The sequence below is a fragment of the Brachycentrus maculatus genome, unplaced genomic scaffold (assembly GCF_059751285.1).
Source record: "Brachycentrus maculatus isolate JH-2025_06_01 unplaced genomic scaffold, ASM5975128v1 h1tg000104l, whole genome shotgun sequence".
NCBI classification, from domain to species: domain Eukaryota; kingdom Metazoa; phylum Arthropoda; class Insecta; order Trichoptera; family Brachycentridae; genus Brachycentrus; species Brachycentrus maculatus.
The window spans coordinates 42501-160418 of NW_028280858.1; the positions used below are offsets into that span (position 1 = coordinate 42501).

General features: G+C 34.2%; 4 protein-coding genes across 9 annotated transcripts; 2 read left to right on the plus strand and 2 right to left on the minus strand.

Annotated features, from left to right (window-relative positions):
* Positions 1-8704: 8704 nt before the first annotated feature.
* Positions 8705-27856, minus strand: LOC148310174 (senecionine N-oxygenase-like). Of its 4 annotated transcripts, none has more exons than XM_088258788.1 (8): positions 27745-27856; positions 16361-16566; positions 14607-14745; positions 13601-13772; positions 12434-12706; positions 10989-11152; positions 10011-10154; positions 8705-9112 (listed from the first exon to the last, which is right to left on the minus strand). In XM_088258788.1, exons 2-8 carry the CDS (start codon positions 16552-16554, stop codon positions 8903-8905), a joined length of 1296 nt encoding a protein of 431 aa, XP_088114914.1. In that variant the 5' UTR covers positions 16555-16566; positions 27745-27856; the 3' UTR covers positions 8705-8902. The 4 variants fall into 4 exon arrangements, with proteins under 4 accessions (XP_088114914.1, XP_088114912.1, XP_088114916.1 ...); XM_088258786.1 differs by lacking the exon at positions 27745-27856 and adding an exon at positions 18749-18952; XM_088258790.1 differs by lacking the exon at positions 27745-27856 and adding an exon at positions 23273-23347 and having other exon boundaries at positions 8707-9112.
* Positions 27857-28278: 422 nt separating this feature from the next.
* Positions 28279-68895, plus strand: IntS1 (integrator complex subunit 1). Its single transcript, XM_088258805.1, has 32 exons — positions 28279-28581; positions 30010-30185; positions 31739-32008; positions 33056-33194; positions 33527-33614; positions 33850-33985; positions 34558-34754; positions 36275-36437; positions 40378-40626; positions 41362-41460; positions 41551-41697; positions 42854-43026; positions 44718-44870; positions 47209-47341; positions 48444-48649; positions 50337-50529; positions 51246-51322; positions 51849-52035; positions 53693-53854; positions 55215-55359; positions 56135-56369; positions 56842-57008; positions 57709-57914; positions 59258-59681; positions 61640-61908; positions 62986-63107; positions 64113-64245; positions 64891-65191; positions 66104-66191; positions 66652-67032; positions 67424-67620; positions 68621-68895. Exons 1-32 carry the CDS (start codon positions 28425-28427, stop codon positions 68830-68832), a joined length of 5985 nt encoding a protein of 1994 aa, XP_088114931.1. The 5' UTR covers positions 28279-28424; the 3' UTR covers positions 68833-68895.
* viaf (viral IAP-associated factor) lies at positions 68878-74410 on the minus strand. The gene is made up of 5 exons (XM_088258806.1): positions 74282-74410; positions 73623-73755; positions 71672-71900; positions 70590-70798; positions 68878-69124 (listed from the first exon to the last, which is right to left on the minus strand). Exons 1-5 carry the CDS (start codon positions 74285-74287, stop codon positions 69009-69011), a joined length of 693 nt encoding a protein of 230 aa, XP_088114932.1. The 5' UTR covers positions 74288-74410; the 3' UTR covers positions 68878-69008.
* Positions 74411-74651: 241 nt separating this feature from the next.
* Positions 74652-116205, plus strand: atl (atlastin GTPase). 3 transcript variants are annotated; one of them, XM_088258793.1, is made up of 11 exons: positions 74652-74735; positions 75621-75835; positions 107080-107229; positions 109037-109192; positions 109753-109902; positions 109986-110124; positions 111380-111564; positions 112372-112593; positions 113603-113817; positions 114434-114500; positions 115299-116205. In XM_088258793.1, the coding sequence occupies exons 1-11, from the start codon at positions 74681-74683 to the stop codon at positions 115398-115400; spliced, it is 1656 nt and encodes a 551-aa protein (XP_088114919.1). In that variant the 5' UTR covers positions 74652-74680; the 3' UTR covers positions 115401-116205. The 3 variants fall into 3 exon arrangements, with proteins under 3 accessions (XP_088114919.1, XP_088114921.1, XP_088114920.1); XM_088258795.1 differs by having other exon boundaries at positions 74690-74799; XM_088258794.1 differs by lacking the exon at positions 74652-74735 and adding an exon at positions 75411-75527.
* Positions 116206-117918: the final 1713 nt, after the last annotated feature.

Here is a 117918-nt window from a genome sequence, read left to right on the forward strand (position 1 = left end):
ACGAAAAAGAAATTTCATTAATTGATTCAGCAGTCAGTTTATGATGTCCATTCACGTTCAATTTAAGTTTTACTTGGTAAATACTACGATTTCTTAAAATTAATCATGATACGTGTTCTAATACCGTATGTGAATCTACGATTAGTCTAAATTTTAGAGTTGTGTTCTTGTCTATATTAAATTCATTAAAATGATCTGTATTAAATTAATTAGTGAGTTTTATACCCATCTCTAAAGAATCTCAAAAACATGTTTTACGTACATGTAATTTTACAAAATGTTTGATGCGTTTTTGTGAATATTTGCGAAACTTATTTACTGAAGAATATACTTCAAGAAGTAGTTATTATTTATTTAAACTTCATGTACAAAAAAGAAATTAGTACAGTAGTGGCTTTATTCCTAGAAAGCAATTATCAGCCAAAAACCGACTAGTGGTACTGATCAAAACGTTTGATACCATATATAGCTGTTTGAAATCAGAGGGTATATAGTACTTGAACATTATAATATTATATTATTTTTATTACCTATACAACAAATGTTTTTAGAAATAAAATTTCATTAATTTAGAATTATATCATTTCAAAAACATTGTGATTGCGGTGCCGGTTTGTAATTTTTATTATGATTTATTAATATGTTTTATTGGATACACTGCATTACCAGGGCCCTGAGGCGCCAATAGCTACGATCCGGGACTGTCTACAGTGAATGAAGACATCGCTTGGGGATTAAAATACGATTTTATATCAATGAACAAATATTTTATGTGGAATTGAGATCATTCGTAAACTCCCTTCTTTCAAACATTAAAATACACCTTCGAAATCATATTATCTTTCATTTTTCTTCATATCAATGACATTATTGGATTGCTTACGCTTTATATCAATTCAATTTTGCTGGTTACATTATTTAGAATAATCTAACTGGATATTTTTATTAATTTACATGAAATATTCATGACTTATAGTTATAAATGCTTTCTACAGCAAGATACATTTATAATATATTATACATGGCTTTCTATAAGGAAAAATATATTTGTAGACTTTAAAACTTTAAATAAGGACGTCTACACAGCTATATCTAATTTTGATATATTTAAGGGTAGGTAAAATTATATCTAATAGTTATAACTATTAATATTAAATGATTATTTGTTTCTGCAAAAAAATGTGTGATATTTGATTCAGTATTGATGCTGTTTTTTTGTTGTTGTTAGTTTCGTTATTGACTAATTTTACTACCATTTTTATAAAAAGCAAGAAAATAAATGAAAAAAATATTAATTAAATTTTTTTACTTATTTTTTTATATCTTTCAAAACACGAAAAAAAATATCATACTATAAAATAATAATAAATAATAATTATATTGTTACTTTTTATTTTAATTTTACTATCGTTACTTTACTTAACTAACAATTTATTATAATATATTCTATCAAACACTGGACTATTCACCATCGAATGATTAATCAATACATGTTTAAAGTGTCTCAATTAAAAACAAAATTAAGTGCAATATTCTATATTACTTGTGCATAACTTCCAAGTTACACAAGTGTATAAAGTGATCACTTACGATGACCACATCCCAGGTCGTAACCCCCGGAAAACTTAGACTTTCATCTTCATTCATATGAAAATCATATAAAAAAATAATTTAATACACTTTATAAAATTAAAAAAAAAACTTTATTTCACCCACTTTTTTATTATTAGTACACTTTAACCTGCCGGTTTTGACAAGAACCTTGTCATCATCAAAGTATCAGCGAAAAACATTCAAGAAAATAATTTTATACATTTACCATCTGATTCCAATTACTGTAAACCTCATAAAAAAGACTGAGCTCTTGTACTCGGAGAGGGAAAATAATAAAGAAAAAAGTCGAGTATAAATCATGTAATATTTTTTTGAACAAAAGTCCATATTACTGGAGAAATATAATTTCCAGAACACACAAAGCATTCTAACATGTATTTGTTTACATACATATAACATGTTACATGTAATATGTTAGTGAAATAGGTTTCCCGGTAGGTACTTGCGAAAATTTTTCATCCATCTCGCGAAGCCGTACGATGATGGAAAATAGTTACACTACGCGAGGATTGCGTCGTCAAGTTGCCGGCATTTTCCCATTACCCGGGAAATTGGAATCTCTCGAGACCTCCTCCTCGCTCCTGGCGCCCGTGTCGCCCTTTCGGCCACTTTCGCAATATTATCCCTTGTAGGGAAACTGAATTGGGCTACTTTATTTTTAATATATCGGATAATCCACGGGAAGGGTGTTATAGAAGGTAAAAAAATCATTCAAAATCGGTTCAAGAGATTCATTCAATTTTTTGAAATTTAGAAATGGCCCTTAAACTGATTTTAAAGTAACACTCTCCTTATCATTCATCGATCACTTTGTGTAATGCCACTTTTACGATGAATGATAAGGAGAGTGGTATATTACCATACCACAATGTTAACAATGCTTTTAATATACAAAATAGATTTTTAAGTGTTTACTCCTATTATTATCAACGGAGTCCTGGTTCCAGCTCTAATGTATGGAAATGAAACATGGAGTTAACAAAAGAAGGATCAAAGTAGACTGAATGCAGTCGAAATGCGATCTCTCAGAAGAATGTGCGACAAAACGATGTATGATAGATGTCCGAATGGTGAAATGAGGAAGGGATGCAAAGTTGAGATAAGCATTATCGATAAAAATTAAGAAAGGCGTGTTAAGATGGTTTGGACATGTAGAACGAATGAGTGAGGAAAGAACGGTAAATTAAATTTATGAGGCGAATGTAATTGAAAAAAAGGAGCAGAGAAAGACCTAGAAAAACATGGCACGATCAATACGTTACTCGTATTATACATGGTCATACAATACTGTTTGCAATATTTTTCCGCCTCCGTAACGTAATGGTTAGACCCTTTAACTATCATGATAGAGACACTGAGTTCGATTCCTAGAGGGTAGAAGGGTTGTCAAAATAAACATCAGTTGATTAATATTGATATTATTAATATTATTGATGTTATTAATATTATTAATATTAATCAAACAAGCTACACCAGCCAAAACCCAGCACAGTCAGGATAAATGGAAAGAAAGAAGAAAAAGACACTCATTTCTAATTTAAATTCGCAATGCTTATGGTTTACAATATTTTAACAGCTGTCATGAAAAACGCTCTCTGCCATGAGTAATGATAACTATTGCGTCTATTTCTGTTATATTCAAGAAATAGCGTTGCCATTATATATAGATAGAAGAAAAAACATTTTTCTATGCAATGTTGTATCAAAATTACAAAGCAATCAGTGAATTACTTTAGGAGATTTAAGATTCTGACCAAATGAACATACGACCCCTCAGGTTTTTGGATTTCCAGCTTTGATGTGACCAAAAATGACTTTTCTCTTTGAAATTCCAATCAATATAAGACATGCATTTGACATCCCATGCTTTTATATATGTCATATCATTTCTGATTGTCTCCCCACAACAAAATGACCACTTAAACTTTACTTACAGACAGAAGCATTGAAAATGTGACGTAATATCCGGTCCGAGAGGCTATTTCCTATTCACCTTTCAGCTTTTATCATCTTCCTTCAGTTCACCTTAATTTAAATATTAGAAAACTTCATATGACTTCTTTTTACATCTCTTTCCTTTCGGGATTAAAGTGTGTTTTATTTTATAATACATTTTTAGTATATTTTATTGAAATAATATTTATTTATTTATATACTTTAACATTTTGTCCGCCTCTGTAGTGTAATGGTCAGCACGCTCGGCTACCGTTCTGGAGGTCCCGGGTTCGATTCCCAAGGGGGGTAAAATAAATATAAGTGATTTTTTCACTGTAATATTTATTCAAAATTACCATGGACTGGTACCTGAAGCGGAGGGCTGATCACCTTTCCTTTATGTATAAACGATCAAGATAACACTGCGTTTATATGACACAGTGCCCTATGCACCATTGGGGTGCGGATAAGGGTTTTATTATTATTAACATTATTCATATCTATAATTACAATTTACAATATTCATATTCATAAATCATCATACACATAATACAGGTCATAACCCCTGTAAATGGCCAGACTTCCAAATTCTTGTTCATCTATATTAATATGTAAGAATGTAGATATGTATACTAGTATTTACGATTTTTTTAAATGATAATATGCTATTAATATATAAAAAAAACAATACATATAAATACAAAAACGCAATGTTGTATTTTTTCTTGGATTCATCTTAAATAAATATTAATGCCGGTAAGGTGAATTTTATTTAATTGTCATTTTCGTTTTGTTATTATTGTTTCGGCACTCACTTTGTGGTAAGACATGATTAAATTATAAATAAAACACATGTTTTTTACCAGTTTAGTAGTATATTTTAACGACTAGTTTTGGAAGCTACAGTTGCTTCCATCTACGGGTTTGGTTCTATAAACTGTTTATATTTAAACCCGTAGTGTGAGCATCTATAGCTTCCGAAACTAGTCGTTAAAAATAATGCTCAAGTGGTAAAAAAAACAAGTGTTTTATTTATAATTTAGTCGTGTCTTACCCCAAAGTGAATGCCGAAACAATAAATAACATAATATGTTTTATTTATATTTCAAATAACTAATGTTTTGCGAACGTTCTGATGATTTTTATTAATAAATAGATATACGATCTCGTATTAATGTAATAATTTAAAAATAAATGACATTTCCATCTTATCTAAAATAAGAAATTTTCTCCTGGGACATAGGACATTCCCTGTGTGTTGGTTTATTATTTCTCTTTATCCTTCAATAATCCTTGACCACCCTCCTTTCCCTCGACTCTCCCACTCCCTTATCTCGCTACTACCTTGAGAGGCTTTCTCGATCCTTTCCAACAAAGGAATCGACAGCATGACAAAAGCTCGCCACAGCGCTTATTTCATCTGTTCCCACGTCTGAAACATCCTAAATCCCTGTAGTACCTGAATTAAAAATATTCCTTCATTCCTGGCAACACAGAAGCCACCATTTTGTTCTACTTTTATAATGCTTTTCTCAGTGCCTTCTAAATAGTAAGTACGATGCGTGTATTAGGATTTGGCAACCCCGCACGTAATCTAATCCTTGCGACCATCAAAAGATTTTTAAAAGGTTTTTATTTCGATATTTATAAGAAAATGGTAAGAAAATTTATTAAGTACACATTCCTGTTAATAAAATATCTTATTATACTACAGCAACGCTGTGCCTCTCCAAAAATGATATAAAGCTATTGTGCTTTGAGAGGGATTTGGATAGAAACACTGAATATTTGTTATTTGTTTATTTAATTTAATTTTTATTTATTTATTACCTTCAGTTTTTAATATTCGTAGAGAGACTATTAAAATATTTTATTCCCAAGTATTGTTTTCAATTTTAGTTCTTAAATAATCATAATTTTTAAAATGTGTGTGGGTGGGTGGGTGGATGGGTGGGTGTGGGTGCGTGTGTTTGTAAAGCATAGACTTGTTTTCATCAACCGGTTGAATCCATGCAACTCATTTGGCTGATGTCACACATCTGAGCCATTGTTATGTAAAAAATCATTTTGATAATCCGTTGATTTCTAACTTATAGACCAAGAATAATATGTAACAAAACATTGTAAAAAAATAACCCAACGTCTTCAGACAAGCTAGTATTAGTAGCTAATCGTTTTGATAAATTTCCCAAACTTCGCTTTACAGTGGACGATTAGAAAAGCTGTTATTTTATACATAAGGCTGTGACTTTGTTCGATTCGTGAAGGTTCTTATAGGATTTGCCGGACTTAAATAGTCGACCTGTGTCGGATAAGCAGTCACCGCATCGCCATGTTGGCTTTGTTGTGGAAGAATACATCAGGAATTACGGAGTATGGGGGACTTATCTTGCGTCTTGCGTCTTACGTCTCCGCCTGTGTCAATATTTTATCAGACAAATAATTATTTTATCCCTATTGACGTAAATACGTCTTTCTGCACACGTTATTAACTGGACCAGAAAGATGTTGTCGCCTACCTTAAGCAGGGGTGGAATTTTGAATTAGGGGAAGTATTCGTTACTTTAATTAATTCGGTGCTGATATTGAAGTTGATATTGTGCATATTAAATCAAGAAAAATGGTAACTTTAAAATTATTCATTTGTAAAAATAAAAAATAAAATTAAAAATTCAGGTACCTACAGAAACTTTATTCTTTTACCACTTTTAAGGACATTATTATTATTATTTGGTTCTGAATCTTTTTATTCTTCTCTTTTTTCTTATTTTACGTATATATATATTTTCTTATTACCCTTATAGTACATAATGGTGTAGTAATCATATGGAAGCAGTGTTAAATTATGTAAATACACAGTGATAGGCTTCAATCATCAGTCGAAGGTGGTATAAAATGTATATATAAAAAAAAAGTTAAAAACATTAACCCCGTATAAAGTTCCCCCCAATAACGCCGTACCTATCTCAGCGTTATAGAGGGGTTTACTGTATGTGTGTGCGTGTGAGTGAGTGTGTGTATGTGCATGTTTGTTATATACATTGCTATGAACTGATTTTTAAGAATAAAAACTTGCATATGTTATAAAAAGAATCCATACATGTTTACCTACAGATCTAACGACCGTAATATATGAAGAAAAAAAACTCGTATGTGAAATAAATTCACGAATATTTGCTATTTTAGTCAAAAGCAGTTGGGTTAATACCATTACAATAAACAAAAACAAAAAACAACATTTTGAAATCAACAATTGATGTCTCTTGTGTGATTCAATTGATTCAAGCACTGTTTCGAAGCACATATTTCATACTTCCAAGAATTCGATAAGTGTGGTTGTCAATCATGGGTAGAATTTGGTGAATGTTACACGTGTGTAAAGTGTTCACTCAAACCAGCATATGACGGTCGTAAGCCCCGTAAATACCCAGGCTTTCACATTCATCTTCATCAATGTTGATATGTCAAAAAATAAAATCAACAATAAGAAGAAAAATAGTTTCTAATTTCAAACATGCTGTCGATATTAAATCCCGACAGCATATTTTCGATATTAAATCTTGTGTAGTATGTTGTGTAGTACGTAGAAGGTACATTAAGCAAGGAATGCCCGGTATTTCCCGGGATAGCGGGACTCTATTAGCCCGGAGACCACTTTATTATGGAATGTCCCACATTAACTCATATGACGGGAGGTGTTTGGAGCTCGGATCGGACGTTCACGTTCCGAATTGTTTCATTATTAACTGTATGGAAGTTCCATTTTACCCGCTACGGTCTGATGGAAATAATTTCCCATTTTCATAGTTGTAGGAAACATTAATTTATTGGACATTCTCTCATTTTGGAGGGGAAAATCTATAAGTAAGCGATAATATTATCAATTAATATATTTAAATAAAGTACACATATCACTCACAGTTCAAAATTATACTATATATTCACCTTTAAAAAGGTGGATGGGTGTGTTATTTACACGATCGTAGTGGTTTTTGCATGGCAAAGTCCATGAGCGAAGGGAGAAATGATATAATACTTGGTCTTAAAAATCCGCATTTAATTCTGGAATTGGTTGAGAAAGACTAGTCATTCTTTCAGTGGTAGATTTATCTTATTATGTAACTAATGCTACCAGTGCAATTTTCACTAACTCTTGATTTTATTTTACATTTTGAGTATGGTCAAATTTGGGTTTTTCCGCTTATTTTTTACATTTTTGACATCTCCTAACTGGAGAAATACAGATTTACGAACAATTATTTGGACACACTCAAAATGTTGCAACATAATGCCTTACAATCGATCTATGTTATTTATTTTAAACCTGCTGCTTACTTTTATTGAGTAAGGTAAGCAGTAGGTTCAAGAGACTCGAGTAAGATGTTTTCCGATATGTGATGTTCTTTTCCGAAAGTAAAAGACGTCGCCAAGTCAAAAATCATATTTTTAATCTCAATGGAATTTAAATGAAGGCACCCACTGTTGTGTATTTCAAATTAACAATTAAAAGTCACCCCTTTCTGAGAACAAATATTCAATTATAAGTGAAGATAAAAAATAACTGTTTTAAAAATAAGATTTTTTGTTACATTTATTATTTAAAAAAAATAATCCACGTGCGTCCGATTAATTTCTATTTACATGGGATTAATCTATGCACACGTTAAAAAACGTAGATCATTTAGATCACGTTTGTATTATTTTTTTGCTAGCCTAATTAAATACGAAAAAAAATCTGATTTTTAACGTTACTTTAAAACTTCGCTTTCTCTTGTAAATATTTTTAAAAATTATGCATAAATGTGTTTATATTTCAAATATAATATTAAGTTACCAATAATCAGTAAAAACGAAAATATGTTGTTTAGTCCTTTGGTACATAAAGATAAAAAGGTTTTGTAAAATTACATGTGAAAAAATATTGCATTGATGACTCTTTTCTCAATTTTCACAGAACACCTATATATGATGTGGTAAATATATATTTTGTGAAAACTAATCATTAGTTATATATTTTTTTAAATCATTCAACGAGTAGATATAATACATATCAAAGAAATATCTTAAATCGGACATATTCATACTTTTAAAAATAATCTAAACAAGTTACTCATAGAGAAGGAAAGGTGAAGGAGAGAAAAAATTAAACACTTAATAAAATTGGATTCTTTCAGTCTATTATACAATATATTGTAAAAAGTGGATTTTTCTATGCAAGGGCTTATGTACATACACTATTGTGGAAAAACGTTTATTTAGCTTTTCTATTTAAAAAATAAATCTCCTCACTCATTACAATTGTTCCTTACTTTGTACCTTACATTTAAACATTGGAAAAACGAGAGCGATAGATTCATTGATCCTTTACAGTTCTTACGACAGTCTTTGTTTCATCTCCGGGGTAAGTCCGAATGAAGGTATGGTCGTCTATGATCTTGTAATTGTAGTTTCTGTAGACGTAAAGGTTGATTTTGGTCTCCATAGTGCTCATCCTGATGTCGCAGAACACTTTCGGAACGGGCGTCACTCCAGACTCCTTCGAAACTTCTTTGAAGTATGTAGACTGAAAGACAAACCATACGCTTTTCTAAATCAACGTACTAAACTCAGCGTTGAAAAATAATTGGTCGAAAACAGCGGATCTTGAAATTGAACGATTTGTAAACGTTGTTGCGACGTAGGTCTTTCCATGATGAAATATCAAACAATCAATCAATTGAACCCTTATCCGCACCCCAATGGTGCATAGGGCACTGCATAATATAAACGCAGTGTTATCTTTAACATACGAATCAATTAACGAGTGATCGTTAACATACGAAGGAAAGGTGATCAGCCCTCCGCTTCAGGTACCAGCCCAGGGAAATATTGAATAAATATTAGAGTGAAAAAATCATTTATATTTATTAGACCCCCCTCTGGGAATCGAACCCGGGACCTCCAGAACGGTAGCCGAGCGTGCTGACCATTACACTACGGAGGCGGACAAAATCAAACAATACTATACAAAATATCCACGGCAGTTCAACACGACTCAAGCGTGATCTATGTGTGGAAAAAAAATTGTCATAATGAATCACCCTGTAGTAGTACAACAGTAAAATTGATTACAGTACTTCTTTTACTTAGTAACACTAGAGTAATTTTTAATTCACGGTAATATACTTTTGTTAATCTTATTTTATTAATACATTATTCATACATAGGTACCGCGTTATAAGAGGAAACGATATAGTGTGTTAATTTTTAAAATTGTATTAAATTTATACATTTTGAACAGCGGAAATGACTGAAATGAGTCATTCAAAATTAAAGTACAATTTAAAAACATTGACCCCCTAGATTCCTATCCCAGTGTTATTGGGGGGGGGGGGGTTACTCTATTATATAATTCAATCTCAACTTCTCTTCTAATTTCTGTTCAAATCTCAGTACATTTTTAAAATAATAAATTAATTTACCTCGTGTTCTGCTAGTAAGTGAGTATCTTGCTTTTTACGGCCGATTCTTTTTCTTTCTTCGTAAGCTTTTGTGACAGCATCCATCATCCCCTCTCTAGATGGTAGTTGGAAATCTCCCTTGATTATAGCTATCGTGTACCGAGCCTGAAAACGTTTAAAAAATAGAATTTACTATTTATTTAATTTTATATCATCACACACATAGTTACAAATTACAAAAATGTGCCTTCACCGGGTTTTCCCCTGCCGAGGGCATATTTTTAAATATTTATTTAAAGCAACTTTTTCATTCAATTCAATTCAAACCGTTGTCGGCGCCCAATGGTGCATAAGGCACTGCATCATATAAACGCAGTGTTATCTTGATCGTTAACACATTAATGAAATGTGATTAGCCCATCGCTTCAGGTACCAGTCCAGGGTAATATTGAATAAATATTAGAGTGAAAAAAACACTTATATTTATTTGACCCCCACTGGGGACCTCCAGAATGGTAGCCGAGCGTGTTGACCATCAAAACATACTAGTGTAATAAAAATATATTTTATTCCGCATATTTTAAAATCAACACTATTGAATTATCTTAAATAGTTTTTTTTAACAGTTATTTTAAATGTTAGCATTATTTTTCGATGACCCTTTATTATTATTTTTTTTAATCTATTTATTTCATAGATACATACATTTTTTTATTACAATATGTATTACGGCTCTTGAGGCATGGCCTGTGTTGAGCCGAAATGCCAACATGTAAATACATTTTTTTATTTTTTTTTGTTGATTATTAGATTTTAAAAGTAACATACAAAAGATACAATTACAATTTACAGTATAATGGTTTTACAATAAAAAAAATTACACCTGTACTTTAATTCATTCACTTTCTACATTGTCCCTTCCAACGAGAAGCAACCATCGACGGACACTGTTCTTAAAGACATGATCACTACTGATTATGTTATAGGTGCAATAGAAACCTGCATATCCATCAGCGGTACGGCGCAACAGAGTTGAGGAACTCCTATGAAGAACATTGTGGGATGAGCCACGTTCACGATGTGTCTGTACAGGAAGTCGATGTGAGTCCTGTGCACCACTATCCCGCAACTGCTGTCCAGGAATGGGCAGTAATACGCGTATCCTGAAAACATAAACATTTTCAATGAACATTGTGTAAAATCTATCAAATCTCTATCGAAATCTGGGTAGTATCACGACAAAAACTCACAATTTCCAAAAATCCATACTTATATCGTTGTCATACAGGAGAAAGTGGCCAAGTGAATTGTTTTACAAAAACGTGATCATTGACTATTTGATATCTTACTAGTTTAATATTGCCCTGAAAAAATCACAAAGGATTTTAAACTAAGAAGTATAATGACTAACTGCATTGGTGTTTATTTACTTGCTAAGCAAAAGTGACTTAAATCGCCCTCCTGAACATTTTACGTTTTGGTAGTTGGTCACTTTCTCCCGTACGACTACGATATATTATACACTTGTACTTTACCAATTATTGAGTTTTATTTCGTAAATTGATTCGGCAGTCACTTTGTGGTAAAATCAACCCATTTAAATCAAACTTTTACTTAGTAAATGCCACTATTTCTTGCAATCTTTTCTGACACGTGTTTCGATGCATTCTGCATTTTATAATGCGGTCTTTGAAAATGATGCGGAATGCATGGAAACACGTGTCACCATAGATTTTTTTTAAATAGTGATTTTTACTGAGTTTAATTTCGTTTCACACGACTAGTTTCAAAGGCTACAGATGTTTTCATCGACAGGTGATTACAAAAACTAACAAACAAACAAAATAATCAGGTACATAAATTCGTAAACATTTTCATATGTCCCTACACATGAGTCTACAAGCCCCGTATTGAATTGGGACTAATAAATTTAAATTATTTATTTTTCATTGACCCTTTTGGTTACCAGGACTTTTGGGGTTACCATGCCAAAAATTTATACATAAATAATTCAAAAGTAAAACGTGTTCGATGATTTGTAAACACTTTGTGCAAATGTTTCATCTTCGGCACGACGAAAATATCTCTTTGTCTACCTGCGTAGTGTAATGGTCAACACGCTCGGCTACCGCACTGGAGATCCCGGGTTCGATTCCCAGGGAGGGGGGTCAAAAATATAAGTGATTATTCACTCAAATATTTATTCAATACTACCCTGGACAGGTACCTGAAGCAAAGAGCTGATCACGTTTCCTTCGTGTGTTAACGATTAATAACACTGTGCAGTGCCCTATGCCCTATCAGGTGCGGATAATGTGTTGTATGTATGTACACATTTTATGCAACGTTTAAAAAAAATCTTTCATCTATGGTATAAACCGCTTCGAATGACGCTCCAAACACTTTCCAAAGAATACAACTGTTTCTTTAATTTATTATCTTACCTGTGCAGTACAAAATCTCGTCAATCTCTTCGCGAGTTCCGTCCGTGAAGATGACGGAAGTGGCCGTCAGCTCCCCGATGTCCGGTCGCTGCTCAAAGTGCTCAGGGTAAGGAGATGGCAGCTTGGGGCTGTGATGGGCGAGGAACAGCTTCTTGCTGAATTTTGCCACGTCTATAGAGATGTCCTGGGCTGACGGTCCAGCGCCAACAACCAGCACTTTTTTATCCGTATAGTACTCTGGTTTTCTGTAGTCGTGACTATGCATCTGACCACCTGCGATCAGAGTATGTCAACAATATTTATAATTATTTGTCATAAAACGCAAAATGGAGAGTTGATGAGGTGTGGGCAGAAGAGAGATCTCCTGGCTCCGGAATATACGAGATTTGACGGGGAACAGGATCGTTGAGGCGCTGTTTAGAACTGCCCAAGACAAGGACAATTACTCTCAAGTGATAGTCGTCGTCAGGGGAGCTGACCGCACAAAAGAAGAAGTATTTTTTAAGTGGAGACAGTTTAAATATTATGTCACTAAACCCTCTCCTACATTAATTAATCCCACATATGATGACTTAAAAAAAGTTGTTTTTAAATATATTTTATTATTCGGTAGTCACCCAGTGAAAGGACGTTTCTGCCAGTGTAACAAGATCCTTACCGCATTATTTTACATACCGAAAGACGCTTGAAAATATTATAATTAAAATGTTACAATCTCATTTTATGCTCCTTCAAAAACAAATATGCCTCATATAAGGCCCTTCTAAAATTCCTGAATTCCATACTAGAGACTCATTAAAAAATCAAACTCAGATACATATTTACCAAAACATTAATCTGGTAAAAAATCTGTTTTTTTCACTCCGAGTTAAGCTATAAATTTATATATATATTTTTTGATATCTCATCAAAGATGTAGAAGAATATGGAAGTCTGGGCATTTACGGGGCTGACGACCGTCATAGGCTGGGCTACGACGGTCGTCAGCCCCCTAAATGCCCAGACTTCCATATTCTTCTACATCTTTTAAGAGATGTCAAAAAAGAATACGAAAATAACTCATGTAATTGGAGATAATCCGGATTTTGTGGAAAAGTATTTGGACACACTCAAAATGTTGTATGTAAATTTATATTTTGAATTGAATTGGCAAGTAAATGATTGTACCTGTGAAAACATCCTGTCCTTTGTACTCCGGTACAAAGGCGCGGTTGTAGTGGCCATTACAGACGTACACATAGTCGAAATATTGCGCGGACGTCTCGCCCGCTTTCAGGTCGACAAAGCCAACCTCCCATCCTTCCTCGACCACTTTCACAGAATTCACTAGATGACGAAACTGTGGAAAAAAAACACAAAATTCAGATGAAATTCACGAATTATTACTTTTTCTTCATACAAGTTTTTCACTTCAAATTAGACGTTTAACTAATCAAATTGGACGTTTGACAAATTAAATTGGACGTGTAATAAATCAAATTTGACGTTTAACATCAAATTGGACGTTATATTGTTTTTTTTGTAATATTTTTAAAAATAGTAAACACATTTCCAGTAAATTTATTTTCACAATGTTTGTGAAGCTTTGATAATATTAAAAACATCTAGGAAACGAAAATGCTATCGAAAACATTCAACATACTTAATGAGTGCAGTTGTCAAGAAGCACCTTTCGAGAACGTCATAAATCAAAAATCTTGATTATTCAGGGGAATGTTTTTAATGTTTAAAAATATAATAAAATGTATTAAAAAAATATATCAAGCCACTTAATGAACCTTTTACTGTAAAACAGATCTTTTAAGGTTAAACCTGAACGTTTTTTATCCATTTGAAAAATATTTAGTATATTTAAAAAAATAATTAAACAATACACTTTCTTCAAAATGCAAAAACAACACTTTCTGCCCTGTAGCGGGTAAATATTAAGTAAAAAATATGCCTCTTTTGCTGGGATATAGAACATTTTATGGGCATTCCGAAAACATGCATAACTGAAAATTGACGATTTTTGATTTATGACGTTGTTGAAAGGAGTGAGCGATATGTCAATATTGTGCGATCCACAAATGGCATTGCATCTACAAATATAGTTTAGTTATCTAGGGTTATATAAGTTATGAAATTACATAATTACTTTGTGGTTATTAACGATTAAAGAGACGATTCATACCTTCACGTACTTTGTGAGATCAAAATGTTTCGCGTAATCGTGGAGATAAGAAAGGTATTCTTCATCAGTCATGAATGTCCTGAAGGACTCGGGAATAGGAAAATCAGAAAATGCCATTATCTCTTTGGGAAGATTTGTCCTGGAATCAAAATTGAAATGTTCAAAAATAAAATACTTTATTTATTTATATAACACTGGTAAAACTAAGGGTTTGGTCTGTGATTATTAACAATATAACATAATATGTGCTACAAACAAATAATAATGTAAACAGAGTGCCATGTATAATAAATTATCTGTTGTGAGGTTTCATACCCTTTTAAAGCAGAAATGCTTTGCCGACATTTTGCTCACTCCTTTCAAGAACGTCATAAATCAAAAAACTTGATTTCCCAGGACAACGTTTTTAAAGTTTGAAAATATAATACAATTTATTAAAAATAAATATCAAGCCACTTATTGAACTTTTTACTGTGCAACAGATCTTTTTAGGTTTAACCTGAAGGTTTTTTTCCATTTGAAAAATAACTAGTTTATGTAAAAAACGTTAAACAATAGCTTTTCTTCAAAATGCAAAAACAACACTTTCATCCCTGTAGCGGGTAAATATTAAGTTAAAAATATGCCTCTTTTGCTGGGATATAGTACATTTTCTGGGCATTCCGAAAACATGCACAACTGAAAATTTACGATTTTTGATTTATGACGTTCTTGAAAGGAGTTAGCGATTTGTATAAAATTATACAAATGTCGAAAAAGTTTTCTACGAGTACATAGATATAGATTTCTGAACCATGTAATATATTTTACGTAATTACTTTTTTATAGTAAATCAGCGTAATTTAACACATGCGTAAAAAACAACAGACCATTATTAGACCAGCCAATGGTGCATAGGTCAGTTGTTGGTTATAGGTCATAGCAAAGTTTTTGTTTATCACATACAAATGGCAAGTCATAAATAATTATAAAATTTAGAAATATGTATTTAAAAATTTGAATACTGATTAATAATATGCTTTTCGAAAATTCATCACCATTATTGTCTATTTTCTCATCAAAAAAGTCCTGCCCTTAACCCCCCTTCCCTTTAGCTATTACCTCCCCCACCTCTACCAATACCTGAATAATGTGTCAATGAAAACATCTGTGTTCTCGAAACTAGTCGTGTAAAATGAAATAAAACTTACTAAACGGTCTAAAACATCGCTCACTCCTTTCAAGAACGTCATAAATAAAAAAACTTGATTTTTCGGGAGAAAGTTTAAAAATATAATACAATGTATTAAAAATAAATATCAAGCCACTTATTGAACTTTTTACTGTGCAACAGATCTTTTTAGGTAAGACCTGAAGGTTTTTTTCTCCATTTGAAAAATATTTAGTATATTTAAAAAAATAATTAATCCATAAATTTTCTTCAAAATGCAAAAACAACACTTTCTGCCTTGTAGCGAGTAAATATTAAGTTAAAATATGCCGCTTTTGCTGGGATAAAATACATTTTCTGGGCAATTTGACGATTTTTGATATATGACGTTGTTGAAAGGAGTGAGCGATATGAATGCAATCTTAGAAAACAAAAATAATGCAGTAACTTCATCCTAAAATATATATTTTTTAAATATTGTAAATAATGATATAAAAGTCAGTTCAAATGGCATTTTTGATTTATGACGTTCTTGAAACGATAAGAGCGACATGTGTTTATTATTTAGTAATCAAAGTTGACGAAATATGTTTTTAAACCTTACCTGAGATTTTTGTACATACTGGTCATGGAAGGAAGGTCAAACTCTTCATCTTGAATAGCATCCGTGTAGTTCCACGTGCCACCGATATTGTCCGTGGCCTCGAACACCATCACTTCGGCACTGGGGAACTCTTTCACCAGGAAGTGCGCGGAGACCATGCCGGCCACTCCAGATCCTATTATGGCGACCTTCATTTTGACTGGGCACTGTAAATATTTGTAACAAAATAATCGGTCATTGATTTTCAGACCAGAAAGTTTCAAAAATCAGTAAAAAATGTCATTTTGCAGATACTTTGTGGCACATTTTATAAACTTTACAAAATAAAACAACTTTGTTTTAACCACTTTTTATTGGTACACTTTTTCCAACCGGTTAGACAAGAACCTTGTCATCCTCAGGGTTTATGTTCTAAAACCTTGAAATTCTCATAGTTAGGTTATAAAAAAGGTCGTTTAAAAAGGAATCCGGCTCAATTTCAATCATATGGATTTAAAGTCAGGTTTCTGAAATACATCACAATTCGAACAATCTATTATATTTGTTTTTTTCCTCTTTAATGGCCGCAGCCAATTTGTACATGTATAATTTATGATAAAATAATATATTTTCTCTTCTTAAGTATAAGTTAAGTATTTGTCCGCCTCCGTAGTGTAATGGTCAGCACGCTCGGCTACCGTTCTGGACGTCCCGGGTTCGATTCCCAAGGGGGGTAAAAATAAATATAAGTAATTTTTCACTGTAATATTAATTCAATATTACCATGGACTGGTACATGAAGCGGAGGGCTGATCACCTTTCCTTCATGTGTAAAACGATCATGATAACACTGCGTTTATAAAACACAGTGCCCTATGCACCATTGGGGTGCGGATAAGGGTTTTATTATTATTATTAAGTATATTATTGGTTCGAAAAGTACGTATCTAAACAAGAATGATCATATAAAAAACAAGGAATTATGCATTAGCCCGAAATATTGAAATTATTATCGTTTTGCCGCATATTTGTCTGTAAGATCCCAATTCGACTGCATCTTGCCTAATTTCACACTTTTTCGCCAACTTAATAGGACTCTTTTGTTTCTTGTCGGTTAAGCTTTCACTGATAGGTTTTTATTTGTTGTAATCAAATTTAACAATTTTATGAAAGAATACACACATACTACTGCAAACAGTATGAAAATATGATAATTTTAAATTGAAATTTTTGTTTGATCCCGGAACTAATCGCAAGATCCCGAAAACCCGGAAATGTAAATAAGATCCGGAATTATATTTCCAAAAAAAATCATGTATAAAACTTGAAATCCACATGTTGTACGTACTTACTATTTTATTACAGAAACAAAATAAAAGTGTAAAATTTAATAATCATTCTGGAATACAAAAACAGTAACAGCTTAAATAACCACTACACTAATATGACAGAGAATATAATTGTTAAATAAATAGGTACTTGCGAGTATGTAAAATCTATGATTCATAAAAAATATTATTGTTTATTTGCGATTTGCGCATGAACAAACCATGTTTATGTTTACACACCAGGAGTCCATCAAAAAATAATGATAATATTTTTTTGCGGTATTTAATTTTTTGCACTTTAAGTAATATAATCAATAAGTTACCATTGGACACTGTCATTACATAAATGACTTATACCAGCGCAAGGGTTGGTTTGATGGTAAAAATGTATTTAAGAAAATAAAAGTTACAAATAAAATAATACCAAAAAAAATGACTTAAAACATATTTGTTTTTCTATCCTTTTTATACTGCTTCCGAAACGAAAATAAACAATCTAAGCCATTAAGAGTTTATAACATTAATTTAATGCAGTGTCCTATGCGCAATGGTACGCCTTATTAGTACTCCAATAAAAAATAACAAAAACATGTAAATTCTTTTTTTTTTAATCTCTTCAATTTTTGCGGATTTTTAAATCAACATTTCAAAATAAACGTACGTATTTTAAATACACATTTGTAGTATTTTTTTTAAACATATGATTTCCACAAAAGTGCGCATGATACACTATGCGCACTAAATATTATTAATTAAATTTAAGCATAAACAGGATTTCATTAATTGATTCGGCAGTCACTTTGTGGTAAAATCTAACCATTTTTAATTTAAGTTTTACTTGGTAAATACCTCTGTTTCTTAAAATTTACTGTGACATGTGTTTCGATGCATTTCGCATCATTTTCAAACACCGTATGTACCATACGGTATTTGAAAATGATTTGGAATGCATCGAAACACGTATTACAGGAGATTTTATGAAATATTGGTATTAACTAAGTAAAAGTCAAATCATAAACAGGTATTTTTACACTAGAAATAACTAATTTCGTTTATGTCACTTTTAGCAACATTTTCGTACCTGAACGTAAATGGTTTACTAATAAAATATTTTCACTACGCACGTGAGATTTGAGAATTTTACCGTCGTAACGACACCGCAAAACTTGGCAAGACTGGATTAATAGTCAAACGATCGATAGTTATATAGATACAGTTAAGGATAATGTTTATATTAAATTGAGAAACCGCGTGACCGCACTTCATAAGTACTGCGGGGGATATTATCTCTATCGTGTGTAATGTAATAATACTACAGAATCAGAATTTTACACACGAAGTTGCGTGTGCGATGCGGTGCGGTGTGAATAGGGTTTCCCCGTTTCTATTATTCAATTAATTGCGTTGATCTTTGACAACATTTTGAGTGTGTCCAAATACTTGTTAAAAAATCAGGATCATCTTTAATTATAAGAGTTATTTTTCATATTAAAATTGGAGATTATGTATTTGGACACACATTTAAAATGTTGTAAATAAATTAACTGGTCAAATAATAATAAATCAATAAATAAAAATAAAAATGATATTTTCTGGCGTTACTCATGTGTGTGATTCTCGCGTTTCTCATGTGTGTGATCCAGGTTTCGGACCTCACATACTAATATAAGAGTTTCTGCTCAATAAAAACCTTCTTTTCATCTCACCAATAGATGTCTCTAGTGAAGATTTAGTTATTCAAGAAAAATGTTTCAAAATTGGTTCATATATATAGAACTCCCAAAAATTTGATTAGTGTGGTCTCAATTCACTGTGACAATTCGTGAATTTACGTTTTCTTTTTACACAAAACAGGAAAAGTCTAGGCTCATCTCTGACCGGGAGAGTAAAGGTTATTGATTATGTATGAAAGGTTTATCAAAGATTATTTATGAAATATTCGATCATTGTTCCGGGTGTTCTTAAATATTAATATTTAACTTTATTAATATTATTTATTATATCAATGTCCGCCTCCGTAGTGTAACGGTCAGCACGCTACCACTACCATTCTGGAGGTCCCGGGTTCGATTCCCAGAGGGGGGACTAATAAATATAAGTGATTTTTCACTCTAATATTTATTCAATATTACCCTGGACCTAAAGTGGAGGGCTGATCACCTTTCCTTCATGTGTTAGCGATCAAGATAACACTGCGTTTAGATGATGCGTTTATATATATATATATATATATATATATATATATATATATATATATATATATATATATATATATATATATATATATATACAACCAAATCAGTATCCGTACCTATGATACTTTTTTTCTTTACCATGTCTAAATTTCTAGATACTGGCGCTACAACAGCCATAATTAGGTCACGGACATTACAAAATTATCACAAAATTAACCACTAAACAAACACTTACTTCGAAAAACACACAGGTTGATCAAATGTACGAATTTTTTACATACCTTTAGATACTTAATCAAATCACAACAGTAAGAGCGAGCAACTTTATTACGTCCCGCTGATGGAATACTTAATACTATGTTGTTTCACTTACGAATAAAATGTATACATAAATTATCAGATAAGTTACATTACATCATTTTTAGAACACGTGTAGAAATCCTCAACAAATAAAATTACAAGGCTGTGTTAAATCCTATTTACTGTGAAATAGGATTTAACACAGTGTGTGTACTTGGTTTCATATTGTAATTTTATTTTATACCCATTTTTAACCATTTGAAAGCGAAATTTTTTTCTTGCATTTCATAAGTTAGTTTTATAATGTAATTATATTGATAAGTAGAGTTTACATAAGTCAGAAATTCTGGTTCTAACAACGTTCAAAGGTAGGCTATTCTTATTACAATAAAATATCATTAAACTTATAACTCATCACAAATTTACTTCAACAATTTAATGTTGTGCCTTAATTTTGTTATATATATATATACATACATATACATATATAAATATATATATATATATATATATATATATATATATATATATATATATATACATATATATATATATATATATATATATATATATATATATATATATATATATATATATATATATATATATATATATATATATGCATATATATATATATATATATATATATATATATATATATATATATATATAAATATATATATATATATATATATATATATATATATATATATATATATCTATATATATATATATATATATATATATATATATATATATATATACATATATATATATATATATATATATATATATATATATATATATATATATATATATATATAAATATATATATATATATATATATATATATATATATATATATATTATATATATATATATATATATATATATATATATATATATATATATATATATATATATATATATATATATACACATACATTTAATTTAAACAATTTATGTTAAAATATGAAGGACGTATACAAGTCATTGGCTTTTGTCATAAGGGACCTTGAGACGTGGACATTTGACTTTTTACTGAAAGGAAATCCCCGTTTTAGGGTAACCATATAATTAATTCCCTGTAATTAGGATGCAACCATCAAATCATACCGAAAATAATCCATTTTGAATTCCTGTGTGGGTGTTGGGTTTCTTTGTACCATGGGTAAAACGAATTTGAAATTCGGCTAATATTAGGTCGCAATAACGACCCTAAAAGAATGGAAAACGATTAAAGCCTTCAGTCGTGTATTGTGATTAAGGTCTTCTTCTTCTTCTTCCTCTTTTTCTAGATCCTAAGGATCTGTTTGTGCCTCCGCTTGGAGCTCTTGGTATGTTGACTCCCAGCTGTCATTCCACCTTTTTGGAGGTCTGCCTGGGGGTCTGCGTCCTTCAGGAATTCCTTGAAGGGCGATAGTGGAAGTCTGTCATCTGACATTCTGTTTACATGATCATTCCAGTATCGCCTTCGTTGTCGTCCCCACCTCATGATATCCTCCGTCTTACACATAGTCCGGATGTCGGTATTTCTTATTCGGTTTCGCAATGTGTTTCCGGTTATGGATCGGAGAGTCTTCATCTCGGAGGTTCGAATACGAGATTTTGTTCTAGAAGTATCTGCTCTTGCCTCAATCCCATAAGTGGCTAAGGTACACCTTTAAATTTACAAATTGCAAACAATTTGTCAGTGTAAGTATGTCGCGTACGTATTTACAAGTGCGATGTGGCTGAACTACAAATACCGCCAATGAAAGAACCTTCGAGTGATTCGGATTTCCACACATCACACATCACAATTGACAATATGCTGCTGCAAGCGTGTGAAAACAAACAACAAATATTGTACTCGCGTTAATAGGAAATACTCATTAGACGTTCTAATTGAAGAAATATTTAAGTCCTAATTCGTAAATTGCAAATTACTGTACATAAATATTTTTTTTGAAATTTACTCATCATACACTCAATAACCAATTTAAATACATAAAATAAAAATCAAAAATAGATTGCCATAGGGAACTACCTCGGATCGATGCGGAGTTACCTTAATCGTTAATTTTAATATGAAAGCCTGCGATATAATAATATGTGATTGGTCCTGCGCCCCGGATTCTTACACCCAAGGCACCGATTACAAACGGAAGTTAATGTTTCAACTACGTTGTGAAGACACCTTTCACTTTTCGTGTGAACTTTTTTTAATTATGACTTTGGCATTTTCAACTGTTTGTCGACTAATATTGTCAAGAAGTTCAAGACACCATTGTTTTATCGAACAGTAAAATGTGTAATTGTTATCGTCATTAAATCGTCAACTTGCGTTTGTAATTAATGCCCTAAAGTGAAATATATTTGATGGGATATATACAGATGGCATAGTTGAAGGGTATATGGAAAAAGAAATAGAGAAGGAATAGAAGTTAGTCAAAGGAGAATAACTGCAATGTTTAGGGCACTCAAGGTTGAATACGCGTACACGTACGAGCATTCATATAATCATAGCGATGTTAAGATAATTTCAGAATGTACGTGTGTGTAGTAAAAATATTTATACTATTTTCTTTATGTTTTTAAAAATGTATACCAAAGAAAACATATTTTATATAAACGATACCGTTCCCTTTATCTTACATATCTACCTATATTGAATTAAAAGTATGAGTTCATATCGCTCACTCCTCAACAACGTCATATATCAAAAAACTTGATTTTTCAGGAGATCGTTTTTAAAGTTTAATAATATAATACAATGTATTAAAAATAATTATCAAGCCACTTTTTGAACTTTTTACTGTGCAACAGATCTTATTAGGTAAAACTTGAATGTTTTTTCTCCGTTTGAAAAATATTTAGTAGATTAAAAAACAATACCTTTTCTTCAAAATACAAAAACAACACTTTCTGCCCTGTAGCGGGCAAATATTAAGTTAAAAATATGCCGCTTTTGCTGGGATATAGTACATTTTCTGGGCATTCTGAAAACATGCACAACTGAAAAATGACGATTTTTGATAAATTTCGTTGTTGAAAGGAGTGAGCTATTTGCGTTTTCGCCGAAACGTTTGTATCGACTTCAAATTCAATAATTAATTCTGCATACCTACCAGTATTATTATCACTTGTATGTTTATGCTGATACCATTATCAGAAAACTGCTGTCATTGACACTGCTGACGTTCACAGGAAATAATGCGTCGGGGACTTTTGCAAATAACGTTTCCTCTTATTGAGATGAGGCAAACGTTTTTCCTAACAGTTTAAAATTCATCGTTATCTTTATTTCAACATCACAATTGGAGAATGTAAATAGTGAGGGATATTTTTTATATTTGTTTATAATTTTTTATCTTAAAGATATTTACATAAATCATGAAGGTATGTATGTATGTCAACTTAACTTAACTTAAATTTCTTGGAACATGCGCGCATATATTTTATAAGTTAATTGGAACAAAAATACATGTTCAAATCTACGTTTAGAAGTACAGATAATGTTGAGGATAATTTTATTTGATTGAAGAAAAATAAATATTGATCAACCTTATTATTTTACCTTAAGTATTTGCTCATTTGGACTGTTTTAAAGAGAGCAAAAACGTCTCTTTCAATATTATAGTAAAACTGAGATTAAACGAAAAAAATCAGTAAATTATTTGAGTAATCGTTCATAATGTTATATTTAATAAAATACTGATAATTCGATTATTTAAAAAAATTAAACACTTATGAAATACCATTCAATGACTTTGATTTCATAATTAAAATGTAACTTTGTTTTAAAATGACTATAAATATTTTATTATAATAAAGTTGTTATCAAACATTTACAGTTATTATAATTTTTTAAAAATAAAGTTACATATTAATTATTAAATGAAAAATCACAAAGTAAAAACTTCCAAAAAATTGAGTAGTGTGGTTGTCGATCATGGGTAGAATAAGTGAATGTTACAAGTGTGTAAAGTGATTGCTTGAACCAGCCTATGACGGTCGTAAGCCCCATAAATGTCCCAATTTCCATATTCTTCTTCATCTATGTTGACATGCCAAAAAAACCTATTTAAAAATATTTTTTTAAGCAATTTCCTCATTCTACCATAGGAATATTTTTTTCATGTTTGTATTTTCCAACAGCCCACCGCCCTCTGTGACCAGGAAATTGTCTTTGTGCCATGAGGGATCTTCCGGTGGTTTGGTCCAGTTATATCACCAGCCGGGCGTAAATTTAACAAGCTGACCACAGGCCGCTAGTTATACTACAATACATGTACCGACGCATATACATAAGGCGACGCCAACGCAAAGAAGACAACTCGACCGCAAACGGAAACAAAGAAAATTCGTGAAAATAATGAAATTCATAGGCTGTGTATATTTTACTCCTCGCGGCCATAAAATCTCTCAAATTTGAATAAAATCATGCGAATTCACTAAAATATCGCTTACTCATTTCAACAACGTCATACATTTAAAAAAAACTTGGGTTTTCAGGAGATCGTTTTTAAAGTTTAAAAATATAATGAAATGTATTAAAAATAAATATCAAGCCACTCATTGAACTTTTCAATGTGCAACGGATCTTTTAAGGTAAAACCTGAAGGTTTTTTCTTCATTTGAAAAATATTTTATTTAATAAAAAAATAAATAAATTAAACAATACATTTTCTTCAAAATGCAAAAACAACACTTTCTGCCCCGTAGCGGGTTAATATAAGTTAAAAATATGCCGCTTTCGCTAGGATATATAACATTTTCTAGGCATTCCGAAAACATGCACAACTGAAAATTGACGATTTTTGATATATGACGTTGTTGAAAGGAGTGAGCGATATACCAAATCACGTATAACGTGAATCATGTAAATAAAAATCATTTTTAATTTAAGTTTTACCCGGTAAATACCACTTTTATACTATACATGTTTTAATGGTGAAATCAGGAAAGAATGCAAAGCTGAAATAAGCATTATCGATAAAATTAAGAAAGGTATGTTGAGATGGTTTGGACATGTGAAACGAATGAGTGATTTTTTTTAAACTACCTAACGTCCAAGTGACTCTGAAATCTAGCTACGGCTTATGCAACACCGCTTATCATGATCCTACTCAGGCTTCAACTTTTAAAGTTTTATAGCCTATGCCTACTCGTGAGTGGATTTACTCTTTATATTTAAAGTTACTATAATTTCATGTAATTCATGAGTGAAAATTCTAGGCAAAAACACTCGCAACGAAACGAATGAGTGAGGAAAGAAAGGTAAAACAAATTTATGTGGCGGATATAGATAGTTGAAAAAAGGATCAGAAGAGATCGAGAAAAACTCGGCATGATCAGGCATGTCAAATACTTGAAAGCCATCGGGTCAGGAGTCGAGAAAAATGGCGAATATGTATGAGAATATGCATGAGTGTGGAAGACGCGAAGAATGTTTGCAAAGACAGAGTAATGTAGCGTTCTATTCTCACTGCCTACCCCTGCAGTAAAGCGGCGTGATGGTTAGTTATATATTACCACTACTTCCACTACTACCATAACGCCGTTTCCTCGCAGGGGTAGACAGAGAGGATGGAACGCCACACTCTTCTGTCCTGACATACATATGAATATGTATGTATATATATATATATATATATATATATATATATATATATATATATATATATATATATATATATATATATATATATAAATATATATTTATATATATATATATACGTGCATAGATATTATTTATTAGGTTTTATGTAATAATAATAATGATAATGATTAATTTTAACCACATTGTTTATTATTGATGAATCGAGTATAATTTGGGTTTATTGTTTTTGCGTTCCAAAAAAACATATTTTTTCTGAATTTTTTGCGGTCTCTTTCGTCAGGACTGGTGAAAATTAGACGAAAAAATACATTTAATATTACGCAATCAATGATGATCATGACCTTATTGATAAAATAAGATCAGATGCAGAAAATTAAAAAAAAAAACATTTTACATATCGCTCGCTCCTTTCAACAACGTCATATATCAAAAATCGACGATTTTCTGTTGTGCATGTTTTCGAAATGCCCAGAAAATTTACTATATCCCAGCAAAAGCAAAATATTTTTAACTTAAAGTGTTGTTTTTGCAATTTGAAGAAAGTTTATTGTTTAATTATTTTTTTTAACATACTAAATATTTTTCAAATGGAGAAAAAACATTCAGGTTTTACCTAAAAAGAAAATGTTATATATCCTAGCGAAAGCGGCATATTTTTAACTTAATATTAACCCGCTACAGGACAGAAAGTGTTGTTTTTGCATTTTCAAGAAAAGGTATTGTTAAATATTTTTTTTAAATAAATAAAATATTTTTCAAATGAAGAAAAAAGTTTTACCTAAAAAGATCTGTTGCACATTGAAAAGTTCAATGAGTGGCATGATATTGATTTTTAATACATTTTATTGTATTTTTAAAACGATCTCCTGAAAAAACAAGTTTTTTTGATATATGACGTTGTTGAAAGGAGTGAGCGATATGTTTTCTGTACTTGCATTCCGTCAATGGAAAAATATTGATATCACTAAAGTAATATGCCGTTAATGATCATCATTAATTACCTAACATTTAAGGGATTCTGAAATCTAACTACGGCTTATGCAACACCGCTTATCCTGGCCATAATTAGGCCTCAACTTTTAAGTTTTATGGCCATTGCCTACTTGTAAGTGGATTTACTCTTTATGTTTAGAGTTACCTATCATTTCATGTGATTCGTGAGTGAAATTTCTAGCCAATAACATTTTGGCTCTAATAGCCTTTCCAACGAGCGTCACCAGCGGCAGGTTTGGTAATTAACGGGAAAAAACCGAATCAACAACACGCCCCAGTAATAGTTGTATAACGATTGGTTCAAACTATAAAAAACATGTATTGTTCAAACTAAAATATAATTTTGAAGATTTATATCCGTAATATTTCAAACGTTTTCTAACTCCCTTAAAAACAAAATTAAAATGAAAAGCAGGATAGGCTCCGGTTTAAAAAAAGATTCCCGGAAAAGTGTAGCCATGAGCTCATTACCCAGACCCTACTAGCGAGAATTCCAAGAACCGGACTTACATATGTACGTATATTTGTAGTAATTTCCCGATGAAGAGGTACATAGGTAGGTATGTAAAAGTATGTATATATTAGCTAGAATTTCACAATCTGGAACTACATATGTTTGTATATTTGCAATATTTTCCCATTCAGAGCTACAAAGCATATGTAGGTAGAAGGTTTGTAGAAATATATATTGGCAAGAGTTTCACGAATCGGATCACCGTTCCGGTTCGCTCCGGTCTATTCCAAGCTATCGAGTAGGAATTTGGGTACAAAGTATGAAAAAAATAAAGCATTCCAATTTCATAATCCGGGTTTTTGTGGAAATCGGGGTGAATTTATTTGATGTTTCATCAAAACTACTAAGTAGTTTTAAAAAATAACCTCAAAATTTCGGTTAGATAAATTGTAAGCCAAGGAAATAAATATTGCTTGCTGTATTGTACTCTAATTTACACAGAAATATAAAATAACAAAACTCACACTCACCAAAAAAAATTAAAACACCAAAAATAGACACTTTATAAAAATTGTGTCATGAAAATTACATATTATAATAATGAAAGTTGAATGTAGTTTTTGTGACATTTACCAGAAATTTATTTAGTTTATTAAAATTCAATGAGTATTTTTTATATGCACAATGGTACAAAAATGTATGGTAGAGTGTGATAATAGTATTAGAACAATGATAGAAGTTATATAAAAATTAAATAAGAAATATTGTTAGCTTTTATTTGAGCGACAATTGTCGTCATTATAAAAAAAAAAAAACAGTTTCATTTAACTATCTATTTCAAGTATATGTGTGAGTATCGAGTTTTCCTTTTCGAACTAGGTGATGACCGGAAAACGAAAATTAAATATCATGCTTTTCATTTGTACCTTGCATTTAAAAAAAATCGCAACCATAAAGATTTAAAGGGGACCTTCCAATTATTTTCGTTTTGTTGGTAATGCAGAAACATTTCATGCAAATTGTCTATAGTGCAAACGTCAATTCCCTTTCTATGGTTTAGATCTGTCATTATTTGAAAGCTTCTTCGGATGTCTCATGCGCCGCTCGCTTTGTAATTCTTTTCTTTTTCTTTAGAAGTGCAATGGATAACAAACAAACAAATTCAATTTAGTGTTAACTGGAACAAATTTCGATAAAGCAAACCTTCGCCATGGAGCGGAATAAGGCACCGTCTATGGGAAGAGGCGGTAAAAATAAGATAGCCCAATATCCTACGGATTTGATTGCATTGGGTTCTAAATCCACCGGGGCCCTGAACAGAGATGCCGAAGCGAAGAGATCCATGCACAATAAACCTTCAAGTAGTGGTAAATAACATTTTATAATAAAATACTAATTATTTTGTTTACATAAAAAATCCTATATGGAGAAATCGTGAGGTGAAGATCGGCAGCATAATCAAAATTTACAAGACTTATGTGCGACCCATCATGACATATGGGATCAAAAGTAGAGTGGACACAGTAATCACAAAAAACGCGCCTTGAGTGTCCGAAATGAAGACTCAAAGAAGCATACTGGCATGAGTCTACGAGACAGAATAAGGAACGCCAGGATAAGGGAAATATGCGAGATCGAAGATGTCGTTAGGTGGGGAAGGCAACGAAGGAGACAATGGTGTACAATGTGAGGAGAATGGAACCATCCAGACTCCCCCACATTGCACTGCACGGCCAAACCTAAGGTAGAGATGGCTCTAAGGCAGACAACCAAAGAGATAGATTGACAGCTGGGAATCGACATCGCAGGAGGCTTTTCCTTTTTAAAAACAGGTTGCAAGGCCTACACCGTAGGTGGCCAACATTTTCAGTAGCCGGGCCAGATTTTAGAAATGAGATTTCCTACCGGGCCGTAAAACAAAATTTACTTTATTATACAAAGCAAACAAGATATTTATATATTATAAAAACATATTTACTAGTTACTTTATAAGGTAATTTTCAAACTTATTTGCATGTTTAGCCTCGTAATGCCGTTTAATGTCGTACTTTTTCAAGATAAAAATAGAATCATTGCATATCAGGCATGTTGGCTTTGTTTTAAATTCTACGAAAAAAAATAAATATGGCCCATCTGTCTTAAAAACTTCTCAGTTCTTCTGTTACTCTTCTCTTCTTTAGTCCAACGTGTATACTACTTGACGCCATTATGGGTCTTGAAATTGTCAGGATAGTGAAATACTTCCATATATGGGATATGATATATTCTTTCAAAATTCAAAGCTAAATTGTTCGAAATCTTATAAACCTAAAAAAGTAATTCTATTCCCTGTCCTTTCCTTTTCTTCTTTTCCTTTCATTGCCATCTCCTTTTCTCTTTATCCCATCCTTGTCTCATGTCTCTTCCTTTATATAGACCTCTTTTATGCATAGTTGTGAAGAACTATAATTGGTTCTCATGATTTTATTTTTTGTATTCTGTATGTATCATATATTGTAACTGTTGTTCTTCCTTCCAATAAAATAAAATAAAATAAATAAAATGATACGAACTACGCATGATGGAATGTTCTTTAGGTGGGTTTGTATACACTTAAGGAAAAAATGTGTGATTTGCTCCGCGGGCCGCAAGTAGACTCCCGGCGGGCCGCCGGTTGGCCACCCTTGGCCTACACCAAGCAGAAGAAGAAGAAGAATTTTATTTACTACGTATTTGGTCAGAGTACGATGACGATGAAACTTTTTCTCTTGGTTTCTATTACTTGATGCTTAAATAAGATTTTTTGTGCATTACAGGGTCGTCAGAAAGGAAACGAGAAGGTGCTGCGCCCAATGTGCCTCCTACTAAGAAACCTAAGATGGGGTCTTATGCCGGGTCACCCAGTGAATCCAGTGCAGCTCTTGATGTGGATCCTCTAGACTTGGCTCCGTCTGTCCTAGCCGCCTATGATAGTCACAATACTGAAAAATATGTGAGAATAATTTTTTCCTATAATTTTCTCCTTATAATTTTTTCAATTAACTCTTACCACTCTGTAGGCCAGACATTCTGACTCGTATGATTCTAGTAGGCAGCTCCGTGGGCCACAATGTCTGTCCCGGCGCAGGTATAACTTAAATCACTGATTTTTAATCATGATCACCCAAGTATATTCTGCCAAAAAATATTTCAGATAAATACAGTTAATCTTAATTAACATGGTCATACGAATTGCTAGACAGAGTGTAACAAAATTAGGGAACCAAAATATTTATTTTAATGGTAGAAAAACGTCGCATTTTTTTGATCAGAGTAGCTGATCAGTTATGAGAAAAAATGGTCAGAGTGGAAAGGGTTAAAAAAAAGTGTGTTGAGATGGCTTGGCCATGTGAATCGAGTGAATGAAGAAAAGATAGTTTAAAAAAAATGAGGTGAATGTGGTTGGTAATAGAATCAGAGGAAGACCAAGATAACTTAGCATGAAAAAGTGGTCAGGTCAGGAGTAATAATCAGCGTGTATGTATGAGAGAATGTACGAATGTGGAAGAGGCGAAGATTGTGCGCAAAGACAGATTGGTGTTGCGTTCTATTTTTTCTGCCTAGCCCTACGGGAAGCGGCATAAATTAATAATAAAATTTATTACACTAATATATATTCAATATTATGCTGGACGACATCAACAAGTGAAATATATCGCTCACTCCTTTCAAGAACGTCATAAATCGAAAATCGTCAATTTTCAGTTGTGCGTGTTTTCGGAATGCCCAGAAAATGTACTATATCCCAGCAAAAAAGGCATATTTTAAACTTAATATTTACCCGCTACAGAGCAGAAAGTGTTGTTTTTGCATTTTGAATAAAATGTATTGTTTAGTAATTTTTTTTAAATATACTTAATATTTTTAAAATGGAGAAAAAACCTTCAGATTTTATCTAAAAAGATCTGTTGCACAGTAAAAAGTTCAAAAAGTGGCTTGATATTTATTTTTAATACATTGTATTATATTTTTAAACTTTAAAAACGTTCTCCTGAAAAATCAAGTATTTTGATTTATGACGTTCTTGAAAGGAGTGCGCGATATGTTGATATATTTTTTTTCTTCGGATAGACTTTGTATATACATAGATAGTTGTGCTAGAAATGAGTAATTTAGGTATTTAATTAACTTTGACTATGGAAAGGGTCCGCCTCCATAGTGTAATGGTCAGCACGCTTGACTACCTTACTAGAGATCCCGGGTTTGATTCCCAGGGGGGGGTCAAATAAATATAAGTGATTTTTTCACTCTAATATTTATTCAATATTACCCTGGACTGGTACCCGAAGCGGAGGGCTGACCACCTTTCCTTCATGTGTTAACGATCAAGATAACGCGTTTATATGATGCAGTGCCCTATGCACCATCAGGGTGTAGATTAGCGTTTGAATGAATGGAAAGGGTTAACTTATTGTTAAAGATTTACCTTACAATCAGTGATTGCTGACTAAGTTAATAAAAACCTCTCTTAGTCAATAAAAGTGATCACAAACCGTTAAATTTCAGGTTGGTCTTTTATCCGGTGCTATACGTCTCCTGAAATCCCAGAGATGGAAACCGGATCCGGCTCTTTCTTACGGCTTGATTTACCTGGCCAAAATGCGGCCCGCTATGTTCGGTAATGAGACCGTGATGCAGGGACTCTGCGGACTCCTGAAAAGGGAGCAAGGAACCGCCTTCAAGAGCAAAGGAAATCCTCTAGTTTTTGTTTTGGCATGCAACTTACTGTATGCTGGACATAAAGACAGCAAAAACTGGCCAGATGCGTTTATTAAGGTTGGTTTTTTTTTTATTAAGGAATAAACCGTCAAACTTCTAATTTAGAGGTGTTTTCTGCAGGTGAGGTAGTAAGGACAGGGAAGTTAGATTCGAAAAATAAACACCCAGACCAATTGAAAATTAATACTCTTTTTACAAAAATGTTAACAATGTTAGTAATATTGTCATTCATGTTTTTGGCAGATACTTTGTTGCGCATCTTATAAAGTTTATAAAAAATAAAAGTACTTTCTTTTTAACCACTTTTATTGGTACTTTCTGCCCAACTGGTTGCGACAAGAACCTTGTCATCATCAGGGTTAAACATGTACTCAACATGTGCAGTTTAACCCTGATTATGACAAGGTTCTTGTCGAAACCGGATGGAGAAAAAGTAACAATAAAAAGTGGTTAAAAACAAAAAAGTTTTATTTTATAAATTTTAGTAATAATCACTCAGTGAGAAATTCGTCCTGCGATTTCAAGGTGTACCCATCTTTTTTTAACATTTACAAGCATTTTGACACCCTTTTCTCAATGATTATTATCTGTGAGTTTAGTAGTGTGTGATTGAATATCTAATATTTAATTTGTACATATCGCTCACTCCTTTCAAGAACGTCATAAATCAAAAAACTAGATTTTTCAGGAGAACGTTTTTAATGTTTTAAAATATAACATAGTGTATTAAAAATAGATATCAAGCCTATTATTGAACTTTTTACTGTGCAACAGATCTTTTTAGGTAAAACCTGAAGGTTTTTTCTCCATTTGAAAAATATTTAATATATTTAAAAAAAAAATTAAACAATACATTTTCTTCAAAATGCAAAAACAACATTTTCTGCCCTGTAGCGGCTTAATATTAAGTTAAAAATATGGCTCTTTTGCTGGGATATAGAACATTTTCTGGGCATTCCGAAAACATGCACAACTGAAAATTGACAAATTTTGATTTATGACGTTCTTGAAAGGAGTGAGCGATATTTTTGCAACTATACTAGGCGTTTTACTATCTACGCAAAGTTCACTTTATCTTACATACAAATTGAATGTTGACTGTAGGTATATATTGAAGATGCCCTGAATGAGCGCTGGTGGGTGGATTGCACGTGGTGCAAGTGTTTTGTAGACAACATCGTCACAGCTTTCCTCACAACCATTCCTCCGAGTCATCTCATGCCTAATGACAATAACACACTTGGTAAGTACACTCACATTCAAAATATCACAAACCCATTTTATCACCACAACTACTTTTTATTTTCATTGATTTATTCGGCAGTCACTTTGTGCTAAAATCTATTGATTTTTTTAAAAGTTTTACTAAGTAAATATCAAAATTTCTTCAAATTTATTGTGACAAGTTTTGTTCTTGATGGCGCTGGTCTGATTGGTTGATTAGATTGTTCCTCCTCGTCGTTAGCTGAAGCTTTCTGCGGCAAGATGAAGTTCGATACAAAACATTGTGTGATGCGCGATTCGTTGTGTGAGTCGCGTTTGTTTTATGAATTCAAGACATTTTCATTATTTCAGGAACATTATCACCATCGGGATCACCACTGTTGGGTTCCAATGAAGATGAAAATGATTTAACAGATCTGGAGTTCACAGTTTTTCCGAGGTACACCTCTTTTTTATACAAAATTTACGAGTTCACAACAAAGTCCCCATGGTAGACGACTCCCGGGCAGACCACCAAAGAGACGGGTCGATAGCTGGGAATCGACATCGTAGGAGGCTAATCCCTCTTAAAAACAGGCCACAAGGCCTACAACAAGATGAAGAAGAAGAAAAAGACATCAAAGTCTACTCCTTGATTTCTAAAACATGTATAATAAGTATTTATTGTCCCACAGGTACAGAGAGAGTTATGAATCAGTAGAGGCTTTGGTACTCGAAGCAATAAAAGAGCAGTTGGGGAGAAGGGCTGCTCCCGATGCTATTGGCAAAGGATTTCTCAAGTTATTAGCCGCTACTTGCGGATCTCCGGAGGTAAAGAAATTATATTTTACAGTCTCAAATTTGAATTCATCTGAAAATAAAATTATTTATTTAGTTAGTACCGTTTTAGAGACTAAATAACAGATTTGTTCATGTGAACATAGATAAAGTACATGTGTTTTTACTAATGCACATTATCTATGTTCTATGTTGTCATTTTGTGTAATACCACTTATAAAACTCTACTATTCATAACCATTTCCTCATGCTCATCGACTGTCAACTATAGTTGACCTGATGAGAGAATGTTTATGTTTTTAAGTGGAATAACACAAAGTGGACAATGAACGAGAAAGAAAAGATTACTAGTAAATTCATTCAACAGGTTCAAAATGAGAAATGAGAAAAATTACTAATTCTTTCATCAATTTTAGTTTTTTGCATTTTTGAGCTTTTTGTTTTGGCGGTATTTGAACAATGATCGATAAAGAATGTTACTACTATTACTAGTGTATTCATTCAACAGGTTAAACAGGAAAAATTTTAAAAATTACTATTTCTTTCATCAATTTGAGTTTTGAGCATTTCAGGCAATGAGCTTTTTGTTTTGCCGGTATTTGCAGATCCGCATGATAGCGGCGGCACGCCTGGAGCTGTGGCTGCACTCGGGGAAGCTGTGGCGCCCGGCGCAGGAGCTGCTGGCGCACGTGGCCATCAACATCTCGGGCACTGCGGCGCGGGACCAGGAGGTGCTCGCCCAACTCGTCAAGATGAGGCTGAAGACCAAACCCTTGGTCAATGCTTACCTCAGTTGCCTAAGGTATTTTTAGAATTTATTTTTTGATTTGGCGTTTAATTTGTAGAACTTTAATCTTAACGTTCTACAAATTAAAGATTAAATTTAATAATTAAAATGTAACTTTGTTTTAAAATCACTAAAAATATTTTATAATAACATAATTATAATGTCTACCGGTTTTGAAGCTAACCGCTTTTTTATCAAGACTGATTAATCAGTCTTGATAAAGAAGCGGTTAGCTTCGAAACCGGCAGACATTATAATTATGTTATTATAAAATATTTTTAGTGATTTTAAAACAAAGTTACATTTTAATTATAAAATGGAAAATCACAAAGTTAGTGCTTCAAATATATATTGTATTAAATTTAATCTTCATATTCGTTTAAAAATGCAAAACTAGGCGAAACAATTGTCACAATATTAATTTTTATGTGTTTTTTTTTTAACAATAAAATACAACGTTAGTAGACCCGAAAAATCTGTGTTTGATTTAACAATCAATACATATATTTTTAGAATATTTATTTGAATCTTTTGGTTACTAATAAAAAAAACAGGTAAAAAGTCTTTGGGTTTTTCTTTTAGAATAAATTAACAGCTATGTAATTTTTTCCATATGAATTTTATTTCACCAGCAACCGGGTTTCATCGAAACCTACATCATCAGACTGGTGAGCTTTTTGTCTTGTATAGTGAAATTCATGTGGAAAAAATTACATAGTTGTTTTTTTAATTCTATAAAATTCAGTTCCACCACGAAATGTCAGTACAAAACTTAAATCTAATAAAAAGGGTTTTTTTTTCATAAGATTTCTCAATAACAATACTTATTTATAATGTCTTCTTCTAACCCTTATCCGCACTTATGGTGCATAGGGCACTGCATCGTAATGGCACTGTGTTATCTTGATTGTTAATTGCATGAAGGCAAGGTAATCAGCCCTGCGTTTCTTGTACCAGTCCAGGGTGATAATAAATAAATTCTTCTCCGTCTTATTCCTCATTGCTGAGGGTTGTGACCCTTGCAGAAGCAATAAATAAATATGAGAGTGAAAATCACCCATATTCATTTTGACCAAAATATTTATTTACAATGTACATACCAGACAGTTTTTTTAAACAATAGACCTATTTATGACCATTTTTATATCCTTTGTAAGTTAGGCATTGTCAACATAGGGTTCTTGCCGGATTATTTTTTTGTAATAATATTCCATTGAATATTTTGAATCCGATTCCATGGTATAATGGTTAACAAGTTTAGCTAGAGGTCCCGGGTTCGATTCCCAGGGGGGGGGTGAAAATAAACATTAGTGATTTTACACTCTAACGTTTGTTTAATATTGAATAAATGGACTGGTTCCTGAAGCGCGGGAGTGATCACCTTGGCTTCATGTAAGTAACAATTAAGATAAAGCTGCATCAATACGATGCAGTGCCCTACGCACCATTGGGTGCAGATAAGGGTTAGAAGAATTTTTACGAATAAATTTTGGTTGGAAGAAGAAGGTAATAAATTAGGAGCTTGTTTTGTACAGAGAGATGGTGAGCACCTGTCCTTCCACCCTACGCTGTGTGGTGATGCACACCATCTACAACGAGCTCTCCAACGTGAGGAACCCCAACAGTATGGCCGCCATCGCCTCCCTCATCCAAGCGCAACCTCAAGCCGTGCCGCAGGCCATGGCCGAAACATTTCAGGTATGTTATTATTATCTCAAACGTACATATACCGCTCACTCCTTTCAACAACGTCATATATCAAAAATCATCAATTTTCAGTTGAAATGCCCAGAAAATGTACTATATCCCAGCAAAAGCGGCATATTTTTAACTTAACCGTTTGAGTGCCAAAAAATGCATACAGTTTCTTGTAAAATGCCACCAAAAAAACATCATTTTTTATGAAACTATATATTTTTTTAAAACCCCATAAATTCTTTGAATTTTCAGGAATTTTGATGATTTTTTCGGTGTTTTATTAAAGAATGTCGAAATATTTGAAATAAAACGCTTGTATAAATGAATACAGTATTTTATTTAGAAAAAAAGAAAGACAAAAATGAAAAACAAAAGAAAATCAACAACTGTGCTTTCCTGCACACGCCGTGTGGACACCCTTCTTACAATAAGCACAAATAGTCGTTGATCTACGCAGCCCAGCACCATCTTTATTACTACAGACCACACAGCGACGTAAATTCTTTCCTGGAAGCTTCTGCAGTTTGGATTTATGGAATGAAATTGTTGAAGAAATTTCAGCTTTTTTTTTTGTAGGTAACCATTCCCTTTCAATCGATTCAATTATTTTTGATGTGAACTCGTGTCTTGAAATTTTTTTGCCTTCATTATTGATTGAATATATTATATATGCGTTTAAAACCATTCTTCCAAAAATGTTAAATGTTACCTTTTTCCAATATTTCAATGTTCTTCTTTCATCTAAATATACATACAACATTTTATCAGACTCATCTATTCCGCCCATGTATTTATTGTACTCATGAATCATCTGTGGTTTTTCTGTTTGCGTTTCGTATGAACCCCTATATTTTTTCACTGTGACGCCACTCGTATTACTATTTGTAGAAATTAGGATGACCGGGTGTTTTTTGGTTTTTTTATCTCGATATGAACAGAGAAGAATGTCGTCACTTTTATAATAATTAGGTTTTCCAACTTGAGACACTTGTGCCTCACGTGGTATATATTTCCTGTTTCGACGGATGGTTCCTGTAATATACGTAATTCTTTCCAATAAAGTCTTAGCCAGTTGAATGCTTGTAAAAAAATTGTCAACAAAAATATGATAACCTTTGTCCAGGTAGTTACCAATTTTTAACAGATTCATTACTACAACATGGCCAAGGCCAAATTTTTTTGTATCATCCTTGTCTTGCTCTAATTTTGCTCCTCGGTAACAAAAAAATGCCAAGCAATAATGGGTTATGGAGTCGCATAACATCCAAAACTTTATTCCCCATTCCCCATGATTTTTGAGTGGCAATGAGTCCCTACCAATGACTCATCAATAGAGAGCTGGCGATTAGGGATATAATGGCGTCGGAAAACTTCATTGGCATGGACAACTATCATATTGAATTTTGCACAGGGGTCGTAGTCTGGATGATTGGATGGAGCCAAGGTGGAATTATCAATTAGATGAAAAAATTTCAAAATTATCTGAAATCGGTTTCTTGAGAACATTTGTTTGAACCATGGTATGCCCCTCGAATCTGTACTCCAGTAGGAAACAATTGACGGTCGTCGTGTAATACCCATTTCAAGTATGACCGCTATGAAAGCCTTCAATTCCAATACAGACACCGGTTTCCAAGCCTTTGCACGTGATTTGTTTCGCAAAGTGTCAGAAGAGTTTTCAAGAAATTGTTGGGCATATTTGTTGGTTTCATTTTTTATCGTTGTTAACAGAATGACATTAAAAATAAATCAAAATATGATATAGGTTTGGAATCACGCGGAGGAGGATCCCGAAGTCCAGGCGTTTCGAAAAAATGAGAATTTTCGGTAGAAAAATTGGTTCCGGGAGGTACATTTGTAAATGAGTAATTTCTGGTGTTACTCTCCATTTCTTGGTCACGATCAGAAGAATTACTGGAAATTCGCATCCTGCGGTTGGGAAACACGGATATGACATCACTCTCACCAGAGCTACTCTTACTCGAACTTGAATTAGAGGAGTGGAAATCGTCGCTCCCGCTATCAGACATTTCAGAGGACGCGCTCGACATTATGTTTTTTAAATTAACTAAAATAAAAAAAATAATAAATGAATCTGAAATTTAAACGGTTTACTACGATCTTACAACTATTAAGATAATATTAGAATAATATTTACCAACGCCGCAGCACCACACCCTACGAACGCGCGAATCAGAGCACGACTGACGCAATCGACGGAAATCGACGATCGGCAATCTTCGTTAAAACACGAATCGACGAAAATCGACGATCGGCAATCAAACGGTTAATATTTACCCGCTACAGGCCAGAAAGGGTTGTTTTTGCATTTTGAAGAAAAGGTATTGTTTTTTTTAATACACTAAATATTTTTCAAATGGAGAAAAAACATTCAGGATTCACCTAAAAAGATCTGTTGTACAGTGAAAAGTTCAATAACTTGCTTGATATTTATTTTTAATACATTTCATTATATTTTTAGACTTTAAAAACGATATCCTGAAAAATCTAATTTTTTTATATATGACGTTGAAAGAAGTGAGAGATATGTTTTCAATATTTTTAATAATTATATTACTATGTGGTTAGGCATTTTTGCTTTTTTCACAAAAATGATATTAATGTTAGTATATAACCCAGTGGTTCTGAACCTTTTTGATGTCAGGAAGCACTTTTGATCATAAGGAAAATTCGCGACACCAAAACTAAAGATTCAATAAACGCACAAAGACAACTTTTATTAAAAATAAAACTGATGATTTTATTACAGACAAGTTAAAAATTATATTAATTAAAAAATATGTGAAAACATTAATACTCCAATCAAACTTTTTGCGGCAAAAGTGATTTAATGTGATACCTGAGCTTGTCGGCTTTTACAAATTTCAGTGATATTAGGTCTAATATTTGATATAGCTACTCTCCTTTCTTCTCTTTATTCAAATTGCTTAGCGTTTTGCGTTTCTTCGTTTAAATATTGGTAAATGTCGAGAAACCTAGCTCACACAAATATAAAGTTGAAAACTGTAGTAAAATTTTCTGTGCTCTTATGGAGAGAGTCTTGAACAAAAATCCAAAATTCATCCAAATCTGAGGATTTTCTTTTAAGAATACGACCTATTGACAGACTAATTAATTATTTAATTGATTCGGCAGTCACTTTGTGGTAAAATCTATCCATTTTTAATTAATGTTTTACTTAGTAAATACCACTATTTCTTAAAATTTACTGTAATAATTCTTATTCTTATTAATTCTTATTCTTCTTGATGTTTGCAACTCAAATCGCACAGTGAATGATCCAACATTAAATTTTGGTTTTCATAATTTCGCGGAGCACTTTCAACAAGCTCGCGGAGCAGCAGTGCTCCGCAGAGCGCTGGTTAAGAACCACTGATATAATCACTCACTGAGATTTTAGTCTATTTTTAAGACATACCTGTCTCTTCGTCAGGGCAATCACTAAACCAGCATGCAAACAGAACTCCATCTCACTGCCATAGAGATGGGTATGTCGCAAAACCGGTATACTAAAATCTCAATGAGTGGTTAGTATTACTTACATTTAAAAAAATTCAAAATATTTATGTATTTTAAAAATTCTGTCAATGCAACATTATTTTTTTCATCTATATTTGAACAGTATGTATTAATTAATTCCAGTAACATACATTTAATACAAGTATCAACATACTGCAGCTATTCTTTTTTCATCAACCCCGACCCTAATTAGTATACTAATTAGGGTCGTACACTAATCATAAGTAACCGCAAAGTCAACTCCGATTTGTGCAATATTTTTTGGTGTCTCGCGCTGTACCAAAAGTAAGCAAATAGAACACTTATTAGCGTCTCCCGCTCTCTAACAACAGTATGTTAAAGACGCTTTTAAGCGTTTCCCGCAGACAATGTGTTAAGACTCGGATGTTTGGATGTGCAGGAGCTGCTGATGCGTCCCGACGAGTACCTGCGTCCGCTGCGCGCGCTGACGCGGGAGGCAGTGCGGGCGGGGCGCGCGGAGGGGGCGCCGGCGCTGCTGGCGCTCTGCCGCGGGCTAGCCGCCGCGCCCCCCAAGGAGCCCCCGCCCGAGTGCCGCGAGAGGATGTTCCACGCCATCGCCGACCTCTTCGGCCTCTGCATACTGCTGACCGCCTCGCACGCCAAGCACTTGCCGGATTACAGGATGCAGGTATGATGTGTTTTATTTGTCACAAATATAACTTATTTTTGTAACTTAAAATAAAAAAATCTAACCCTTTCAATGCCGGAAGGTATTAATATGGCCGTACCCAGCAGGCTGATTTTTTTTACAAAAATAAAACCTAAAAAAAAAACATATTTTTTTATACAAATATAAAAGATGTAATAAAAACTTACAAAATTTATTTACCGTGTGGTATTTGAGCTGTTGTTTACTCAGAAAAACACAGTTTTCACAAATATTTACAATATTCACAAATATTCACAAAATGTCATTGCATTGCTGACCATATTGGTCCATGGAATGCGTAGCATTTTGCGATATAGCCACATTTCGACATTTCAAATGCCTGTAATTAGTTCATAGTGTAATTTTTTCATATTACATTTTCATATTTCATATTACAAATTAAAATTATTTGAAGAATTTTCTCGTCGATTGCATACATATTTTTGATGACATGGACTATGACTCATGTAATGAGTTGATTTATCAATCTGCCTGTCTCAATTTCGCATTTGATATTTTTACTCCAAATTTCTTACTTCATATTATTATTTTGTTTATTGAACTTTTTTGAACTATCAAAGGTTTTACATAAAAATACCTTTGTGGGGATCAAAATTTTATGATAGTTTCAGAATCATGGCAATGTTGGAATTACCATTCTTTAAGATGTTATCACTGTATTTGGCTGTTTGTAAACGTGCTCCTGCATTTCAGATTTCTTCCATTCAATGTGATGGCGTGTGGTGGCTTCACGAAGCGGCCGTAACACTTTACCGGCCCCAACCGCAGGAATACACACTCGCTCTGCACAAGGTATCATTTTTTCCAATGAAAACTTTATTTGGATGACAAATCAGCGCTCCAATTTCCAACCTTGATTGTAATATTGATTACGATTTCTAGATAATGTTCCTGGAGAATCTAGAGACATATTCCAAGTTGGATAACTGGCCGACGGATTCAGAGAGGACTCTCACTTTTAGAATAAGCTGTGAAGTTCCGTTACTTCAAAATACACTCATTGGAATATTGTTCATTGGACTTTCTAAGGTAAATTATTTTATGTTTATAATAATTAAGTTTTCTCCTTTATCCATCACGAGTTGTCTCTATGCCACCCTGTCATACCTTCATTGCCTTGGTGAAATCCCAGGTTAGTCCAGCATCCTGAAGTTCCAATGAGTACAGTCGGTGAATGGTCTTCAAGGGTGGCGAGTTACAAGAAGAGACTAAAAGGGTTTATGCTCTCAGGCGGTTTTTAGAACCTTTTCAACTTGATTTGAAACTATTAGTCAGGCTTTACCTGAAGTGTGATTTGTCATATACAATATGGTTAGATTTTTTCTGGTGTGGCATTCTCTAATAACTGATTACTAATAATGATTGGTTAGCCCTTTAACTTATGAGTTTTTATGATGATTTTATTTGGAAAAATGTAGGTTTTTTTTACTGATATTGAAACAATTCATTATTGCAAGGCATTAAATAACAATATTTTTCAGATGTTAAACTAATAGAATTTTCAACTACTTTTAAAACTTATCTTAGATACACAAAGGTTTTCCATGTAGTATTTTTGTCCGCCTCCGTAGCGTAATGGTCAGCACGTTCAGCTACTGTTCTGGAGGTCCCGGGTTTGATTCTTAGAGGGGCAGTCAAACAAATAATAGTGATTTCTCACTCTAAAATTGATTCAATATTACCCTGGACTGGTACCTACCTGAAGCGGAGGGCCAGGTACCAGTTCAGGGTCATATTAAATAAATATTTGACTGAAAAATCACTAATATTTCTTTTGTCCCTCTTGGGAATCGAACCCGGGAACTCCAGCGTGGTAGCCTGGCGCGCTAACCACTACACTATGGAGGTGATTATTTTACATAATTGTGTAACAAAATGAAGCCTAACTAACCCTTCACTGCATAGTGTATCAGATTTGTTACATACCCAAAAGTTAGTGTTAAAACGTTCTTTAAAAATACAAGCAACCATTCTTTGTTGTTACTGATTGGATACATTCATAACTCACGTATATAGTTCATAATTTAGCCAAAAAATGCGCTATGAACGCCAAAATAATAACTTCACTTGTCTCTCGAAGACGAACTGTCAATGCAGTCATGCAGTCATGCAAAAAAAAGTCAAGCAGGGAAGGGTTAAATTAAATGAGTTACGAAAAAAACTTATGTTGAAATGAATTTATCAGGAATTACCAGTCACTCCCGGAGAAGCCTTGGAGCTGTGCGAGCAGTTGGTGAGAAGGGCTTGTGCACTAACTACTGAAGAGAATCCTCTGCCACTGGATAAAACTGAAGTTGCAGACTACATATTCAAATTGTGCCAGTACCACCATCCCGAGAATATAACTCTACCGCAGGGGTAATTATTTCAATTGTAAACTTCCCTTGAATCAAATAAAAAATTATTTACCTGCGGAAAACATTCAACAAAAAAATCATTTATTGACATCTCAACAAAGATGATTTTTTATCTCTTAATGCTTTAATAGCAATTATAACATAAATGTGGAATTGTTCAATTGGCCTTATTATTATTAATGTAACTATTTTTGTTTGTATAATATAATGTTTATTATTGTTAATGTAACTCTTTTTTATTATATATTTTTTAATGTAAAGCTGTACAATTCCCGAACAAATAAAATACAATAAATAAAATGAAGAAGAATATGGAAGTCTGGGTATTTACACGGCTTACAATCTCTCATAGGCGGCATTTAAGCAGTCACTTTATACGCATGTAACATACGCCATTCTACCCGTGATTAGTAACTACACTATTCAATTTTGTGGAATTTATATGGTATAATTGACACATTCTTTCATATGTGAGTTCTCCGCAGCATCTACAGTTGAGTAAGCTTTATATTTAGCAGAGACCCTTATTAAATGTATGCAAGATTCTTCCTGCTTTAAACCCTGTAAATAGTCAGACTTCCGTACCGTAGAACGGGGCTACTTGAACTTTGATGCGTTACTTGAGCCCAGTACAAAAAAATGATTTAAACTGTATTTGGTCTTCAATAATGAACGTATCGGCATGATTCATTGTTTCCCTGACAGGTGACACTTATTGTCACGATACTTCGTTCGATACCACGATCTAAATATTTTTTTTTGTACTGGGCTCAAGTAACACATCAAAGTTCAAGTAGCCCCGTTCTACGGTATTATTCTTTGTGTATGTTGAGATGTTAGTGAAAAAATCAGATTTGTGAACATAGATTTGGACACACTCAAAATGTTAAATGTTAATAATCATACTATCCATTTCTGTATTTTTCAACTTTTTTTATTAATCGATAATTGTGGGTCGCCAAACCTCACACTTTGAACTGTAGATAGATGCGGTGTGTCTTCTGCAGCGCTTCGCTTCTGGGGGCGTAAGTCCCAGAAGTTCTGAAGTCCTGCGGCGAGAGGTGAGAATATTTACAAGTAAATATTCTCTCAAAAATCCGATTCCGATGCGTAGGTCGAGGTGTGTACTGGTTCGTAGTCCGTGGTCGTTGCGATGGGTCAAGTCCAGGGGGGAGAATCCAGTAGAGTAGCGAAGGGTAGAGCGAGCGGAGAAATAAAACACCAAGTTCGGTCGTCCAGGATGGAATGAGTTTATTTAAAAAAGATACACATATTTATACCCATACGGAGCTAATCTGCCGGGCTAGTCCCCCTATTGCCTACGTGCGCGGCCTCCACCACTTTTCTGCTGGGTTCCCGTTGGCCCCAGCGTAAGTAGTGGGAGCCACGCCCCCTTTCCCCGCTCAGTCTGGCTGGTTTCAATATGGGGACAGCTGCTCGGACAGAGTCGCTCCGTTTTATATCGCTTACAAATACAAATATCCTATATCTTAAATTAAATTATGTTTATTGCGAGGGCTGTTCCTTTGTGGCAACGCAAATCATTTACTTAGGAACAGCCCCTCGCTTACAATTGGTACATTTATAACAATTATGACTATTACAAATGTGGTCCTTTTTCGGACCTCATTTCGTCTGGTCCGTTACAATAATAGTTGGATCGAACGGCAATAATAAAGATATTTTTTTCAGATATGTAGCGCCATCTCTGGCCATCACATCACTATACTGGCGAGCTTGGATAGTCCTGGTCATGATAGCGGCACACAATCCTTACACATTCTCGAGACAGGCGTTTGACAAATACCCTACATTAAAAGCTCTCATTGAAATGTGTATCACCAAGTAAGTTACTATTGCCTATTCTCCAAGATTTTCGAATGGCTCTGATGATTTTTTTATACATATCGCTCACTCCTTTCAAGAACGTCATAAATCAAAAATTGTCAATTTTCAATTGTGCATGTTTTCGGAATGCCCAGAAAATGTACTATGTCCCAGCAAAAGAAGCATATTTTTAACTTAATATTTACCCGCTACAGGGCAGAAAGTGTTGTTTTTGCATTTTGAAGAAAATGTATTGTTTAATTAATTTTTTTAATATACTAAATATTTTTCGAATGGAGAAAAAACCTTCAGGTTTTACCTAAAAAGATCTGTAGCACAGTAAAAAGTTCAATAAGTGGCTTGATATTTATTTTGAATACATTGTATTATATTTTTTAACTTTAAAAACGTTCTCCCGAAAAATCAAGTTTTTTTTTATTTATGACGTTCTCAAAAGGAGTGAGCGATATGTAGCTATTTATTTTCTTTTTTTTTCTTTCTAATTAAACATTTTAAAATACAGTCGAACTCGGTTATTACGAGCACGGATATAGCGAGATCTCGGATATAACGAGGAAACAATCATTGACATTTTGGCTTGTGAATTTCTCCATTCATTTTTCACGGTTATAACGACCTGCTCCTCGGCTTTAACCAGTCATGGTTATAACAAGCAAATTCGGTTGGTCCCCTCCTTCCTTCTTATAACCGAGTTCTTCTGTATTTAAATTAAACATATGGTAGGCATGAATTTTCGCTCTTTTGGCATAATCCGATAAAATAATTATTATAAATGTTTTAAAGATTCATTCAGAATTTGTTAACGACAATGATGTATACGTTCTACTAAACTGCGCAAATAATGTTAAGTATCACTCAATTTTGAGTGCTTTGCCAAACAAATACTGGCCCCATCTAAATAGGCACTAGACCATGGGTGGCCAACGTTTTCAGCAGCCGGGCCAAATTTTAGAAACGATATTTCCTACCTGGCCGTAAAACAAAATTTCGTTAATTATTCAAAGCAAACATGTAAATTTTTTTTAAAGACGATATAAAAAATTATTACCAAACATATTTATTAAATTAGAGGCAATTATTAATTTTTTTTATTAAATTAAGAACGGGCTTATTTTCCAGAAATCAGTTTTCTTTTTTGGACACTGAATTTTTTACGACACTCTCCAAACATTCCTTGACCATTTCACAATCTGAATATTGGTTCAATTTTTTTGCTAGTATCATAGTTATTGCGTAACTAGCTTTTACAAAGTATTTTGACTATTGAATCACACAAGTCAGTCGGCTATAGCAGCATCAATGTGTGTTTAAAAGTCTGTCGCAAAATGTTGTGATTGTTTGTTAAAACGAATATACCCAAGAAGAAATTGTCACGATAATGAGATACTTCTAAATATGGACATGATACGAACTACGCACGATGGAATGTTCTTTTGGTAGTTTTACGTACACTTGTATGAAAAAAAGTGTGATATGCTCCACGGGCCACAAGAAGACACCCGGCGGGCCGCGGGTTGGCCACCCTTGCATTAGATGGTGATATGTCCTTGAGACGATGTTTTAAAGGGTCAAGAGTTGTGCCCCTTGATAACCGCATTGAATTGAAGCTGATTGAATCAATAAAATTAGGATTATTGATTATAAGGATTTTTGCATTTTCAATGCGGTTTTGGTACTAGATGCTCGTAATTTCTTGAACTACCTTGTATACTAATAACTGGATCATTAGTCAACTAAATTTTTTTTTTTTTTTTTAACATTTCATCAAAGATGAAGAAGAATATGGAAGTCTGGTCATACAATAAAAAATTTCAATAAAAAGCTTATTTTCATCTCACTAATAGATGTCTCTAGTGAAGTTCTAGTGATTCAAGAATAATGTTTCAAAATTGGTTCAAATATATTATATATAGAACTTCCAAGAATTTGAGTAGTGTGGTTGAGTAATGGGTAGAATTGGTGAATGTTACACGAGTGATCACTCAAACTAGCCTATGACGGTCGTCAACCCCGTAAATGCCCAGACTTCCATATTCTTCTTCATCTTTGATGAGATGTCAAAAAATAATATGAAAATAACTCCTGTAATTGAAGATAATCCAGATTTTGTGAACAAGTATTTGGACACACTCAAAATGTTGTAAATATATACACTCTCTCCGGTGCAGTAAATGCGCAATATGACTTCCCTCGTTTCCTGCCTAGAACCTTGGTTAGAAGCTTAGATAGTGCGCGACCATGAACGGATGTGAAAATAGAGTAACAATATCCTCAGCCATTGGGCCTAGAATCAAAGGAAATACCTTATTACGAATACATTTGAATTATTTTTCAGTAAATGGACTTGCAACGATTGTGTAGCAGAAGTGGAAGGAGAGAGAGCAGCCGTATTACAATTTGAAGGCCACCTCGCTGCCGCCAGCACTAAGGTCTCCATCACAGAACACACCAGTCGGCTCTTATCACAGGTAAAATATTCATTTTTATTCTTCTTTATGTAAATTGCAAAAATAATTCTTATAAAGCCCAGAACTTACCCTTCAAAACTAGTATTCAAAGAACTTAATGGACCAACGATTGAAGAAATTTTTAATAAAGCCTCTATCTTACAAACTTTTAATGAAAAAACAACTGAAGTACAAATTTCACATAACCCTAGATTTTCTAATAATTTAATATTACACAGATGTAGAACAACAGCAGCATTAAACCATTATACGTACATAGGTAATTTTTTTTTGATACCAGAAAACTTAATCCATAGAAAATTATAAAATCTTTAAAACTAAAATAAAAAACATATAAGACTCACCCCTACCTAGACTCCATACCAAAGAATTTTTTTATTTTTTTTTATTTCAATTTTAATTTACTTTGTTTAAAAAAAAAATAATAATTGTAAAATTAACTCCCTCTCTTAACACAAGTATCTACTTTATTAGAGAGGTAGAAAGGTTATATTTGAAATGTATTGTATATTTACCAACTATTTTGTATTATTTAAATATGTATTTTGTAAAAAAAAAAAATCAATAAAAAAAAGTGCCATGTCAGGTCCCCCTGACGTCGTCTATCACTTAAGAGTATGAGTACTCTAAACGGCGCCTCAATGATTCTGATCCCCGACCAATCTGGTATATTTCTTTTTCATTAAATTTTATTCAAACCTTTTATATATATTCCCCAACTGTACCTTATTACTTATTACAAGGAATTACCAACAACAATAAACGAACAAATTGAAAATGGAAATGAAATTACGGATATTTACAGGGCTTACGACTTCACTTCACTTTTTATTATGTAACATTCATGATTCTGTGTATAGTTGAATTTCCAAATTTACTTGCCATGTGGTGTATACAGGTTAAAAAAAAAACAATTGCCATGTTCGATTATAAGAAAAAACAAGGACAGGTCAACAACCCTGGAAATTACCCGGAAATCGCCTGAAATATCCATGTCACATCACAGCAGTGAAATCCGGTATTTGTGTACAAACGTGTGTAAAAATAGATAATTTTAGTCATACTATATTCTCATATATCTCTAATTGACCTTTTTGGGCAGCTGATGCTGATGGATCCCGTGGGACCGGCCCGGCGCCCGCCCTCCTCGGTACTGGACTGCCTGCAGTCGCTCAACAACTCCCTGCGCCTCGGCCACCTGCTGTACCGCCAGCCCGCGCTGCTGCAGGACATCATCTCCCGCCAGGGCACGCAGCGGTCCATGCCCTGGCTGCAGGACCTTCTCCAGACCTCGGAACACTCCCTGAGGTGCGTACGCTTGACTTCTTCTTCTGTGGTTTCAATCCTGTGGATTGATCTGCAGCAACAAATGACACCTCCTTTGCCACTCCGGTCTATTTTTCAAAACCCTCTGTATTTCCTCATATGTTGAACATCCCATATTCTCGTATAAGTCATAAAGATATTAACGGCATCGTCTGGCTTTTGTTCCCTCGATCGTTCCCTCTATTATCAGGTGCAGGAAGCCCTCCTGTCTCAACACATGACCGATCCATTTGGCGCGTCTCTTCGATATAATCGAGTTTGTGCCTTCTTTGAGTTTTCGTGGCACCTCGTCATTCTAGATGTGGTCACTCCAGGATATCCCGAGCATTAATAATAATAATAATCTTGGATGATTTATTTAGCCCCATTTTCGTAAAAAACTACCTCAAGGGCGCTTATACAGGTATGGATTATGATATGAATATGATAATGAGAGAAAATTTAAAAAAATGTATTAATGAAAAACGTCGTCAATCGGCTGAGTCCGAAGGCAGGAAAGTGGAGCCGCCGTATTGTTGCGCTTTCTTCTCGGTCTTCTTGGGCTGGAGCATGACCAAGATGTTGGATAGGACGCCTCACTGTGTAATGCTTAAGCTTGTTAAGGTCCCGTCATTGTGGATATTCAACTGCAGATGGCGGAGGTAATGCTGGTCTTCTTATTGTCACTGGAGGCATTGATGGGCATTTCCAACACCTTGGCAGCTAGGTACTCCATGACGGCGGCAAGGTACCTTCTTCTATAGGTTCACATCTCGAACGCATTTAGCCTATTCTTATCTCTTTCAGATAAGCACCATGTCCGCAGCCATACAGTAACACACTACATACGTTTTAACTATTTACATCAATGAATGGTTCTAGAGATGCCTGTGTCGGTTCAAGCTCTCTAAAATTGGCACTTAAAAAATGTATAATTTTGTTTCATGTATAAAGCGTTATTTTCATAATATACTACCTCAAGACCTCATTACTGTGATTACAATTGAAGGAAATTAAATTGTGAAAACGATTGAAGCAAAAAATGCATTTTTACTCTTGTTTAAGATCTTAAGAGATCTAAATAAAGTCTTTTTTATGTTATATATTAACACATCTTTCATCAACCCCAAGCCTAATTTGTATACTAATCACATGTATCCACAAACCCTTTTTTGCTATTTTAAGAAAACTTAGTTATGTTAGTACCTACATATGTACATATTACAATGAAAAATATTGTAATAAAATCCTTTAATTGCAATCTCTGTATAAGCGGCCAACTATGGAATGAATTACCTCTCCTTGTAAAAAATGCACCTTCTCTAATAACTTTTAAGAAACGTCTGAGACATTACTATCTATCATCAGAATCCTAACTGTCCATCAAACCTCCTTCCTTAGTTTTTCCCTCTACCTCCTTCCCTAAACTCCCTTTTTCCTTTGAAGTCCTTATTATTATCAATTTGTAATTTATGTTTTTTTTTAATGTTCAAGTACTATCTACCCTCTGATTGCAAACAGCTATATGTATATGGTAACAAACATTTTGACCAATATCACTATGTAGTCTGTTTTTGGTTGGTTGGACGATATTACTTTTCAGCAACAAGCCCGCCAATGTACATACTTATTTATTTTCTGTACATGAAGTTTAAATAAATAAATTGCGTTGTTGATTTATGTCTTCCAGCGTGTTGCCGGTGCAGTGCCTCTGCCAGTTTGTTGTGGGCGGGGACTCGGGGGCCCTAGGCGGCAAGGCGGGGGAGCTAGTCCGCCACCTGCGCCAGCTGGTGAGCAGCTCCGCCACCATCCAGCCCGTGCTCGGCTTCTTCCTGCAGCGCCTGACGCACTCCCAGCCCCCCATCAGGCACCAGGCCAACAGGGTGAGAGCAAACACAATGCTTAACCTTTTAACCACGTTAACCTTGTTCCTGAGAGACGCCCATGCGCGGCGGTATTTCGCCGTTTTTTAAATGATTACTTTTATCATGTATTTAATTATGAAATGATTTATTTTCCTAAACAAAAACGTTCATTGGGATTCATTGTGCCTTTTTGGTACTCTATAATACACTTTTGTGACATTATTCTTGAAATATATTGTAATATAAACAAATAAGATCGTAACATAAATAAACTAAAGCACGCATCGTGTGTCACTCTTACCCACTGGCGATGCGTAGCGTCGAGAGTGAGACAGATATAGGGCATGATTATGGCGCGGTTTAATTATCGACCTCAAGAAAAATTAGGGATCTGTTCTTTTATTTATTCTTGTAATGTTACAAATTATTAGTCGGATATTTCAACAGATGTCATAAGGCCAAGGATTGACGTATTATTTTATCCAAAGTTCCACACCATGAAAAAATCCCCCCAAGTTGAACTGAGGTTCAAAACTTGGAGCAAAGTAAAAACACATACGCTTATGTCTATCGCGTATGGGGCATGTTTTGTGAAAACACATACGGTTGTGCGAGCCGCCAAGATTCGGTTAAAAAAATATTATCTCATGTCCATGATTTTGGTTCCCTTATTTTCAATTGATTTGTGTCAAGTGTCATCTCTTTAATATATGTAACCAATTATTTTTTCAAAGGGTTTAAAAATGGTCCTGAATCAAACGGGCGCGGAAGAACCGACAGAAGCGGAATGGACTGCTAATGTAATGCCAGAGTAAGTGTTTTATATCATTAATGACATTATATCATACGTTTTACATCATTAATTATATCATTAATGACAGGCGCCGTGGAGTAGTTGGATAGACGCTCGACTGCAAAACTGGCGTCACAGGTCTAATTCCTGCCAATTGCAAAATAAATTCAATAAAGATTTATTTTCAATTGATCTGGGTGTTTGTGATGTGTTTTTCAAATTTACCTTCCCTATCCTTACTATCCTACCTGCAGACAAGCCTCTAAAAGTATATGATTTGCAGGTTATTCCTTTTAAAAAAAAATATTACAATAAAAAATAAAATTAGCGACTGATTTTCTACATATAAAAATCATTTAATTTTTTTTTTATATCATATAAAAAACATGTTTGTTTTTTTAAAATCTAATTATTCACTGATTTTCTGCATTTAACCCCTTCACATTCAAAATATATATTTTTTTATTTCATTAACAAAAAATTATCTTAGCTTCACTAAGAAAACATTCCGCTTCTCTGTAATTTGATAGTGTGTCTTATTTAGGGAATGGCTGTCGCTGATAACGCAGAACCACCACTGGGACGTGGTGGCGGAGGAGGTGATCTCGGCCCTGCGGGGGGCCTGCCTGGTGGAGACGGAGCCCTCGCATCTGCACTGCTACATGATGTTCCTCGGCCACCACTCGCAGCTACCTTGCACCACTACTGCGCAATTGCAGGATATAGTGCTGGTATGTCTTCTTCTCATTTTCGTCCGCACCCGATTGTGCATATGATACTGCATTTTCTTTTATCACTATTTGGATAAACAAGGATGTATCCATAGACCCATACAGTGGAACCCAGGAAATCCAAGCTAATTGGTGCTGTGGCCTGTTCAGATGAATAGTTTGGATTACCCAAGAAGTACAGCTTGTCAATTTAGAGTAGAAAATATTAAAAGTGGAACTACGAAATTTGTAGACTAGCAACACCAATATTTAATTGTCAAAAGTATCAAACACATTTTGTTTAGCGTCGGCGTACGAGTTTTCATGTGATATTGATATTTAAATTGGCTTTATGTATTTTAAAAAATTCACTAATTATAAAAACTATTATCAACATGAATAAAACAATAAAAAGTGGCACTAGGGAGGTAATTTTTAACGTTTTTCAACGTTGTTTGGAAGAATGTAAAGCCGAAAATATCTCAATGGATATAACGGACGTTTATAGGCAAACTTCCAAGATGTTTTGAAGTTTTTGCTATTTATTTTTAATTCTGTAATACTTTGAAATGATATATAGACAATGTTGCTTGAAAACACTTGAAAATTACTTTTTATTTGAGATTATGTTTACATGCTGTTTTGACAGTTCTCTTTAAGCATAATGACACTGTAAATGCAGAACACTGTAAACGATATATAAAAAAAATATCTTTAAAACACGAGGAATGTCACCGTCTACATGAAACCACCTTATATTATATTTAAAGTTACATGTTATTATTTTTTTCTACGAACTCGTGTTAAAAAACATTAACAATTCTATCTTTACTGTATGTTTCGATAATAACAATATTTTACTATTAAGTTATGTTTGTATGTTATTTATTGTATTTCATTTAATTTTGAGATCAGTGGGTACCTATCTATATTGCAATGAAAAAATATTTTTGTGTAGTTAATATTTTACAAAATTGTAGGATACACAGCTTTACATTTCCAGCATGTGTTCTATTTTAGTATTGCCATTTAAACAACAGTGGCGCCCTCCCTTGTTTTCTACTCTTTATTGACAGACTGTAGTGTTTGTGTGTGTTCCTTTCATGTTTTTTCTTGTTCATTCAGCTCTAATAATGAAGTACTTTGTGACATTATTTATTTTAAGGTACATGTACATTATTTGCAATTTTTTACATTTCAATTTAATATTAACGGTACTTGAGTAGCAAAGCATGTTACAGTACTGTATACTTTATTAACTTTTTAATAATTTTTTAAACAAAATTAGGCTATATGTAATAATAAATGTCAGTCTTTGTGTGTTTTTTAAAAGTTTTTCCTCAAAATCTTGTTCAGATTTCCCGGGATTTAGAATTTCCAGAGTCTGGATTTCCAGGGTTCCACTATATATAAGTTAATTGAGTGTTCTCCCATTCTCTCTTTCCCGTTAGCCTCTAACGTGGATTTACTGATTAATATCAGATAGATCAAATTGGCATATTCATATTAATTACAGCATCCCGAATGTTAAATTTTTGTTTCTCCTCTGTAAAGCTTTCACCCATTAAAATAAATTTTATTCAAACATTATTTACAAGATTTATGAACTCATTTGCTACTTCATACAGTTTTACTGTTTTTTTATTGTACAAAACATTATGAAAATGTGTTTTTTTAGGATCTCAGTCAGTTGATTGTGGAAAGAATGTCCATAATGGCAGCCATTTTACCACAAATGGGTCTCACTAATGACGGTACACCGAGTGAGGATGATGCTGATATTCCATATCATCAGTGCCTGCATTCTCTCAATACCATATTTCACCAGTACCTGCAGAAGGTAAGAGGAAGACTCACCGGAGCATTCTGTCGTTACGTAACCTGTTACGATGCGAGCATTCAGGCAGTCAGTACAGCGAGCCAAGCGCTCCATCCATAGTTTCTGATGCCCGCTGATGCTCGCCGCAAGCGATGTTACAATGTTTTGTTACGACGAAATGTTCCGGTTAGTCTCCACCTTAAGATTTGCTGTTTTCTTTTTGATTGCCTAGCAGCCTTATTACTACTTATACTACGCGGAGTTCTAATACCAAACCTATGTAAAGACTTATCCGCTAGTTTATAGTTCAACAAACTTATCTGTAGGATTGGTTTACCTAGCCGGATCTAACAGGGGGATTGAATCTCCCATATACATATTCAGAGCTTACTCAATTTTATTGTATTTTTAAAAATAAAATTAACATATTTGGACAGGAAGGGTATTTTTACCTTTTGCGGCAGCCTCATTTTAAAGTCAGAAAAAGGAATTACATATTTAATATGAATATTATATACCAATCTCTTTGTTAGGGTCTTAACTATAAGTAAATAATTATCAAATCCCGTCGCCAGCAGTATGTAGGCGTAAAAAACACCCATCTTTAGTGTGTTAAGGAAAATTTTCCTTTTTTTTATTTTAATTTCAAATCGTTAAATGTTTCAAAATATTGTTTTTGATAAAAAAAAAGCACAATCAGTTGGTGCCGCGAGATCTATGTACTTATATATCAGCTTATTTAAATTTTTGTTTGCTACCATCTTGTTATTTCTTTCACTCTAATAAATGTGGTATAACCATGAGGGAGCGAGACAACTAGACTAGTTAGCTTTCGTTTGATACGATTTGGCTTGTTTATAAGGAACTCCTACCATCAATAAGGAACTCCTACCAACCATCAAGCAGAGTGCACTTATGTACTTCGGACAAGTCATGAGAAATGAAAAATATCGTCTTCTCCACCTAATCATACAAGGAAAGATTGAGGGCCGAAGAACTCAAGGACGCCGAAGGACATCATGGCTGAAAAACCTACGACAATGGTTTGGCAGAAGCACCAAATCTCTGTTCCCAGCTGCAGCATCTAAAGTGAATATAGCCATGATGATCGCTGATCTTCGTTAGAAGTGGCACAGAATGAAGAAGAAGGCTCGTTTATCGGATAGCCACCATCAGTTGCCACTTGACGGCGCATTGGGACAGACATGGGGTACGTGACTCAGTTGGCAGCTAGTTGGTTGCGAGCTGCGTACTATGATTTCTATACAAATATGAACTGGGGTCTTTTGGTACCCCCCTTCGGATCATGTGTAATTTTTGAATGATCAGTATGGGAAAGGTCAGTTGGAAAAAATGTTGTAATATAAAATATTCCTTCCAGATAAGAGAGCCACAGAGGGAGTCATACGACTGGTGCTCGAGTCAAGACCAAGTGCTTCTGCAGTGGCCTTCCGGAGAAGGGTGCACCATGCACATACTCGTGGTCCACGCCATCATAATACTGCTGACTTATGGACCTAGTAAAGGTAAATTGAAAATCCATTAAAGTACTGCTTTTGCAATACCTTTTTATTTACAGACCTGGTGAAACTTTTACATTATACATGTAGATTGCACTTGATTTACATTTGTTCTGATAGTCTTTACGTTTTATTTCATAACTTGGCAACAAAATATGTACCTTGGTATTTTAAAGGATTATTTATGGTTAGGTATCTTATCAGTTGGCAATTTTATTTACAAAATAATTATTGAAGGAATCTTTCCAATTTTTCCATTTTAAAAAACTCCCAATACTATCAAAGACTAATTTTGACATGGGACTTCAAAAATGTAGAGTTTGCGTGTCAGCCACATTAATGGATTAGCAACATTGTGTTGGGTTGTGGTCCCGTGGTTAGTGTCGCGGACTATTGAGTGAGAGTTTTTGGGTTCGAACCCACTCTACTACAATTTGATACCTATTTTTAATAATGAGTTACTTAGGCTCACAGAAATACACAGTATGTATAAAATTGAAGTATTTTTGTAAATAATAAAAATATTTCTCTTTAATATAAACAACAAAAAAAACAATGTTTAATATAAACAAAACATGTTCAGATTACTTGTTCAGATTACGCATGTTTGGATTACGCATGTTTGGATTACGCATGTTCGGATTACACACATTTGGATTACGCACATTCTGATCACGCGTGTTTGGATTACGCATGTTTTGATTACGCATGTTCGGATTATGCATGTTCGGATTAGCGGAACCCTCAAGTCATACAAATAATTGGTTTATTTTCTCAACAGCGGATGAGAACGGAGAAATGTTCAACTGGTTCCTGTCAATCTGGTTCGGTGCCAACTCCCCGAAGGCGTTCCTGATGGACACGTCTGAAGAGGCTCTGCTGTTCCCCGACTGGCTGAAGTTGAAGATGGTTCGCTCTCACCAGCCGGCTCTCATCAACGCCGGCCTGAAAGACTTAGACGCGCAACAGCTGGTGCTATTCATACAGAGTTTCGGAATACCCATTGATTCTATGAGGTAAGTTTTACTTTATCTCCAACTTGCAAGATATACAGATAATTCAATCCATATTTTCACACATAAAAAATCAATTTTGTGAAAATTGTTTTGCCTAGTTATGGCATTTTCAAACTAATGTCATTTGAAATTCATTTGGAAATGATATAACTAGGCGAAACAATTGTCACAAAATTTATTTTTGGTGTTTTTTAACAATAAAATACTTAGTAGACAAAAAAAATAAGTGTGTGATTTAAGATTTACTACATAGAAAAAGGAATACATATTTAGTTAGATCTCGGTCAGGCGGTATATAAGTTATAAGTTTTAAAAAATTAGCAAACTTCGACATTATTTTATGTGCATTGAAGGTGTTAACTCAATGCATTTTTTTTTCATGTATAATAGGTATTAAGTTATTTCTTTTGCTTTCGCATAGCAGATTCGCCCCTTCTTCCGACTCGTGAAAAACTTCTGATTGACGTTTCAGTGCCCTGCTGAGCGCTCTGGACGCCTGTCCCCTGGAGACGGTGGGCAGCCTGGTGGTGGAGAGGGGCTACATGGCGCAGCTGATCGGGGTGCAGTGGAGGCGCGGGGCCCGCGGGGGGCAGACCTTCTACTCCTCCCTGGGGCTGCAGGAACCCGTCTACCCAGAAGGTAAAGATATCATCTCAAAACAAAAGCTGAAATTCAAATGCAGCGTGTCATTAACCAGTAATTGGAAACTCGGCAGACCATGGGTATAGTCGGCTGTCCAAACTCAAAACATAGTAAGGGACATTTTTTTTGTAGTATGTTTTGTAGGACTAAGTAGATTGTACTTAGTGCGTCCAAAAATGCAAAAAAAACATACTATAAAAAAAATTTCCCTTACTGTGTTTTATGTTTGGACAGCCGTAGTGCTGTTCAATGTTTGACCTTGTCTTTACAGAAAAATAAATTAACAAATCCCCGAACAGTCCAAACAGAAAAATAAAAAAAATTAAAGTTAAGCTCAGCTAAGTAAGGATTTTCTTTGCGTAGTCTAAATATTAGTATATTCATTCAAACCCTGTCCGCCTCCGTGGTGTAATGGTCAGCACGCTCGGCTACCGTTCTGGAGGTCCCTCGTTCGATTCCCAGGGGGATCAAATAAATATAAGTGATTTTAATACTAATAATCTAATAATCATTCAATATTACCCTGGACTGGCACATGAAGCGGAGGGCTGATCACCTTTCCTTCGTGTGTTAACGATCAAGACAACACTGTGTTTATATAATGTGGTGCCCTATGCACCATCGGGGTGCGGATAAGGGTTTGAAAAAACATTAATTCTCGACCAATAGTTTACAAATAATTGATTTGAAATGACAGAGCCATCGATGGTGGATGACCCGCTGCCCCCGCTGCCGGTGTTTGGGGCCTACACGGCAGAGCAGTGGCGCGAGCAGACGGAGGGCCCCCCGCCCGACAGCCGCGAGATCCTGCTGGAGCAGGTGGGCCCCCTGTTTGCCAGCGCCTTCCTCGGCACCACAACCTACCAGGGGAATATCAATACCGGCTTCACGGCACTGCAAAAGGTTTACTACTTTCCTGATAACACTTTTTAATTGTTTAATTTTTTATATCAGTTTTCTTTTTTGACTTTCTGTCTTCCGCTGCTGGATATAGGGCGTTTGTGCACTACACGGAATTTTACCGTCCGGCATTTCAGTTAGCGTGATGATTTGCTTGGATTGGCTTGTGCTTTTGTCCATCTTTCTTCGGATCGGTGCGTGAACACATTGCGCGTAAATTCGATAACGCTAAACTGTCTTAGTCTAATTATCCAAAACCGGACTGCCGGACTGTAAAATTCCGGGTAGTGTACAAGCCCCCTTAGGCCTCTTCGGTATTCTCTCATTTCTTTCGGTCGGTTGGTGCCTGCAGCAAATTTTTGCCCCCCAGAGCGGCTATGTTGTCGGACTATCTTTTATGAGGTCTTCCAACGCCTCTTTTATTCTTTTAAGGTCTCCATCTTAAAATTTTAGGGGTCCATATGCAGTTTTAGAGTAAATTATTTACTGGCACACACTACTGTTTTTGAAAAACAACCTTAACCGTCCTACTTTTGGGTTATTACTCAAAAAGTAGGGAAAAAATCCTCAGTTTTTTTCATGAGATTTTTTATTTACAATGTACAAGACAAAAATTTTAAACAAAGGACCCATTTATGACCCTTATTATATATCCTTTGCAAGTTTCTTAGTTCTCAACATAAAATGTCGGCGGATATATTTTTGTAATTATATCCTGTTGAATATTTTTACAAATATATTTTGTATTGAATTCAATATATCAATCTACATAATGTCGACATATTCTGCAAATGAGGTAGCCAGTAATCGTCGGTGTTGAAATACTAAATGCGCCGTATGACATATTCGTATGTGTAGGGCGATTAGAAACAATTTGATGTATCACAAACGTTTCTGTGGTCATGCGTATACTTTTTTTGTACCTGAACATACGAGATATAGCTGGTTGCGTCCAGGCGATAATATAGCAGATATATCACGTACATTTGTGTGGGTAGAGTGGTCAAATAATGGATCCCTCCTTAAAAGGTTGTAAGAAGTATTAAATAGTCAATTTATTTATTTACAACATTTTGAGTGTGTCCAAATACTTGTTCACAAATCTGGATTATCTCCAATTATGGGAGTGATTTTTCATAAAATAACATAACATAGTGAATGTTACAAATGTGTAAAATGATCACTTAAACCTGCCTATGACGGTCGTCAGCCCTGTAAATTGCCCAGACTTCCATATTCTTCGTCATCTTTGATGAGATGTCAAAAAATAATTCATAAAGTTATTTAACACTTTTCTTAGATTAACTGTATCTATGAAGTATTACTATTATATATTTAATTTTCAGATTCTCTCCTGCGAAACAAAATGCACCAGAAGCAAGACATTCGAAGTCACCGACTGTCCTTTTATTCAGTGTGTTGTCATCTACCTGGGCCTCATCCTCGAGAGCCCCAAGTGTTACCAGTTTGTCAGCGGCTTCCTCAAGGAGATCCGGTACTCTTGTCCACTCATCCGACTACTGCTGCACTGCCGGCAGACTCCGTTCGAGGAACCGCTGACCAAGGTGGCGGAGACGTTGCTGCAGCACTATCAGGCGTCCAAGAGCCCCTTGGTGTCCCTCTTGAAAGGCTTCTCCGAAGGGGTGAAGAGAGGACCCAACAAGGAAAGGAGTATCGTGAAGACCGATGTGGAGAAGACTATCGCGGATCAACTGGAAGTTTTCAATAATATTCCTGGCAAGAAGATGACTAAAGATTTCTTAGTGAAAAGTAAGATTTTTTTAACGTTTTTTTTTTATCAAAAGCTTTTGATTGTTGAAATTTTTTCATCAACATTGAAGAACAACATTTTGAGTGTGTCTAAATACTTATATTTATAGGAGTTTTTTCATATTATTTTTAATTAATTTATAATTGGAGATAATCCAGATTTGTGAACAAGTATTTGGACACACTCAAAATGTTGTAAATAAATTATCTGGTCAAATTATAAGCTTAAAATGATGAAAATGATATTTTCTGGCATTTCTCATGTGTGTGATTATAATCCAGGATTCGGACCTCAAATACTCATAAAAGAGTTTCTGCTGAATAAAAAGCTTCTTTTCATCTCACCAATAGATGTCTCTAGTGAAGTTCTAGTGATTCAAGAACAATGTTTCAAAATTGGTTCATATATATAGAACTTCCAAGAATTTAAGTAGTGTGGCAGTCAATAATGGGTAGAATTGGTGAATGTTACACGTGTGTAAAGTGATCACTTAAACCAGCCTATGACGGTTGTCAGCCCCGTAAATGCCCAGACTTCCATATTTTTCTTCATCTTTGATGAGATGTCAAAAAAAAACATTGAAGAAAACATCATACAGAAATTTTAAAAATAATATGGACTTTGAATCTTTGAAAGAATGATTAATGTGACACATTGTAGAAACAGCATTTTATAGACCCTACAAACAGGGGCGTGCATTCCATATAGGCAGAAAAGCATTGCCTATCTTAACTTAACTACCCCGCGTGACACATAAAAATGCAACCAGTACCTACCCTACCTTACTAAGCAGTACCTAGCTTACCTTACTACCTACCTCTACTGTCTACCCTAAATCCTCTGTGCACGCCACTGCTTGCAAATGCCCAGATCTTAATATTCTCTTATTAACGCATTGTTTGCGGGAAACACTTAAAAGCGTCTTTTACATACTGTTGGTAGAGAGCGGAAGATGCTTGTACACATTCTATTGGCTTACTTTTGGTAGAGCGCCAGATGCTAAAAAATACTGTACAGATCGGAATTGGGCTTACGATTACATGTGATAAGGTTACTCGTATCAGTATAGGTCCGTAATTACTGTATTAATTAGCATCGGGGTTGATGAAAAAACTGCTCGACAACAATGTGTCAAAAAAGTTTTGCGTCTCTGTAAAGCAATTAATAAAGATTTCAATCATCAAACCCTGATCCGCATCCAATGGTGCATAGGGCACTGCATCATATAAACGCAGTGTTATCTTGATTGTTAACACATGAAGAAAAGGTGATCAGCCCTCCGCTTCAGGTACCAGCTCAGGGTAATATTGAATAAATATTAGAGTGAAAAATCACTTTATTTATTTGACCCCCCTGGGAATCGAACCCGGGACCTCCAGTACGGTAGCCGAGCGTGCTGATCATTACACTACGGAGGTGGACTTACCCAAAGTAAAAATATTTATTTATAATAAATAACTAATTAAATTTACCTCTGCTTTGAAAAATATTCCCATTGTGATTCTTTTATCTTCTTTCTCTCTTTTATAGAGTAATAATAAAAATAATAATTTTCTTCTTCAAACCCTTATCCGCACTGGTGCATAGGGCACTGCATCATATAAACGCAGTGTGTTATCTTGATTGTTAACCTCTCCAGGAGTACAATAATAGTTGTCCGACTTTCTCTGGGGTTTTTTTTAATTCAATATGTTTTTTTTTTAATGAAATCTTTGTATTATGAAGATAGAAATTATGTAAAAATAATTTGAAAAAAAAATTAAAGCTCACCATCTCTAGGCATATTCTCAGATATTATTACTATACAAATTGCATCATACCAACTGATAGATAGATTTCGACGTTCATTAACGTCGATACTCCTTTGAGGAAAATTTTTACTCCTCCCGGAAAGGTTAACACATGAATCTTTGAAAAAAACCTTCGTATATGACAAGTCGTGATGCATATTTCCCAGCTCTGGAGTCCTGCCCTATCAGCATGCTGGAGACCGTGGGCCGGCACCTGATGGAGATCCACGACACCAAGGTGCTGATGGAGGCCATGGTGACCATCCTGGAGCGCCAGCAGGACGGCTCCGTGGTCAGGATCAAGGGGGACGCGGACGCGGGCCCCGACGCGGGGGCGCAGCTCACCCTGGCCACGGGGGGCGACGCCGCCGGACTGATCATAGACTGGATGGCCAACTTGCAGCCGGAGCTGCTCGGGGACGACCCCAAAACTCAGGTGAACGAAGCCAAATTACGTTACACATTACAGTCATGGGCGCCTGCAGAAAATTTTCTAGGGGGAGGGCAAAATGTTTTTAGTTATGTTTTACTGTAGTTTTAATTTAATTTAGTCCACCTCCGTAGTGTAATGGTCAGCATGCTCAGCTACCGTTCTGGAGGTCCCGGGTTCGATTCCCAGGGGGGGGTCAAATAAATATAAGTGATTTTTTTCACTCTAATATTTATTCAATATTACCCTGGACTGGTACCTGAAGCGGAGGGCTGATCTCCTTTTCTTTATGTGTTAACGATAAAGATAACACTGCGTTTATTAGATGCAGTGCCCTATGCACCATTGGGGTGCGGATAAGGGTTTGAATGTAGTTTTAATTTACTGTAATGTATTTTAATGGAGAACGAAGGGACAGGAGTAATGTAGTAATGAAGGTCATACAGTAGCAACAATTTTTTTTATTAACACATAAATAAAAGTTATTTGAATATTTTCAATCAATCCAGGGGGGGGGGATAAGTGCCACCCCATGTGGGCACCCATGATTACAATGATTAGATATCTTTTTATAAAACTCAAGTGGTAAAATAAATGTGTTTTCTTTAATCATTGTAACATGTCTTACCACAAAGTTAATGCCGAAACAATAAATAAAATATCTTGAAGAAGAATATGGAAGTCTGGGCATTTATACCGTCATAAGCGGGGTTAAGTGATCACTCGTGTAACATTCACCAATTCTACCCATTTTTGACAACCACACTACTCAAATTCTTAAAAGTTCTATATATATATTTGAACCAATTTTGAAACATTGTTCTTGAATCACTAGAACTTCACTAGAGACATCTATTGGTGAGATGAAACGAAGCTATTTATTAAGCAGAAACTCTTTTATTAGTATGTATTTAAAAAAATAACTCTATACTATAATTGGAGATAATCCAGATTTGTGAACAAGTATTTGCACACACTTAAAATGTTGTAAGGTAAGGAGAGTGTTTGATAAGATACCAGCTGCATACAGTTTATCTTAGATGATGTTAACATTTGTTACAATTAATCTTTGTGTATTTTCAGATGAAATTGATGTTCAGATCTGGTGGAGCTCAGTGGCAAGAGCTGCTGGTGGCTCTCCTGGCACACAGGGCTTCCTGGAGAACCCTGTATGGTTGCTTGACTGCACTTCTCACTCCCAATAGGTAGCTATTCTATTTTTTTTCAATCACAGTGGAACCTCTCATAATGAGCAATTCGCATAACGAGAACAAAAAAAAAGTAAAAAAGTTCCTCCTTTGCGAGCGAAATTTCGCATGAGTTAAAGAGAAAAGGCAAGTCCCTTTTTCACGACATTCACTTGTGAGCCGGGACTTCCGCGGCAGTCAAAACAAAAAATGTTTCGCTTAACGAATAAGATTCGGTAATGAATTATGCTCGTTATGAGGGGTTCCACTGTATTTAACACTTTGTAGTCCACTCACATATTTTTTTTTTTTTTTATACCCTTATCCGCACCCAAATGATGCATAGGGCACTGTGTCATATAAACGCAGTGTTATCTTGATCGTTTATACATGAAGGAAAGGTGATCAGCCCTCCGCTTCAGGTACCAGTCCATGGTAATTTTGAATAAATATTACAGTGAAAAAAATCGCTAATATTTATTTTACCCCCATATTAATGTTATTTATTGTTTCGGCATTCACTTTGTGGTAAGGCATGAGTAAATTGTAAATATAACCCTTTTTTTTACCTATTTGAGTATTATATTACTACAGCTAGTTTCGGGAGCTACAGATGTTTCCATCCATTTGAATATAAACTTTTACATATCAATTTTTTTCTTCTTTTTTACACATATTGATATGTGTTTATCTAGTATCGGGTTTTTACGCTACGATGGATTTATTCGTGAACTATTATGAGCTATTCCTCTGATCGTGCTCAATCTAGAAGCTTCACACATTGTTTTGGTGAAAGTGTAAGGTATTATGAGAGATATTACACTTATTTTTATAACCTGTGTCATTTATTGCTATCATTACGCAATCATTACCGTGTTACAAAATGGCCGACCCCAAGGGCTGGTAAATTCAAAGGCCACCGGCACACAAAGTGTTACAATTTGGATTATGGAATTAACTTCATGAAGTTTTTCTTGGCTCAGTTTTTCAATGACATATTGATGATTTTCTTTTTTATTGCAGTGAATGGGAGGCAACAACAGTACTGGAATTGATCTCAGCTTTGACAAAAAGCCCTAGAATATGGCAAGGGAGAGATAAAACCACTCCTAAACATCACACTCCAGAAGACATTCTTCGATTGAATCATGAACAGGTTTGTTGATATGGCATCCGTTCCTGCATTTCAAATCTATGCTGCTTAGCAGGAAATTACCATTTTTAACACATGTTTTATTGAGATTTTTTTATTTTATTACATTAATAGTTATATAAAGATTAGGAAGAGTTATTTACGGTGGTATGGACATGTGGAGCGAATGGATAGTGAGAGAATGACTAAGAAGATATATGTGGCGAATGTGAGAGGGAAAACAGAACGGGACGACCGAAAAAGCAGAAAAATCAGAACCTAAAATCTGGCGGTATCAAAAGTCTGCGTAATCGAAGTGCATGTATGACTAGATGTATGGATGCAAAGAAGGCGAGGAGTGTATGTCAGGAGAGAAGAGTGTGGCGTTCCATCCTCTCTGCCTACCCCTGCGGCGAAACGGCGTGATGGTAGTAGTAGTAGTAGTTGTTATATAAATAAGTTTCAAACATTTTTCATAGGAAATTATTGACTCAAGCTTTGAATAAAACAACAATACTTCACAAAAAATGTGAACAAACATTTTGACCATATATCTCTCACATTCTCACTTGCCATTTACATTATTGCTTTCTTTCCCCTGTATTTTTTTAACCTAACTCGGCTACATTGCTTTCTATGATGAGATTATCATGTTGAACTTAATTCCAGATTGGCGTTTTAATATCGTATATCCTGGAAGAAGCTTCGCAATGCCCCAATCGCGAACAGGCCTGTCTGAGGATGGAGTCCCGGCTTCCGTTGCTGCAGAAGAGCCTTCAGGATGACCACTCCCTGATGAGTGCCATCATAAGTCTGGAGAACAGGTTGCAGAGCCCGGACGCTATCGTGCAATCTTTCATCCTTCTGCTGTACATGAGAGTCCCTAAAATTCTGCATTTGCTGAACACCAAAGGTCGTCTGCCCTTGAATGATATAGTGATGTCAGAAGCGGATGAGTTGGATGCCGTTGGTAAGATATTTTTTTATTTATTTTATTTTATTTGTTTGGGATTTGTACATATTTACATATAAAAAAATTATATAATAAACAACAGTTACATTAACAATAATAAACATTTTAAATAGTTAACGTTAAAAAAAAGCCAATTAAACAATTCCACATTTACGTTATAACTACTATTAAAAAACATTCAAAGATTTAAAAAAGGGTAAGATATCATGTTTACCCACAGTAAAGGTATAACTACTATTAAAAAACATTCAGAGATTTAAAAAAGGGTAAGATATCATGTTTACCCACAGTAAAGGTATAACTACTATTAAAAAACATTCAGAGATTTAAAAAAGGGTAAGATATCATGTTTACCCACAGTAAAGGGTAGTTGATTTGAATGATAATTACAATTTGGTCTCTACTATGATGTCTGCACAAAAAACTGATATGATTTGAACAAATTTGGTAATTAGTATTTTTGTAAATACATACATATTTATTTTGAAATCTGCATATGTAAATTTAAAAAAATTATGTTTGTACAAATTGTTAAATCTCCTAAAATTATTTACCAACTGAATAATTGTTTGAGATACCTGCTGATAAAAATATAAAACACAAACATACAAATCAACAATGTAAACATAGACATCTAAATATTAATTTAAAAAAATCTGCCTGAATAGGTTAAATACTTCTTTTGTTATTTTGTCAACAAAAATACAAACTACATATTAATATCGCCAACCGTTTCAATAAGTACTTTTTTCTGTCTTACTGTGTAAGTCAAATGTGTTATAAAACTCATAAGAGAAAAAAAATCGTTTGGAATCGATGCTGTATGGATCTAAAATGCAATCATGATTCATTGGAAACGTATTGTACATGGATGATGACTAAAAATCGTTTTTTATTTTTATTTTTTAGAAACATCAACAAGTATAGTGGACAAAATATCTCACTGTATGTTTACTGCTCTGGCTGCAACACCTCATTCCAAAGAATGGATTAAAAAGTTAGTACATTTTTTTAAACTTTCTATTATTTATTTAATATTGCCAAAGAAGTGCTGCATTGTAACTTGACAAAAAATGACATTAACTATCACAATGTTTTTTTGATATTTTACTTACTGAGCTAGTACTTACACACTTAGGAAAGTCTCTACCCGTTTGGTCCATTGATGCTTAAGGACAGGAAGGGTATTTTTACCTTCTGTGCCAACCTCATTTCAAAGTCAGAAAAGAAGGAATTTTTAAAATGTTTTTATATGTACCATTCTCTTTGTTATGCTCTAAACTATATAAACACAATTATCAAATCCCGTCGCCAGTGGTCCACAGACGTAAAAAACATTTTCTGGGCTTTCTAGAGAACTGGTCACTAGATATGATAACATAGACTCAATTTGATTGCAATATAAACATAAATTATTTCAATATTTTCAATATTTTGAAATATGTATATAACTGCAGAATCCCCGGGCTGGAAGCGAGCTGCCGGTCACTGTGTCGTCAGCACCCCCGCCTGGCGCTGCGTCAGCTGGGGCTGCTGGGCACGCTCCTCAAGGGGCGCTGCCACCTGGAGTGGGGCCCCTTCCGCAACGGGGGCCACGCAGCCTACTTCACGCAGACCCTCGGCATCCTAGAGATGCTGCAGCCGTCGCTGTTCTCCACCACCTACCGCAGGAGACTGCACATCGTGCTGGACAGCTACTTTGCGCTGATCACCAAGCACGGCCACCTGAAAGACCTCGGCCAGCTGATACAGAGATTCGCCACCCTGCTGCAGGGGTACATGGCTTATGACGCGGCCGCAGCCAATGACTATTTCAGGGATTACCATCATATTTTGAGGTATTAACACATTGTTGTCAGGAAGTTTTTTCATCAACCCCGATCCTAAAAGTACAGTAATTAGGGTCGTATACTAATCACATGCAACCTAATCACAAGCAACTGTGAACCCGGTTCCGATCTATACAATGTTTTTTGGCATCTCTCGCTCATCATTGAAAATCAAAATCAAAAGTCGTTGTACAGATCGAAATTGTGTACTCATTAGGCTCGTATACTAATCACAAGTAACCGCAAACCCAACTCTGATCTGTACAATGTTTTTTGGCGTCTCGCTCTCTACCAACAGTATTTAAAGTCTTTTTAAAGCATTTCCCGCAAACAATCTATGTATTAGGAAAAAAATGATTATGAGTTTACAATCTCATTGAATTTCATTTCTTTTTTCTAGTTCCCATCCTATCTTGTCATCGATGAGCGTTGTGGGCACTGCCAGCACAGCAGGGGAGGGTATGGGGGCGCAACGGGACGGCAGTGGTACCGCCGGAGAAGGGGAGTGGGGGGACCGCTCCCCCCACCAGGCCGCCGCCCCCTCCCCCATCACGGTGCTCAATAACGTCATCGCGTCCACTGTGGATACAGATACTGGTAAGTACTATCAATGTTTCTAGAAAAGGTCGCAAATATTGAAGTCGCAATATGGACACTTCTCTCACCCAATCGAATATCACATGTCGCTCACTCCTTTCAAGAACGTCATAAATAAAAAATCGGCAATTTTCAGTTGTGCGTGTTTTCGGAATGCCCAGAAAATGTACGTTATCCCAGCAAAGAGGCAATTTTTTAACTTAATATTTACCCGCTACAGGGCAGAAAGTGTTGTTTTTGTATTTTTAAGAAAATGTATTGTTCAATTATTTTTTTAAATGTACTAAATATTTTTCAAATGGAGAAAAAACCTTCAGGTTTTAGCTAAAAAAATCTGTTGCACAGTAAAAAGTTCAATAAGCGGCTTGATATTTATTTTTATTACATTGTATTATATTTTTAAACTTTAAAAACGTTCTCCTGAAAAATCAAGTATTTTTATTTATGACGTTCTTGAAAGGAGTGAGCGATGTGTTTGTAAAGTTTTGTTGTCACTAAAACAATATTGACCGCCGAAAATTTGTCCGCCTTCGTAGTGTAATGGTCAGCACACTCACATAACATTTATTTTAAATTATTTCACACTCTTTTCATTCTTCACACATTCAGGCATCTCGTAATTCATTTTGAAACCCTTAGTGTAATGGTCAGCACTCTCGGCTACCGCACTAGAGGTCGGGTTCGATTCGCAGGGATCAAATAAATATAAGAGATTTTTGCACTCTAAGATTTATTCAATATTACCCTGGAGTACTTGAAGCGGAGGGCCGATCACCTTACATTAATGTGTTAGCGATCAAGATAACACCGTGTTTATATGATGCCGTGCCCTATGCACCATCGGGTGCGGATGAGGGTTTGAAAATAAAATGTTTGAATGTGGAAGAAGCAAAGATTGTGTGCAAAGACAGGTTGGTGTGCAGTAAGCGGCATGATAGTTTTAGTAAAAAATTACCTCTTCTGTTGTACCTATTAATTGATATAATATGTTGTTCCACAGGACTCGCTACCCTGATGCGTTGTCTGGATGCCTCCAATCCGGAGCTCGCTATCGCTGCCCTGGAGAAGTTGCCCGAACTTGTAGTCTGTATGCAAGAACATGCCACACAAATACTATCCAAAGTCTTCAATCTTGGAATGCGTTCCAAAATTAATACCGAAACTTACATCGCTAAATGTGTTCTCACATTAAACGCACACAGAGGATGCTAACACCATCAATATATGAACCTAGATATTTATAGTAAATAAAAAACCTTTTTTTTATTAATAAAACTTTGTTTTATTTTAATAAATATAATATAAAATGTAAAAAGCGTATTTTTAAAACAAAAAATAAATATTGTCTTTGTGCACACAGTAAAAAACAAAACGTAGGTACATATGGTCTACCAATCCTTGGAGCTTTCCAAATCTGCAAACATTTTGTCTTTGATTCCTTTCTTTGGATCTTTCGTAATCGATGTCTCAATAGCACCAGTTTGACCCAGGAGATATTCAAGTTCTGCAAGAAAAAACATCATTTTTTAAATAAAGTGAAACCCCTATTTCCGCCCTATGTCCGCCTCCGTGGTGTAATGGTCAGCGTGTTTAGCTACCGTGCTGGAGGTCCCGGGTTCGATTCCCAGGGGGGTGAAAATAAATATCAGTGATTTTGCACTGTAATATTTATTTAATATTACCCTGGACTGGTTCCTGAAGCGCAAGAGTGATCACCTTGCCTTCATGTAAGTAATGATCAAGATAACGCTGCGTCAACTCGATGCAGTGCCCTATGCACCATTGGGTGCGGATAAGGGTTATAAGTAAGTAAGTAAGAAAAAAATAAATGGAAGGAAAATGTAAATGTAAAAAACATTTCTGTTTAATAAAAAAAAAAAATTAAATCTTGCAGATGAGTCTTTTTTCATACGGACACCTAAATGGAGAGAAAATGTAAATTGTGTTGAAAAAACTTTTATTTTTTTATTTTTTTTAAATTTTAATTTATGTATGTTAAGGATGATCACGAATAATGACAATTAACAACAAAAGAAGCGTTACAGATCTAGTCAAAAATCGAATGACACTATATATTCAATGTAAACTGGGGGAAACCTAACGTTATTGCAGGTAATAAATGTACGCAAATATATCAGGATTGAAATAATTACACACAGTAGATTTTTGTCACGATGTTGGTTTATTGGCTAATAAATTAATATGAAAAATTGCAAGGCGATCGATAACATTCTTATTGAAATCTATAGAGAACTAAGGGAGAAATTAAGGTTAAAACTTTAGATATTAGAATATAACGAAGAACGTGCGTTCGCATACGTCATCAAATTTCCGTCATGAACGTTTTATAACGTCATGGTTTATTGTCTATGGTTTATAGAGCTGTAATAATAGTAGTGTGGATTGTTTGTTTACCACTACACTACCATTTGTGTTATACAAATATGAGGGGAGAGGAGGGTGCGAGGGTTGACCATAGATATCAACAAATAGAGCCGCCAATAATTTAGTAATTTTACCAATATTAAAATAAGTTCATCGTTTCTGTGACGTCATTCATTACCAACTTACGAAAACAACATAGTTACGAAGGTGAATTTACCAAAAGAAAATGATGAATGAAAATATTGATTATATCGGCTGTTATAAACACAAAATGAGTCTTATACAATCCTTTATAGGTTGAGTATGTTAAATTAGATATTCCTCCAGTCTGACAATGATCCATTGGCGGGAAAATGGTAAATCCAGGGATGTAAAATCCGGGTTTTACTGTATTAAATTTTCAGCACACAATTTGCAGGAATTGTAAGAACATCGCAATCCTTTTTGTAGGTCCTCATTCTTCATCTTGATGGGTCACTTTTGCCATTATTTGGTCTTGCGCCCTCATTCATATCTAGACTAATGTAGTTCTGACAATTAAGGATGCATCAAAGCTACATATTTTACATGAATTGCTAGCCTACCTTCAAGGGAGACATTCGGCCCTCTAAATTCAATCGGGCCAACAATCTGCTTCTTCAACTCTCCTTCATAGTACACGAACATGCTGGGAAGGTTCTTCTCCGGGAAGTTGGGAATGCACGTCTGGGCTATGGACTTCAAGAACTTGGTATAGGGGAACTTGTTGGCTAATTCCAGCATGTGTTGGTTCAGTAGTGCACACAGGGGGATTCTGTAATTTATTAACTTATCTTTTAATTTAAACATTTTTATTGCATGTCCTATGTTACTAATTTGTATTTCCATTATTTATTGTTCATGAAATTTTATCATAAATACACCACCCCTTGTAAGTTTCTATTGGTCAATATTTTGGGATGACCCTATTTGAATTTTCACTGTGTTAAAATTTCATTCAGATTTTTTTTAAACATTTATTTAAGCTATATACATACATTTAAATACATATACTGTATAACATTCATCAAAAAAATTATAAACATTTTTTTTTCAGAGCCACCTTGTGTATCTTGTCGTTGGAGTTCTTTTTACCTACGTTTTTTAATGTTTTCATCTATTTTATAACCTAATATATACACACAAAAAAAGGTAAAGTTTTTTACACAAAAACTATTTTACAATTTTCATAGAATAAACTATTGATCATTTACCCATTCCTTTATTTTGCCTTTGTTCCATATTTTATTTTGACCTCTGTCAGCAACAAATTAACCCTTTCCGGTCCCCCAAAATTAAAAAAAAAAATCTAGGTAGACAGTTACATTCCAATTGGACAAAAATCTTTTGTCCTCTGTTCCACATACTGTTGTAATAGATACGAGTGACAAAAATGTAAGCTTGGAATTAAAATAATTAATACTAATGATGAAAAAAATGACGAATAACATCTGACATGGGACCTAAGAGGAAAAAATCGATTTTGAATGAGATTCGACATTGGACCAGTAAGGGTTAAAAAATGTTTGCAACGATATATTAAAGTGTTCTACTTATTGTTAATTGTTGGAACTACCAAACCTTGCATTGTGTATCATGGTTGTGCACAAGGCAAACATATAAATAAAATACAAAACAAAGCACTTACCCCTGTTTATAAAGATGTATAACGACCCATATTTCCTTTCCGGCATTGTTGACTTCCTGCACGTAATCCTGTCCCGAAATTTCCTGAACGGTGCCGAAACGAGGTTTCCCCGCCAAGAGTTTCATTTCTGCTATTCGTTTTCTCCGGTACTGCTCTAGGACTGCTTCATCTTCAGAGTCTTCCAGTTCGTCCAATTCGTCTAACTCTAGGGCAGACAGCTTTTTGTGCTCTGATAAATTAAAAAACAAAAAATTAATGATGTATTAATTATAACTAACTAACTAACCGTAGGCTGAGAGAATAGAACGCCACACCACTCTGTTCTCTGCAAACATTCTTCCACGTTCATGCATCTCCTCATACATACCCACCGATTGTTTCGACTCCTTACCTGACCACTTACAAGTATTTGGCATACTTGATTGTGCCAAGTTTTTCTCGGTCTTTCTCTGCTCCTTTTTCCAATTACATTCGACTCAAAAATTTGTTTTACCGTTCTTTCCTTACTCATTCGCTCTACATGTCCAAAATATTATTAACATTTAAAGCATTTACTTTGTGGTAAGTCATTTTTACATTTTTTTTTTACAAAAATGTTAGTAATATTAGTATATAACCACTCACCAAGATTTTTATGTCTACCGGTTTTTTATGAAACCGGTAGACATAAAAATCTGGGTGCGTGGTTATGTACTAATATTACTAAAATTTATGTAAAAAAAAAAATTATGAGTATTGTATTAATTATGGTTAATTCAATTTTTGCTAGCTCAAATTAAGAATTGTTGAATCAACATATTTTTATTAATCTCATTTCATGTTTTAAGAAAAATCCTGATATAAATAACTCATAAATAATAATAACTGAAGCAGAGCAAATTCAGAATTCGTGAACAAAAATTTGTATATTATTTATTGTTTCGGCATTTACTTTGTGGTAAGACATGTTAAAATGAAACATGAACATGAAACATGGAAACTCTTGTTTTAATACCACTTGAGTTTATGAATGACTACTAGCTTCGGAAGCTAAACTTCCATCGTCAGGTCTGAATAATAACTAAAATTAAAATTAAAAAAACTGTTCTTTAAATAAGGAGAGGGGTAAGTTAGGGGGAGGGGGTTAGTCAAGGGGGCGGAGTTTGAAAATTAAAGGAAAAATGGAAAGCTAAGGTGAAGAATTTTACCACTCTCCTTATTTATAGAACAGTTTTATATTTATTTTATATTTTAGTTATTATTCAGACCTCACGATGGAAGTTTAGCTTCAGAAACTAATAGTCATTAATAAACTCATGTGGTATAAAAACAAGTGTTTCCTTAATCATTTTAACAAAAATTTGGATGCACTCATAATATTGTGATTAAAAAATAAGTTTAATAAAATTTTTAAATGATATTTTAAAATGTCTTATAGTATGTAAATAAATTTACAAAGAATCTTACATACATTTCATAAAAGTTTCTACTAATAAAAACATACTAATTTCAACCATAGATGTCGCCGAATAACTGGACACAGATGTTTACAGTTGAAGTATAAATATAATTTCCGAAATTTGAGTGTCCGCCTCGATAGTGTAATAGTCAGCACGCTCAGCTACCGTTTTGGAGGTCCCGGGTTCGATTCCCAGGGGTGTCAAATAAATATAAGAGATTTTTTTTTTACTCTAATATTTATTCAATATTACCCTGGGCTGGTACCTGAAGCGGAGGGCTGATCACCTTTCCATAATGCGTTTATATGTTGAGTGCCCTATGCACCATTGGGGTGCTGATAAGGGTTTGAATGAATGAATTGTAATGTGGTTGTCAATCACAGGTTAAATGAGCATTTAAACCAGCCTATCAACAGGTCGTAAGCCCTGTAAATACCTAAACTTTATTTTTTCTTTCATCTATGTTAAGATTTTTTTTTTTTGGTTTTTCGCTATTAGATAAATATGGTTACTTGTATCTTGTTTTTGTTGAATAGTGTCCTCAAGCATTGAAACAATAGACTCTTCTGTAATTTCTTTCTCTTTGGCTGGAATGATGCCTTTAGCACGGAGAACATCATTCCATTCGGTATCTTCATTGGGGTTCTGGAATGGCAAAACAAACAAATTAGTTAGCTTCTATTGTTGACAGACAATAATTACAAACAATAACGAATAGAAATGTCACAGATGTGCTTCACGGGCAAGTACCATTTTTACTGTCAAGATATTGGTGTCTTTTAAAATAAAAAAGAAACATTATTACTCGAGAAAGACTCGAAAATGAAAACGTTATACATAGCAAGGTATATCGGCTATAATAAATATGATTCCAAAAATCACAATCTTGACTTAAAACACGCCCAAAGTATTAGTAACAGGAATATACTAATTTATTTTTAGCACAAATTAATCAAATATTTTTTGCCAGTGTTTCTAAAACAAATTTCTGAAATAAAAACTACACTATAACGAAAAATAAACGTAATACAAGTGTACAAATGGTAAATCAACAGTTATAATATATTTAAAATGCTAAAGTGGTACAGTTTCAGGTGCATAACCTAAATTAAAGTTAATGATTAAACTGGGTTTGAAAAGTGCACATTTTTTAGGTAAATAAATATAATACCTGCATTTTTAATGAGTAGAGTTGAAGTTAGAAAGGCTTGGTTCTAAATTATAAAATAATTTTGCGATACTTTATAAGGCAGTAACCTAATTCCGAGCACGAGAACGAATATTTGACAGTGACAATTTAGGTGTTGCAATCTTAAAATATTTACTTATTTTTTTAAAAATTATTTTTATTTATCACAAAGAAATCATAACACCGCTTGCTATCAAGTCTTCTGAAAAATTTTTTACGGTAATTTTCCTTTCAGAAAGATCCAATTTTTATACAGAAAAATAATTATACATAAAAATATATATTTGCCAAGTAAGTAAGTACTCTTTAAACGACATGAACAACGTCTGCTATCTTCAGAGTTGTGTTACGTCAGTTCTGGTAATTTATCACAAATGAGAAATGGCTGAATTCGAGGGACGTAAACACAAGGAATATTCGTTAGATGAAAGTGGAGGTAAATAATTTGCTTCGCCGTATTAAAACGGAGTGAATAAATTTACAGTGTGTTTTTGAATTTGGTGATTATAAAATATTACAATGTTTTATGTGCATCCAATTCGTATGATTACTTTGTTTCTGTATCTGGACTTCGACAATTTGCATTCTATTCCAAAGTAAAGTTTTGCAATCTGTCGTTTGACGTGGTTTATCATTAGATTATTTGTAAATGTGTTTGCACGTGTTAAAATGTTCGTATTATGTTATGCGAGTGTCAAGTGAATATCTGTAACATGTAATGACATTTATTAAGATTACATTGTGAAAATCAGACAAATAACCACCTGTTCATTGTGACCTATGTTAATTAGTGAATTATTTGTTTAATTAATCGGTATTGTGTGTCAAATGTTCTTTAAATCGTGTGCAGTTAATCGTTTCGCCGTAAAGACAGCCTCTAAAATGACTGTCATTTTCGTCTACTTGCTGTCAATCGTGTACCTACATACTAAACTGTTGTCATAAAAATGTTTTCGTAAAAAATATATATACGTCGTTCGAACAAGCTTTGAATAACTATAGGGTTACATTATTTACACTTCAAATCAGTAATTTTTGTTTACTTTCGGGAATATTTTGAAACTGACACTTGAAGGGACAGAAACATTTTGAAAATTATTCAATCTACATTTATCTAGTCTCCATCCTTGTACACTTATAGTAAAATTTAATTTCATTTTAATTTTTTCTCAAATAACTTTCTTCATAAATTTTAAAATGTACATGGTTGTACAAGTACCTACTTATGGTATAGTATTAATATGTATATAAATAATATATATAAACTGCATTTCAAATTTAGTTTATCTTACTGATAGATTTTTTTTCACACTGGCAATAGAAAAACTTCCACACGGCAAAGGAATGGCGCGCGCTATTCAAATAGTCAATACTGATGGCGAGCACTCCTTCACCCTGGACGAGGATGCTCTCACCGAGCTTATGCTGCAGGAAGATGTCAAGGACAGGAGCATTGTCGTGATATCAGTTGCCGGAGCATTCAGAAAAGGAAAATCTTTCCTTTTGGATTTTTTCCTGCGCTACATGAACTCTCGGGTAAGTACCTGCCTACCTTCCTATTTAGAAATAATATTGAAAAATTTATTTTTGAGTACCTACCTAACTCAATTATGGAGATTTCATCCTTAGGCAGCTTGTGCACTACACGAAATTTTACCGTCCGGCAGTCCGCCAAAAATAAACGCGACTATGACAGTTTAGCGTGATCGAATTTACGCGCACCGTGATCACGCACCAATCGAGCATACTGATCCGAAGAAAGAAAGACAAAAGCGCAAGCCAATCCAAGCCAATCATCCGTTTTATATGCTAACTGAAGTGCCGGACGGTAAAATTCCATTGTGTGCACAAACGCCCTTATTTTTTTTTTTAAGCTAACATTTGAGATGAATCTTTATTACATGTTTTTATATGTATTGATTTTTCATTCTTCACCTTTAATTGCTTGCTTGGGGTAAATCAATATTTATTTTGAAAACCCACCATATATTTTTGTAAATATAGTTTTTATTTTTATAAATGGTATGCACTGACAATTATTGTCTTTGGGGTTCTTTACAATCAATTGTGGCTCATTTTTTTTTAACCAGTTTACTGTTGAGATTATTTGTATTAAAATTCTCTGTTATTCAAATTATTAAAAGGCATTGTAAATAATGATAAAATAAAACGGAACAGGTTTTGTTCTATGCTTATCTCATATTTATCCTTATCTTTGTAATAAATCTCCTACCAAATGGCAGGCAATTCAAAATAACAATGCAAATATTATTATCTGTAATTAAGAAGGTACCTGTTCAGCTTTTTATTATTTTAGCACGCTAGTTCCATTTTTGCCTAACACCTATCGCTCACGATATTCAGATATAGCAGCTTGGTGTCTCCGGTGATAGTTTTCGTGCACTAATGTGGTGAACAGGACCGCACAGTGTTAATATGAAATGTCTCTTCTTCGTCTTCTTCATGAGCCTTCTGTCCTCAAATGCGGTATATAGGCCCATTCCCCTTCTTTCCATTTGCTCCGGTCGGTTGCTGCTTGCAGCCAGCTTTTACCCCCCACAGCGACTATGTCATCGGACCATCTCTTTTGGGATCTTCCGACACCTCTTTTGTTCTCCCAACGTCTCCATCGTAAACATTTTGGGGTCCACCTTGTGGGGTCCTGTATTGCAATATGTCCTGCCCATTGCCATTTGAGTTTTGCCACGCAGTTTTGAGTTTTGATCCATGGCATCCTCTACTTTGGTTCTTTTCCTGGTGTCTTATTTTATTTTATCCATACATTTTTTATTTTATCCATCAGGCTTAGACCAAGCATGGATCTTTCTCTGCATTTCTCTTTGTCAGAGCTATAGTGTCTAGTGCATATGTGTTCACTGGCAGTATACAAGATTCATACACATTTCTTTTTAGATAGGAGGATTTTCCTGAAGGAGATTCCGACCTGAAATATCTTACATGACATTAATTTTATAATGCCTTATCACTAACCAGAAAAATGAATAATTTTCCCAGAAAGTATATTCATCGGTATACATATAGCTTAAACCAATCTTTTGCTATCAGTGTTTTTAATCAACCTCTGAATAAGTATGTGTATATTATTATTTATCGATTCGCACTGTATTAAATCATTTACTTTGCAATCTCAATAGCAGTTTGATTTGGATAGTGATCGAAAAAAGCCGAGAGTTCCTGACGCCAACAGTTTTATGCTTTATCGATTACAAAAAAGCTTTCGACTGCGTGAAGTGGGAACATCTGTGGAAAGTACTCATGGAGATGGGAGTCCCATCCCATTTGATAAAACTCATCCATGGACTTTATGCCCAAAGTAAGGCAATCGTAAGAATCAATGGCATAAACACTGCAAGCTTCCCCACTGAGAAAGGTGTAAGACAGGGATGCATACTCTCCCCTGACCTGTTTAACATCTATGGGGAATACATCATGCGCAGGGCTCTCTACGAATGGAATGGAGGAGTGTCCATTGGTGGCGTAAAGCTGTCCAATATACGATATGCGGACGACACAACACTTCTGGCCAAAGACCCAAAAGAGATGGTAGATCTCCTTAAACGAGTAGAGATTGAGAGCAAGGCACTGGGACTAGAGATTAACCAAAGCAAGACCAAGATCATGATCATAGATCGATCTAAGAAGTTTGGTGATCTCGGGAACTCACTGGAAGGTTTAGAGATAATAAACGAGTTCCAGTTCCTTGGATCTCAAATCAGCAATGAAGGAACTTGTGAAGGAGAGATTAGACGTCGTATCGCCATCGCCAAAAGTGCCATGTCTAAGCTAGACAAAATTTGGAAAGACCGGGGTGTGAATAACAACACCAAGATGAAGCTTGTCAGGAGCTTGGTCCACTCCATTTTTCTCTATGCTGCTGAAACATGGACTATAAAAGCAGCAGAAAGGAGAAAAATTGATGCCTTCGAAATGTGGTGTTGGAGGCGCATGCTCCGAATTCCATGGACAGCTAGACGCACCAATGAGTCCATTCGCCAGGAACTACGCTTGGATGGCTTGTCTCTGGCCAATATCTGTACCCGACGGATTCTCCAGTTCTTTGGACACGTTGCGCGTGGCAACGAGGATAGCCTGGAACGACTAGTTGTGATCGGTAGCCTGGAGGGAAAGAGAGGGAGAGGAAGATCCCCCACACGATGGACCGATCAAATTAAGGCAGCAGCAGGCACCTCAGTGGTTGGAGCGCTACGTGCAGCGCAGTCAAGGGATAACTGGAGAAGAGTCATTGCTTCTGCAAGGGTCACAACCCTCAGCAATGAGGATTAAGACGGAGAAGAAGAAGAATTGTCATTACAAACGTTTTATTATATTTTATTGCTTTTAATTTTTAGTACACTTTCGCTACTAATAATTCTGGATTATCAGTTTTTGTTTGTGTTTCTTTCTTTATTATACATATTGCCAACTAAATCATCTGGGCTTACTATACAGTGTACAGGATAGAATAAAAAAAAATTAACTTGACCACCAAACATAAACTTTTATTAAATTTATTATTTATTTTATCATTTAGATAGCAAGATGTTAATCATGTAAGTTTATATGTATATTAATATTTTGTCATGGAAAATATAAGTGATGAAATAAAATATAGTAGTACCTACGTCCGCCTCCGTGGTGTAATGGTCAGCGTGTTTAGCGTACTGGAGGTCCCGGGTTCGATTCCCAGTGGGGGCGAAAATAAATATTAGTGATTTTACACTGTAATATTTATTTAATATTACCCTGGACTGGTTCCTGAAGCGCAAGAGTGATCACCTTGCCTTCATGTAAGTAATGATCAAGATAACACTGCGTCAATTCGATGCAGTGCCCTATGCACCATTGGGTGCGGATAAGGGTTATAATAAAGTACCTAAGTAAAAATGATGTTAAAAATGATGTTTATAAAGATAAATTTTTAAGTTTTATAAACAAGTTTAATGCTATATCGGTATTCAATAAATAATTGTATCAAATAAATATATTTAACACTTTATTTAAATTTTTTAAATTAAAATATCGTTTTTGCGAATTTGCGATAAGCACAAAAAAATCTGTGTTTAATTTACAAATTAATACTTAAAATAATTTCCTCGCTAATGATAAAATACATCGATTAAAAACTAAATAAATAATTAACCAGGTTTCTACAAATAATGTTATAGCGTGTAGTAAATGCTGCTCCAATAGGGTAATGGGGTCCTGTCACCATCAATAAAGATTTTCAATATGTCTTCGTGATTAACAGCTTGTTTTCTAAATGTTTATGAAGCCTTTTGATTTATTTTTTTCTATGGCTCTAGAAAGTCGCGCTTCAACTCAATTAAAAGTCAAATAAACGTAGAAAAGTAGTAGAATACGACACGAGATGTATTTTATACAAAAAAAAATCACATTTTTTTTTTTTTAATATCAGTATCAGTACAATATTCAACGCATTAAACACAATATTAAAAAAAACAAGCTTTGATTCTCGACTAAGTGGACCATTTTACGAATGCTTTCTTGCCTTTGAAAAAAATATTAAGGACACCTTAAAATTCTCTTCAATCAAAATTAACATCATTTCCGTCAATAAGAAATCGCAAACATCAATTGCTTCAACAATGTTTGTAATTCTATCAATTAATTGCATAAGTAAGCAACATTCTCGGATCTCGCCGTGGATGATCGTGCCGTGGGCGCTTAATAAGAACCCGTCCATTTATTATTGGTTATATATCGATATCCCATTTTATACGAGTCCGAATCAAATCCGAAATGAGTAATAAAGTATTTTAAACCGCGCCAATCACGAACTTGTATATTGATGTGTTTTTTTTTGCGCTATTTATGTTTAGATAGATGTGGTCCAATAAAAATAAAGTGGGCACTTGGAAATCCTCAGTTCGGGTTTTTATTTTTATACACTAACCGACGATTTTCTCGGTAGTCAATTTTGTGGAACGGCCGCATTAACAAATAATTAATGATACCAATATTTTGTCGGTTTTTTAAAATGAAAATCCTCTGGTCGAAACTAAACGTAAATGTACTGATAGTCTTTGTAGAAAGAAAAATTAAACGCTTCAATTTTTTAGGATGCAATATATTTAACCCCGCCGGGACTTGTGATAATTGGTCAATAAATGAGAAGATCATTATCCAATTGTTAAAATGTCAGAAATAAATCCCCGAATTAAATGTCACACCATCCGATTTTTCTACGATTTTCTGTGTCCTAAAAAGTTGTTATTTTATTGATTTTTTTTTCTTCATTATTTTCGTCTTTTTTACATTTTTTATTTACTTTTTTGTTATTTTTTATCAAAACTAATCGAGTTTCGCCTTCTCGGGAAATCAGATGAAAAAACCTAATGGACCACCTTTCAATTAGTGAATTTATTTGTACGTTGTATGAAAAGGCCTTCAAAAGTATAATTGACCCCCCCCCCCTGCATTAAAAACGAATACCTGATTTAGCTTTCATACTTTTTAACATTAACCACACTACAAGCGAGTTGTTTTCAGGCATATTTTTTTATAAACAGGCAAAAAAATTACAATGTCTGTTGTCACAAAATATCGCCAGGTATGAAACCTTACAAAAATTTGTCAGTGTATCCGGTACGCATTAAATATTTTTGGAACAGATACCTTTTCTCGTGCGCGTAGGTCATACGGGTTAGCGCGGAATGGTGAAGAAAAACCGCGCGTATCACGTACGTTCGTATGTGTAGGGCGGTTAATGGATGATTTGACAATTGCGGCTATAGAATAAGATACCAACTGAGGGGAATTGGATTCTTTTCACCCCTCGATTTACGAATGTCCCGTTCGTTTTCATTCAATTTGTAATAAATGAAATATTTTTTCCATCCGCCTTTAAACGTATTCTGTGCCTCGTGAAAAGTTCATTTTTCTTGGCCTGGCGTGTCCGTAAAACAGCCGACATATTTTATTCAGTTTAATTCATATCCTGGAGCCAGACACAGTTCGTCTACCTTCAGGATTAAAATTTATCGCTGGGAGGGAATCCATACTCATGCAGTACTTAACTAATAATATAATTTTTCTGTATCTTTTACATATTTTTTTCTTAATACTATTAAGTTCTCTATTATTACATTTTAATATCTAATTAAAGAAGTTCTTAAAATCGACATAATTAGGATAGGCAATAGTGATTTTTTGAACAGTGTTTTTCGTTGATTTCATTTATTTCATTCATTGATCCGGCATTTACTTTGTGGATATTATCCATGCATTTTTAATTCAAGTTTTACTTGATAATTACCATTATTGTATATACCACTCATAAACCTTAATTAAAAATGGTGTTTATTTACATCATTTACGTTATACCTGAATTAATATATTTTTTTAGATAAAATTAAGTAAATTTACGTGATTTTTTTTGTCGAATTAGGTTGTATACATAGTTCTAAAGGTAAAAACAACGGATTGTTTCTACGTATTTTTTGCTTACCTACCTACCGGATTACACTTTTTTTTATATATCATGTATTATGTTCTCACTACACATTTCGGAATTTCACCACGTATTACTTAATATTTAAAAAAAAATACATGTTTGATAAGTATGTGTATTTTGAAAACAAAATCTAAACCTTCCATTTTCATTGTTATAGTGGAGCTTTAGTTTTGAAATTGGACTGCTGTTTGAGATCGTGATATGGGATTGAAACATTCAATATTAATAACCAATCACCTTTTATCATTAATTGAAAATTAATGATTAAATTCGGCAGTCACTTTTTTGTAATATCTATCCATTTTTAATTAAAGCTTTTCTTAGTAAATACCACTATTATGTATAAATATATATATATATATATATATATATATATATATATATATATATATATATATATATATATATATATATATATATATATATATATATATATATATATATATATATATATATATATATATATTTTTTTTTTTTATCGCTCAGTTTCACTTAAATCACGTTTTTTGGCATTGTAATTTAAAATAGTGAAGGTTTAAATATAAATAAAAAAAGGGAACTTTTTCATTGATTAAAATATTAACTGATTTTTTTAACTGGAGAGCAATGTTTCACATATAAAACTGACCTTTGAAATTAGTAAAAAGAGAGTTTTTGAATAAAACGGGCCCCTAACTGTCGTAGCAGGTAATAAGTAGTGGGTAAAATCCATCAAAATACGATGCAATCCGAACAGATTGCAAGAATTCATATTTAAAGACATAAACCAATTCTGTAGGGGGTGCCTAATACATTTGGCCACCACATCTTTATTTATAAATATTTCTCTCCTCTACCCCACTAACCCCATTATGCCCTCTTATCCCCCACCCTCGAATGTGGCCATGTGGAATGTGACCTGAAAGTTTTCGCCGGTTGTCTGCAATATGACCTTGACCGGTTTAAACAAGCGACAATTGATTTCTCGATTTGTGACAGTTTGGATGGCTGGATACTTTGTTGTTCATTCATTAACAAGTTTTCTAACGGTGTTATGCTTCACCAGTTTACGCAAGGTCGTGATGCGGTCCTTTTGTCATCAAAATATATTCCGAATTGAGATAGTATTTATTTTACAGTGGATTCCATAATAAAATGCTTTTTTTTTCATTAAAATTTTTAAAAATTCAATATAGGAGTGTTCCGCAAACTTTTTCTGTTCAAGGTACACCTTAACAAAGTTCAATTAACATTGATTTATTATTAAAATTAATATAATACTAAAACATATCGCTCACTCCTTTCAACGTCATAAATCAAAAAACTTGATTTTTCAGGAGAACGTTTTTAAAGTTTAAGAATATAATACAATGTATTAAAAATAAATACTTAGCCAATTATTGAACTTTTTACTGTGCAACAGATCTTTTTAGGTAAAACCTGAAGGTTTTTTCTCCATTTGAAAAATATTTAGTATAATTAAAAAAAATAATTAAACGATTCCTTTTCTTCAAAATGCAAAAACAACACTTTCTGCCCTGTAGCAGGTATATATTAAGTTAAAAATATGCCGCTTTTGCTGGGATATAGTACATTTTCTGGCCATTCCGAAAACATGCACAACTGAAAATTGTCGATTTTTGATTTATGACGTTGTTGAAAGGAGTGAGCTATATATAACATATTATGTTTATTGCAAATCATGAGCCTGTTAAAGTTAGCGCAGGCGATCAAAATTGGAACAATTGTTGATAAGGCTGTTATTTTCACAAAACTAGACGTTTTTTTCCGCGGCATAGCAACTAATCACCACGGTACACCAGTGTGCCGCGGCACACACTTTGCGGAACACTGCAATATAGTAACAAGATTTTTTAAATAATTCCATTCATTTGATAGACATTTCTACATTTGACATTTTTTCGATTAACATGTAAATAAGGTATTTATTTTCTAGAATTTCAATATATATATATTTTTAATCTGTGGCTCTCAAATATTTAAAGTTATAGAATTAGAATTGTTTGGTATTGCATTTTCGTATTATAAAGTCATTTTGGTAACTCGATGATGAACTTTACTTTAGATTCGAGTATTTTTCACCTTTAAGTATCTGAAGAATCGCTGTTGTTTTATAAATAAATCATAAATATTCATAAAATTAATTGAAAACATACAACAAAATGTTTAACCAGTCCGAATTACAATTGTTTACAGTAACAATAGGTCACAGGAAAAATAATATCATATCTCGATACGGTGCTATTTTTCCTAACAATTATCGGATTTTCACATTGGTATCCCTATTTTTTCAAACTGTTGCGTATTTCCTTAATATATAGTTCATATTACGCCATTGTAATACCAAGTGAAGCCTTTTATAGGCACGTATTGTTCTAATATCCAATCTACACTCCCGAGTACCTACCTGTTTCAGTAATATATACTATTGTCCGCTTTGTGACCGATTACTGATTCCCCGCACTCAATTATAAGTGATGAGGTCAAATAGATGCTCCAAAGGTGAACTCGTCAAGAAAAATGGCATTACGTACGTTAGGGCTAGCTCAGACACACATTCGAAGACGTTAAAGCAAATATGTTTGTACACAAATCTTCAAACCCCTATCCGCACCCCAATGGTGCATAGGGTACTGCATCATATAAACGCAGTGTTATCTCGATCGAACACACGAAGGAAAGGTGATCAGCCTTCCGCCTCTGGTACCAGTCCAGGGTAATTTTGAATTAATATTAGAGTGAAAAAATCACTTAAATTTATTTAATCCCCTCTGGGATTCGAACTCGGGACGTCCAGAACGGTAGTCAAGCATGCTGACCATTACACTACGGAGGCGGACAAAAACTGAACTTAATACCAAAAAAGATTTGTCAGGGGGGTAATGTGAGATGGGCGTATGATAGTCTGAGTATTTTACAAAAGAACCTTGGGAATCCGAACTTATTGAGGCTTTGACCTGTTCGGATTTGGAAAAGTACGGCTTTGGAAAAATTCGGATTAGCCGAGAAATTTGTAATACAATATATGCGTAATACTTCACACTACAGTAATTACGATGTCCGCCTCCGTGGTGTAATGGTCAGCACGCTCGGCTACCGTACTGGAGGTCCCGGGTTCGATTCCCAGACGGGAGGGCCGAATAAATAAAAGTGTTTTTTTCTCTCTAATATTTATTCAATATTACCCTAGACTGGTACCTGACGCGGAGGGCGTCTATGTTTGTGATTCTCTTAAATGTCGATTTTTCTATCATAGCCAACAATATTTAAAAAGGTTAGTTTTCCATCTGTATTTTTTATTTTTAAATCAAATATGTACGATTCTCAAGTACGCAATACGCAAGAATCGAAGTCCGTTCGCTACCATGAAACCCAACCCTTCTTTCATTCATTCGTGACATTCCTAAACATTCGTGTCGTAATCAAATGTGCATTTTCATACATTCTAATGGGCCTCGCCGATGGCATATTGTCGTGTGGATCGATTGTACAGTAGAAATATACAGTTTGTTTCGTCCATGGTAGTATGTTTGTGCTGACCCTGAATCCACATTATTATTTCATGAAAGCATCGTGTGATATTTATTTTACAATTCGCGTATAGTGCAAGATATAGTAAGACGTGGGAGATGAAGAAGACGAAATTTGTGCCCATACGTGGAAAATGGACGGTTAAATCCTAGCATCTTTCCGAGCGACTTGCTAAGAGATAGAAGAACAGATAGGAATTGAAGTTACATGAAATGGTAACATCGTCTGAAAATCGGAAGACCTACAGTCTGCGATAAAGGAAGAGGAAGAAAAACTTCGTTTCACTTAGTTTCTAGGGTAATGGAATTGTCAAGAACACACTTTTCATTTTCAGTAAATAAAACTTTCTACGAGTTAGTATCAGAGGCAATTCGGCTGTCCAAACTTAAAACACAGTAAGGGACATTTTTTTGCAGTACGTTTTTTTTTTGCATTTTTGGACTAAAGAGAATCTACTTAGTCAAAAAATGCAAAAAAAAACGTACCACAAAAAATGTCCCTTACTGTGTTTTGAGTTTGGACAGCCGAGTTATCTCTCGCGTTACCCTTTTCTTAATATGTCTACTTGGATTCTGGATCATAGTCTGGTAGAATAGAAATCATCATGGCGTTGCTCCACTTTTATCGACCTTTTGTATGAATTTTGTAAAACTTTCGGGTGTTAAACATTTAGACATTTATTTAAATTCTAAGGCTATCAGAATAAGCTCCTTCAGCAGCTTTTCAACTAGCGCTATTACTATGTACGTGTGCAATATGTAGAAGGCAAAGCTCTTAACCTTGCATCGCGTACTGAATCACATATGAATCAGCCACATTGTTGCTTGGCATTTTTGCATTCCGATGCAAATTACTTTCCGAAGTATAAACATTCACTCGCGCACCTTTGCTAAATACGAATCAACTAAGTATTCTACATATTTTAAAACGACATTGTTGTAATAGAAAGCCGATTGAAAGCCGCGTCGTTCAATTTGATAGTTGACTTTTGAAATTGTGGCTTGCGGGTGCTCTTTGTGATATACAATGGATAAATGAGATAAAATTTACAACTTTAGCATATTTGTGATCAGTGGCGTGCACATAGTTTTTTTTACCAAGGTAGGCAGAGTAGGGTTAGGAATAGAAGGCACTGGTCGTGTTTCTATATGGAAAGCGAGTAATCTAAGGTAGGCACTGTTTTTTTGCCTATATAGAATACTCGCCTCTGCTCGTGATATGATTACAACAAAAATAGTGTGATTTAAATAACAACCTTACAGTATTTTTTCATAAATCAATTTAATTCTCAATTGACTTTAATTTTCATAAAGCAAATAAATTAAATGTTAATTTTTCTAACTACGTATTTGAGCGTAAATAATATGTTCTTTGTGTAGAAAACAATGCGCATTGTTGCATTAACACTTTGACTGCCAGTGTCAGCCACCGGTAGCCGATACAAGACGTTTCAATTGCGTCTCGTCGGCTACCGGAGTCTGACACTTTGTACCTTATATTAACTTTATATGACAATATAAGGTACGAAGTGTCAGCCTCCGGTGGTCAACGAGACGCAATTAAAATGCATTGTGTCGGCTCCCGGTGGCTGACACTGGCAGTCAGAGTATTAAACATTCCGTAACTGTTTGATTCACTGTTTGGATGCGGTATTTGATATCGCTCACTTCTTTCAACAACGTCGTATATCAAAAATCGTCAATTTTCAGTTGTGCATGTTTTCGGAATGCCCAGAAAATGCACTATATCCCAGCAAAAGTGGCATATTTTTATCTTAATATTTACCCGCTACAGGGCAGGTGTTGTTTTTGCATTTTGAAAAAAAGGTATTTTTTAATTATTTTTTTAAATGTACTAAATATTTTCAAATGGAGAAAAAACATTCAGGTTCTACCTAAAAAGATCTGTTCACAGTAAAATGTTCAATAAGTGGCTTGATATTTATTTTTAATACATTTTACTATATTTTTAAACTTTAAAACGATCTCCTGAAAAATCAGTTTTTTTTATGGCGTTGTTGAAAGGAGTATGTAAAGGAGTCAATAGCTTCCGACTGTCGCCGCTACATGTCGGACGATCGGATGGATCAAACTCGACACGAGGACTGATCAAGGCAAAATTTCGTGCCGAGTCATTGTGTAATCATTTCCAGAATTCACGTCAACTGTGCTGCATAAAAGGTAGTTTGCGATTTTTACGCACGAGTTGCTCTGGAATTACCTCACCATCTGACCACAATGCTATTATAATACTGTTTTCGACGCTTTTAAACCTTCCTGCTCATAACTATTCTCGCTTCTAACTCTTACAAGGTTAAAAATATTTCAGAAAAATACCAAATCATTTCCTTTTGTTATTTGCAAATCGTTGTGCTATAGTATTTTTTTTTCATTTAAAAAAAATATTTGTGTTTTTACTATTTACACTTCAATTTCATACTATTTCTGTCAGCTTAAGCGGCTCATAATTAAAAATTGGTATCAAATTGTGGTAGAGTGGGTTCGAGCCCAGAAACTCTGACTCGAGAGTCCGCGACACTAACTGCGGGATTACAACCCGACAATTTAATATTCTTATAAAAAAATGACATCTCAACATAGATGAAGAAGTATATGGAAATCTGTGCATTTACGGAGCTTACGATCGTTATAGGCTGGTTTAAGTGATGTGTAAAGTGATCACTTAAACTAGCCTATGATGGTCGTAAGCCCCGTAAATGCCCAGACTTCCATATTCTTCTTGAAATGTCAAAAAAAAACTCTTAATTGGAAATAATTCAGATTTCTTAAACAAGTATTTGGACACTCAAAATGTTGTAATATTCATACATTTTAAATGATATTAAAAACTACATTTCATCGACTAAGGGCGTTTGTCCACTACACGGAATTACACGGAATTTTACCGTCCGGCACGTCAGTTAGCGCTTTAAAACGATGATTGACTTTGATTGGCTTGTGCTTTTGTTCATATTTCTTCGGATCGGGGCTCTTGATCGGTGCGTGAACACGTTGCGCGTAAATTCGATCACGCCAAACTGTCGTAGTCGCTTTCATTTTTCAAAACCTGACTGCCGGACGGTAAAATTCCGAGTAGTGGACGAGCTCCCTAAGAGTTTTCAATTCGTGCGAGCTATTTGCAAGTCTTGTATATGATTTTCTTCAATAACGCCCTCCTTATTTACATAGGATTAATATAATTTCGTAGACTACGTATAAATTAAGTTTACATATTTTTTCAACGAGGAAGTAAGTCTTTGAGTGGAGCTGATATCGCCCACACCTTCCAAGTCAATCGATCCGTGTCAGCAAGTCTGCCAACGCGTCCATCCAGGATTGTACTGCACCAAATCCACATCTCACAAAACGTATTTAACTTTTCTTTAAAAAACAATCTCCTTTATATGGATACATTGTATCGTTAATCACAATGGTCAATGTCGAAGTCGCGGATGTGCGTAAATATTATTTCGAGTTGTCGAAGTTGGAAATGAAGAATTTTGGTGTTATAGGTACATAAGTTTATTATTACTAAACAGCTTTCTATTATTTTAGATAGCTTGTTGAAAAAAAAACAACAATTTAAGGCTATATTCGCAATAGTAAAATTCATTGTGCCCTTTTTTTTAGAATACATGTTGGTTTTTAGTTTGTATTTTAGAATATGTATTGAATTTTTTTCTAACTCCTTATTTTTCATGACTCTTCTTTTCAAATCTACATATTTATTTCGAAGAAAAATTTATTGTTTCAATTAATAAAACGACGTGTTTTTTTAAAAAGAATTACGTCAAATGTAACCTTAAATGGTTTAAAGAAAATTAAGTTGCTAAATAACGAATGCTTGCCTTGAGCTTTATTTATCACATAATTGTTTTTTTTAAAAACTAGGTCTACTTATAAATTTTTTATCAATGTTTTACTAAGTAAATAGCACTATTTTTTAAAATCTACTGTGACACGTGTTTCGATGCATTCCGTATCATTTTCAAACACCGTATGGTCGGTGTTTGAAAATGATGCGGAATGCATCGAAACACGTGTCACAGTAGATTTAAAGAAATAGTGGTATTTACTAAGTAAAACATTAATTAAAAATGGATAGATTTTTCCACAAAGTGACTGCCGAATCAGTTAATGAAACTACTTACAAATTTATCTGAAAAGTAAATGTGTCCTTTTGAGCATACATGTAGTATTTTCTTATCACCAATATATCTATAAATAAGTACTTGCTTGTGCATATTTCCATGTTATATCGTGGAGTTACATTGTTATGTAGGTAGATAAGTGTTGTACATATTTATTGGACGGCTATAATTTTTCTCCACTATAATTTCCCGCCAGAAGTACGTATATTCGATGGTCCCGCGGTGTCTGGCGCTCAGAAAGTTCAAATTGTTATAAATAAGACTGTAGGAGTGCGAGGATCCCGGGCTAGATTCTAGGTCATCGTGTACGCGATTATCGCACTTATAGCTTCATTCCACCGGCAAACGTACCGTAAAACTGCGATTATCGAAATGTTCGCTAATGCATTATTTTGGTTGTGAAACATTGTAACGAAAACTCAATTGAGCGGAAATTGTAAACTTACTCGCATTTTAATTTCATTTCAAATCGTTCCAAAGTAGGTCCTACATGCACCAGTTATTGTCATACATACGTACGCAAGTATATTATTTTTAGTAAACAAACAAATAACATTCCTACAATATATAACAAAATAACAACTATACAGTTTTTTTACACATAAATATAATCACCTTACGCACGTATAACATTCACCAATTCTACCCATTATTGGCAACCACACTATTTGGACTAACGACCGGGTTTCATCGTAACCGACATCACAGACTGGTCTGTTGTAACCGACATCATCAGACTAGACAGTCGTAACCGATATCATCACCAGTCTGATGATGTCGGCTACGACGAAACCCGGTGTCTGGTCAAATAAATTTATGTGGAAAAAACAATGTATGTATTGGGTTGATGCAAAAGTAATGACCGTTTTTTATGATCCCAGGTAAAAAAAAAAAATCATAAATTATGAATAGTATCTTCTTTTTTTATGATTCCATTGTATAAAGGATGCTTTTCCTCTACTTTCTATTCAGTTTTGGCCTGGCCAGAGTACAGTAATAACCCCTTGTATTTTTTCAAAATGTCGTTCGATAAAGTGCATTTACGTCATTGTTTACTTTATGAATTCCGTAAAGACAATACCGCGAGTGTGGCAACCAAAAACATTTGTGAAGTGTACGGAGCAGATGTCATCAAAGTTCGACAGGTACGAAGATGGTTTGCAAAATTCCGATCTGAAGATTTTTCACTCATTGATAAACCACGTACCGGGCGGCCATTGAAGTCTGATGAAGACGAATTAAAAGTCATAATTGACACCAATCCACGTCTAACCATCAGAAAGATTGTGTCAATGATGGGAGTCAACCAAACAATCGCATTAAGACATTTGAAGCGTATGGAATGGTTTCGCGGTACGACGTTTGGATACCTCATCAATTATCGGCTGCCAATTTATTGAATCGTGTTTCAACGCGCGTTGCTTTGAGTGCGAGACAAAAACATGAACCTTTTTCGCATCGTTTGGTGACGGGAGATGAGAAATGGGTCGTGTACAACAACGTGACAAGAAAAAGACATTGGACTATACCTGGACAAGCCCCATTAACAACTTCGAAGGCCGAAATCCATAAAAAAAGTTATACTTTGTGTTTGGTGGAATAATAAGGGTATTGTGTAATTTGAACTCTTGGAACACAATAAAACAAGTACAACACAACGATATTGTCAGCATTTATCCAAATTGAACATGATCCTTCAAAAGGATAGACCAGAATTGGTAAACAGAAAAGGGGCAGTGTTTCATCACGACAACGCGCGACCACATGTGGCTATGATGACCCAACACAAGCTAAATGAGTTAAATTGGGATGTTATGAAGCATCCACTGTATTCTCCAGATCTTGCTCTTTCTGAATTTTATTTATTCCGATCACTGCAAAAAAAATTAAATGATGAAAAAAATTATTCAATAGAGCAGGTAAAAACATCCCTTACTTCATTTTTCGCATCAAAATCCACGGAATTTTATACTACTGGTATTAATAAGTTGATAGAAAGATGGGAGAAGGTTATAAGAACTTATGGAAATTATATAATTTTTTAAATAAATAATACACAAGAAAAAATTTTTTTTAAAAAATGTATGTAAAAAACGGTCAAAACTTTTGCATCAACCCAATAGTTTTTATTTTATTATATATAATGCAGTTCCATCGAGAAATGTCAGTACAAATCTTAAATTCCTACAATATATTTTGCAGATCTCAAAATATTCACGATTTTGTGCAAGTTTTGTGTAAATAAATCGGTCGAAAAATAACGATTTATTTTTATTTTTTATTATTAATTCAGACACTGGATTATTCACTCTACAGACGATATATCAATGTGAGATGAAACATCTATCGTTTTTTATACGATAGAAAATGGAAGTCTGAGCATCCAAATGCCAGTTAAATCCCAGGTTGTATGTGATGTCAGCCTCGGGATGCTCAGACTTCCATCTACTTTCGTATAAAAAAACGATAAAAGATGGAAATCTGAGCATTCAAATGCCAGTTAAATCCCAGGTTGTATGTGATGTCAGCCTCGGGATGCTCAGACTTCCATCTACTTTCGTATAAAAAAACGATAAAAGATGGAAATCTGAGCATTCAAATGCCAGTTAAATCCCAGGTTGTATGTAATGTAAGCCTCGGGATGCTCAGACTTCCATCTACTTTGGCATGAAAAACGATAGAAGATGGAAGTCTGAGCAACCAGATGCCAGTTAAATCCCAGGTTGTATGTGATGTAAGCCTCGGGATGCTCAGACTTCCATCTACTTTCGTATAAAAAAAACGATAAAAGATGGAAGTCTGAGCATTCAAATGCCAGTTAAATCCCAGGTTGTATGTGATGTCAGCCTCGGGATGCTCAGACTTCCATCTACTTTTGTATAAAAAACGATAGATGTTTCATCTCACTTTGGGACAGCTATAATAATTTTTTTTAAATGTTTATTTTTGTCGTGACTATCAAACCGTGTGACTTACTTTTGATATGCGACAACATTCTTATTTAGCCTGTATTTTCGTTAGGAAGATCGTTCGTACACAGCCAGTAGTTATTAAGCATTTAATTCGTTACGTATTCGTAACGATTCACAGCAGACATTTGTTTTGCGTAAAACAATGGCATAATATCTGGGCACCAATTTGTATTTTTAAAATAGGACAGAATGTATCTAGCTTGTGTACGCTTTTAGCTTCCATCAACAGTAATCTTCCGCCTTGGATGTTTTCACCAATCATGTATTAATCGCTCACTCCTTTCAACAACGTCATATATATAAAAAAATGATTTTTCAGGAGATCGTTTTTTATGTTTAAAAATATAATAAAATGTATTCAAAATAAATATCAAGCCACTTTTTGAACTTTTTACTTTGCAACAGATCTTTTTATATAAAACCTGAATGTTTTTTTCTCCATTTGAAAAATATATAATATATTTAAAAAAATGATTTAACAATACCTTTATCTTCAAAATGCAAAAACAACACTTTCTGCCCTGTAGCGGGTAAATATTAAGTTAAAAATATGCAGCTTTTGCTGGGATATAGTAAATTTTCTGGTCATTCCGAAAACATGCACAACTGAAAATTGACCATTTTTTATATATGACGTTGTTGAAAGGAGTGAGCGAAATGCCACGTTTTAATGGGTTTGTGTGCTCGGTAAAAAAAACATCTTTGTTGCATTTACAAGTAATTTTGTTATAACAAAATGCTTTTTTAATTTAAGTTTTACTTAGTAAGTATTACTATTTCTTAAAATCAATTTCATACGTGTTTCGATGCATTTCGCATCACTTTCAAACACCGTATATGAAACTAAGTCTATTATTTTTTGACATCTCATCAAAGATGAAGAAGAATATGGAAGTCTGGGCATTTATGGGGCTTACGACCGTCATAGGCTGGTTTAAGTGATCACTTTACACACGTGTAACATTCACCAATTCTACCCATTATTGACAACCACACTACTCAAATTCTTGGAAGTTCTATATATATGAACCAATTTAGAAACCTTGTTCATGAATCACTAGAACTTCACTAGAGACATCTATTGGTGAGACGTAAAGAAGCTTTTTATTAAGCAGAAACTCTTATATTAGTATGTGAGATCCGAATCCTGGATTATAATCACACACATGAGAAACGCCAGAAAATACCATTTTCATTTTTATTATTAAGCTTATAATTTGACCAGATAATTTATTTACAACATTTTGAGTGTGTCCAAATACACACTCAAAATGTTGTAAACTAAGTCTAATTTTAGAGTTGTGTCCTCGGAACGTTGAAGGATGAAGAGTGGAGTAGGAGCTGGTTCTCCTTTTTGTTAATTTTTTATTTCTTATCAGTTGGAACATAGACAAAACACGTGTCACAATAGATTTTAAGAAATAGTGGTATTTATCAAGTAAAACTTAGATTAAAAATGGATAGATTTTACCACAAATAGAATGCCGAATTAATGAATGAAAATGCATGATAAATGCTATTTGATTGCATTAGCGTTAATCTGACACAAATCTCCCCGTCTCCTATTACATACTGCACTTGACCTTGTATCAAGATATGTATGTTGTGTAAATATAATTTTAAGTGCGAATAACCAAAACGCGGCGTGACGCCAAACGACGCTTTTTGTTATCCTTGCATAGCTTCTAACCCTTATCCGCACCCAACTGTGCATAGGGCACTGCATCATATAAACGCAGTGTTCTCTTAATCGTTAACACATGAATCAAAGGTGATCAGCCCTCTTAGGGTAATATTGTATATATTATACTATTATACTATTGTAATATTATACATAATGTATTTTCTTAATAATTACATTTATTATTCCTGCATGATTTGAACGTGCATACATTACACCAGTTGAGCAATTGGACACATCCACCTTTGTCCAACAGCCCTCATAATAAAGTGAATGGCCTCAAAATTTCGAATGACTGTTTCTAATTTTGTTTTGTATGGATGTAAACAAAAAAAATACAAGCCTACATCGCTTCGGGTTCGCCCACACGGCAATCGTACCCGGCTCAGATTCGCGCCAGTCACTAACGTGCAACAGCCAGAAACTACAGTAAACCCCCCTGTAACGTTATACAGGTTCAGCTTTATCGGAGGGAAAGTTATAGGGGGATAATATTAAAATTAATATTTTACATTTTAACCAGCGGAAATGACTGAAACGAGTCATTTAAAATTAAAAATTTTGAGGCCCAGCATTCGTTAAGTCACAACTTAATTTTCTCTTAATCCAGGTAACATTTTACGTAATTTATTTTTTAATTTAAACACTGTTTTTGCATTGAAAAGAAAAGACTTATTGAAAGGTAAGAAGTTTAAAAAATATATACATTTTTTTCTATATATATATATATATATATATATATATATATATATATATATATATATATATATATATATATATATATATATATATGTATATATATGTATATATATATATATATATATATATATATATATATATATGTATATATATATATATATATATATATATATATATATATATATATATATATATATATACATATATATACATATTTTTAGAGATAATAAACGAGTTCCAGTTCCTTGGATCTCAAATCAGCAATGAAGGAACTTGTGAAGGAGAGATTAGACGTCGTATCGCCATCGCCAAAAGTGCCATGTCTAAGCTAGACAAAATTTGGAAAGACCGGGGTGTGAGTAACAACACCAAGATGAAGCTTGTCAGGAGCTTGGTCCACTCCATTTTTCTCTATGCTGCTGAAACGTGGACTATAAAAGCAGCAGAAAGGAGAAAAATTGATGCCTTCGAAATGTGGTGTTGGAGGCGCATGCTCCGAATTCCATGGACAGCTAGACGCACCAATGAGTCCATTCGCCAGGAACTACGCTTGGATGGCTTGTCTCTGGCCAATATCTGTACCCGACGGATTCTCCAGTTCTTTGGACACGTTGCGCGTGGCAACGAGGATAGCCTGGAACGCCTAGTTGTGATCGGTAGCCTGGAGGGAAAGAGAGGGAGAGGAAGATCCCCCACACGATGGACCGATCAAATTAAGGCAGCAGCAGGCACCTCAGTGGTTGGAGCGCTACGTGCAGCGCAGTCAAGGGATAACTGGAGAAGAGTCATTGCTTCTGCAAGGGTCACAACCCTCAGCAATGAGGATTAAGACGGAGAAGAAAGAATATATATATATATATATGTATATATATATATATATATATATATATATATATATATATATATATATATATATATATATATATATACATATGTATATATATATATATATATATATATATATATATATATATATATATATATATATATATATATAAAAAACAAAAAATATCCAATATACATTTTTTTTTAAATTGGGGGGGTGAGCAGACATGTGACCTCCGGTGGAATGATTGCGACTTAACGAATGCTCGGCCTTAACCCTCTATAACGTTCCCTTCAATAACGCGGTACCTATCTCCAATGTTATAGGGGGGGTGTACATAAATTCCAGGTCGTTTATCATTTTTCCAACCAATAGTAATGCTTTTCGCCTTTTGTGACGTTGTGTCGGTACAAAGATCGACGGGGTTATCTGATCCGGTCGACTCCCTGCACGCGATATTGTGTGTATTATTTTGTGAACATACTAACACATTATTACACTTCACTCGCGCTATCTATGTGACTAATGATCACTGAACTTTGAATTCTTCGATACGCTAACATCATACCTGGACATTATCGCGCGGAACTTGCCGATAATTAAGTACCTAAGTTCTTTATTCTGACCAAAAATGTAAAGAAAGATATTTTGAATCAGTGACCTTGTCGATTAATATTATATTAATAATAATAATAAAACCCTTATCCGCACCCCAATGGTGCATAGGGCACTGCTTCATATGAACACATTGTTATCTTGATCGTTTACACACGAAGGAAAGGTGATCAGCCCTCCGCTTCAGGTACCAGTCCAGGGTAATATTGAATAAATATTACAGTGAAAAAATCACTTATATTTATTTGACCCCCCTGGGAATCGAACCCGGGACCTCCAGAACGGCAGCCGAGCGTGCTGACCATTACACTACAGAGGCGGATATCATATTAGTTTTTTTTTAATTACCTAACGTCCAAGTAACTCTGATATCTAGCTACGGCTTATGCAACACCGCTTATCATGACCCTACTCAGGCTTCAACTTTTTAAGTTTCATAGCCTATGCCTACTCGTGAGTGGATTTACTCTTAATGTTTAAAGTTACTATAATTTCATGTAATTCATGAGTGAAAATTCTAGGCAAAAACACTCGCTTTTTGAATCAGAGACCTTTTCGATTAATATTATATTAGTAGTCGACGACTAATAACAGACTTGGGTCAACTAATCGGTACATCTCTAAAATCATTCAGTGACGGATACTATTTTGTTTGCTGTTTTCTGATCAAAAACTTATTGGTTGTAACTTATTGGTTGATTTATTGGATCAAAAACTTATTGGTTGTAACTAAGTAGAATCTACTTAGTCCAAAAATGCAAAAAAAAAACGTACTACAAAAAAAATGTTCCTTACTGTGTATTGAGTTTGGACATCCGAAATGGCATTGCTGTTTTACCCATTGTGAAGTGAGATATATTCATATATTTTTAAAATATGTTATATTCGTTAGTATAATTTAAAAAAAATATATGCATTTTATCATCATTATTAAAATAATTGCATTTTGTAATTTTGGGATTTAAAGGTAAATTAACTTGTGGAGCTCACATTTTATTTGTCGATGTCGTAGAAAAGATTGAAAATGTTTGCACTAATTCTGTACCACTGTGTTCACTTCTATAGTATTTACAATCAAAGGGAATGCAGTGCCTTACATATTATTTCGAATGAATTAAAACATTTTGTTCGGAAAACATAATCGTTGCCATAAATTGTCTTGTCAATTTGTCTTCAATCAAATGTTTCTTAAATCTCTCTTTCTCTCTATACCATTCGTAGAATATTGTCGATTTCCCAGTAGTCGAAACCCTCATAAACCGAATTAATTGCACACGGAAAATTAACAAATGGGAACATTAATATCCTCTCATCTTTTTTTTAATCTCATCAAGTCCGATCTAAATATAATATTATGCACACACGGTGGTTTTTAAAATAGATCTGTACGATTTCTTCAAAATGTTAACATTAGTTACAGCTTGTCGAACATAACTACATGAAAATGTTATAATAATGTGTAAATGCAATAAATTCCCCATAAATGAATAATGTACACACTCATATTATAATATGATTAGCGTTTTGAAATACCATGCCTGACATTAATCTCATTTTAATCATCCGTATTTCTCAGTACAAGTAAATCAGAAAATACATTATGATTTATTTTTATATATTTTATGGTTTCTCAAAAATTTTAATAAATTCAACGCAGATGTAAGTTTGAAGTGAAAGGGAAATGCGTATTTTCCCTATTGAGGAATATTTATTTGGATATCTTTACAAATGTGGAATTATGAAAAGCCATTATCGATAAAATGAAGAAAGGTGTGTTGAGATGGTTTGGGCATGTGAATCGAATGAGCGAAGAAAGGATAGTAAAACAAATTTATTCGGCAAATGTGGTCGGTAATAGAAGCAGAGAAAGACCGAGAAAAACTTGAGATACGTATTTCAAATACTTAGTGATCTAGTCAGGAGTCGGAATAATCGGCGTGTATGTATGAGAAGATTTATGAATTTGGAAGAGGTGAAGATTGTGTGCAAATACAGATTTGTGTGACGTTCTTTTCTCGCTGCCTACCCCTGTGGAGAAGTGGCGTGATGGTTAGATATTTTGGAATTTTGCAATTGGAATAGTTCAAGTACTTGTTTTGTAATACTCGTATATCTGTTTTACTTGTTGTGGTCTTGTTGAATTCCCAAATAAAACAAAATATTAAAGTTTGACAGATCGTCGTTTTTCTTGTATCTTTGAACTTGTTATCCGTGAACGCGGTCCAGGGTGCATCGCCGCCCTGGACGCGTGGAATGTGTCCGATCTCGGACAAGGTAACATGTCGAGAGACTGTGAGCTGTCGGACCGCATTTAAACCGGTGCGCCGTGCCCGCTCGGCCGTGACGTGATCTGCCCCTTGCCTCTCGCCTCGCGCCTCCGCGTGACACCACCGCGCCCGGGGACAAGTCGCCGGGATGACCACGCGGCCACTGACCACACACCACACACCACACACTCTACCTCCGCACACCTAACCCAAACTCAAATATAAAATAGTTAGTCTGTGCCCAAACTGCGACGTTCTCTATTTTCAAGCTCCGCGTGTGTCATATCGAAGATTCTTTTTAGAAACGTGACGACACAATGACTGCCTTATGATATCATTAATATTTTTAATGTAATTTTTTGACATCACAACATAGATAGATAGAAGAAGAATATGGAAGTCTGGGCATTCACGGGGCTTACGACCATCATAGATTTAAGTGATCACTTTACACACGTATAATATTCACCAATTCTACCAATGATTGACAACCACACTACTCAAATTCTTGAATTGAACACAAATCTCGGCGAGTGGTTATTTACCAGTTTTTTGTAAAAAATAGTAAAAAAAATACTGCCCTGTTAATTCGGAGATAATCATATCGTTCACTCCTTTCAACAACGTCATATATCAAAAATCTTCAATTTTAAGTTGTGCATGTTTTCGGAATGTCCAGAAAATGTACTATATCCTAGCAAAAGCGGCATATTTTTAGCTTAATATTTACCCGCTACAGGGCAGAAAGTGTTGTTTTTGCATTTTGAAGAAAAGGTGTTGTTAATTTTTTTTTAATATACTTAATATTTTTCAAATGGAGAAAAAACATTCAGGTTTTACCTAAAAAGATCTGTTGCACAGTAAAAAGTTCAATAAGTGGCTTGATATTTATTTTTAATACATTTTGTTATATTTTTAATATTTAAAAACGATCTCCTAAAAAATAAAGTTTTTTGATATATGACGTTGTTGAAAGGAGTGAGCGATATCTTATATCCAGTAACGTTTGATACTTTATCGAAGGCCATATCTTGGTGATAGAACGAGAATCGCAATTTCCTGGACCGATCTATCGTTATGAAGTTCTGTTCTAGGTATCAACTTTAAAACCGGTATCGATCTTCTATAATGTTGCCAGTCTGAAGTATCGATTTCTAGTTTTAAATTCGGCGATGATCACAAATGTAGCGGCTAAAAGCTGTTAGTTCTGCTGTGCGAGAATATTGCGATAGATCATTCGCAAACGCGATGGATTGTAGTGTAGTCATTTATCCTTGGGCTAGCGAAAGATCTTGACGTCATCCGAACTAATATTACCCACGACCAGACAAAGAGGTTGTAGCAATTTTTCTCACGAGTAATTTGATGAATTATTTAGAAAAATAATTTAGTAAAATAGTGCTTAAGTAAAATAGACATAAGAATATAGAAAAAATGAGAGAACTCAACTGGATACTCATAAAAAAAAGACTGATATGCTTATTTTTTTATAAATATTTTTAAACGATAAGTAGTTTTGAATAAATAAAAAAATCTTAAACATGTAACTCGCAAAGACTGCCATATAAAATTTATTAAAAAAAAACAGAATCGCATAATTGTATTATCTATCTTCTTCTTCATCTTCAAACCCTTACCCGCACCCGATGGTGCATAGGACACTGCATCATATGAACGCAGAGTTATCTTGATCGTTAGCACATGAAGGAAAGGTGATCAGCCCTCCGCTTCAGGTACCAGTCCAAGGTAATATTGAATAAATATTAGAGTGAAAAAATCATTTATATTTATTTGACCCCTCCCCCTTAGAATCGAACCCGGGACCTCCGGTACGGTAGGCGAGCGTACTGACCATTACACTACGGGTTTAAAAATGTATTACGCGATGCTTGTGTGTAGAATGAAAGAATTTAAAAAGAAATCTTATGTGTACTGTACGAAAAGGTAATTATAAATGAGGTTGAATTAAGTGTATATAATAGTTTGTATTAAATGTAATATACATAAGCTTACTGAAGACATAAAATAAAATAAAAAGTGAATAAATCACAAAATGCATCGGGTTGTGGTCCCGTGTGTCGCGGACTCTTGGGTCAATTTCTGGGTTCGAGCCCACTCTACCACAATTTGATACCTATGTATTTCTAATAATGAGCCGCTTAAGGTGGAGACTGACCGGAGCATTTCGTTGTAACATAGCGTCGTAACATCGCTCGCGGCGAGCATCACCGAGCATCCAAAACTATGGATGGAGCGCTCGGCTCGGTGTACTGACTGCCTGAATGCTCGCATCGTAACGCGTTACGTTACGACGAAATGCTCCGGTCAGTCTCCGCCTTTAGGCTCACAGAAATAGTATAAAATAGAAGTATTTTTATAAATAATAAAAACACAAATATTTCTCTTATTTTTTTTAAATATCTGATCTTCTCAAACATCTTTGATGTAACGTAATTTGTTTGGAAATGACGTCAGGGAAGGATCGGTCGTATGTGTAATTTCTAATGGGATTCCGTAACATGACGTCTCCAAGTCGGCCGGCAAATCGTCACGCGGATACACGGAACTCGGCAAGTCGTACGCAATCCTCTCCTCGCCTTGGCTCAGAGCAACATTGAATTTGTATTCTATGTCATTGAAAGATTACAGTTATCAGCATTAATAATTCATTTTTCTGAAGCGTAGTTTCGGCCAAATGTTTCCGTTTATTCGGCTGCTAACCTGCGTACTATTATATAATATTCTAGTCATGAACTTGGACAAGGAATTATGTTTTGATGACCTTATTTTTATTTGCATGCAGATCTAGATAATATTCCATCGATCCCAAATTGTTACCTTACCTATTGCTAAATAGCTTCGATAAAAATGACACTCTCAACCTCTCCGACATAGGAAAACTTGTAAAAATGTATGAAGTTTGACTCTGAACAACACATCTTTAGGTGGAGACTGACCGGAGCATTTCGTCGTAACATAACGTCGTAACATCGCTCGCGGCGAGCATCGCCGAGCATCCGAAACTATTGATGGAACGCTCGGCTCGCTGTACTGACTGCCTAAATGCTCGCATCGTAACATGTTACGTTACGACGAAATGCTCCGGTCAGTTTTCACCCTTATGAGAAAATAAATGCACTTCGATTCAGTGTTCTCTACCAATGTGTACCTATGTGCTAGGGGCCGGACGCACTTCCGCGGGAAATTATTTTTTTAGAATGTATATTGGAATTTGACTTATTTTTAAAGAATATGTATTGAATTTTTTTATAATTGTTTAGAACTCCTTACCTTTCAATAACTCTTTTCTTTTCAAAATTATAAATTTATTTAGAATAAAAACTTATTTTTTCAATACAAAGACGGTATTTTAAGCAAAAAATTCATTTACGTCAAATGTTACCTCAAATGGGTTTAAAGAAAATTAAGTTGCGATTTATCGTATATTGGGCCTCAATATTATGTGTACGGGTGTTAAAACAATTTCCCATGTCAATCTTAATCTATTTCTAACAACCTACATTTCAAAATTTCATTCATATATTTTTTTAGATGGGAATTGCATTTATTATGTACCTCGCTTATTATGTACCATACAAGGAATCTCATTCATATTGTAATTGCGAATGACCGAGGAATTAGCGCGGTACATATCGCTCACTCCTTTCAACAACGTCATATATCAAAAATCGACAATTTTCAGTTATGGATGTTTTCAGAATGCCCAGAAAATGCACTATGTATTATTTATAATTCAATATTTACCCGCTTCAGGGCAGAAAGTGTTGTTTTTGCATTTTGAAGAAAGGGTATTGTTTAATTATTTTTTAAATATACTTAATATTTTTCAAATGGAGAAAAAACCTTCAGGTTTTACTTAAAAAGATCTGTTGCACAGTAAAAAGTTCAATAAGTGGCTTGAAATTTATTTTTAAAACATTTCATTATATGCTTAAACTTTAAAAACGATCTCCTGAATAATCAAGTTTATGGATATATGGCGTTGTTGAAAGGAGTGAGCGATATAAGAAACCAAATGCCGATGCAGTGAAAGCCTGGGAACATTCCCACTATTGGAAGTTGTGGCATTTGCGAACGAAATAACAGAAAATTCGTAAACGTGCGACGGAAAATGAATTAATTCGTAATCGGCTGATGTCGCCATGTGAACACGGCGGCACAATGCCCGTGCGGAATCTATCGGCCGTGATTTGAATATCAAATCAGTCACCCGTCGCTTGTGCGCATTATTTTTGCGAACAGATACAAGAACATAATTTGTCATTGTTTTTTTGTCGAATGAACTTGACGATTTAACTAACTAGAAATCTGACCGGGGCAAAATGACGCGCACTAACAAAAGTTATATCAAAATTACGAAATATATTTTAAAATGGCACGAATCATACTTTTTCGGGGTTATCCTTTTGATAATCAAATAATGACACTAATTTTTAATGAATTTTATCAATAGTTTAGTCATCCGTCGCTTGTGCGTGATATTTTTCCGACCAGATACAAAAACATTATTTGTTTGTTATTGTTTTTTCGTCGAATGAACTTGACGATTTACTAACAAGGAATCTGACCGGGCAAAATGACGCGCACTAACATAAGTTACATTATTTATTGATTCGGCATTGACTTTAAGGCAAGTTGATAAAAAAAATACTTTTGTAATACCACTTAATGAGTTTTACGGCATTACACGTGATAAGTTTCGAAAACTACAGATGTTTTCATCTATAGATGAAAAGTAAAACTGAATGTATAGTTTTATTTTTCACCTGTAGATGAAAACATTTGTAGTTTTCGAAATTTGCGTGTGTAATGAAATAAAACTCATTAAGTGGTATTATACAAGTGTTAAATAACTATGATAACTATCATCAAAATTACGAAATATAATTTAAAATGGCACGAATCCATACTTTTTAGGATTATCCTTTTGAAAATATAGTAATGATTGTATTTATTGATGTGGCGTTTAATTTGTTAAACTCCATAGTTTACTTTTTAACCCGATGGTTGCCAGAGACGAGATATCTCGGCAAATGGCGGAGTGCCCGTATGGCCAGAGACGAGATATCTCGTCAGTACTTTTGATGACGTATCACTCCGCAGTTTTAACTCATATTGACAATCTGTCAAAAACGGAACATACATTGCCATCAGTTGAAGTTGTCACAAAATATTTTATAAAGTTTTTAAATACTTTTAAGTGATTTATCGGTATCACTTTCAGCTGACAGTTGACAGATGTCATTAGGGCTACCACTCAAACCACTTGAAATATTGATTATTTTAATCGATTGTTTTGAACGCCAGGGGTTTTTATTTTGCTCAATTTTTTTGTGTTTTTCTTATTATTTTAAAATATTCCATTGATAAATAATAGTTGTGTGTTAATATTAAATTTTATAAAAACTTGCGTGTGCGACTTAGTGTGACAACCCTGAAAATTTGAAACTGGTTTAACTTCAAGAATAAAACTCTAACAATCGATGCGGAATATAATATTTGGTAAGTAAATTATAATTCAATAAAAACAACAACAAAAAAAATCTTTATACAACTTTTTTTTTTTCAAAAAAATACTTGGCCTGTTGAGCACTGCGGCGTAATTTATTTGCGGCCATGAAAAGGTTAAATATTAAATCAAACACTGTTATTTAGGGTCTACTAAGTTGTATGCTTTATTTTTAAAATACAATAATAATAAAAATAAAATGCGTGACAATTGTTTCGCCTTGTTAGGGCATAATCAGGGACAGTATTGAGACAGTGTTAGGGCAATATTCGACAATGTTAGAGTATTATTAGGAACAGTAGTTAATAATGCCCTAACATGGCGAAACAATTGTCACGCATTCACGTTTTCTTTTGAATAAAGTATATACAATTCAGTTGACCCCAAAAATCATTATATTATTTCGAGAAATAAAAATACTTTGTGTTTTGATCCACTCACATTTTTATTAACCAACTAGTTTCGGCAACAACCTGCTGCCCTCTTCAGGGTTTAATTTATGACTATTTTTATAACTATAATTATTAGTCATAAATTAAACCCTGAAGAGGGGGCAACTGGTTGTTGCCGAAACTAGTTGGTTAATAATAATGTGAGTGGATCAAAACACAAAGTATTTTTATTTCTCGAAATAATATATCAATATGATCCACAAAGTTAATGCTTTCAATATTCAAAACCAAAAATCATTGTTTGATTTTAATATTTTTTTAAATATATAACGTGGACACAGTTTTCTATAGCTACGATGTTTTATTTAAACCACCCATTCGTTCCGTCCTCAGTATCATTTAGATCGACTTTTTCGATCGCATATTTGTAAAAAAGACGACAACATTCCTGTTTTACCTGTTTTTTATCTGCAAACGTACTTTGTTTTCATCCCAGCCTTGGTTAATTCTCGCGTCATTATTTCTACTAGACTGCACACCGGGCATTCGCCATTCCGAGCTGGACTTCGATTAACATTCTCAGTAGTTGATTTTGCGATGTTTTTGTTTATTTTTTAACTTCATAATTGATTATTTAAATGAAACAGCTGAAAACCTAAACGCAAATCGCGTATCCAAGGGATTCGCTCAATTTGGGTCGCTTTCCAATTATTGCCATTTTTCATTGACTGTTACGTTTTTTTTCGGGGTATGAAATGCCACAAACCTGTTTCATTTGTCTGCGGCCCCAATTTAACCTTTTCGGGAGTACAATAATTGATGTCCGACTTTCTCTAGAGACTGGGTTCTTTTTACATTATTCTTTTTACGAAATCTATGTATTATGAAGATTAGGTAAAAATAAAAATAAAGTCACCATCACTTGGTTTTATTTTATGATAAAATTAAATTGCTGCACAATTAACATTGCTATACGAGTTACATCATACCAACTGACAGACGGACTTCGACGTTTATTAACGTCAATACTCCTTTGAGGAAAATTCGCATAGACGTTTATTTACGTCCATACTCCCGGAAAGGTTAAACGATTCTAGGTACGTACTGTGATTATTGTGCACGTACATGTGTACTAAAATAATGACTTTAAACGAGAATCGCCGATGACAATTTGCGGTTAGTCTTTTTTGCCGCGCGTCGTCGATACCGTCAACTTTTTGCGTTGTTCAAATTTTTAAATCGATTTTCTTGCCCATTAAGGGGATACAACGCAAACACAAAATTTACCTACCGACAACCGGAGAGGTTACACATCTCTTCATGCCTGTTGTTTTTTAAAGAATGTATTTTGGATTTTTTTTTGAATATTTATAAAAAAATATTTTATGTTTGTTTTAACTCCTTTCCTTTCAATCACTCTTTTCTTTTCAAAACCATGTAGTTATTTCGAAGAAAAACTTAATTTTTTAATGAAAAAAAGGTTTTTAAAAAAATTAAAAAATAAACCTTAAATGTCACCATATTTACTCTATTATTTGTTTTTTTACTGTACTATGACTAAGGTTTGTGAAGATATCTTTATACACAGTCAGAGATGTGATTATCAGGTTCTCATTTCATTTTACATTTACATTGTACCCGTTTACACTGTAACTTATTCAACATGTAGATTTTTATCAAAAACCTTTGGCACTATAGATATAATCGATATAAATACACTGTACTTATGATGACTAATTGAGTGTAGATTTACTGCTTATATCCCAATTAACACGTCGTTAATTATAATATGCACACAAAAAAAACTTTGACTCTTGATCATTTACCAATTCCTCTATTCTTCCCATTGTCCATATCTAATGGGATTAATTCTGGTCTGCAGGGATTAACATACAAAAAATGCCTTCATTCAGCACCAAACTTTACGGCTTTACAGTAGTCGGCAACATAGCATACACTTTTGTCATCAGTGACTGTAGTATGCTTTGTTATAAGCAAAAAGGACTTCGTTGTCGGCATATAAAATACAACATACACTAAATTCATCCTTTCTTGAAACGTATTTAATTAAACCTCTCAGTTCTTTCATATAATGCAATAGGTTATCGTATTAGAACATAAATTCAAATTTGCATTGTGCAACTAGAATCCGCTGTAATGCGGATGCTTAGATAATCAGCGGAAGTGTCCCTTAGAGACAAAATAAAGAGTTCGCGCATTCGTGGAAGCCTGGGCGTAACAGACATAAATAGGAAGGTAGAGGAAAGCCAATTGAGATGGTATGGGCATATAGGACGCAGAGAACCCGAGCATGTTGTAAACTAGGCAATAGTAATGGATCTTTCTCGAAAGATGTATATAGGAATACCAAAAAATTCATGGATGCTGCGAAGAAAGAACATGGTTCGAAGACAAAGCCTAGGTGATGTCTATGACAGAAGAACCTACAACCTGAGGACGAGGAAGGCTCACCCCAGCAGTCTAAAATGGTGATAAGTTGGGATGTAGCCAGGAAGAAGATTGTGCGTCTATATATAAAAATTCTACCAATTTTTGTTGAGGAATGAATCTCTATCAGTAGACAGCTTTACAATATTATAATATTTGTCTTCCTTGTTTCAGTATGTGCTGAAGGAGTCAGGCAACGAGTGGCTCGGAGATGAGGAGAGCCCTCTGGAAGGCTTCAGCTGGCGCGGGGGCTCGGAGAGAGACACTACGGGCATCCTGCTCTGGTCTGAGATCTTCCTCACGCAGCTGCCCAACGGGGAAAAGGTACCTAACTCCTAGAGATGCACCCAATAGTCAGTAGTTGGCAACTAGTTGACCGGTATAAAATGTAGATGGTAACAGTTGAGCTGGATACAATAGATTTCAATGAAGATACTGTATGCGCCACACAAAGATAGATCATTATTAAAAATTAAGCACTTGTATCGTATGAAACCACTAATTCAGTTTCATTTCACACTACTGGTTTTGAAAACTACTGATATTTTTACAACATACTGAGTGTGTCCAAATACTTGTTCACCGGTCTACAATAATGAACGTATCGTGACAATAAGTGTCACGTGTCAGGGAAACAATGGTAGACAACGTGTAGATACATTCATTATTGTAGACCAAATACAGATTTAGATAAAAAAAATTATACTTGGCTCAAGTAACACATCAAAGTTCAAGTAGCCCCATTCTACACTATTGAGCCACATTTTAAGCAAAAAATTAATTATAATCTGAGTATTATATTCCAAAAAAATACTTTTTCTTACTTTTACACACATCTGTTTGTCATTGTCACTAGTAGACACATTTGTCTAGTGTCACAGATGTGAATGTCAACTGCGGTCAAGGGGTCATTATAATGTAGTAATGTACTACTATCAGTGAGATGGGTAAACAAAATACTTCTTTGTTTGTTTGTTTCAATTGTAGGAATACTTTCAACAAATCACCACATTTCACTGACAAATAATGTATTTATTGACTAACTAAGTAACCATCACGGCGGGGGTAGGCAAAGAGAATAGAATGTCACACCAATCTTTCTTTGTACACAATCTTCGCCTTTTTCACATTCATACATCTCCCATACATACACAACGATTTAGCCAATTATTCATTATTATTATTAACGCTGCGTTTTAATTATTAGGACTTAAATGTATAAACATGACATACATATCTTGATACAAGGTCAAGTGCAGTATGTAATAGGAAACAGGAGATTTGTGTCAGATAAACGCTAATGCAATTAATTAGCGTTTATTATTTTCATTAATTGATTCGGCAGTCACATTGTGGTAAAATCTATCCATTTTTAATTTAAGTTTTACTTAGTAAATACCACTTTTTTTATAATCCATTGTGACATGTGTTTTCACCGTCATTTTCAAACATTGAACACGGAATGCATTGAAACACGTGTCACAATAGATTTTAAGAAATAGTGTTATTACTAAGTAAAAATTAAATTAAAAATGGATAGATTTTACCATAAAGTGACGGGTGAAGCAATTAATGAAATTATTTATTCTTTATTATTTTCCATGAAAATAATTATCACCATTAATAAAATTCCATTACCAAACTAAACGCCTTTACATTAATTCACTTGGTTAAATATCAGTTTGGTCAATTATCTGTTCAACAAAAAATTACCCTTGTTAGTAAGAATTGTATCGCACGGTTTTGTTGGGACGCTGGTTTATATTAGTTAATTTTTGATGCTCATATGTATATTACGAATTATGAAGTTCCTTCAGGACATTCGCTCGGAGGTATGTCCTCACCGCTAAATGTCCAGCATCTCTTATCGCTAAACTCTCCAAAAATCAATAATGCAATCATAAAGCACTTATATCACAAAAAAAAATTGCAAGTATTATTATATGGTAATCATTTTATAAAAGTGTTAATTTACACCGTAAAAAAATACCAGTGGCATGTATCACTCAATTTTAGGTGTTTTGCCAAAAAAATAAATGTATATTACATATTCAAGTGTAATACTGCTTTCGGTTTGAGGTTATGATTGAAATTTAATTTTTATTTCAATGAATTTGACTGGCTGTTACAGGTAGCCGTGCTTCTGATGGACACACAGGGGGCCTTCGACAGTGAGAGTACGGTGAGGGACTGCGCCACGGTGTTCGCACTCTCCACTATGGTGTCCTCGGTACAAATATATAACTTGTCACAGAATATACAGGAAGATGATTTGCAGCACCTGCAGGTATGACACTATCAAGGTTATCTTCCTTGTACATATTTTAACAAGAAGGATATTAAGTCTGACATCTCAAATATTCAAATTCAAAATGCAATCAGCCTAGAACATTTTTTGGCACTCTTCTTTTTAGAATATATATTGAAATTTGATATTTTTTAGAATACTTATTGAAAAAATATTTTTAACTCCTTACCTTTCTATAACTATTTTCTTTTCAAAACCGTATATTTATTTTGAAGAAAACTTATTTTTCCAATACAAAAATATTGTTTTAAGAAAAAAATAGATTACGTAAAATGGTTTCGTGTTGATGACAGAATTATAGATTTTTTGATATTATCAACTTTTTTTATAACACCAATTTTTGCCTTTCTTCCAAAATCATTCATTCGAATCAAAGTATTGTACAAACGTTGATAATCATATAATTTTTAACAACTTTTTTTATTGAAATTGCAATATATCTGTGTGTTTTTTTAAATGTCATTTTATTAGTGCTTCAAATATTGATTAGTTACTTTCATTATAACAGGACAGTTATACAAAATGTATCTTTTTTTTAGTTATTTACGGAGTACGGTCGCCTGGCGTTAGCGGACAGCGGTAGAATACCATTCCAACGGCTACAGTTCCTAGTCAGGGACTGGAGTTTCCCTTACGAAGCGGCTTATGGTGCCGAGGGCGGACAAACAATATTGCAAAGGAGATTAAAGGTAATAATTTTCCACATATATTTATAATTTAATAAAGAGATTCAGGTAATTTTTGTGCTAATTATTTAATTTTTATTTTTCAGCTCTCTGAAAAGCAGCACCCAGAACTCCAGTCTCTTAGAAAACATATCACATCTTGCTTCACTGAAATCGCTTGTTACCTGATGCCTCATCCTGGCCTTAAAGTTGCTACTAACCCACATTTCGATGGAAGATTATCAGGTAAATATTGATATAAATATTAACACACTAAGGGTGTTTGTCCACTGCACGGAATTACACGGTACGTTACCGTCCAGCATGCCAGTTAGCGTTTTTAAACGATGATTGGCTTGGATTGGCATGTGCTTTTGTCCATATTTTTTCGGATTGGTGCTCTTGATCTGTGCGTGAACACGTTGCACGTAAATTCGATCATGCTAAACTGTCATAGTCGCTTTCATTTTTCAAAACCAGACTACCGGACGGTCAAATTCCGGGTAGTGGACAGTCGCCCTAAGGACGGGAAAGGTATTTCTACCTATTTGGTTGATTGATGCTTAAGGACGGGAAGGGTATTTTAACTTTCTGGGCCGGCCTCATTTCAAAGTCAAAAATAAGGAATTATGTTTTTATATGAATATTATGTACCAATCTCTTTGATAAGATCTTAACTATATGTACATAATTATCAAATCCCGTCGCCAGCGGTCTGCAGGCGTAAAAAACACCCGTCCTTAGTATGTTAATACATTGTTTGCGGAAATTGCCTTAAAGTGTCTTTTACATACTGTCGGTGGAGAGCGAGAGACAGTGAAAAGCGTTCTATTAGCTTACTTTTGGTAGAGCGCGAGAGATGCCAAAAACATTGTACAGATTAGAATTGGGATTGCGATTACTTGTGATTAGCATATTGAGGGTCGGGCAGCAAACCATCTGAGGATAATTAGGGTCGGTTTGACGAAAAACCCATTCAACAACAATGTGTCAAATAACCTAATAACCTACTCTAGGTGACTATTCTGTACCATTGAAGACAAAAAAATTAAGCTGTCATTTGTGATATATCGCTCACTCCTTTCAAGAACATCATAAATCAAAAATCGTCAATTTTCAGTTGTGTATGTTTTCGGAATGCCCAGAAAATGTACTATATCCCAGCAAAAGAGGCATATTTTTAACTTAATATTTACCCGCTACAGGGAAGAAAATGTTGTTTTTGCATTTTGAAGAAAAGGTATTGTTTAATTATTTTTTTTAAACACAATTAATATTTTTCAAATGGAGAAAAAACCTTCAGGTTTTACCCAAAAAGATCTGTTGCACAGTAAAAAGTTCAATAAGTGGCTTGATATTTATTTTGAATACATTTTATTATATTTTTAAACATAAAAAACGATCTCCTGAAAAATCAAGTTTTTTTTTTATTTATGACGTTGAAAGGAGTGAGCATTAAGTTTAGATGAGTATTTCTCTAAATGTGTGTTCTTATTTGTAGATATCGAAACAGAATTCAAGAAATCCCTCCAGACCCTTGTGCCCATGCTATTAGCACCGCACAATCTTGTACTCAAGGAAATCAACGGGCAGCGGGTTAAGGCGAGAGATCTCGTGCAATATTTCAAATCTTATATCAATATATACAAAGGAAATGAACTCCCGGAACCCAAGTCTATGTTGGTTGTAAGTATATTCAATGCTAATTTATTGGGTCTGTGTGTGTGTATATATGATACCCATTGTTTCTTAAAAATCTTAGTTCATTAAAAAAACGTAATACAGTAAAACCTCGATAAAATGGACCTTTTTTAAAATGAACTTCGGATGTAAGGGACAAAAAATTCGTAATTCAAAATATTAATTAAATTTGATTGGTTTAATTCATCACTTTTGTCAACAAAATTACAATCTTTACAAAAACAAAATTGCGATGTTGTAATTTTTTATATGGAAAGTGAATGATTTTTATCATTAATTCATTTACTTTATCCTGGTCTCTTCAATTTTATATTCTTAAGCTTTTAATTTGTTATATGGTCTAGCGCTTACCTTAACATTTTTGTGAAATACATTCAGAGTGTCCTATACACTGTTTAACTATTCAGTTTAAGTGTCTATACGCTTAAGGTATGTTCTTGTCATTCATTCATTCAAACCCTTATCCGCTCTCAGTGGTGCATAGGGCACTGCATCATACAAACGCAGTTTTATTTTGATCGTTCTTATAGTTGAAATTTAATATGTACATAATAAATAACCAGGCAACGTCAACTATTGTGACATAAAATCATCAGCACCCGATAATACCCTTTTGTAATTAATTTTAAGTATCCATATTTTAAATGCATTTGGAAAATCTATTTGACATTGATTTTTCACCTTATTTACAATATGCAATATCAATCACAAGTAAATATAGGGAAAATTGTGATTAGAAAGCTTGTATCTCTTTTCTGCTGTTCAAGCAATCTTAACGGTTTTTGTTTTAAGGCAACCGCAGAAGCCAACAACCTCACGGCCGTGGCCGAAGCCAAGGAGACGTACAATCTGCTGATGGAGGAGGTGTGCGGCGGCACTCGCCCGTACCTGCAGTCCCAGCTGCTGGAGGCCAACCATCTCCGCATCCGGGACAAGGCCATCGGAGGATTCCAGGCCAAGAGGAAGATGGGCGGAGACGAGTTCTCCGAGTCCTACAAGGAGCAGCTTAGCAAGGTCAGACAATGCTTTCATGCTATTGCGTTTTACTGACATCATTGTGTGTTTTTTTGTCAATGTTTCTTAGACAATATTTTACACAATATCTGGATTTAATCCTACAAAAGAAATTTGTAAAAAAAATTAGAATCATTCATGTGACATACGATATATGTATACAAATGTTAAAAAATTGGAGTGATATTGTTGTTCAATCATGAGAAATTTGATTCAAAATCGTAAAAAAAAATATGTATATTTATGCTATTGTCAACTTTTTTACTTTATTTTTTAATAATTATTTTGGTAACCTGCAGAAACTTTGCACTTGGTGTATTTTTGTTAGAACTTGCATTTTTTATTGCTGTACTTTTCTTGCATGGCTACAAGATCTGTTATAACTTTGTCTCTTTCTTACATAGGAAGCTTTCCCACGAATACTGGTGTCAGTTTCCATTCCATGATCAAATCGTTGACTTGATCCTTCATTCCATGAATTAAGTGAAACTTCTTTCGTATGCATGATAAATTATTTCAAAATTTTCCAATAAATATATTTTGTTTCAGTTTTATCAAAACAATGAACACTAAATCTGAAAAAATTTTGCCTCTGATGGTGTTGACTGAAGAAGAAAATTCTTATTCTAAGATACGACATGATAATATTGTCTCGTCTTTTAGTAGTGACGTTTAATAATAAAATAATAAAACCCTTATCCGCCACCCCAATGGTGCATAGGGCACTGCGTCATATAAACGCATGATCGTTTACACATGAAGGAAAGGTTATCAGTCTCCGCTTCAGGTACCAGTCCAGGGTAATATTGAATAAATATGACAGTGAAAAAATCACTTATATTTATTTTACCCTCCTTGGGAATCGAACCCGGGACCTCCAGAACGGTAGCCGAGCGTGCTGACCATTACACTACGGAGGCGGACTGACGTTTAGTCGTGGAAATATATGTACTACATAAAAAAACAGTAAAAAATCTGTCCATGATAATATCGCACGTATCATTTTCAGGACTTGGAGGAATCATTCAATCAGTTTAAAGCCCACAATGAGAGCAAAAACATATTCAAGGCGGCTCGAACTCCTTCAGTCATATTTGTTATAGCCATGTTCTTCTACATAATGAGTGGAGTGTTTGGACTTGTGGGAATTTACTCTGTAGCTAATGTGTGCAATTCCTTAATGGGCATTATGCTCATCACACTGGTGATCTGGGCGTACATTCGGTAAGTACTGCCACTTTTTATTGTGACCATTATTATCAGTTAAATCTTTCTATTCAAATATTATCTGAGGGTAGAGAATTGTTACAGGTTTTTCAACATTATATCTCTCATTTGGTGCAACAATGATGTAACTTTACTTTTATTTTTGATAGCATTATTTACATTGACAGAATTGATTTTGTGGTGAAATGCTGCGAGATGGCACGAGTGTCATTGTAGAATTGAGTAAAATGGCGTCATTTCTGTTGCTACAGTGTCTGGAATCTACTCTAATATGTATTTCTAAAAGTGTAATTATGCTACTGTTGCACCAAATTAGCGATGTGTTAGAAGTGAACTGACTGTTATTTAGTTGATTCTAAAAATTAGTTATCATAATATCCCATATTCCAAAATAACAAATGCATTTTAAAACTGTTTCTAAGTAGCTTTAAAACAAAACTCAAATTGAAACATTCATAACAGCAGATTTTACAAAATTATCTCATGAATATCCAAATTTTACAACAAATTCGGTTGAATGATGAAAAGTAATAGAATTGAAAGCCGTCAATCATTATTTGGTAACAAATTTCCTCTGAACATATCTTAACATCAGCTTTTAATCACTCTTTAGGTACAGCGGAGACTTCCGGGAATTTGGTGTTAACATAGACGAAATCGCTTCATTTTTGTGGGATAATGTGAGTACATTTTCAATGATTATAATTACAATGAATGATATATTACCTTAAATATGAATCCAGTCACTGTTAATTAAAGAATACATTGTTTTTTAACTGAACTTCAAATTTACAATTTTAGTACCATGACCCTTGTTATGGTGGCCAAAAAGTGAAGAGAAATTAATAATTTACAGGTTGAACAAACCAAAAATTGGCGAATGCGTAGGAACATCATTATGATATCGCTCACTCCTTTCAACAAAAGGAAAACAAAACAAAAGGAAAACTTTCAAAGGAGTGAGCGATATGTTGATGTTTGGAATTTAGATTTGATATTTATGAATATTGTTCTAAACTAGCTGAATGTTGTGGTATAAATATCTATTATTTGATATGGCTTATTAAAAAAAATATAATACATCACCTTTTTTAATTTTTTTTATTATTTCGGCATTCACTTTGTGGTGAGATATAAATAAATAAAAAATAAATAAATTGTTTTTTTACCACTTAAGTATTATATTGTTACAACTAGTTTCGGAAGCTACAGATGCTTCCATCTAAAGGTTAGAATATTTATCACATTATCAACCAGAACTGAAGAATGCAAATTCGCTACTTTAGCATGACTATATATATATATATACATTATATGTCTTTTAAATCTGAACAACCTTAAGATTGAGTTTCAAACAGATTCAAAAATACTTTGATTTCTTTTGACTTTTGTGCCTCAACCTTTCCCGTAAATAGTGATAAATTGTGGCATTGCCCAGCACAAAATGGATGTAACAAGTATTATTTCCCACTGCGTAGTTAATGAAGCCGGTCTACCAGAGCGTAGTGGAGAAGAGCATCCAGCAAGCGGCCGTGCACGTAGCGGAGCGCGCGGTGAACGGCAAAGCCAAGCAGTTGTGATATCCGCCATCCACTGGACAGCGGAACTACTTATTCCGCCTCCAATCTTCCCGCTCCCCTTAGGGCCAGTCCCCGCCCTTCTCATCGCAGGACACTCCCGTTACAACGAGTCATTTGATCTTGCCTTTAAATTTATCGTTAGAAACTTCGTATTTGAATCATTACTGGTCGGATATCATTAAATTTCCAATGTTGTAAATATGCATGATATTGAAATCCATCACAATTGCGAGCAAGTGGTGTTCTGCAATCGCGTGCAGCGGTTCACGTTCTATCTACAGCGATCCATTCTGATTGGATCTGGAGCGCACTGCGAAGCGTGCAATTTTGTGATAGCGGCAGCACTCTCCATTGGCGAACTCGCAGATACTCAAAGCGTTGTTTGCTGGCGTAGTGGATGCCTATCAAAACCATATTTTCTTATATTTTTTTTTATCGTTTTGTACAATTAAACAATCACTTTTTAAATGCATATTCAAATTGATAAAGATGTATATTATTTTTAAAATATGTATATTGTATAAATAAATTGTTTTCGGGCGGACCAATGCCGAGGCTTTTTGGTTATCCGATATATTGAAAAAGCTACATGTGTATTATAGTTTTCCACAAATGATTTTATAGAATCTCATTCAAGCAAAGTGATATTCTGAATTTTAAACTTGTTCATTCTCGAAGCAATTATAAAAATAACAAATGCCCGATGTAATAATTATGTCGACATTTAACAAAACTACTTCATACATATTTAGTGTCTAACCATCTGAACTCCATAATGTAAAATAATTTCTCTCTCTCGGAAAAATACTAGTAGTGTAAATTTGACTCCATCAAATAGTTAAAAACATTTATAGTCAAACATAGATTAATGTTGTTTTCTGTCTAATATAGCATAGAAGAAAATCTGATTGTGGTGTGTCTCTTCCTACCATCTGGGATTAAATGCCTTTGGATTATCGGGAAATCCGTGACATTCAATAGAATTGTTATCTTTTGCCTTATTAACCTTCCCCTCCCGGTGATATGTATGTACTACAACTCGACTATGTATGTACTATAATAGATACAGACTCACAATTTTTGTATTACTTTTTACATAAAAGTATTATAATATTTATAAAGTTATTCATTTGCAGCGATAAAACTAAATAATTTGTGAAAAAACCGGGGATAAAATCACCGGTACACAAACGTTTCCCGGTGTGTGCTTGCTTGCTGTGATTGCGTATACGCGCATGTAGTGCCGTGTTTACTGCGTAGTGCGCAGATCGTCTTATGCGGCGATCATGTCGGTACGCTAGCTATTGCGGCTGCTTGTGATATATTTTTTTCTCGTTTTCAAATACTTACCAGAGCTAACATTACAAATTGTTACATTTCAACTTTAACTATGGTCAATAAAAGCAATATTTAGGAATATTGACATTCCCGTTTTTAAACCACATTTTCATATGGTGTACAAAATACATATGACCATTGTACGCGGAAGTTTTTTAGCACTGTAAGGCAAAAGGTTAAAATGAAGGATGCTGTAGATTAGAAGAGATGTTGCCCCATTAGGTTGTAAACCTCAGGATAACAAACATTGTTATGTGAAAATTTGCTCATGCCGAATATTACTTCACTCGGCGGTAATAAATTGTGGTGTTTCTCTCATGTGCTCTTAGACATAAAAATAGTTTTATCTTCCCTTTTTATAGTTTTAATATCTGTGTTCACAAAATATCCAGCTGCGACTATCCTTATATGTTCAGCCGGTGAATATATCTGAGATCGGTTTTAGTAATCTCTTTAATCAGTTTTGGTAGATTATATTTTTAAAACAATATTTGTATTTTGACATTTGGCAATACAATCATGCAATGTGTATAAGCATCGTACATGTATTTAATATATATAGTTGAAAGTAATCCGTAGTAATATTCGAAAGTTCACAGTTGCTCCGTACTTTTTGTCAACTAATCGCAACCGCCAGTTTTCTAGTCTGATACACTTCAAGCAACGTTAAATCAACAAATTTTTTATCTAAAAAAGCAATATATTTAAGGTATCGAGGATAATGCCACTAGCGATGTTATTGTACATTTTATCTTGTATTAACCTTAGATTTTGTGTCATTTAAATCGCCTTTTGATTTCATCTGTTTTAAGTGGTTGTGATTTGTGATAGCCGAATCGATGTTGTAACTATGTATGTATCGGTACTTCGAAATTATTATAATAAACACACCGTTACACTTATCATGTGTCGTAATAATAATAATAATCATTGCCCAGGCTAATAATAATGCATACTATGTATTTTGTAATAATAGATGTACACAATTTAAACTATAAACTCAATGTCAACTCATTTCAATAATGTATGTGGTTTATTGTATGTACATGTGTGTATGTGCCCCCAATCATATTGTACAGTTTGCCAATAAATCTTCTCGGAAAATATGCAGTCTCCAACAAATTGATAAAATGGGGAATAATATTGCTTTAAATTACTAAACAAAATATATACATAGTCA

What these genes read in the sequence shown, in the direction of transcription:
- viaf (XM_088258806.1), bottom strand. An exon ending in TCAACAAAAACAAGATACAA is followed by an intron (nt 71,901 to 73,622) that starts GTAACCATATTT and finishes TTAATTTATCAG; the next exon opens with AGCACAAAAAGCTGTCTGCC. An exon ending in GCCGAATGTCTCCCTTGAAG is followed by an intron (nt 69,125 to 70,589) that starts GTAGGCTAGCAA and finishes TTTTTCTTGCAG; the next exon opens with AACTTGAATATCTCCTGGGT.
- IntS1 (XM_088258805.1), top strand. Translation starts at nt 28,425, where the DNA reads ATGGAGCGGAATAAGGCACCGTCTATGGGAAGAGGCGGTAAAAATAAG. An exon ending in ATTGAAATGTGTATCACCAA is followed by an intron (nt 44,871 to 47,208) that starts GTAAGTTACTAT and finishes ATTATTTTTCAG; the next exon opens with TAAATGGACTTGCAACGATT. An exon ending in GATTACCATCATATTTTGAG is followed by an intron (nt 67,033 to 67,423) that starts GTATTAACACAT and finishes TCTTTTTTCTAG; the next exon opens with TTCCCATCCTATCTTGTCAT.
- LOC148310174 (XM_088258788.1), bottom strand. Translation starts at nt 16,554, where the DNA reads ATGAAGGTCGCCATAATAGGATCTGGAGTGGCCGGCATGGTCTCCGCG. An exon ending in AGGACAGGATGTTTTCACAG is followed by an intron (nt 12,707 to 13,600) that starts GTACAATCATTT and finishes CTCTGATCGCAG; the next exon opens with GTGGTCAGATGCATAGTCAC. An exon ending in CGAGATTTTGTACTGCACAG is followed by an intron (nt 11,153 to 12,433) that starts GTAAGATAATAA and finishes TTATGTTTTCAG; the next exon opens with GATACGCGTATTACTGCCCA.
- atl (XM_088258793.1), top strand. Translation starts at nt 74,681, where the DNA reads ATGGCTGAATTCGAGGGACGTAAACACAAGGAATATTCGTTAGATGAA. An exon ending in ACAAGGAGCAGCTTAGCAAG is followed by an intron (nt 112,594 to 113,602) that starts GTCAGACAATGC and finishes TATCATTTTCAG; the next exon opens with GACTTGGAGGAATCATTCAA. An exon ending in CTTCATTTTTGTGGGATAAT is followed by an intron (nt 114,501 to 115,298) that starts GTGAGTACATTT and finishes CCCACTGCGTAG; the next exon opens with TTAATGAAGCCGGTCTACCA.